Raw genomic sequence first — 107,873 nt, forward strand, 5'->3', positions numbered from 1 at the left:
TGTTGGCTGGGGTTAGTTTCTAGGTGAGAAAGGTTGTTTTTGCCCATGTTTTGTCATTCATTTCATTATGTCATAGGTGTACTTGAGTAGCCATACTCCTCATTAAGGTTTTTTTCACATATATATCTGTCTTCCCAATCTTGTGCAGGGTAAGATAAGATGGCAGAGGGGGAGGAAGTTCAACCACTTGTTGTTGACAATGGAACCGGAATGGTTAAGGTTAGACATGAATGATATCAGGCAACCCCAACCAAGTTGATCAGATTGTTGGCTTGGCTTGGTAACCACATGGTTCCAAGTTCAACTCCCTGTTTCGGGGAGCGGCTTATTGACCTTCTTGGTTTAAGCTGGTCAGTTATGGGTAACCTAGATTGGTTTACCTCCTTGTGGTCTTTTGCCGGTTAGAATCATAAGACGAGGTTTACTTAGTGCACACCTTCGGGTAGTGACTGCGGGTTTTTCTCGTACAGGCTGGTTTTGCTGGTGATGATGCTCCTAGGGCAGTCTTCCCGAGTATAGTTGGTCGTCCAAGACACCAAGGTGTGATGGTTGGTATGGGACAAAAGGATGCTTATGTTGGAGATGAAGCTCAGTCTAAGAGAGGAATTCTTACATTGAAGTACCCCATTGAGCATGGAATAGTGAGCAACTGGGATGATATGGAGAAAATTTGGCATCATACCTTTTACAATGAGCTCCGCGTTGCTCCAGATGAGCATCCTGTTCTTCTCACCGAGGCACCCCTTAACCCCAAGGCAAATCGAGAGAAAATGACTCAGATCATGTTCGAGACCTTCAACGTGCCCGCTATGTATGTTGCCATTCAGGCCGTTCTCTCCTTGTATGCTAGTGGTCGAACAACTGGTAAGCACCTCTTGTAAACTAAGTGACAGATTTTGGGTTGTTGCTTTTGCTTATTTTTTCTTGAAAAGGTATTGTGCTGGACTCGGGTGATGGTGTGAGCCACACGGTCCCCATTTACGAGGGATATGCACTTCCCCATGCTATTTTACGTTTGGATCTTGCTGGGCGTGACCTCACGGATTATCTCATGAAGATTCTCACCGAGAGAGGTTACACATTTACCACGACGGCTGAACGAGAAATTGTGCGCGATGTGAAGGAGAAGCTTGCTTACGTTGCATTGGATTTTGAACAAGAACTGGATACAGCAAAGAACAGCTCGACTGTTGAGAAGAGCTATGAGCTGCCGGATGGACAAGTAATAACTATAGGTGCCGAGAGATTTCGTTGTCCTGAAGTTCTTTTCCAGCCATCGTTTATTGGAATGGAAGCTGCTGGAATTCACGAAACAACCTACAACTCCATCATGAAATGTGACGTGGATATCAGGAAAGATTTGTATGGAAACGTCGTGCTTAGTGGCGGTTCAACTATGTTCCCGGGTATTGCCGATCGCATGAGCAAGGAAATTACAGCACTCGCTCCCAGCAGTATGAAGATCAAGGTCGTTGCACCACCCGAGAGGAAGTACAGTGTCTGGATTGGAGGCTCAATTCTGGCATCACTAAGTACTTTCCAACAGGTAATTTTTCCCTTAACCCCGCCCCCCTGTTGAGCATATAACCATTAATGTGCAATCCAACTATCGACTTAGGTTTTTAGTTGAGATGGAGCACATGCTTCAATTTGGTATCAGAGCCAGACGATCATATAACCACCAACTATCAGCTTAGGCTTTTAGTTGAGATGGAGCACATGCTTCAATTCACCCCCCACAAACACACACACAAAAAGGCATTTGAAAAGAAGAACCTGAAACGGAGGACTTCATAAATATGCTGTTTATGTTCACTGAGGTTATTTCTAATGTTCTTGTGTCCTATGGGTCATTTCTGCAGATGTGGATTTCGAAAGCTGAGTATGATGAGTCCGGTCCCGCAATTGTTCACAGGAAGTGCTTCTAAAGTTCTAAGCTTGGTGAGATCTTGGTGCATCTAACTTATTCATGCCATCAGTTTAGAAATCTTCAATTTCGTCAAATTAACCTCAATTGACATAAAATCTCACAATCATTTTGTTCTTTGTTCTTCACATTGCATTTATAACTAGTTGTTACTTTGCCTTCTCTTAAACTTTCACAATCTCGGAACTAATGTGTAATGAATATCCTGCCGGCAATAGAGGCTAACGCAATTATCTTGCGCCATTTTCAGGATGAGTGTATTTGTGAAGGTTTCTTAGTGTGGCTTGGCTTGGATTGGCTTGGCTTGCAGTTTTGAACTATAGATACAAGGAAGAAAAAAAACACACATTGTGACATTATATGGTCATTTAGAGTATGTTTGCTATCTATGTAGTATATTATATGTACTATGTCAGCATTGGATTGTTGTGTTGTTTGGTTGTGTAATGATCATGAAAACTTGAAACAGAAGTAGTTGATAAACTTGATATCCATAATAGATTATTATTTTTCATGGGTTACAAAAGTACCTGGTAATGGGGAACTGCATTGAGCATAGGATCTTCTGCACTAAAGCTTATGGGGAACTGTCATCAAAGAGAACTCTATAGAATCGTTTCCTTTCTTCTGGGTCAAATATGCCACCAAGATCTCCTCCACCAACTTGATCATCATCCTTCTCTGAAACTTCACCATTTTGGTTTCCTCTTTTCTGTGGTTCTACTGCTACAATGCCCCTCTTCCTCTTTTTCTCTAAATTTAGCAAGTGGTGTCGCCGGTTGTACTCATGCAGGCCCTCTTGCATTAGTTCTCCGAATTTCTCCTTTACAACGACAAGAGGATCCTTGTCGATGAGCTCAGATCCATCGTACGCTTCTCTGAGGAGAACAGTGTATATCTGGTACCTGTTTGAAACATAGAATATGGCAGGATGCTTGAGCAACAGGATGTTTAGTTTCTCAGGCAAACAGAACTCTCTTCTGAAATGGCCTAACTTCACAATTGATGCTTTCTTCCACAAGGTTAATGACAGTAATTCATGCACTAGCCCCACTGTTCTCTTATCCATCTCCATTGATCCTTCCACTAAACCTTTAGGGTCCAAGTAAGGTGAAATGTAAGGTGTGGAGTTAAATTCTTGAAACCTTTCCCGCGATTTCACCCAACTTGCTGGCAACGAGCATGAAAAGCGTGGCTCGTGACCCTCCTTCTCCGCTACTCTTTCAACACAAGAGACAGCTAAGTCAGGGTTCCACGACGTGAGTTCAATCTCCATTGAACTCCGCCTCCCTGTGTGATTAACAACTCGAAAAACTTGATCATACTTGGGCACAATTCTGAGTAAATAATCATCAGGAAACCCAAAGTTCCTCCTCAATTCATTGAGCTTAGTGACATTCAGTCTCTGGTCACGGCTCATCATTAACAACTTAGCTAGTCTCTCAGCAAACACTGGTTCCTGCATATCCTTCACAGATTCTTCCTCATCAACCAAAAACATCATTCTCTTGGTCATCTGGCAATAGTATTCGTTGTTCTCCAGAAACACTTCAAAGCAGCAGGGATACTTCTTGAGCCAATTCATGGCCTTTCCTTGAAGATCCAGAGTCTTGAACTTCTTCTGCAGGAACTTAACTGAAGCAACCTGGTTAGGACATCTCAGAATTATGTTCTTTATCTGGTTATTCACTATCCATCGACGGTTTCGAGATAATGCAGATTCAAGCTCTGGGTCTTTCTTCATTGACCATAGAGAAAATCTTCTCCCAATGTGCAGATTGTACAGTTTAGCATAAATGCTAAAGCTTCCATCTTTGAAGCTCTTCAGATACCATCCAGTCCCCATTTTAATACAACACTCCAATCTAAATTAAGACAACGAATGAATAGCTTTCTACCATAACCCGTTGTCTCCCATGATAAAACAATTTTAGCTTTTCTTTTCGAGGGTACAAAGTATCATGTGAAGCTCATTCTCAAGCTCTTTGAGTCAATTCGGTGAACACATGGTGTGCATCCCTACAATATACACTACTAACGCTATGCAGACGGAAAATGAAACCACGAAAGGTAGAGATGAAGGCTTCTGAGATAGAAGAAAGAAGTAAAGAACCTGTGATCAGGAAACCGAAAGGACCAGATTCCAGAAGGGTGACGTCGCAGTGTCCTGAGCCTCTTTATTCGTTGACAATAAGGTAACCAAAATTATTTCGAGGGTAACAATTTTGGAAACCCCATTCGATATTTGTATCATTATATTCGACTCGGATCATGTCTCGCATAGCTTGACTCTTATCCAAGAAGACCTGACAGATGATCAAACCATTTGCATTTGCTTGAGATCGCATCAAAATAGTAACTAAATTGAATTTGTATATTTATCAGATCCAAAAGCTATAAAGGGTTATATCTTTTCACCGATAAAGTTAGGCGCTCAACTCGGCCTAGTTGAAGTTTAAGGTGTTTAGTAAGCCGACTAAAAATCGCCTTGGACTGGAATCGTCTTGGTCTAGCGTCCACAAAAAATCGCCTAAAACTGAAATCGCTTCGATCTAAAAGCGTTCAATGCCTATACCGATTTTTGCAACACTGCTTAAGACGTATCATATTTTTTAACTAAATTTTCATATTTTTATATATTTATATAAAAAAATTACATTTTAATTAAAAAGTATTACATATCTGACGTGAAATGGTCTTACACAAAGACGTATTTTATAGACAACAACTAATTCAATGGTTATTAATCTCCACACTCTTTTCCCACAGAAAAGGATCAGAATCTTGAAACAACAATTTACACAGTAGAACACTTTTGAATGTTGCTTGGATGAAGAACCAGCAAACCACTTGTTTGCAGTTGATGTTATAAACTTACAATACATTCTTCAGGATACCTTGAGCTGGTTAACATACCATCACACTATGCTGGGGCTATCACCTTCCCAACTACACTTTGCTTCTGGCGGTTCTTCACCTCGCTCGACTCTTCTGAACGATGGAATCGTTGCTTACAGTACAGATACGATTCACAGCAGCTGTATATATGTATACATATATAGGACTATAACTCTATGCATTTATTGAATATACCGACCTTGGTTTTAATTACTGTAATCAATGCAAGAATCTACTGTCATTGTGTCGGGGATTCAAGCAGTATGCGTGTCGGCGGCATCCCAGCTGGGTTGCTGGAGGCCGGGAGCTGAATAATAAAAGGTTTTTTTTTTTTCTCCTTTAAAACTACTCACACAATTTGTAGTTTTATTCTTGGTAACAAATTAAATAGTTTTATTGTTATTATTTAGGAAAAATTTGTTAAATCGACACATAAGTCAACTATTGAATAATGCAATTGGATTCCTAAGTCTTTTTTTTTTTTTTTTAAAAAAAAATTGATTTAAGTCTTCTAAACTAATAAAATTGTTCAATTAAGTCCAATTTGATTTATTTAATAGATTAAATCTATGCGGTGTTTGACACGTGATCTTTTTATTTTATTTTTTAAACAATTTTTTTATTTATTAAATAGTACAAATATGAAAAAAAAAAAAAGGAAAAAAAAAGTCACCAATGTTGAGGTAAAAGTGGTAGGACGGGCTTTGGTTGGGTTTTGCGGGATTCACACGAGGTTTTCCTTGCAGCCATGGCAGTTCCGGGAGCTGTGGTAGATGAGGCTCGTATGGCAAGGCGTTGAGTTGGTTGGAGGAGGTGGATGCTAGAGGGGTTGATGTTGAGATGGACGCGCAGGAGGTTTTCAATGCGTTGTGTGGGGTGCGATATAGTCCTACTTTTACCTTATTATTGATGATATTAAAGTTATTGCAGCTTGGTCTAATGGTACCCGTGTTGGATTTCAATTTGGAAGGTTGTAAGTTTGAGCCTCGAGCTAGTAGCATTCAAAAAAAAAAAACTTATATTTTGATGATTTGCATTTATATTTTGTTAAGCTATTAGCGAACCATGCCACCCATATGATTGTTAAGGAGACTTGTTCTTTGTGTTGGTCGTGTTGCTTGGTTTGATGTTCCTCATTTTATTGTAAGCACTTTGTTTTCTGATAATCAAAGTTAGTCGTGTTGATTTAAAAAAAAAATCATAATTATTTTTGTAATAGTTACACTTATTTATTTGTTGTTTTGGACAATCATGACTATTCGCCAGAATTATATAAAATTAATTAGAGACAATTACGAACTATAGTGTTATATATATATATATATATATATATATATATATATATATATATATATAATTAATATCAACACAAATATTAAATTTCCATATATTAGTCAAATATGTAAAAACTTGTTAAATATGTAACACTCACGTTATTCTACGTTTTCTTGCATGAATGGATTAGGAGTAATAGATTTTTTTAGTAGTACTGACTCTGTTATAATATAGTATCTGTTCATATTTAGGGCTCGAACTAATGACCTAGCATTTGGGAGAGTAACTTTATACTACTAGATCACAAAGTAATTGGCATGAGGGTTAGATTAGTTTTTTTTTTTTTTTTTTTTTTTTTTTTTTTTTTTTTTTTTTTTTTCAAGTAGTTGGATGAATATTGAAAAAAGGGTCAAATAGGCCCCTAAAATTTATCCCAAATGTAAATTAGGCCCATAAACTTTTTAAAAAGTACAATTAAAACCTTCAAACATGTCAAATTAGACCAATGAAGCCAAAAAAGGGATAAATGACCTGTTATTACATGTTATTTCAATTTCAGCGACGAATTCCGGCGGCGGTTGTCAAATTCCGGCCGTCCGGTCCGGTCGTCTTCCACTGAAGAAGACAATTGGACGACCGCCTTCTCCATTGGAGAAGACGATCGGATCTGGCCGTCTTCTCCACTGGAGAAGGCAGCCGTTTGGTCGTCTTCTCCAATGGAGAAGACAGCTGTCCAGTCGTCTTTTCAAGCGGAAGACGACTGGACGGCCAGTGCGGGACTTTGTCGTCGGTGACAGAAATTTGTCACTGGTCGTCGAAATTGAAATGACATGTAATAACAAATCAGTTACCGAGTTTTGGGCTTCATTGACTGAATTTAACATGTTTGAAGGTTTAATTACATTTTTTTAAAATTTAGGGGCTTAATTGACCTTTAGAGTAAAGTTTATGGGCCTATTTGATCATTTTCTCGTGAATATTTGATAAAATTTATTGGGTTAAACATTAATCAAAATTTTTAATTGGGATTTGAAGATTCCACGCGGCAGTTGTTGACCCAGGTGCAGCATTGCAAGCATGTACTCGGCTCCACAGTATCGCTCCTCTTCCATCATCTACGTTCCTGTATGATTCCCCCAAAACAGCAAATAGTCATCGGAGGGCAGCTCACAGACTCACAGATCCAAAATTCAGAAAATCTTTACTATTTTATTTATATTTATTATTAATTTCTCAATTTTGTTGATTTTATTTGGGTAATTATACGTACAATATTGTGTATCTAAATTCACGGAATAATTAAAAATAAAAATTATATATAAAGAGAAATGTCGAGCGACAGTAATGATATAGACGAGGACGAGCTCTTGCAGATCGCATTGAGAGAGCAAGCCCAGCGCGATCTCAACTACCGGAGGCCCGGTGATAAGCAGCCGTCTAAGCCGGTCCGCAACTACGTCCAGCCACCTCCACAGCCGGCGGCGGCGGCAGCGGCAGCGGCGGCCAATCAGCGAGCGGCGGCGGGGGGAAGAGCTCCCAACGCGACGATGCAGCGCAAGCAGAGGAAGCAGGTGGAGGAAGACGATGATTCGGAGGTCGAGATGCTCAGCATTTCCTCCGGAGATGAGGACTCCTCCAAGGACCGCGGTTTCGGCGGGGAAAAGAACCGTGCCGCGAGCGGAGGGAGAGGTGGGAAGAATGATGAGAAGGCGTGGGATGGTGGCGAGCCTGGCTGCTGGAAACATGTTGACGAAACAGAGGTATCCAATTACGACTGTAACATTCTTCTCTCTCTTTACATTTTATTTATCTTCAATCTTCAGCCGTAGCGTTATATGAGTTTTTAGTTTTTTTTTTTTTTTTTTTTTTTTTTTTGCCGGAAGTAAATTGTATTGATTGTCGGCACGGAGAATTTGAGCTACATATTATCGCCTTTCATTACACTATAGTTAGTGAATTCCTGCGGATGCCTCTGCTCGTGTAGACATGCATGTTTTCTCTAAGCTGAAACTCTTGATGTGATTTACAATTGAGGTGGTGCTTATGCAAGTTAATAGGGCGATTGACTGCCTACTCCTTTATACATATGAATTTGATACTACAGTAATTAAACTTCTAATTCTAATGTCAAATTGAGCACTATGTGGATTTTGGGGTTGTCCAACTTATGAAATTTGAACTTTTGGCAGCTAAGGCGTAGGGTTCGTGATATGAGGGAGTCGAAAGCAGTTCCCGTTGCACAACCTAAGGTTATTAAGCATGATCCAACAAAAAAGGGACTTAATACCACACAGTCATTTCCCCGTGGCATGGAATGTATAGATCCTCTTGGATTAGGGTATTGATAAGTTCTCTTTATACCCATTATTGTTATATATGGCTCTGAATATTGTTTTATGTGGACATGTCATGCTAAATGGATATTTTAAAATTATACATACTTACAGGATAATTGACAACAAAACTTTGAAGTTGATCACCGAGCGTTCATCAAGCTCTCCAACTGCTGCTGATAGAGAGCATTTAAATCCTGAATTTCGCGGTATTTATTTTACCACAAGATTACTTTAATTCTGTTGGACTGTTTGTGCATTGTGCCTCTTCATATATTTGAGCTTTCCTTGAATGACACGGTACAGATTTATGATCCAAATTTGTGAAACCCAAATAGTATGGTGGATACCATGAAGTTTATTCACAGATACTAAATTTACTAGTGCTGTTGTACTTATATGCAATTAACTTGCTTATTTTTATTGTCCCTATCTGGTATGAACTATGAATCTCCATGAAGAAAATTTGTTTATGCTTGCTTCTATTTATGCTCTGATGGTGCACCTGTTTGCTCCTAGTGTTTGTTGGTTTATGGATTGTAGAGTTCCTACTTCTACCACATAGCAAACCTGATTTTTGGACACTAGATACTGACTGAGCAAATTGTAGGGCTTGCTGATTCTATGGGTTGTATCTCAAAGAATAGATCCTTTGTGGTGGATACATAAAAACTTCCATAGTTGATAGGAAATTCTTTTAGTAACCAGGTATCACCAATGAGATGCACATGCCATCATAATTTGCTTAAGTTGAATAATAATACACCACACCTGTGGTTTGTGTCTAAGGCACAATTGATTTAGGAAAGTAGCACCAAGAATCTTTGTATAAAAGCTGGTATACTCATTATTTCTTTAATAGTTTGCATTGAGTGCTTTCAGGTATAGACTGACATGACCACAACCAAGTGACTATTTTGGGAGCAGACTTTGCATAATTATATCTTTTTGATAGGTTTTGATAATCATTATGTTTGACAAGTAACTACATGAACCTGGCAGAGCGGTTGAATTTTTTCTCCGAGACGTTTGATTCGAAGTTGTTTTTATCCCGAATACACCAAAATACTAGTGCAGCAGACCTGGAATCTGGTGCTCTTTCTTTGAAATCCGACCTTAAAGGCCGTACTCAACAGAAAAAACAATTGGTCAAAGAAAACTTTGATTGCTTTATTTCTTGCAAAACTACAATTGATGGTGAGTTCACTTCTAGAGCTAATGCAGTTATGGATTACTTTCACAATTTAAAGAAAGATTTTGATGGTAGCGACTAAACATTTTTGTTGGTTGCAGATATTGAATCAAAATTGAGGCGGATTGAGGAAGATCCTGAAGGGTCTGGAACATCTCACTTATTTAACTGTATCCAGGGAGTTAGTTCAATCGCTAATCGTGCTTTTGAATCTCTATTTGAAAGACAGGTAGGTCAGATTGGAATTCTGTATACTTTGTCAAGGTCAATCTGTCTAATAAGATGGAGGCTCTAAAGTAACTCTCTCTTGCCTCATGCAAATCATAGAGAAATTACTCTTTTTGTAGGCTCAAGCTGAGAAGATAAGGTCTGTTCAAGGAATGCTTCAAAGGTTTCGAACATTATTTAATTTACCCAGTACGATCCGTGAGAGCATTAGCACTGGTGAATATGACCTGGCAGTAAGGGAGTACCGGAAAGCCAAGTCAATTGTTCTGCCTTCTCATGTATGGAGAAATGTGTGGTTACTTTTTTAATTTCAAAAATGCATTTTCCACTCCCAGTCTTCGACAATACTGTTAACATTCTGTCTAAGTTATCTCTGTTATGTTGTTGGAACATCTGTGCTTATACAGGAGCTATCTTCTACCAATTCTCTCTCACTAATGCATACATTTCTCTTGTTCTTGTTTCATCATTGTTTCTTCATTAGTGCAAATGAAGAACCCAGGCCAGCCATGGTGCTGACAGAATTGACAGGACATGGGGAAATAGTTCCCACTATCAAAGATTTTCTCTTTCCTCCACCCTAATTTCCTCTCTACCACATAATGTATAAAGCTTAAGACTTCCTTTGCTGTTAGGTTTCTAGTTCAAATAAAGAGAGAATGGAATGATGTATCTATGATGTTTTTATACATGATTTGAGATTTTGGGCATTACTTGTTCTAAGAAACCATCCTGGGTCTTGTTTCTGTCAATATATTTTTTGCTGATGTATTGTCATCTTCCTTTAATCCTTTCTGTAAATAATGCTTGAGAGTATTAATATATCATAAAATTTCAACACAAGATGGTCTTATTCTGGCTAACCTTGCTAATCTGAAGCCCCATTTCTACATACTTTGTGAACCCCTAATTCTTATGTTTGGAGACAAAGTTGAGTAGACTTTCTCAGTTGTTCAGAGGTGGTTTTCTTATTGAGTATAGTCCCTACTCCCTTTTGTCCTTTCGTATTATATTCCTTAAGTGAAAGAGAATGGAGGAAGTAGAGATGAAAATTCTAACCTGCCAACATATCGAGGTGAAAATAGATTTTTATTTGTTGAGAAGCCTTTTTGTAAATATTGCTGCTACATCATTACAAATTGTGATAAATTTTTATTATAAACATCTCTTTTTAAATGATAAACCCTCAATCAAGTAGTTGATTTGTGTAAGATCTCCCATAATGGTTTGGGATTAGCACCAGGATACATGCTAAATTGTAACTTTTGTGGAGTAAATGTTAAGCCTTTTTGTATTAAATGCTCTAAGAATACCACTATTCATTAGTAAACAATGTGAGATACAGTATTTATTAATTTTTAAATGCTTTTGCCTATTGTGAATTTTATTTTACGTGTCTATATACTGTTCATCAGTTCTCGGTTTCTTGAATATTACATAACATACTTTCTTCATTATTTTAAATGACTTAATTGTAAATTCATCTATGCGCATTAACCTTTACTCGTACATTCTTCTGTCTTCTCCTTTAATTATTTGGTGTGTGTTTCATTCTCAGGTTGGCATCCTAAAGCGTGTACTTGAGGAAGTTGAAAAAGTAATGCTGGAATTCAAAGGAATGCTCTACAAGTCCATGCAAGATCCAAACATTGACCTAACAAATGTAAACTGCTTCTACAATTTGTTATAGTAATATCTACCATCACAATTAAAGGATGTCAATTAGATCATAAACTATGTTGGTAACCTGAAATGGTAAAATCAGGACAAATTGGAATTAACATAAAACTTAGGTTCCAATTTTCTTATGGTTTGGCCTCCTTGCCATCACTCCCTCCTTCTTTCTCGCTTATTTGGGCATCTCTTTTCAGTCATTTAATGCAGGACACCAAATTTCCTTTACAAAATATAAACATGTTAAAAAAGATATGCCTAAAATTAGAAACATAATATTGATTGCCTCTATTGGAGAGCTAAGGCTCACGTTATTTACCTGAGTACCTCTTCTGGTTTATATCCTGACAGGAGTAATTCTTTGTTTCTGTGCTGTTGTTTATTGAACTGTTCTATAATAAGATATATTGACTTCCTCCCTACCCATTTCCATCCTTATGGCTTTTAATGCTATCATTAACCAATCTTTTTAAATGGTCCAGTTCACTCTGGTTTTTTTACAATTGGGAAGTTTAAAGAAGTTAGTGAAGTATGTAATAACTTTATTTCCATGTTGAAATTTTAATGTTTCATGTAGCTTGAAAATATCGTGAGGCTTTTATTGGAGTTGGAACCTGAGACAGATCCTGTATGGCGTTATCTGAATATACAGGTGAGGAACTTGTGATCCAATCCTGTATGAAGTGATTTCTACAATATTGGGTTATGTTTGGAGGAGCTATACATGTTTAACTGGAAAAAAAGAACTGTTTTTACATTTGTATATGTGAAATTGCTGCACACTGCTTATATGACTCCTTCAAGCTCAGGAACAGAAGCATTTTTTAATATTTAAGAAGTCACTAGTTTTGACATATCTTTTTCTCATATTGTAGCAGTTTTTTGCTTACTATAAGACATATAAAATACTTTTTCCCCTATGTTTCTCATTCAAGTTTTACATATGGAACAGTTCATTTATTATATATTATTTTTGACAGAACCTCCGAATTCGAGGCTTGCTTGAAAAATGCACTTTGGATCATCAAGCAAGGATGGAAAATTTGCTAAATCAAATGCGTGAGAAAGCTTTATCTGATGCAAAATGGAGGCAAATTCAGCAGGATTTAAATCAATCTGTAAGCATTACTGCTCAGCTAACCATTAGTCAAGTACTCAAGTGGAATTCAATTTTCAGTCATTCTCCTTACACACACACACACACATATATATATATTAATAAATTCATTTAATATAATCAACAGGGGGATGTTGATTACTCTGTTTCTATTGGGAATACACATCTGCTGGGAGAGATGCAAATGTATGGTTTGAAAGCTGAAGATGTTGATGCTCTTAGAGGGAATTATATATACAGGATGACTGCTGTAATCATCCATCACGTCCCAGTCTTCTGGAAAGTTACTGTTTCAGTTTTCAGTGGAAAATTTGCTAAGGTATCAGACTGCTCTATTTATTGTTGTTATTATTATTTGTATAATTTGATAAGATATTTTCTCAATAAGCTGGAATGCACTTGATGTATCTTATCAAGTTGATGGAAGCTAGAGGTCAGACTGTCAGTGACCTTCCATGTATGGAATAATTGCTTATAGTAATAATGCTTCTGTTAATCCCTAGGCATGCACTTTGGATATAGGTTTTGCTTAATTAATTTCTTTTTATTATTTGGATGGTGTACGGTATCAAATCTTAATCAAATGTGGTTATAAACCCTACAATGATTATTTAAGTACTTCTGGTTGACCATAGGTGGTTTATGTTTGACAGTCTATATCTATTGAAAAATGATGTAGCTAGTCATTCTTGTCAGGGTATCAAAACCAAAAAATTCCAATTGTTTTATTTCTTTCCATCCTTATTATAAATAAAGCACTGTAGACTTTTGATTGAAGTGTACTTTGGTTGTAAGCAAGCAAATATCAGTTATGACCAATCTTGCTGAATATCTGTTTTAATATTTGCGGCCTCTTTTTCTTTGAAATGAGCTCCTTTATTATTAATATGTTATTATTATTATATTGTTGTTGTTATGGCACTTTCTTGAAATAGTTTGTGTTTGCAGTCTTCCCAGGTAGCTTCTGACTCAAATGTAAGTACCAATGCACACAAAACTGAAGAGAAGGTAGGAGAGGCAAAATACTCAAGTCATTCTCTCGACGAAGTTGCTGGGATGTTACGGAAGACTTTATTGCTCTATGAATCTAAGGTAAATACTATGTTGCATATTTCAGAGATCTTTTATGCATACACTCCCTTTTTCCTTGATGTTTTTATTCTGACTTGTGAATTGAGGTTTTCTGCTTTACAAATAGAATATCCCTTGATTACTGTACAGGTCCATAGCACATTTCGTGATCTTGAAGAATCTAATGTTCTTCGACCATACATGAGTGATGCCATAAAGGAGGTATCTAAAGCATGCCAGGCTTTTGAAGCGAAAGAGTGCGCACCTCCAAGTGCTGGTATAAAGTTTTCAGTTGCTTAGGTTACATGTTCTTAGTCTTCGAAAACTGAAATTTCATGAATAATGTCTTGTCTTATTTAACAGTTTCAGCATTGCGGCATCTACACAGTGAGATTACAAAAGTTTACATACTGAGGCTTTGTTCATGGATGCGAGCTACTACAGAAGAGATATCGAAAGATGAATCTTGGGTTCCAGTATCTCTTTTAGAAAGGAATAAATCCCCTTATACAATTTCTTCATTACCTCTGGCATTCCGGGCAGTGATGGCTACTGTGATGGATCAGATAAATTTGTAAGTTTCTCTACTGAACCAAAATAATTCATTTCATTATTTGTCAGTTTTTTAGTACTAACTTATGATTAATATTTTCAGTTTGTATTCTATAAATGTCTGTGTGTATATATGTTCTATGATTAGATTAAAGTCAGGTCTGGCAACTCTGGTTATTATCATTCTCCTTAAGAAAGCAAATGCAATTGAACTTCTGTTTAGTTGGGGTTGCTAAGCCTCACCTTATTGGTATGTCCTTAAACTGGGTTTTGAGTCCCTCTTCAGACACTATTGTTCCTAACTTCTTCAGAATGTGGATGAGATTTTGCCACATCTATCAAAAGAAATCAGAAGGCCAGAAATTAAACCCCACTGGCAATGAAATTGGCAGGCTCAAAACACTATATTTTGATAGGTAAAGAGTCTATCAAAAGCATGAAGGAGGTGGAACTTCAAGCCTACTGCCTATAACCACTGCCACCAATCAAAACTGGAACTCACTGTGCTCCTTGTTTCTAGGTTGCACACCACCGTTCTCACCACCACAAAGGGCAAATAAGGATGAAGAATCAAGAGACATCTTTATACATTCAAACCAACATTCAATTTACAGTAAAAATTGACGAGCTTGTATTATTGGGATACATGAGTATTAATAATCAATTGATCATATTGGTACATTTTCTGTGGACTTGGGAGATGATGATGCCAAATCCCAGATCTTTGGTTCCTTTAGCATGATGGATAAGTGGTGTCTACAGGGGAAAATAGTGTGTTCTTGATAGCTGTTTGATGTTGGTGATGGTGGTACTGTGGTGGGGCTGGAGTCTAGCAAGATGGCAATTGGAATTGCTTGAAATTGAGCATGAATGAAAAGATAAACTGAAAAAGGGGTTATCACCAGTTGGCAGAGTTACTGTAATGTGAAAATTGGATAGGATCCTAACCCCTTAAACTTGTACTAAAAAATGAGTTAATGAGTTATTTGCATGTCACTCTCCAAACCTGGAGAAACTTCTTTCAAACTGATTCTTAGCTTTCTGAATTTATTTTTGAGAATTACTAATTGAAATGATCCTAGATGGCCACTAACCTACAGAAGATTGGAATACGAAATCTTTAAAAAATCTACTCGGATCACATCAAAGTAGAGCCATAAAAGTTTATCTCCTGTCTGCAAGTGATCATATTCTAATTGATTTCAATGCCTACTCTGCTTTGGAAAAAAAAATTAAATTATACCCAGGGAAATGATAAAGTCTACTTAATGGGAAAAAGGTTCCACCTTCTCTTCCCACCCTCACCATACTACCCTATCTAAGAAGAAAAATAGAACTAAACTCTGGCTGAAGCTCCCTTCTATTTGAGGTCGTTTACTAGCTTTGGTAATGATGTATTTGAGAGCAGGGATGTCTTTCTTGACTTTTTAAGCTGTATTCATAGTATGTGCATCCATTTACTAACTATTGTTGATCTATAAGAAAAATGAAAAAGGTCATATTAGTATGTAATTTTCCTTTTGAGTCATATGCTTTTCTTTGTTTGCTTTGTTTTATTGTTTCCAGATTGATCCAGTCTTTGAAGAATGAGGCCAAAAGATCAGAAGATATCTTTCTGAAGCTTCAAGAAATCCAGGAATCTGTTAGACTTGCCTTTTTGAATTGTTTGATAGGTTTTACTGGTATGATCAAATAAGATTTGTGCTCAATTTGGATGAACATATCATAAAAAATGCATCTCCAATTTTAACAAAAATTTTGCCAATGTTGATCAGTTCATCTGGAAAACATTGGTAGTGAGCTTACCAAGAGTAGCAGAGACGGCCCACATTTTGAAAATGGCTATTATGAACCACAAGAAAAATCATCTGATCCTCTTCCTGGAAGTGTTAGTGATCCTCATCGGCAGCTGTTAATGGTCTTGAGCAATATAGGATATTGCAAAGATGAACTTGCTCGTGAAATGTACAACATGTACAAACACTTGTGGCTGCAAACTAGGTATATTGTTCTTCATTGTACTTAACTATGTTAAAATCATGCTAGCTAGCTACATTTGACACATCAAGCATTTGAACCATTGGAGAAAACCTGCTTCAAGTAAGCAGGCTGGCTTATCATTTGTCTTTGTCCTATCAGCATCGTGTTGATCCAATTCCACCCTTATTGTAAATATATAGTTCCGTGAATTGTGAATTTTTGAGTCTCATCTTATGCACGATGCAATTCATTATCATTCATTAACACAAGTGACTATTGCACTTGTCTAACCTGAAAGGGCAATGGGTGCAGCCTGACTGAATCAGTTTTACAAGTAAAAATAATATCTCATGTTACAAGTCACAACCAAATAGAATAGAGATCCTATTGTCTGAACTCCAACCTCCTGTCTTGAGCAAGCAAGTAGTTCACTTGCATAACCTTTCCCATTATTTTGTCCCAGGAATTATTCTAGATGCCATGCTGGAAAAGCTTCTTGATTACCTTTCTGATGTTAATTTAACACCATGTTATCTTCTTGATTATGGAACCCTAGGGGTGGCAAAGATGACGGGGACGCTGATGTGCAAGATATGATTGCATCTTTCTCTAGCCTTGAAGAAAAGGTTCTTGAGCAATACACTTGTGCCAAGGTATGACTAATCTTTGGTTCAGTTAGAAACTGTTACTTGGCAAGATACCCATCCATGTATTTGACTGATTTTGTTGATAGAAAAAAGAAATAGCTTCAAGATATCATCCTAAATACAGTCACCCTGCATGGTGAAAGTAAAACTAGAGAGTTCTTTACAAAGTTACGTGGAAAACATAGTGTTATTGGCAGAATTTGGTCCGTTGATGAGGAACCAGATGAAATGAGGGTTGAATATGGATAGGGATACCAGAAATTGGGGATCTCCAGAATGGAGGGTATAGACAGTCTTTAGGGAGTGAACCAGATAAGATCAGTTTACTTACTTTTTCCCCTTAAATTAACTTGTCAACATCACAAGTAGGTCATTACCAAAAAAAATTATACGAATGATCTGCCATACTTCCAACTACATTGGATTACTGGATCTTAATATAATCTACACTATCTCTTCTACCACTTCATTTTACAGAGACATTGGACCGCCCTTAAGTTTAACCTTGCCTTAAGGTTCAGACTCAGTAAGTTGTTGATAAAGGTTATCTTAATCTTTCCAAGTGGCCACTTCTTCCAGCATTCACACCCACGTTGAATCTTTATGTTTTCACATATTTGTGCTGTTTCCAAAACTTTTATTGGAAAAGTTTTACATTATTTTCCTCAGCCATCCTTTGTTTTTTTGGCATTATCTTCAGACGAATTTGATTAGAGCAGTGGGAGTGAACTATTTGTTAGATGCTGGAATTCAGTGGGGTGCAGCACCTGCTGTTAAAGTGAGTACTTATTTGTTTCTTGTGATCTTGGGTTCTCCAAGTGCCAAGAATTTTATAGTTTGAATTTTGATATGAACTCCAAATGTATTATTACAGGGTGTTCGAGATGCTGCTGTGGAGCTGCTCCACACTCTAGTAGCAGTACATGCAGAGGTATATTCTTCATGCCCCTCACGCCAAGTGGCTTTCCTCACTTGTTGTTCTGGCAGACCTCCATGTAATGGTGCAGGTCATGGTTTGGTCAAACATACTACTGTATTAGTTAAAACATCCCACCCCCCCCCCCCCCCCCCAGGGCATTTCCTCAAGGAGTGCAAGAATACCAAAATGAAGTTATGTAGGAAAATAAATAGCTAGGGTTAAAATTGGAGATCTTCAATACTCCAGAATTTAGAAACAGAAGAAGATTTAAACCAAGCCTACACACACACCCCTTTCATCTGAAAGAGTTAGGTCCATTTGAGGTTGAAAGCAGTGATGCTCTCATATATCATGCTCAACTTAGCTAGTGCATCTGCTACTTGGAAACCTTCTCTTTTAATATTTCCACACTTCTTTGAAGATACTGCATTAAAGGCATGATTATTCAGTATGGGATGAATGCCCAAAGTTGCTTTCTTTGGGAGTAGGGAGGCCACTTCCAATAAAGTACTGGAATAGCTTTTTGTTTTGTTGTTGTTTTTTTTTTTTTTTTTTTGGTTTTTGGGTATACAGTTCCAAACTGAAATGATATTTTAAAATTAAAAAAGAAAAAAGAAAAGAAAAGAAATGCCCTGGTGAATGAGACATGATTCCTCTTTTCACTTTTACCTGGGTTTTCACATAAGCTTTCAGCTGTGTTATGCTTCTCAAATCCTGGTGTTGGAGATAGCTAATCAACAATCACAATCTGTAGGCATATCATCACACTATTGTTTGGGAATTGGGATAAATAAATTTCATACAGTTCATTGCAAGATGGAAAACTGATCTTACGATTTTAATTTTTGAAAATAGCATCAGTGCATCACATGTTCTGTTGTGGAGGTTTTGCAAAATTAATATGTTAATTGAGTGGTCTAAGTGTAACATTTGAATATTTAATGACTTATTGTCTAAATGTTTTTTATGCTTGAGATTTATTGTAGACCTGGTTAATTTTGGTCTATATCTATGGGTAAACTAATGTGTTCTTCCCTGCAGGTTTTCGCTGGTTGTAAGCCACTACTAGATAAGACACTTGGCATCCTTGTTGAAGGTCTAATAGATACTTTCATCAGCCTTTTCCGTGAAAACCAAACGATCGCATTGGATGCTAATGGTTTTTGTCAGATTATGCTTGAGGTGATTTTGTGTGAAACTCTATAATTCTAGTTGATATTTGCATTGTGCTTAGAGTTTCATATGCTCTGCTGAAATTATTAATCAGATGTGAGGTTGTTTGTTAACAAAACTACTAAGACTTAATAATTTCCAGTGTTGTAAGCAAATTGAGAGGTTTAGAAGGAAGAAACTGAAATGGAAGGTTTAGTTTGATTTGGATAGTCCATGTGTCACCTGTCACTTAATGCCTGAGATGAGATTCTAATAGTTGTTGTGTGACTGAATCCTGCAGCTTGAATATTTCGAGACCATATTGAATCCTTATTTTACACCCGAGGCAAGGGAATCCCTCAAGTCATTGCAAGGCCTTCTATTGGAGAAAGCAGCTGAGAATGTAATGGAAAATGCTGAGAGTCCAAGTCACAGCCGGCGACCAACACGTGGAAGTGATGATGTGGATGAGAGGCATCAAGGGATGAGCGTGTCACCTGATGACCTCATTGCTCTCGCCCAGCAGTATAGTTCAGAGCTGCTTCAAGCTGAGCTGGAGAGGACCCGAATAAATACCGCATGCTTTGTGGAGTCAATTCCCTTGGACTCCGTTCCAGAATCCGCAAAAGCAGCTTATGCTTCTTTTAGAGATTCAACAAGTAGGAGTTTTAAAGGAGCACAACGCAGTGGATCCCCAAACGTCTCCCGGCAAAGACGTAGATAGATAGATATTAATCACTTACTTGGTACGTCATTCAGGTTTTCCTCTTCTTTTTTTTTCGGGTTGGTTTGTTTGTTTGTTTGTTTCTCCATATGTATGTGCCGTTGTTGTGTTGTAGCTTGTTAGTATATTACATTACATTCTTTTGTGCCAAGTGATACACATTTTGTCCATAATGGAAGCATATTCACAAGCTTCATATTTTGAAATTCCTTCATGTAATCATGGCCTCCTCCTTATTAGCTTGCTGTTCATAAATACACATTTTGTCCATAATGGAAGCATATTCGCAAGCTTCATATTTTGAAATTAATTGTTCACGAGTTCAGTAGACAGTATTTGAGAGAAGAAAAATAAATAGGGGCTTTGTAATTTATGCTTTCTCTAAACAGTTTTTTCTCGACATTATCATATCCAAATATTATTATCTTTTTTAGCATACCGGTGATTCTCACTCACCAATCACCATCATAGCTATAGTTTTGGACAAACGAAATCAATGTTATTGGTCGACTTACTCTAATTGCATCGCCTTATTGCACATGTACAATGTATATTCTCTTTCTTCTTTTCTTTTAATCGCAACTTGTCCTATTGCATATAAAATATATCTATTTAATGTCACATTATTTAAACTAATGGCCATGTCAGTATCAAAATTCAAAAGGGTCATTATCCCTCCAATTAACAAATCAAATCAAATCAAATAAATTGCTGCTGAGTTCTGACCCAGGTAGGAGAGGAGAGTGTCTCTCGTGATTTGCACTACAAGCAGGCAGTACTCATTTTTTAAAATTTCTTCTCTCCCTTCCAATTTAATTTAATGTTTCATCGTACCGGCGTTTGGCTGCATTTGGGACCAAAATTATGGAGCATATTGAGTGCAATTTGATAACGTGGTGTTGTCTTGTCAACAAATAAATTTATTCTTAACATGCATAAAGAGTCATTTTGTATATTAAAATTATGGAAAGGTATGAGAATGTATTCAATGAATCACAATTTTGATGGAAGTCAACATAACGGTGGTTTAAAAAAATTAAGATAATGAATTAGGTGTATCAAAAATGTTTCATTTAATAATAAAAACAGGCGGCGGCAAGATGAAACATAAGTTTCGTACTGATTGAATCGTCAAATAAGGCAATAATAATGTTTCGTACTGATTGAATCGTCAAATAAGGTAATAAAAATTTTTTGTGGTTTATTATAGAAACAAAATTTATCCGGTACATATTCTTAATTATTGTTGGCATTCAACATTTGATATCCCCAATCCGAATTGGATAATATAATGCGTACACACATATATGCAAGATTTAATCATTCAAGTCTTAGTTGAACCTATAATTCACTTACTAATTATTATCAGGGATCGAGTCTCAGCAGTGGCAGTGTGAGAGCAACCTCTCAAAGTGAGAGGGTTCAGCCTTTTGGAAGAATTATTACTGGATTACCTCTTCATTATTTTGAAAAGAAAAAAAAAAAAAAAAAAAAAGAGAGAATAGATCCAAAAATTTTACATAAAATAAAATTCCTTTCGCTTCAAAGTTCAAACTACGGAATACTCATAATCGGATTTCCAGTTGTGAAGTTCAAAGAACACCAAACGGCAAACGCAACGTAAGAAGAAGACTGTGAGAGTGGTGTTTTGTTGCAGACTTGACGTAAGCGTCTTTTAGCCTTTCTGGGGGATATATGCTTTGTTGAGATTTGAGAACACGAAAAAATTCTGAATACCTCCCGGCCCGGCCCCACACATTGAAACTGCAACCACCTAAGCCCTTTTACCCTCTACGGTTAACAGTATACAGCCTGAAAATTTGTCTTTTTACGGGTATAAACTCCAGATTGCCTCTTGTATTCTTCCTTCTTCAACCCCGGAATCTCGGCAGATAATTAGGACGCCTCTTAAATCATGTGTAAGTTCCTTACCTGACCATTTTTTGCTCTTGCCCATGTGTTTCTGAGCAGGATTTTTCTTGATTTCTGGAAAAGTTTGTATCTTTGATGTTAGATTTTTTGCTTTACAGGTTGGTGTTAATGGGTTTCTTTGTATGGTGTCAGGAAATGTTTGTGTTTGGATTTTCTTTCACTAGTGATTTGTATCTAAGTTGATGATTGGTATAGACTATGGATTTGCCTTTCTGTTGATGAGTAAAATGAAATGATTTTTTGGGTGTTTCTGTATTCTGAGCTGTTTTGTCAAAAATGGGCTTTTTGAAGTGAATACCTTTCTGGCTTTCTGGTTCTGAGGTAGAAAGATTTCACTTTTTGTGAGAAAAAAGGGAGTTGCTTTAATTTTGAACCATTGTAGTAGGGATTAGGGAAAGGAGTGGTTGTTTACTTGTTTTAGCCTTTTAGGGTTGATTTGGATGGTGGTTTGTTAGCAAGAAATGGAAGGAAATATATCATCAGGGAACATGATTCCTGGTAGTTCTTATGGGGGTCTTGATTTACAAGGTTCAATGAGGGTTCATCATCATCAACAGCATCCTGTTGGGCTTCACCCTCATCCCAGACAGGGATCAATGGTTCACTCGCAGATTCCCGAGGGCTTCCCCCTCTCAATTGGTAGCCAGAATATCTCTTTGAGTGATTATGGCAAAGGCGAGGGAGGCAAATCTGTGAGTGATGACGAGGAGCCTAGCTTTACCGAGGACAATGATCCGAATAGGGGGAAGAAGACGCCCATGTGGCACCGTGTGAAGTGGACCGATCAAATGGTGAGGTTACTTATCACCGCCGTTTCCTACATTGGCGAGGAGGCCTCTGCAGAGCACGGTGGGAGGAGGAAATGCGCGAATATACACAAAAAGGGGAAATGGAAATCGGTGTCAAAGGTCATGGCCGAAAGGGGCCATTTCGTTTCCCCTCAACAATGTGAGGATAAATTCAACGATCTCAACAAGAGGTACAAGAGACTAAACGAGATCCTCGGGAGAGGCACCTCTTGCGAAGTCGTTGAGAACCCGTCTCTTCTAGATATGATGGAACACATACCCGAGAAAGCAAAGGAGGAAGTCAAAAAGATTCTAAGCTCTAAGCACCTTCACTACGAAGAGATGTGTTCTTACCACAATGGTAACCGTTTACACCTCCCTCCCGACCCCGACTTGCAACGTTCATTGCGCTTGGCTCTTCGAACCCGAGATGACACCGATGACAACGACACCGTGAGAAGGCCTCCCCACGATGACAATGACGACGATGATCTAGATGCTGAGTTAGACGAGCACGATGAGTACGAGGAGAATCATAATTTTCCCTATGGGATTCAAACCGGCCCTGCAAAGAAACCGAAACCAAACGCTTGCTTTGGAAGTCTAGACTGTAACAAATCTTTGAGTTTTCGGCCACAAAATGCAAATGCAGAAGCGAACCTAATGTCACCCGATGAGTTGAAAGACAGCAATTTGCAGAAGCGTTGGATGGATCAACGGTCTCTTCAGCTCGAAGAGCAGAAGCTGCATATCCAAGCACAGATGTTGGAATTGGAGAAAGAGCGGTTTAAGTGGCAAAGGTTTAGCCAGAAGAAGAACTTCGAGTTGGAAATGATGAGGATGGAGAACGAGAGGATGAAACTCGAGAATGAACGAATGGCGTTAGAGTTGAAGCAGAAGGAAATGCTTGCAGACAATAATAGTTAAGGTTTACTTTAAACTGCAAGAACTTCTTGTCTTCTTTATCCGCCCAATTTCCTTTGATTTTCTGGACGGGAAAAATATTTAGGATCGTATGCTTTTTAGGACTGTAGTAGCCGCAAAAACTGTCGTTTTAGCTGCTTTGCTTGTAATATTAATGACTAGAGCTTTTGTATGGTGAAGAGTTGTCTTATATTTTCATGATAGAATCATATTTTGCTGCTAACACAGTTCTCATACTGTTGTTTCATAACCTCTTACTTCTTTGTTGATTGCTTTCATTAAGGAATTATTCAAGAAAATGAACACAGAATTTCAGTTTCTTCTTCCATTTCATACAGACTGACAGGGTGATAAACAAGACTCAGATTCTCAGAATAATCCTATGTTGTGTGATGTCTGATTCCCAGATGATATTTGGCTGGTTAATGTATATTTTGGCAAGATTCCTGCTGCAGAAGCAAACCAGGTTCTAGTCCCAATTTATTCTGTACCCGAAGGTGTGCACTGGGTAAATCCCGCTTCTGTACAGTAACTTACAAATTACACGTGGGAGGTAAATTGTACTAGAAAGACCTTGTGCGATGGACTTAACCAAGAGAGTGTTGACAAAAATCGAACTTTTGACATTCTAGTACGACACCCACCACTTGTCCTAAGTCCCGCTTCTGTACAGTAACTTACAAATTACACATGAGAGGTAAATTGCACTAGAAAGACCTTGTGCGACGAATTCAACCAAGAAAGTGTTGGCAAAAATCGAACTTTGGACATTCTAGTACGACAGCCATCACTTTCGGGGCAAACCAGCAATGTTCTTGTCCTAGGTATTTCAAGTGAGGTCTTCTCTTAGGATTCGAGACAAGTCAAAAAGGTGGTTGTAAAAAACTTCATATTTGAAACAAAAGTTTCAACAATTGTGGGAGAGGGGGATGAGACTTTTAGAATCATGTGATTCATGCCATTGACTCATACTACATTTTCAACATTATTTGTCTGAACACTTGAACAGCCAATTTGGGCTGTTTCTAGATGTGGGCTTTTAAGTGGACCCATGTTTTGGGCCCAATTATTGTATGGGCTTACTCTTATGGGCCTTGTTTTACTTCACCACCACCAAAATTTCAATCGGGTCATGATAGTGGCCCAATTTTCATATTACAAGTTAATTTAGGTTTAAAGGATCACTGGGAGCGTGGTAACATGGGAGTTACACCTAATATGGTAGGTTCTTTGTGGGCCCCAGACATGGTCTTTCCACCTAATGAGTCGTAAAGTCACTGTGATTCACCCTTCCACTATTCTGTCGGGTCGAAGTGTGAGAGCTTTGTGACAGGAGAATTTTACCTTTTGTGGACAAGAAACGATTTCTCTATGTTTGAGATGGGGATCCGTGTCATTTTCTTCTATTTATTAGTATATATATATATATATATATATATATATATATATATATATATTGTTTATTGTTTATTTTTATTTATATATTTTAACATGCAAATTAAATATCTTGTTTTCCTCTTCAAATAGGAGCTAATTTAATGCTAGATAAATTGGAAGTGTTAGTGTAACCACATGGTTTATGTCTATATTCACATGCCATGCCTCCCATGTTCATCACATAAACCCTTTACGTACATTTAACTTTTCAATGCATATGGAGTCATGACCTAAGCTTTAATAGACCAACCAGACACCTCATCACTTCTTGTCCATATCACCCAACATTTGATGGCCCTAACATACACTATACAAAAACACCTTTTTTGATGTTTAATTAGTCAATTCGTGATATTAAAAATTTGTAAGCAATTTAGGTAATTATAGTAAAATATTAAATTAATCAAATAGCAAATATTATTAATTTTGAGTATGTGAGAGTAATTTGAGTATAATTATCTATTAAGAGAGAGCAATAGGTTAACCGTAAAAGTTATCAAATTAAATCTTTTTTTTTTTTATAATTTTCAGACACTTATTTGAGTTATCCGGAAACACTAAGCATACATTAAATACAATCACCATATGTGGGTTTCAAGGTGCATATGTGACATCTCGCTCAGTATAATGTGACTGTGATAGCTTTATGCGTGAACATTAAATGTTATACATATGTTTAACAGGTCCGTGCTTTCAGATTTAGGCCGCTTCACTGGACTTATGAATATTCATTTGGTTTGAATTAATCAGATACACAATATTCTATCAATTTAGGTTTAAAATTAATAATTGCACTTTGTATTATATAGGAGGCAAGTTTGATGTGACAATGGATAAGTTGAATCATTTTCACTAAGTCATCAAAAACATTATAATATTGATAAGTACGTGTACCTAATGATTAAAGAATTTCATTACTGTAATTAAGTAGTCTTTGTCATCTTTTACATAATTGCAAATCTTCCACCATTTGTAAACTTTATATGAAGAAGGAGAAGATAAGCTGGCAAATGACGGAGAAAAATAAGGAATGAAGTGGAAGTTTGAATTTGTCTTCAATAAACCCTAATAACACCGGGGTTATCGAGACTAGGTTGACCTACACCTGTCTTGATTTTGAACTAGTTCACCATGCCCCTCCTAACAAATTTGCTAGTATTATTAAAGCGGACTGACAAAGCAGAGCTCATAAAAATTCGTCAATTTAGCGGGTCTTTATTGCAAGACGTGCATGCTGGTCCAACGAGTTTAACCTATTTTGACAGCTCTACTCTAGAGCTTGTCATGCCGCTTGATTGATTTGAGTTACTGCCTAATTGACGACAGTTGTTTGCTAATCAAAGCACACCATATTAGAGTAACTTGTTACAAGTTATCATGACACTAGTAGTTGACAAATATAAATGAGACTCCTCTTGTATAATTTAGATCATATTATACTTATACTAACTATCTTTTGTAACATAGAAGGATGAAAAATGTCTGACCGTCTAAAATTATTGACCGAGCTCCCAATCTTTTCAAATTCATTTAATCAATACATTTCTATCTCGTATTTCTTACCTTGTAACATAATGTGACTTTAGACTAGAGCCGTCGAAATTAGCTTTGTCCGTCGGGCCGGGCCATCCCGTCCCCTACTTCAGTAGGGGTGGGCCATCCCGTCCCCTACTTCAATAGGGGTGGGTTCGCCAAGGAGCAAGCTTTTTCGGCCCACCCCGCGGGCTGCAGGCCCGCCATTATTATTATTATTATTAGACCCTAGATCGATCTACCAATACCCCACCACCGGGGTTCGATTTATCAAACCCTAGATCTACTCTCCACTTATTGTAGCCTAAAGAGTCAATATTCCACCACCACAATTCGATCTTGTAACTTTTTTCAAGGGGAATCACAGAAGTGCCATCTGAATACAAAGTGTCTAATTTACTTTATCGGCCAATAATAATCTCAACATTTGTGAGACGTGACTTACTTGCGTACAACTACCTAAGAAGCTTGCTAGGTTTTTGTAGTGAGATTAGAGTTGTCTTGTCATGATCTCCAACAATTACGTACCACTCACTCATTCATGTGAATGTGAACATGCAGACAACAAAAACGGTGCCCGTTTCGTGTCTTGATGTACGTTTATATCATGCGTGCAACGTTGGTGTATGTCCTCCAATTAACATTTTTATATTTTTCGATATTAGGAAGCTAGCTTAGAAATGAGAAAAATCATATCAATAAATAAATAATATATACAAATTGCATATACATGATGAAATATTTTTGATAGGTATATACATAATATGTGCAGTGATTCCTGATTGTGTTGATTTCAGGAGTGTATTTCTTGACCTTTAATTTTAGATCGAGAAGCTGGTCCACCTGAAAAGATAAATGACTTATGAAGTGTCTTTTCAAGTGTCTCATTCACTTGAGTCGACTCTTGTCAACGAGAATACCGACATGTGTTCCCTCACTTAATTCTATAAAAATTAACAAATTGACTCACGGAATTTAGCGTAGTAGTTCTGACCTAATGTCACGACTGAAGGCGGCATTGTGCGAGTTCTAATCCTACTGGAAACATGATTGAAAAAAGAAAATCCAGGATGATAGAATGTGTGGATTGGATCCCGGCCTTATACGCATATGAAGACTCTGACCGGTTGTGATTTTACCTCTGCAATAGCTCTAGGGCGGAGTTTTGTGAATTTAAGATTAATCTAGCGAAACTGAGATTACTTAAGTATTAACAAAAATTGACGAACCCATCAAAAGTGGGGGACTTTTTCAATCAATACTCATCAATACTTTCCGACTCATTGAGAATTATCTTGTATACTAAGACCATTATATTTGGATAATACCAACTTTTAACTTTACATACTCGGATTTTTATACACCTAAATTATACATGAAATTGTACTAAAAGATAATTAACATTATTATCAACAGTAAAATTTTCTGAAATAAATGTATATATATACCCTATCTCTATCTGTATAGTATATGCTAAAATTAATGTATTGAAATGTGCCGACGGTATACATACTTACAGTTGTACGTACAAATACATGATAAATAGTTGCTATCTTATGATAGGTTGCTTTAATTCTCACGGTATTTAATTCATGCACGTAATAATATGAGTTGATTGGTAATTGTGTATATGTAATTATTGTTCATTATATTCATTTACTTGGCTCATTGATTGAATTGGACCCAAATATCCATTTCTTCTATTTATATTTATGGTATAGTATACGGCAATAATCTTTTTTAAAATACTACCTACTGAACTATTGAGTTAAACTTATACTGACAGTATACGGCAATAATCATCGTCATTATTGAGTGCAATTTGAAAATTTTTAAAGAAAATTTTAGGATTTATATATTATTTAATATTCATAACTTCTCATTTAGAAGGGTTACTTTATACCACTAGACCACAAGGTCGTCATTGACAGTTTACTCTGGATGATAATTTGTGTAGTTTATATTTTAGTATATTTAAATTGAGATAAGCCGATATAGTGATAATATAATTGAACAAATTGAGTGAAATTAACATAACACTGATCGCAATTAATCAAAAAACAAAAATAAAAGATGAGTGTGATTAGAATGCTATCAAGTATCATCATTTATTAGGGTAGGTTCCAGTTAACCTAACAGAATTGGACAGTATTTACTTCATTCCATAAATGGGTTTCCATGAAAATATGACCTATATCTAACAACTAAGTTAATTGAATATATGGCTCCCACTTTTATTTATTTTTTAAATGTTATATCTTTAATTTACAGAAAAATCCACAACTCTTACCTAAAGGTATGATTTGAATAAATCTCGCATTATAATCTTAATCGGCAATTGAATATAAGGAGATAATAAACCAATCTACGCTATACATAGTTGACCGGCTCAAACCAAGAAAGCCAAGCTCCCACATTGATTGAACTTGAAACCTTATGATTATTAAGTGCTATCGTAATCAAATTATATTTAGAAACATCTACACAATTGAACTAGATACAACTTGATATATATATATATATATATATATATATATATATATATATATATATCCGTAATGATAAGCAAAATATTTTTTTTTTTTTATGAAGGGGGGAAAATACAAGCATCAATTTAATTAATTATACATTTTATTTGGTAAATATTTTAGAATAGTACGCAGGCAACTTGATACTGAAATCCAAAAAGCAAAGCTGACCTACATGGGACGGCTTTTAATTATAGTCAGCTGGACGGACGATAATATATAAAGGAAAATACTACGTGTACTTCCGTTTTGTACTCTTAACTTGTACTACTCTCAAACACAAAATTTTGATGTAGATACTTGTATTGGGATTCACATGAAAAAAAAAAAAAAAAAAAAAAAAAAAAAAAAAAAACTTTTCAGAATCTGTCACAACAGAGAGTAAAATTTAGATAATAAAATTAGAAAGTACATGTGGTAGAACTCATATATATATATATATATATATATATATATATATATATATATATATATATATATATACTCTACGATCCCAAGAGTTCCTCACACTTCAATCCAATAAAACATTTTGGAGGATGTAAATTACACGGTGACTCAATGACTCAATAGACAGGTCAAATGTCAGTGCGCATAAAGGATCTGTCCACTTTAGACATAATCCCACACTATAGCTTTTGAAGTTTAAATTTTAATTTTTTCTTCCAAATACTATTTACTGAACCAGTGAATTAAGTGGTGTCTAAAGTACTCATTAAACTAGTTAGACACTTGGTGACTTAGAAAAATTATAAATATATCCGATCTCCGTCACTTTCTAGAAATTGATACTTTAATTTTATTATCTCCTTTATAGGTTTATGTTTAGTGATCATGATCATTTCTTATTTGAACTTTCAAACTTAATTTTGAAGTATCTCTAAATATAGCATATACTAAAAATTCCTATAAAGAAATGTGAAATGTACATTTGTATCCTTTTCCAATTTTAATTATTTATTATTATCTATAGAAAAATAAAATAAAATACACTCCATATATATCAAAAGATTCCACTGCTAGCTAAAAGTTAAATAGAAAAAAGGGAAAAAAAAATAATGCTGTAATAAAAATAACGGTTAAAAAGTCTACTGTTTTTATTTATTTAGAAATTTTATATTTATTATTTATTTAGAGATAGACAGGCAGATCCCACAGAAATAAATTAATAAAATTCACCACATCTTCCCCATGTTCATATACCCCATAGAATTCACCATCTTTTTTCTGTTTTAATCCCAAAAAATAATTATTTTTCTTTTTTCCAACTGAGCATAATCATCATATCATCGTCTTCTTCATCTCTTGTTTGAGAGATGTTGGATTTCTCAGGTGGGATTGTAAGCAGGTCGGGAGATGGGGCGGCGGAAGCTCCGGAGAGCGGCGGCGGGAGCAGCAGTGAGGCTGGTGGGGTTCATTTTGGCGAGGAAGATGGGGCGGCGAGAGCGGAGGAAGGTGGCGGCGGCGGCGGCGGAGAGAGGAATTCCGGCGGGAATAGGTGGCCGCGGCAGGAAACTATAGCTCTGTTGAAGATTAGGACGGAAATGGATGCTGGGTTCAGAGACTCCAACCATAAAGCTCCACTCTGGGAAGAGGTTTCCAGGTAAGATAAAGATAAAGATCAGATCTTTTCTGGGGGTTTTCAAATTTCATCCAAGAAGCTTTGATTCCATGGTGATGGTAGTTGATAGAAGATTTAATATAATATTCTTGCTTGTATAGTATACTCGATCTGGTAATAAGTCTGGGTTGGTCAATAAATTCCTTAGCTTCTTTCCATTGTTATTGACTTATTACTCCTAAAAAAATCATACTTTATTCCAATCTATCTCTCACTTTTCGAGATCTGGGTAGATCAAACGAACAATTTAGTTGGTTCTTGGGTGACAGATTGTAGCTCGGAAAGGAATGGAGTGTAGTATTATGACTGTTAATCCTCACCATAATTCAGCAGTTTTTTCTGGGATTTTGAGATGTTTCAGTTTCGCTCTTTTGGCAGTTTGCTATCTAAATTTAGCAAGACACTTAGAATGGGGATGATTATTGTCATCATAGGATTGATTTAGATTCTTCCTAGTTTTCCTCAACTATCATCTTCTTTTGGCATGATTTTGCCTAGATTTCTGCACTACTGTCACAAAATAAGAATATTTAATATTATTTAAGAAGCATATAATGATAGATGATAATGGTGGGTAGGTTGTACGGTTTCCGCGGCTGATTTTAAGGTTGTGTGTGTATCAGGAAAATGGCGGAGCTTGGGTATCGCCGGAGTTCCAAGAAATGCAAGGAGAAATTCGAGAACGTTTACAAGTATCATAAGAGGACGAAAGACGGCCGGGCTTACAAATCGGACGGGAAAAGTTACCGGTTTTTCGACCAGCTCGAGGCTTTCGGGAACCATTCTACGCCGCGGCCTCCGCCGCCGTTAACTACTTTCGTGGCGGCGTCTCCGGTTCCGGTGGGAGCTCAAGTTACTGTTTCATCAACTCAGGAGCCTTTTGGAGCTCCGAATCCGATTAATTCTCCGCCGTTTCCGCCGCCGTCACAGCCGCTATTGGGTCCGCAGGCGGAGAAACGAAATAATAATAATAATTGTTCGGTGTGGTGTCCGACATCGTCGTCGTCTACGTCGTCCGACGAGGACATCCAGCGGCGGAGCGGGCGGAAGCGGCGGCGGCGGAAGGATTTCTTGGAGCGGGTGATGAGAGATGTGATCGAGAAACAGGAGGAGATGCAGAAGAAGTTTCTGGAAACGATCGAGAAGCGGGAGATTGAGCGGACGGCGAGAGAAGAAGCGTGGAGGGCTCAAGAAACGGCGAGAATAAATCGCGACCACGACCTTCTAATCCAAGAAAGATCAATGGCGGCCGCCAAAGAAGCCGCCGTCATTAAGCTCCTACAAACCATCGCCGAACAACACAACATCCAAATCCCCACCACCACCCCAACCCCCGAATTTCCACCTCCGCCGCCAACCTCCGTAGCTCCGCCGCAAACCTCCGTAGCGCCGCCGCCACCAGCCACCGATAACAACAACAATTCACCAGTCCAAAATTCCGCGAGCGCTTCCCGGTGGCCGAAACCGGAAATCGAAGCGCTGATCAGAATCCGTACGAACATGGACACCAAGTACCAAGAAAACGGCCCCAAGGGGCCGCTGTGGGAGGAGGTGGCGGCGGAGATGCAGAAACTGGGCCACCGCCGGAATGCAAAGCGGTGCAAGGAGAAATGGGAGAACATAAACAAATACTTCAAGAAAGTGAAAGAAAGCAACAAGAAACGACCGGAAGATTCAAAAACATGCCCGTATTTCCACCAGCTTGAAGCTCTGTACAAAGAAAAATCCAAACCCGAAGCTTCCATGAATCCATTAGAGGCCGAAAACAGCCCAATCATGGCGCGGCCAGAGCAGCAATGGCCGCCGGCGCCGGTGCCGGGCCATAACGACCACAATGACGACAACGAAGAAGACGACGACAGTGACGATGACAACGACGAGGCTGGTGGAGGGTATGAGGTTTTGCCAACACCGGGGTCCGCCGCCGCCGCCACCACTGGTACGGCCGAGTGAGGGCGGCATTGGGAATATCGAGCCGACAGTACAACAGACGATGCAGAAGGTATAAATGTAAATGTGGGTCAGATCGAGAATGCCGGTAGGGAAAGCAGGAGGGGGGAGAGAGATTTTTGGTTTTATTTTCGTATTTTATAGAAAAATTAGTTTTGTTATAATTTTAATTTTATTTTTCGATATTTGTTTATTATTTCATTAAAGAGAAAACTGGAGGAAGGTATTCAAAAAATTAATAATGAAAGGGGACAGTGTACTTTTTTTTCTTTTTCGTTATGATAAATGTGTATTATTTAGGTACTCTATTTTTCCTCATTTATAATTTCTTCAAGAAATGGTGCAAAACAACCACGGGCAAAATTGAGTGGTTGATTTTTTATTTTTTTATTTTTTGTCCCCTCCCTTTTCAACAAATTCTTATGGAAGATCGATAATGTATTAGTGTATGTGTTCTTCAAATGATAACTATCGATATTGCCTTTCCTTCTTGACCAAAAAGATATAAGGAAAATAAAGAGGAAATAGCAAGTGATTGAACATATTAAATGTGCGTTTATTGATAGAGAAATTATCCTTTTTTTTTTTTTTTTTCTGGATAATGACAAAAACTCGGAACCAGGTACTATTTGAGGGTGTACATTGCATAAATTTCAATCCTTTGTAATAACTTATAAATCATACCTAAGAGATAAATTGCATTAGGAAGATCATGAGTAAACGGCAGCTCAACCTTAAAGGGGTTGTCGTGTTGGTGAGAATAAATTATCTTTCTATGTTTGAAGGGATAGAGAATACATTTTTTTTTTTTTAAATAAAGAAGCTCATTCATTTAATCATAAGTTGAAACAATTACAAATATGATCAATGGAACGGTATACCATTCCTTACAGACATAGAAACAACTTCCCTAGCAGTGCTACAAAAGAACTTGATTCGCAGACTGTTTCACAAACTTGAAGCTGAATCGTTGAATGAACTTAACGCTTCTTTAATATCATTGAAGAATTGATCAAACGTTGTTAAGACTGACCTTGGTTGGAAAGTCTTGCACACCACCTGAGTATCTGTTTTCAACCTTCCGTTGACAATATATTCATTGAGCTGAATTGCATATGTTCTTTTTCATTGTCATTTTTGTCACCTAGAATGAAGTTTGCATACGCCATGACCAACTTTTATGTCCCACACTTATGAAGAAAAGAACTCGCCAAAAGAAACGAGAGAAAAACAAACTCGTCACACAAACGAGAGAAACACACAGAAAAACACAGACAAATACAGAACACAAAAGAAAATGGAAGCAACAGTGCACCTTCCCTTTAACTTTATTTTACGGATCCACTAAAAATCAAACCACTTTTTTTTTTCAATTTGAAAATTGAAAAAATGTTATCTCTTTTTTTCTAAAATTGGGATAACCTCTCCGACATTCACTAACTTTTTCTCTGGCTGTCATCTTTTCCTTTATTTCCGGTCAATGTTATTGAATTTCTCTTATTCAAATTTTTGTTTATAGTGTCAAAACTAAATTTGAAAAATTGCAGATATAAAAAAATTAAAGAATAAAAATTTAAAATAAATAACTAAATAAATAAAATAAAAAAAATTCTTAATTTTTTCAATACAATAAAATCTCATATAAGTTATAAGTAGTCGGACATTCTTACTATATATTCGGAATTAAATTATGGTGGCGTACAGCGCGGTATGTGTACGAGAGGAATGGCCCGCGATGAAAGATTCCAATTTGAGTGGGGACGTACAATTGTGGTGCAAATTATGTTGTGGACCATATGTAACATGCTTCAATTCCCCCTTAAAATACCTACTTATATATTATTTATTACTTATACAATTCTTCATCATAAATATTATAATTAATGATTTTCAATTTGTCCCGAAATGGATGACTGGGTGATAGAACATATATGATTCTCGTACTAGTTGTACAAGATTCACAACCTATCAAAACACAAAGAGCTGGGTTCAAACATGAGAACTCTCATTTGAAGGGCCACAGCTATGTCGCTCAACCATAAGTCCTTTGGTATACTTTACTACTTTATCACACAAAAATGGGATAAAGTTATACTAATACAATTCACCATAAGAAAAGGGATGGACGAAAGCCAACTGACGGATGTTTAACTTTTTTTTTTTTTTTTTAGTACTACTAACTCTATTACAATGTTGTACACGACTGATCTTTCATTTAAGAGAGTCATCACAGAGGTGCTATTGAGCTACAAGTTACTTAGCAGCCCCTGACCCTGACCGGCCTCCCCTATTTTAGATTTCTCCAATAGTATGAATAATATTATGAAGATGGGAACCTTTGCCATACCCCCTTCTACCCCACTTATTCAAATTAAAACCAATCACCGACTTTCTTTCAAATTCTACATTTCTATATGCTTTATTCCAGTTTGGAAAGATATGGATCGTGCTAGTAAATCACCACAACTCTATTGTACTAACTTTGTAATGAAGCCCACAAATCCCGATCAAAAGAGCAAAAGAAAAAACAAAACAATAACTTTAACTGCATGTGAAAGTCATGGTATGTATGTACCAATTAATGTACCATTTGGACAAGTGAAGGCCTTTCCAAAACTTGAAGTCATATGAAGCGTAGTGTTTCCTCAAGCCACCATATATATATATATATATATATATATATATATATATATATATATATATATATATATATATATGGGTGATCACATGTTGCCATGTTTTAGATGTGGTCATACGGTCAATTATATTTTATAGGCCATTATATTAGATTAGATTAGATTAGATTAGATTAGATAGATCCAATTATTCATATTAATCAAGATTCTTCCAGTATTTTCGCGTACATTCTCCTACTCAGCGAACTGCAAGGGTAAACTCGTCATAAAGCACCAGAATAGGGAAAATCACATTGTTGTGTGTTTTATTACATTATTGGTGCATGTTGTCAATACTGTTGGTGTATTCTGGAACCTGATCGCTATAAATGACCACTGTAATTACCATAACACGGGAATACATCACTGGTGTGTTTCACTGTGGTGTTTTATTACACTATTGGTGCATGTTGTCAATATTGTTGGTGTATTCTGGAACCCACCCGCTATAAATGACCACTGTAATTACTATAACACCCCCACTTACCAAAACGCGCGAAAATCCTCAGAATTACCACTGTCGTTATATTAAACTGATTCAACGACACAGATACAACCACACCGTCACACCTAATGACATGACCACATATGAGCGATTTTGTATCTGTGTGTGTGTTCGAATATAATCATTATACAATTATAATTTCTTTTATTACTCGAATCAAATTCTATAAGCATGACCTAATATAATTCCAAATTTAGTTATTAATATCAGGATAATAAAATATCATATGCTATACATAAAGAAAATTGATTTAATGTTATAGATATTAGTATTTAGTTTACAAAAAAGTTCGCAATCACTGCTTAAAGCCCTTTTAAGTGAAATTCGCCAAGTGGCCCTAATCAACAAAAAATTATAAAGAGGTAAATCATCATAGGCTGCTAAACCCAAATCCGCTTTACTCATAATGCATCTTCAAATAAGTAATTAACCGACCTGCATGGTTTTTTTCATAAATCAAAGTTATAAATGCTAGTCTTCTGCCTATGAGTATTGGGATAATCATTTTAATTTGTGATCTAATTTAGTTGACAAATTATATTTAATTAAAAATTACATTATTTGTATTAAAATATATAAATAAATCAGTATTGATAACTTGTATATGGTCCATGGAGATGCCCTTTGTTCCCGGGCATCACCCTCGTGACATGTAGGGTTGGAAGACTTGCGTACATGTATTATTCTATTTATATTAATTAATGAGCGTCTGCTTAAAGTTAAAGTATATATAGTACATTAAAAAAATTATAATTTGAAAATTATTTTAAGATAAATAATGAATATAGATTGTACGCAAAGCAAAGTTGGAATTTTTTTTGAATTTTCCCATACCAAAAGATTACAAATGCAATATATTCATCTTGCCAAATTCCTTTTTGTCAAGTCTGATGCACATAATTTTTCTATGTAACCTAATTACGAGCTATTACATAAACGTAAGATTTACTCAATACATATAATCAAATAGTAACACACATTTCTCTCGTAATACAAAACACTTCAATATATCATGACTACTTATTTTCAAAAGTTGTGCTTATTAGTTGAGACTATCTGACGATTCACCTATTCTGCGAGGTTTCAAGGCAGAAACAACTACATAAGTACGTAGAATTATATTACGAACTATATGTTTCATGTCAATTTATAGTGTAGGAATAACCGTGTAGACAGAATTATACCGTGGTCCAATCCACATCCATGTTGCTGCATAAGTAAAATTATATTGTGGATCAACATTGCAATGTGAACTATTGATACAAGTTCATTTATAATATAAACCCATATATGTAGTACAGTAAAATTAAACTTATAATATTATTCCCAGTGATTTACCTTGCAATTAAATCATGCATGGTCCATGGTATAATGATTGGTAGAGTGTGGGCTTCCCCCACAATTTTATAAAAATGTATAGGGTGGGCTTCTTCTACAGTGTTATAAAAATGAATTTATTTATATATTAATGGTCTATTCCACAATGTATATATATCAATAGTTTACCTTGAACTATGCATGGTCCAATAGTTATGCTGTACAACCGAATGTACCATGCGCATGGTGCATACGGTTCAAAACGACGTTGTTTTGATTAAAAACGCGCGTCCCACTTTAAAAGAAAAAAAGCAGGTTCGACTCTCAGCAATAGTATTATTGTGGATATATAGTTATGAAATTGTGGATATATAGTTATGAAATTGTGGTTATATAGTTATGAATTTATGGATATTTAGTTCAATCATATATTCAGTGGCGGAGCCACAATGTGGGGGCTGCTGCCCCCACTCACCCACCCAATATATAGTATATATACCAAACATTAACTAAAAGTTGCTTTGGTTTAGATGGCAAAACCATTGGTGTAATACATAATGGTCCAGAGTTCAAAACCTGAAATGTTGAATTTGTTCTTTCAATTTTTAAATACCAATAGTAGGAATACTAATTTGATATTATTATTATTATTATTTTTTAACATTGAGGTTTTTTTTTCTTTTATTTTTTTAATATTATTAGTGAGATGAGTAAACTTTTGTTTTTGACATTTTTTTAATATTAATAGTGATAATTCTAATTGGATTTTTTATTTGTAACATTGTGATTTCTTCTCTTTTTTCTTTTTTAATATTAATAGTTAGATGAGTGATTTATACTCTGTTTTTCATTCAAACTATTTTATCTAATTAATTATGTTTTATATTTTATTTTAAATATTTTTTTTATCTTGATGTATTTTGATTTTTCATCTCTAGTTAACAATATTTATGATTTGGTTTCCAAGTGTTTCATTTTTTTAAAAATATCGCGCTCGTTAGTTCTAATATTTTGCCCCCACTGAAGAATATTTCTGGATCCGCCACTGCATATATTGTGGATATTTAGTTCATTCATTGTGGATTTTTACTTCATTCATTCATTTATTGTGGATTTTTACTTCATTCATTCATTCATTGTGGATTTTTACTTCATTCATTCACTGTGGATATATAGTTATGAAATTGTGGATATATAGTTATGAAATTGTGGTTATATAGTTATGAATTTATGGATATTTAGTTCATTCATTGTGGATATTTAGTTCAATCATATATTGTGGATATTTAGTTCATTCATTGTGGATTTTTACTTCATTCATTCATTCATTGTGGATTTTTACTTCATTCATTCATTGTGAATTTTTACTTCATTCATTCACTGTGGATATATAGTTGTGAAATTGTGGATATATAGTTATGAAATTGTGGTTATATAGTTATGAATTTCTGGATATATAAAAATGCTACTGGAATCGAACCTGATTTCTTCTTTAAGTGGGACGCGTATTTTTTTAACCAAAACGGCGCCGTTTTACAACCGTATGCACCTTGCAAGGTACATTCGGTTGCACAGCATAATTTGCGTGCATGGTCCATGCCGTAACGATTGGTATAATGTGGGCTTTCATCTTCAATTTCAGTAAAATAATTCAACTTCCTCAACAAGGAAGAATGAAGTAAAAAAATTCAACTTGTACATACTGTCTAATTATGACTACCTCAACAATGTTATCCATTATTTTCATTTATTAGTCACACCTAGATATACTGTATTTATTATAGTACTCTATTATTATTATTATTATTATAAGAAAATTGTACTCCGTATCAAATTAACTCCCAAACATGTTAATTAACTTTTTAGGTAATTTAATTGTTATGTTTTCAAGACAACAGTAAACATATTAATTAATTTTTTTTGTATAATTATTCCCAACAAACATATTTTTTAAAAATATTTTTTCAAAAATTTAAGGTAAAAAGGGTCAAATAATTCCCTAAACTTTACCTAAAAAATCAATTAGGTCTCCAAACTTTTAAAAAGTGTAATTATACGCTTTAACCGTTGTTGGTCACCATCTACCAGAGAAGGAAACCTCCAAAGAAGGCGACCAATGGTCGCCTTCTCTAGTAGATGGCGACCGACGATGGTTCAGTCGTCACCAGATTTTCGCTGAATATGATGCGGGAACTGAAATGATTTGTAATAGCTGGTCATTTACCATTTCTTAGACTTTATTGTCTTGATTTAATATGTTAAAGGTTTTTTTTTTTTTTTTTTTGAATGTATATGTTAAAGGGTTTAGTTGTATTTTTAAAATTTTAGGGACCTAATTAACTTTTAAGTAAAATTTATAGGCTTATTTTATCTTTTTTTTTTTCAAAATTTAATTGATGAGGAAGTATCAAAACATTCTCTAATAATAATGTTTGTTTAAAAAAAAAAAAAAAAAACAACTAATTTTGTAGGTGATGGGCTGAGCTCGGTAATTGGGCCTTGATTAACGAGCCCGGAAGAGCCATTGGATTATTTTTAAAAATAATAATAATGGCGTAATTTTAATAATGTAATTTAATTAGGGGTTTTATTTTTAATTTTTTGCTGAGGTTTTTTTTTTTTTTTTCTGCCGCCACCACAATAACAGCCGCCGCAGCCACCGTCGGAACTAAAATGTTGGAGGCGAAGACCTTGAAGAAAGCGGTGGTTCCGACCACCCTCTTCGAGCACCCTTCTCCGGGAAGCCTCCAGTCCACTCGTCTTGCCCTCCATGTTCGCTCCCAACTTGGTCTTCCTCTCATTTATACACTCAATTTTCAAAAAGTACGCTCAAAATTTCACGTTTTTTGCTCCGCGTTTCAATTTTGTAGGTCAATGGTACCGACGGAGACTCTTGTTGGGTGTATATTGCTTCTGGTTGCCGCATTTACAAACTCCTTGTAAGTTGGCACCTCCATTTGAATACTTACAGCTTACATGTGTCTTTAATTTGAATGCTTTCTTGAGTGTATTTATGTGTTTGTTGTAATGCGTCTGTGAAAGATTCTGAAATGATATAGCAGACAGGTTTGTTTCAAAAATTTCTTTTTTTAGCTAGATTAGTTACCTCAAAGTTTTGAATGAACATGTCATATAATAGAGAAATGAAAATAGAGGTAAATGCAAATGGAAATCAAGCATAATGGAGAGTAAGAAGTAAGGACATTGTTAATTGAAAATTCAAGATAACCATGAATTATAAGAGATTAGATGAACTCTGGTCTGGAGCTGTTTGGTTTTAGTATTGTTTTACTACAATATAATATTTCATTTTCTGTATCCAGATTTCAACAAGGAACTCATCAGTCGGTCTAGGGAAGGAGGAACTCCTAATTCCTGAGCAAACAGAGGTACATATGTTATTACTGAGTACTATCACTATGGTTATTGTTCAAACCCTGGTTGCCAGGTCAGGAGTCTAGTTTTGCTCATCTATTGAGGTACACGTGAATTGTCAAGGTTCTGGACTCTGCAGTTGTCAACCGCTGCCCTCATCGCTCGGAAATACAATCCATAGTGCTTGCTGAAACTGAAAGTAAGGGATTGTTGTGCTTGGACAGAGTGCAATTCTTTCTTGTCTAAATTATAGTTTTTTCCTCCTATGATAGTAGAGTTATTTATAATGTTTTTAATGTAAACCGTTATTTATAATTGCTTAAGATAGTAGAGTTATTTATAATGTTTTTAATGTAAACCGTTATTTATAATTGCTTAAGAATTCAGGATGTTGCATCTACAGGCACTGGTTGCTCAATTTTAGGAAGTGTGGACTCTTATGGACATGTTATAGTTTCTAAATTAAAAACTTGTGGCGAAGGTATGCATTTCTACTTCTCATTCTCTCTTCCAACAAACAATGCAATCTGAAAGTCATAATTTTACCCTGTTTAGTGTTTATAAGAGAAAACTATGTACTTTGAGTACTGGTACTGGGCATGAGTTAATAAATTTGAACTGATGCTATATTTTGGATAAGGAGTCTATCACTCTATGCATAGAATTTCTCTCTAGCTAAAAGCTTAAGATTCCAAACTTTCAGCCATAGTGCCCTAAATGCATGTAAAATGTATTCCAGATGTTGATAGGTTGACCTTTTCAATCTCTCCCCGGGATAGTGGTGTTGGAGAAGGTAGCTGGGCTGGCCTGTGCTTCAATCCAACTCAGTGGTCCATGGTACTATATTTATTTATCTACGGAGTATTTCTTAAAATTTTCACTTTCCTTAGTTTGATAGCATTACACTTTCTTATTTTTAGATGAACTTCACTAATCAATTGCTTTTGCCTCAGGCAGCTGTTGCACACAGTTTTGGCAAGAGCGTTGATGTCTATGACCAAGATATTCATCTTCGCACTTTACGCACGCAAGTACTCTGTCTTTTGCATTACCTCCATGGGACTTCCATTTTGTTGTTGGTACTATGTGCTGGAATTGGTTTTATCAAACTTCATTTGATACTGAAAATTTAACAAAGTAACTTTCTAACTATAGTATAGTAGTCTATTGTTTAACGAACTAGGCAGGGTGATTATGTGCGGGGAATGCTCGTTCTCTATAATATTTTGCATTTCTTTTGTGATATTTTTTGGAATTGACTGCTGAAGTTAGTACTTGGTAGTTGGTAGAGATAAAAATAAATTTAAACATTTTAAGCTTTAGTTCAGCTGAGAATATAAGCATTTTTGGAACTTTATGTTCTTGTTTAAATGTTTCTTATAGATGTTTGCCCCATTTGCAGATTGCGGTATCCAACTTCACTAACATTTATGCAAAATTTGAGTGGTGGTCAGGGTGAAAGTTCCGTCTTAGCCATCACAGAAGGGTGCCAGGTATTTCCATTTCTCATGCTGGATTTCAACATTTCAGGAATCATGCTTATTGTCTTCTCTAATTATTCCTTTGTCTATATCGACTTCATTTCAGCTTAGTATATGGGATTTACGAACGAAAGAAAACGGAGGGTGTGTGCATAGAATTTGTGGGACTGTAGGGGATATCTTTTATGCAGTCTGTAATTCTTCGAGTGGCACTATCGCGGTGGGTGGAGCTGATCGCACTGTTTCTGTTTATGACCCTCGCAGGTTGTTGCTTTCTGAAACACTAGTTAATTTTTCCCCGGGAAGGATCATCATGACGGGGGTGATAGTACTTAAATAAACTTTGCATTTGCTGCCATGTTATTATTCTCCTGCTTTCACCTTTCTCCTAATCTCCTCATAAACAAAACGGGAATAGTGAAATTGTGTGGTGTTCAGATATTACTTTAGCTTTCCATGCCTACTAAAGAGTCTTAGTGAATTCATTCCTACCCTAAACCGGGAAAGACATCTTTGATATTTGTTCTTCTTCCTCGCCCTAAATAGTTGTACACCTTGAATGCAGATGGGCGACACTGTCAAGGTGGTTGAACTGTTCAAAATATGAGGTCAGTTTGAACCTTCTGCGGTTGTATACTTCATTTTTTTCCATCAATAAGAGTTGCAATACACCATAGAGGAGGAGGAGGACAAATATATGCTAATTGTCCTCGAAGTCTTAAGAGAGCGGGCCCTATATCTTTAGAACAACTTGTGCACAAGATAAACATATCACGCCTTTATCATTAACAATCCTTCATTTCCAACTAGCAATAATCGGTTTTAATGTTGCAGATAACAAGACTTGCTTTCTCATCAGTCGATTCAGATTACATCTATGTGCAAGGAGTAGATTATGAGGTATGTATTATTCTATGAACAGCTGACAATTTGTCGGTGATGAAGTTTAACCTCTTATGGTTATGAAATCAATTTATACGGTGTGTGTAAATCCTTTATACATTAAACTACATCTCAACTTTGTCAAAAAACCACCCCCCCCCCCTTCCCAAAAGCGAGAAATAAGTACGTAATCATAAACACCTCTTTATCTCTGAGCAGGACTGTTTTTATTTTGAATTCAATGGAGTTGCTTTCTGAAAAGATGGAGTGAAAACAATCAAGCTTTGTACTTTTACTCGATTTTGTCAATTTATCCTGTCTTGTCAATTTCAGCCCTTGTTTCTTACAAAAGCTTTTACTTATTCTTTAGAGCTTTTTTGTCCCCCATAAACTCATCTTAATCTGAAGCACAAGAACAAAGTTAAGTGTGTCTCTCATGATGAACTACTACTATAATTTTCATGTCATTTTTGCAGTTTAACATTACATTCTATGAACCTATATGCACAGGTTCTCTGTGGACAGTGGAGAGATGGCAAGAAAGCGTTTTCATTTAGAGGAGATTCAAATTGGCTTGGGTTCAACAAGGTATGATCATTGGTTCGGACATGCTACACCCTTGTCGTCCGTTTGCCAGTCCCACACGTTTTTATGGGAACCTTAATGAAGAACTGTTACGGAATAACATGAAAGAATTTATTAACGTGGCCAATCCTTATCCTATTCACATTAAACTTCATTTCCCTTGAAAACCTTCGAGTTCAGAATGGTGAAGTGGAGTGACTCTTATCTGGTTTTTAGTTTTTTACATCACGGCATATGAGGACAAAACGACTATTTTACACATCATACTTCTAACATTTTCGACTCCTTCCATTTCAGTGTTCTGACAGGGACCTTGTGGGGGGATGGTGCGATTCAGGGAGCTTGTTTGTGGCCGATGTTTGCAGGAAGAACAAATCACTCGCGGAAAATTTAGATTCATCTAATGGAAATGCACTCTTGATCTCTTAATCGATTCTTCACTTCACATCCAAAGATATGTCAGATCTTTGCAACATTATCAAGAACAATCATCACTCCGGTTTTTCTGTCAGCACCGCAATGCTAGGGGCAGAATTGGAAACGCAACAAAAACCTTCTTCAGCCCTCAACTGGTGCAGCATATCAGCATGCAAGGTGAGCCACTGAGCCCCCATAGTTTTGTATGCAGTCAGTCCCAGATTCTCATTCAACTGAAGTGAAAAGACTTTCTTGTCCTCCTTGTGGTGCTGCTAGTGTTCCATCAGGCTAAATTATAGGAACTTTAACTAAATGCTGTACTAATACTTACTCTGATAGTCAGATCTCCACTTCAATCAGCAGAAATTTATGGCTTTTTTGAAGCAGCAGTCAAAATGGATAGTCCTTGCAACCTTTGAAATTTTACCCTTTGTGTTGCAAAGTGTCAAACATTAGACTGTTGCATATGCTTTTTCAAACTTTAGTCCAAAATAGTTTGCAACTTTTTGAATAAAATGAGATCAATAACCAACTTATTTAGCCTAAATAACCAACATGTTTTGTGTGTTTATCTGTCAATATAAACTCAATTAAGCTAATGTTATGGATGTTAACATATCAAGATATTTGAATTATATATATAATATAAAGACAGAAGGGAGCAAAAAAATAAAAAAATCTGCAGATTTGAGTGAGTCAACAGGATGAATCTTTCAAAGTCAAAAGTCAAGATAGTGAGGAAAAAAATGTGGGTGTCTGTCTCTTGGAGATAAGGCAAGATTGTGGTGTTGGTAGGTCATGTTTGGATACCAACATGAGGACCCCATTTTCAGAGGTCAAGAGAAGCCTAGTTTGCAGTGCATACTCACCAACTGCCAATCAAACCCTTTAATTTCCTTTGGACAATAATCAAGGGCTGCCCAGTATTTGATACCACCACTCAATTGCCCATCAAAGACCGCCAAACACCTAGCAAACTTGGGACAGTAATTAAGTTAATTATTAATACAATTGTATAATTGGAAGATCGACTATTGTATGATTGTGACATGTTAAAGAGATCTAGTCATGTTTTCTTTGATTTACTGGAAAGTCTGTCGCTACTATTTGAAGGTGATTTGAAGGTGCGTTTTAGGTAAAGCTCGCCTTGTGACTTTAGTTGACAAAGGGGCACAAGGAAGTAAACCAGTCTATATTGCTTATAACTGACCAGCTCATCAACGTCTTATTAGTAAGAGTGAAACTTTAGGGATGTGATGTGATCTAACTGAATCTTAATTAGTCTTACTGTAGTAAAGATGACAGATGTTATACACAAAAATTCACTAGAAAAAAAAAAAAAAAGGAAAAGTTAGTTAGATGGATGAGTATTTGGAATTTATTATTATTATAATAATAATAATAATAATAATAATAATAATAATAATAATGAAATTGTCAATATATAATAATAATTTGAGAATTGTTTGTCCTTTTTCCTTAATCCAAAACTAGGTTGGGCAAAGCAAAGGTTTTCAAGAAAACTAAGGTGTCAATGGTTAACCCCCAAAAGGGGGTTTATGAAAAGGAAAGCAGAGAATGTGAGGAGAACAAATGGCTAACTTATTGGTGGGGAGAATCTTGAATCTTCAACTCCAAGATTTGGTCCACTCATTTTATAATTTTATAGTAATATTAATATAATACAAAATTTTATAATGCTCATGAAAATTTACTATTTATATCACTATAAATAGATATAGACAATAATATTTTTGTAACTAATTATTACTTTATTTATAAACATATTCTAGCTTCTTTTTTTTGTGATAATGAAAATTCGCAATCACTAGTTATGGTTGTGCACTAAGTAAAACATACTCATGTTTAATAGCACGTAAACCACATAAGAGGAGTAAATCATATACTCATGTTTTTCAAATATGTTGTTACGTACACATAAATGACTCAAATTTCTTTTACTACACTTTTTTTTTTTTACCTAAATCAACATTTTTTAGTACACTAATAACTTTTTAAACCACCATTTTAGAGCAAGCATGTAAAAACAAATATTATAATTGAAGTTCTGTCAACTTTAATGGATAGATACACCATTATTCTTTTAATTTATTTGTTAATCGTTGTCCTATATACATTAATCTTTTTTTTTTAAAAAAAAAAATTGTAAAATCAGATTTGTAGTGGAAAAACAGAATTCTATAGGTAATCCATCTCCATCTAGTGGGCCCTACATACTATTATACTAGGTCCAAGGATAGCAAGTTGAGAGATACAAACGTTAACATTGGTCTGTCGGACTGATTCCTCCTTATCCCTAAATATATAAATAAACGTTTAAACACTGTTTATAAATAATAAAGATTTGACTCGTCAAGCGATATTTGTCCCATTTATTGATTAAATATGATTTTTCTATATATGATACCATATTTCTTTAAGTTGTGATGTTACACATTTTGAAGAAGTATACAAAAACGTGCATAGTATCTAAGAGTTTTACTTTTGGTACATGGAAAATAGGATAGTGATGATATATATTTGAAGTAAGATTTATGGGTTGAAAATAAATGTAGCTTATTGTTATTAAATTATATATATTGTGTGACTGGACACGGATATTAAATGGTCGGGCGATGGTGAAGCGCCTTCTGGTCCTTTAATCAACATGTTGGAGGCTTGCAAATAGGTGAAGAGTCGACATTGGGATGTTCAGCTTAACCATATTTATAGGGAACAAAATAGGATTACAGATTAAAAATCTCAAAATTAACATTGCAGTTTGATCTTGGCATTCGAGTGTGAGAGGAGCCAGTCCCATCTATTTATGATGTTTTAGTGGAACACGGTTCGAGCATTGTTTGACTTAAGAGAATATGATTTTAAAATTATTTTTTATTTTTAATAACAACATCTGCTGATTATCTAAGAATAAAAAGATAAGTGTTTTGTACACTCCTAATATATAATTAAGGACTATGATATAAGGATCTTAGGTTTAATTGTTATGAGCATTACATTGAGATTCTACACATACATGAATTGAAATCATTTGTCAATACTCGTTTGGACTGATTCCTTTAGCAATTCCAATAAGTGCAAATGAAAATGAGAAAGGCAGCACTAATTAATCTCATTACTTAATGTTTGAGGTTAATTGCAATAATTAAGGTTAATTAGATGTGTGTTCTTTTCTTATTGTCTTGAGTTAGGGTTAAAGCTAGCCAACATCAACTTTCTTCCACCTAACATTCATATTTCATTGAATTTTTTATTGTTATCGTAAATCTAAGTTTCAATTCAAAACTCGATTTCATTTTAATTTGCGCCTAATTTTATACATAAGGAATTATTATATTCACTAAAGAAATTATGCTTTTAAGAAACTTCTATAATGATAATCAATATCAGTAATTCTATCGTGTATTATTGACATCAACGCTAATCGAACCACCTCTCCCACACACACACATTTTAAAGTGATAATTGCATCTAGTACAACCAACGTGAATGCAAAAATTTATTTGAAGTATTACAAAATTCCGAGTTCGATTATTACCAATACCCTCAGTCGAGCCCGTTACACATGATCTTTACAGGGCGTTTGGTTGGGAGTAAGGAATTAGGGTGGAAAGGAATTGCAATTCGGTGGGAAAAGAATAAGATGGAAATAAGGTAGGAATTCAAATTACATTGTTTGGTAGGGATGAATAGAATTATTTGGTAGGGAATGATAGAAGTGATATAAAGACTAAAATGTCCTTGTGTAATAATAATAGTAGTAATAATTAAGGGTACTTTTGTCATTTCATCTATGTTTCCTTTTCCCACCCCACCGAATTGCAATTCATAGGGGGTGCCCATGAATTGCAATTCAGCAAAAGGAGGGAATTGCAATTCCCTCCAACCAAACAGTGTAATTGAGGCTTCCACTTAATTGCAATTCAACTACAGCCAAATTACGCCCAACCAAACAGCCTATAATAGTAATATTGACCTTGATCAGATGTGTAATTACATAAAATTATGATTTATCCAATGCACATTTTCGGACAGTAAAAATATGACTAGAGGTGGCTCGCAAGTCACACAACTATCATATGTGCACACGCATTTCTATGTTAGTTGAGAAAATAATTTTATTTTTATTTTTATATGCCAACATGATTTCTTAATTTTGTCAATTATGTTAATAAATAAATAAATCGCTCTAATAATATCCCTCAATTTAGCTCGTGACAAACACTACTGTGCTACCTTGGAAACGTCAAAGCATACGTGTGTGTATTTGTACATCCGACAAAAACATTCATTTTATTATGTGGATTTGGTATTTGTATGATGGTTTACACGACACCAAAAAAACAAAAAAAAAAAAAAAAAAGACATTATAAATATTTATAAAACTTTTATTCCATCTTTGGTATGTTGTCTGATTCTTCTTAGCTGGATAATTACTTTCTTTTTATTATTATTTAAAATTTTCAACTATTATATTTTTACCATGTAATAGCTATGAAAGTATCTAGGTTTCCAATATTATAGTATGTGAAAAGAGTTTTATGATTGAATTATATAATGGACATGTGACAACTTGGTACTGACAATGTTGTTTTCATGATTTCTAAAACCCATTTTTTTCCCCCTTTTATAAAGTCTTGAACGTGGTACACCTGAAATGGATAGACCCATTACACTTTCTAGTTGAAGATTTGAACTAATTCTTTAATCAGCCAAATTGGTCTTCTCACATGCTACAAATTAAATGAAAAATTCCAAAGTGAGGTTTAAAGTCATGTTGATTCAAATATTTTGATTGCATGTTATGAAAGGGTGGTTGATTGAGTGAAATATATTTTTTGTATATCTAAATGTTACGAGTTTGATTATTGTTAATATATTTTAATCTGAGTTCATAAGTGAACAAATTAAAGCTATTAAGTACATAATTTTGAATTAATTAAACATTAGCATTTTCTTACTCTTTTCCATTAAGATTAGACTCTCTTGTGTTTTGACTAAATTATTATTTATACCAATTGAACTAACGTGTATTTTAAACGTAAAGTGTATTTACATCATTATATATATACTGAATGTATTGAGTATTTATATTTCATATATTTTAAAAATAATAAAATAAACATTAGTTTTCTCCAATAATAATGGTTATATTTAGCACATAAAGTCTACCCTGATGATGACATCTTACGTGGCCTAATAAAGTGACAAAAGAAAATAAAAACAATAACTTTCTGACCAACTAATCTAATAGTATGACATTATTTGATATAAATCATATTATACATCACCACATCAAATGCAATTATTGGTAAACTAATTTTATAAAATATGGTATTATAAAACTATATAGAGTAGCAAAATATTACTTTGAATGTCATGGATGGATGTACATTTATTATGACGACTACGGTCAATACTTATAATTATCTTAGAGAATAAAATATGGTATTACTAATATGTCATTCAATATGTTCGAAGAATTGAATGTAAGTGTTTGAAGGTTCTATTGTGTTAAAGAAGACTTAACTAACGGGTGTTTCTTAGTTGACGATGATCTTTGCATGGCTAGTTGGTGTCTTGAGGTCCAAAAATGTGTATACTACATTTGTTCATTTTATTATTATTATATTATTATTAATTTGTTTTGAGGTGAAAGGTAACAAAATTCCATTTGGCATCCTCAAAGTCGTTCATAGGTTTAATTGGTGTGTGTCATTTTCTAGAAGAAACAATGAAGATGAGAGAAGTGCTATTGTTGCCCGTAGGTTGTCATATTTCATATTTGCAGTCTGCGGACCGAGTCCCACGCGCCTACGAGGCTACGAACACAAGACTCAGCTCTCGCCTCACTCACATTTTATAATTTACAATAATCATCTTAATATCAGAAAATAAAACCTAAATATTCAATTTAGAGTATCCTTAACCACTGCGATTTTTGAGAAGTTTTTGCAGATATAATTAAGAAATGAGTTTTTTATAAATATGATTATGAAAGAAAATATGAGAGGGGAGATAAAAAAAATTAAAACAAAATTAATTTTTTTAAAGTAACTGTTAGTGCGCCTAACGCGTCCGTTGGGCGCACTTGTGACAGCCACGCGGCTTGGCACGACTGGAGAGTTTCTTCAGTGGGTCCCACATTTATGCAAAAAAAAAAAAAGAAGCCCTCCCTTGCAGAGTAATTTTATTTTTCTCTCTCTTGCCTTCTCTCTCCACCATATCATCATGTAATGTTTCAAAAATCACAAAATATTTACTGATATTGGTGATCTTAGCTTGGGATCGTGCTATCATCTGATACATTTTGTAATACAATTCAGAATTAGTTGTGAATTGAGTAATTAGCTCTATATTTTCGTGTAGCTCCACACACACACACACAATATTATATCAAATATTAAGCAATATATAAATTTAAAATCACAATTAAATCATGGGTGTTTTAAAAAAAGAATCACAATTAAATAGAAAAAATGTAGCATTATCCAAATTCCAATGGAAAATATATTAGTTTAAGATAAGAAATTATTGAATTTGTTTTTCGGTTTTTTCCAACTAACCAATACGCGGTCCAAATCAGCCCCCTTAAAAACCCCCTCCTATTAGGGTTCCAACTCCCAACTCTCGAGGCCATTCCTCATTTTCCTTCTTACACTCTCTCTTTCTTCAATTCTCAAGCGACCATATTTTTCTACCCTCTACCTGTGCGTTCTCTCTTGAACTTCTGGGGCTCTGGGCTTGAGAAATCTCGATAATTGCTAGTCTTGTTGAAGCTTTGAATCTGGGGGGTTGTTGAATTTTCTTGTTATTAGTGTTGAGTTTCTCTCCAATTCTCGTCTGTAGAGCTTGAGTTCAGCTTTACAGACTAGTTTTCTTCTCTCTTTGTGTTAAAGTTTCAATCTTGTGATGTGGGTTTAGCTTCTGTGTTTTGATTTCGGATTTTTTCTGGTGTTTTGAGCTTCCGTTTCATGTAATTTGGTGGAAATGCCTGCGACGGAGTACCAGGGGACATCGACGACATCCTTCTCGAGCTTCGGGCGGTCCATTATGAGCATGCGGCGCGGCCAGGTCCACTCAATGGAGACGGCGCCGGAGGCCTCCAACCAAGAAATCGAGCTCGACGCTTTCCAGAAGCTAGTGGCGGCGCGTTTCGCCGACTTGTTGGCGGCGGATTCCGGCGAGTTGCTGTCCATTCCGTGGGTCCGGAAGCTGCTCGACGTTTTCCTGTGCTGCCAGGACGAGTTCAGGTCCATCGTGTTGAACAACAAGGGGGGATTGAAGAAAGCCCCCATGGATCGCTACATTTGCGAGTATTTCGAGCGGAGCGTGAAGGCTTTGGACGTGTGCAATGCGATTCGCGACGGGATTGAGCAGATCAGGCAGTGGCGGAAGCATCTGGAGATTGTGTTGTGTGCTTTGGACAATCAGAGGTGTCTGGGCGAGGGCCAATTTCGCCGCGCCAAGAAAGCCATGATTGATTTGGCCATTTCTATGCTCGACGAGAAAGAGACTAATTCTAATTCTAATTCTTCTGTTGCCTATAGAAACCGCTCTTTCGGGCGCAATTTGCAGAGGGATAATAAGTCTTTGAGCCACTTCCGATCACTTTCTTGGAGTGTTTCCCGGAACTGGTCTGCTGCTAGGCAGCTTCAGACCATTGGGAGCAATCTAGCTGCTCCAAGAACCAACGAAATCGTGGCCTCGAATGGCCTAGCTTTGGCCGTTTTCACCATGAACTATGTTCTCTACTTTGCAATGTGGGCTCTCGTGGCTGCGATTCCCTGCCAGGATCGTGGCCTGCAGGCACATTTCTATGTGAACAAGCAGCAATTCGCGTGGGCAGGCCCTCTCCTCTCCCTCCACGAGAGGATTCTCGAGGAGTCGAAGAAGAGGGACAGGAGGAATGCTTGTGGATTGTTGAAGGAGATTCATGGCATTGAGAAATGGGCAAGGACCATGAACGAATTGATCGATTCGGTTCATCATTTCCCCTTGCCCGAGGAAAAAGAGGGAGAAGTGAGGGAGAGAGTGCAAGAGCTTGCACTCCTTTTCGATGCACTCAAGGATGGAGTTAACCCCTTGGAGTGCCAAGTTAGGGAAGTGTTCCATAAGATCGTTCGCAGCAGGACCGAGGGGCTTGATTCCATTGGAAGACCGAATCACGAATGACATAATGGCAAATGATTTTGTCCCTCTTGAAACAATGATACGAGGCCGTGTGCCAAAAATAAGGTTTTATAAAGGTGAAAGTCTTGTATCTATTAACAATATATATCATGTAAAGAAACTAGGGAAAAAGTTTGGATCTTTTGGATCCTTGGTGTTACTATTACTCGTGTTCTATCTGTACAATAAAAGATATGTTTTAACTTGCATTTCTCCCTGCAATTGATTTTAAGTTTGTCTCAAGGCAATGCTGTTTCTTGATGTGGTCTTTAGAGTACATAGAGAGAACACAGATATCGACATATAGATGAGCAGAAGTTCTGATTGATGTTATGTAAACAAAGTTTTTTGTTAGTGTGTTCGGTATGGATCACAATTCACATGAATGAATGAATGAACTCCCTTTTGGAACCAGAATTTTGTTTGTCCAAGGTTGTAACTTTGATGAATCTTTCTCTAGTTCATGTTATGATCCTTTGCATCATTGCATGTGAGCTAGACAGAGAAGCTTGTTTGAGGGTTTGGTCAAGTTCTTGTTTTCTTGCTTACCTTTGACACCTTAATCTGTAGCAATCCAGTACAATGGTGATAGAAGAGATGCAGTCCACCAGCCAAGAATTCTGTACTTGTTTGCCAACATGTTTTGCTGTCCAGTTTTCCTGTCTGATTGTAGTGTTTCTTAGAATCTGAATCATGGCTACAACATCATCAATCCCTGCTACCCAGTTTTTCTGGTTCCATGTCTGATTGTATCGAGTATTGTGGAACTGAATCTTGGGCCTTTGACCTGTTGAGCATATAACCATTAATGTGCAATCCAACTATCAGCTTTTAGTTGCCATTAATGTGCAATCCAACTATCAGCTTTTAGTTGAGATGGAACACATGCTTCAATTTGGTATCAGAGCCAGACCAAAGGTTCAACAAAATGCATAGTTTCAACATACACAAACAAAATTAACCATACAATAACAAGCGGTTTGCTAGGCACAAGAAAGTGGTGGACATTGTAGATGCAGTTAGTATATGTTTTGTTTTAGTTGTGAGCTGAGGATGAGTACAGAATGAGGAGTCCCATGGTTTGGCCTGCCAAACTCATCTTTCCATATGGTGATGTTCATTGACAGGGACTGGAATTGGCAGCCGCCAGCCTAATAGTATGGCCATTTAGGTTAAACCGTAGGACCTGATCGAGTACAAGAGCCATGGCTGGCAATGGGAGATCCACCAACCAAACCATTTGTCTTGAAAAGGCAAGAATTGACATTTCAGATACATGTCAGATATGTGAGGAATATGAGAGGCCACATGAACCACAGGCCATCTTTACTTCAATGTGCTGGTTGTTGTGCTTTTATTGTCAAAAGTTTTCTCTGATTTGAACTTAAACTCAGTTTTAATTAGCACTGTACAGCTGCTGTGGACCTCATTCCAGCTATATCTATAATAAAGGATCATTTATTGCCTCTGAAAATATATACATCTACAACTGTGTTTACTTCAATTATCTGTTTTACAAAGTCCCAAGTTGGGCTGAAGGCAACAAACCCATAGTTTTGTTCCTTAATCTATTTGCCCAGCCCAAAACACCCTTTGTTTTGGTTATACTTCCCAAACACTCATTCTATACAAAACTTTTTGAATGCATTTCACATGTTAAAGCAGAAGCATAATATAACACCATGCATCACTTTATTCTGGTGATCTCTAACAGAAGCTTGTTGCCAAAGGCAAATATCTCAGAAATCGGCTGCCATCTTTTAGCATCCCAATCAAAGCATAACCATTATATGTTTTGTGAAGACAAGTATAAGCACTGCATATATGCCTGCATATATATATGCCACCTTTAATGCCTGCCAGTATAGAACTCCTGTTATATATTCTTTACTTTTACAACACAGATCAGATATATATATATATATATATATATATATATATATATATATATATATATATATATACATTCAACCAATTAACTTCATTGCAGCAGTCAAAGAAAATTAAGAATGGATGTTGAATTGGGGTTGAAGCTCACAAGGCCTGCAGATGAGTTCAGCTCTGCTAATTTCCAGTTGTTGAAAGATCACAGAAGCCCTCTTTTCCAGTCTAAAGAAACCATCACCATGTTCATCCTAACAGCCCATCTTAGAGGCCAGTTCGATCTGCTTTTTTCTTTTTCGTTTTTGATATTTTATTTCTGCAGGCTAGATTTCTTAAAGTTGATATCGAGAGATTATATTTTAACCAAAAGTATGGTTTTCCCGTTTTGTTTTTAATTATGATGATTAATTGTATTGTTATGAAACGTATATGGGAAAATGCATGCAGGCTATAAGAGAGGAGATATAAAGATTGAGATCAATGAGGATGGGAGTGTAATGGTGATAGGTGGTGAGAAAGCAGTTGAGGAGACAGTAATGATGGGATGGAGACTGTACAAGAAAGGAACAGAAACCTTAAAGTTGAAGAAATCTTTCAGAATTCCTAATGGAGTGGTTTTGGACAAGATTGAAGCCATGTTTAATGAAGATGAATCTGTGCTCACTGTCTCAATGCCAAAAACAGTGACAGGAATAATGGTTGGAAGTGTGGTTGAGGAAATAATAGAGGAGATTCCCAGACAGGAATCTGCAGAGATTCCTCAAAGTCCCAGAAAACCTGAGAGGAAATTGCAGGGTAGTGAAGAAGAACATGGACAAGATTCATGGGAAGATGACAAGTTGATTATTCTTGATGAGGATTCACCAGAAGATGATCAAGAAACTAGCCTGCAAACAGGCGATGAAGGTGAATCTTCAGGTGCAAAACAGGAAGAAGTTGCAGATGAAGAAGAGCTGCCAAGGAGTGATGAAGGTGATGTTCATCAAGAAGATGAAGATCACAGAAGGAGAGAAGAAGAAGAAGAAGAAGAAGGTGGGGAGAAATGCAGTAGTATATTATGTGCTCCCATTGTTGCAGGCTCGGCCTTGCTCTTATCATTCGTGGTCTTTGCAATTCAATGCATTAGAAGAACTAACAGGCCAACACCACAAAACAATGTAGAATAATGTGTATCAAATTTCTTATATTATTACACATTAAGTTTATAGATCAATATTGGATGATGTGCACTGAAGTCTGAATACATATTTCTATGTAATAGATCACAAATTATTCTGATATTTCGAGATGCCTATTTTGAATTTTTTGTCAGATCGATGAACAACTCAATTCTCATTCAATCAGGAAAGAGATTACAACTGAGAAATCTATAGGAAAGCTACCACTAAAAGCTCCTATACAATAGACTAGACTAGTCAGGTAAATAACAGCCACATAGAACTAAACTATATATTATAACATAATTATATATTATTACTAACAAGATCAACCTCTCAATTCTTAAAGGGATAATTCAAGCAAAGTTAGTAATTGGACAGTTGGCTTGGTAACCACAAATTTAAGGGATAATTCAAGCGGGATAATTCAAGCAAAGTTAGTAATTGGACAGTTGGCTTGGTAACCACAAATTTAAGGGATAATTCAAGCAAAGTTAGTAATTGGACAGTTGGCTTGGTAACCACAAATTTAAACCGCTCTTACTCTATTTTAAATAAATCTAAATTAGTTTTAGGAGGATGAGAATTATGTTAAAGAAATAAAATATATAATAATTGTTTTTTTTTTTTTATGATTTTATAAAAGAAATTACAATTTTTATGGTAATATTTATGATTATAATATTACAGTTACAGAGGTCCTGACCAAAAATAAAAAGTAAGAATATTACAGTTACAGAGGTAAATGGCAACAGGTTTGGAGAAAGCGAAGACCGTAAAAGGTAAAAATGGGGAAGAAAACAGTGGAATTCCGAATATATCTGACCTTAACCGCGTATATTCTCAGATCAAAGCCAAAGATGCCGCGCCCGCCGTCGTGGGGGGCGGCGATCTTGAAGAACCGGCGAGGCAGCGGCCTGGGATTCGCTGCCCTAGCTTACATCGGAGTCGACTACCTCCGCTTCGTCTCGCCGCCTTTGCACGCGTGGGTTCAGCCTCTGCTCTGGACCGCTCTCGCCATTGCCGCCATCATCCGCATCCCCTTCTACAACCACTGGTCCGCCGAGCTCCGCTCCGCACCGCCCTTCATCTTCGCCGTGCTTTTCATGCTCTCCGCCCTCCTCCTCGAAGCCATTTCCGTCCGCTCTGTCACCGCCGTCCTCGGCCTTGATTGGAACAAGTATGTTGCTCACATTGCCCTCTATTGTATTCTTCTGTAAATTTTTTTGAGTAATTTTTAGATTCTGAGGAAATTGGTTATTCAGATTTGGTTACTGGACAATAGTGACTAGAAAAAAGATCAAAGTCTTTATTCTTTAATCCATGTATCTAAGAAGAAACTTGTTTTTTTGGGATGGTGATTCAATCATTCATTGATTGGAACCATTAATGGCTGACTTGGGATCTGCAGGATGATTCTCCTGCTGATTACTCCTACATCTTAGCTTCATAAAACTGATGATTGTTGTTCCCAGCTGACTTGAGTGATGAGAGAAATTGCAGCCATTACCCGAGTGTGTGATCGGGTAAACCTTGTGTTGTGAGCCTAGCCAGAAAAGGACCACAAGATGGAAAACCAGTTTAGGTTGCGTATAACTGACTAGCAAGGCGATAATGAGCTAAACTAGCCTAGGTGATCCTTTGGGTATGGAGCTACCTTAAATCTCCAGGCCAGCTGTCCTACCCAAAAGAGGTGCCTATAATTCAACGAGGGGATTAGTCACTGTGTTTGACGGTGGAAACTCTGGGTACACCAAAAAAATAAGCCTAGGTAACCTAGGTTGCCTGTAACTAATCGACTCAAACCAACCAGGCCAATATGCTTCTCTCACGAGGAGTCAAACTTGTAACCTTGTGGTTACTGGTCGATAGTTTGACCAACTTGGGTGGGGTTGTAGTCTTTTCATTATAGAATGGAGCATAATGTTATATGGAATGGGGGAGTATTTCTTGAGGACATGAGACTTGATAATTATGTAATTGATGTGTGAAGAATATGCGTTTTTGTTTGTATAAACCGTTTCCCTTTGAATGTTGTGTCTCTGTGTACTGATTCTCTGGGCATTACGTTTACTGATACGGTTTACAATCTGACAGTGAAACACCGCCTCTTCCCGATGTTGGGCAGTGGTTGCTGCTGGCCTTGAACGAGAAGCTACCGGGAACATTGGTTGATGTATTAAGAGCTCGTATAATTGGATTGCATCATTTCTTGATGCTGTTTATTATGCTTGCTTTTTCTGTACTCTTTAACTCTGTTGAAGCTCCGGGACTTGGGCTTGGTGCTAGATACATGTTCACTATGGGTGTCGGGCGTCTTCTTCGCACCATTGCGTTCGTGTCAACAATTCTGCCATCTGCACGGCCTTGGTGTGCGGAAGCTCGTTTTCGTGTTCCTTATCACCCTCATCGGTGGGCTCAGAAGTATTATGTTCCATACGCCAAAGACTCTCAAGCTATACGCCAATTAATTAGCTGGGATACTGCATATGGTATTCTATCCTCTTCTTTTTACGTACAACTTTATATGCCAATGGTTGCTTAGATATACGTAAAACCAGGAAGAACGTCAGTTACATTGCAATATTCTGGAATAAAAAACGTTCTTTTTACTTCTAGGATAACTATTACTACATCTTCGTAAATATTTCTGCTATTCTTTTCAGCTGATCCTGGGGAATACGAAGGGGATTTCCGTCCCAATTGGGGTGTGATGAACTTTCTTATTGATTTCTTGCGACCTACAGCCTCCGAGGGTAAATCTTCATGGTACCATCTGCTGAAGAAAGCGGGAGGTGGCTGCAATGACCTTATATATAGCGGCCACATGCTTGTTGCTGTACTAACAGCTATGGCATGGACGGTATGCCCCTAATTCCTCTCATTTCACACGTGTTGTGCTCACTGTTGCAAAAATCGGCGCCTAGGCACCAGGCGGCGCCCGGCCGCGTCGAGGAACGCTAGAATCGGCCTCCCCGCCGTCGGCTGCCTAGCCGGCCTAACCCTTTTTGTGTGTGTGTGTTTTAAGGTTATTCGCCAAAAGGACATCGTTTTGGCGAATAACCTTAAAAATAATAAATAAATAAATAAATAAATAAAGTTAAATCGGGTGCCTAGCGTCTTTTTCAACACTGGCTGTGCTGCGGTCTATTGAGCGAAAATTGCATTTGTTTCATGCAGTGTTGCAAAAATCGCGCCTAGGCGCCGATTAATCCGCGCCTAGGCGCTCGGTCTCCTAGGCGGCTTAGGCGCCCTAGGCGGTCCCCAGGCGCCTAGCGATTTTTTCAACATTGGTTTCATGTAATGTAGGGTCTCATCTGTCGTTTAAAACTAATGCAGGAAGCTTACGGTGGATATAGCTCTGCGCTCATCTGGATTCTTCTGTTCCATAGCGCCCAAAGAGAGATAAGGGAACGCCATCATTACAGCGTGGACGTTGTTGTGGCCATCTACATGGGCATATGCCTGTGGAAGATGGTGGGTCTTTTCTGGCCCGTTAAAGACGAATCGAAAGACAGGAGGCTCGTGAAGCTCGAGAAGATACAGCCCAGGCTAATGCGAGCCGCCAAGGACAGCAACATGGACGAAGTTAGAGCGCTCCTGAGAGAAGTAGAGCTAAGCGGGGGCCACGTTAACCAGAGCCCGAGAAGCAAAGTGCTGTGGCTGTTCTCGGGCGCAACCATTTTCTTCTCGCTGTCTATAGTTCTCATCGTCTTCATACTCACCAGCGACGGTTGATTTTCTGTTTCTGCCTCGCCCTCGGAAACGTTTTGGAACTGCATGTTGTTGTAGTAAATTCTCAACTTGTTAGAGAGAACCATGTAAGAATATGGGATTTTTGTTTTTACCACAGTTTTTTACAGCCTGATGTTGTGTTGTAGGTGAAATCTTATGTTTGGTTGTGCTGTGAGATGGAAGAGATTAACTTGTGTGTCCATCTCTCTCTCTCTGTAACTCAGGATTGATTCATGATATAACACCATATTGGTTTACATTTTACGGAATATGCCTAGAATGGAATAATATTAACTCAAATTAGATAGAATGAAATAGCATTTTTGCAATTTGTTAACCATTTGGATGGGTAAACATCAAGGTTAGTGTTTGGATTGTGGAATCCTTATATAACATTTTAAGGGAATGTATAAGCCTATAAGGGAGTATAAGGTAATAATCTACACAAAACTAATTTATATTGAATATAACCATTCATGATATATCTAATAGCACTGAGATACTATGAATAATATTTGATACAATCTTAACAATATAGTTGATGTATTTAATTTCCGTATATCCGAGTTGAAGTATACTTTCTTTGACGGAGAAGTATATGCGCCCTTTGAATAGTTGAGTTTTCCACGTGGTGAATGCAGGATGGCCGGTCAGGGAGGCGCTAGGCGCTACTAAACAAGATGCCGGAGTATTTAGTCTAAAGGAAAAGGTGAGTGGTGAATGCAGGATGGCCGGTCAGGGAGGCGATGCTAAGTGTTTAGTCTAAAGGAAAAGGTGACTGAGACATGATTGGATAATGCATCTGAATTTAATTAACATGAAAAAGTATATAAAATCAACTCAAAATGGTTTATGGTGAATGCAGGATGGCCGGTCAGGGAGGCGCTGCTAAGTGTTTAGTCTAAAAGAAAAGGTGACTGAGACATGATTGGATAATGCATCTGGATTTAATTAATATGAAAAAGTATATAAAATCAACTTAAAATGGTTTATAATACATATAAAATGAGATGTGTACAGTTACAAATTTAACTCTTAGCTAAAGTAGTTTACGGATCTTAATTTGAATTGATCATCTATAGATTAGATTATGCAGAGAATACGATCTTCTTAATTTAAATTGATTGTCTATAAATTATATTATGCAGAGAACACGATCTTCTTAATTTGAATTGATTCTATAGATTTGAATTGATTCTATAGATTAGATTATGCAGAGAATATGTTCTTAATTTGAATGGTTTATGCAGAGAATACGATCTTGACGGCGAAGGACCAAAAGCGGTGAGTTTTTAGTTTGATTACAGGTGGCAGAAAGGAAAGTTGCGAAAATGGAGATGAGAGCGGTGGAAGACGTCGGCATTGGGCAGGACCTTACTCCTCCGGTACCGCCCATCGCCGTCGCCCTGCACGATTCCCGCCGCTTTATTAACTGCTCCGCCTGCTTCTCTCCTCTCGCTTCTGCCCCTTCCTTCTCTACTAATGCCAACCATGTCCCCTCGCCCTTCCTTCTTTACTGTTCACCTCGCTGCGCCTCTCTCGACTCTCCTCTCCACTTCTCTTCCGCGGAGTTCCATCTCCTCCGCCAATCGCCACCTTCCACGCATCCCGACTCCTCAGACCTCCGCCTCTCCCTCCGTCTCCTCCACCGCTTCGAAACGCTCCGTCTCGTTTCCCGGAACGACGGCGTATTTGATAGGATCGGAGGATTGATGACGAATCGCGCGGAATTGTTGAGGATGGGATCCGACGAAGATGACGAGGTTTTGGAGAGAATCAAAGAAGGCGCGAGAGCTATGGCAGCTGCGAGGAGGACGCGAGACGGTCCGCATTTGGAGTCGTCGTCAGCCGGAGAGTGCGCGGTGGAGGAGGCCGTGCTCTGCTTGGTGCTAACGAACGCCGTGGAGGTGCAGGATAGCGCAGGGTGCAGCGTTGGAGTAGCGGTTTATGGTCCAAGCTTCTCTTGGATCAATCATGGCTGCTCCCCCAATTCCTCTTACAGGTTTTCGACTATGCCGTGCTCTGGAACTGTGCCGCGCTTGCTTATATATCCGGCGTCCAATGGAAATGAACTTATCAACAGCAATCTTAGCAGCAAATTCTTGTCAGCCATAGGTGAACTTTCTTACTAGCATTTCATTTCAAGAATTTTGATGATGTATCTTGATGCTTTTTATTTCATTTTTTTGATTACACTCTAACCTATTCATAATGTGTTCTAATAATCTAAATTGGGATGAGACTCGAACCTGAAACGAAACCATTAATCAGACTACAAGTAATGCATTTTAGTTTTTAATTTGGTTTGTGGTAATTCAGGAAATGAGGAAGGATATGGCCCGAGATTGATTGTTCGCAGTATAAAGGCTATTAAGAAAGGAGAGGAGCTGCTAATAGCATACATAGACTTGTTGCAACCTAAGGTAGTAAGGTATGCTTGCCTCTAGTGTGCCATTTGTTGTTATTAGATTTACGTGTTGCTATTATGGCTCTTGGATTTTCTTTGATGTTCGTTTACTTAGATGGCCGTAATTTTTACAGTAGCAACTAGCAAGAATAACAAAGAATGTTACTTTGAAGGTTGGAACATCTATATATCTGTAATTGAGGACTGCAGACTTGCCCATACACTAGAATTCCAGAAATTTTAAAGAAATTCCTTGAGATTTTCTTTAGTTTTAAATTATGGTGTAACTTTCGTTCCTGAAGTTTTGTTACTTTCACATAAAGCCTCTCATTTGTTTCAAGATACGTTTTCAAATTGAATGGACTTCTCTGTTTATTTCTCGTTTGAATTAATGTGATCTTTCTTTTGAATAATTTTCTAATGATTTATTTAGAATCATTTTTTCTTTAGGTAGCTTCCTGATTCCTCTTATATTCATCTTCGCTCAAAGTTGTAGCTACGGTCACTCAGAATTTCCTTCTGTTTCTAGGGGATGAGACAATCTGAATTGTGGTTGAAGTACCGGTTTACTTGCTGCTGCAATAGATGTAACGCAGATCCTGCAACGTATGTGGATCGTGTATTGCAGGTTAGGATTTTAAGGCTATACTTGTTTACTTTTTAAGTAATGTAATTTGACTCCTGATCTACTTTGTTCTGCAGGAAATTTCTGTTGTTGATCTTGATAATCCATCCTCGACATCCATTAACAACTTTGGTGGGGATTTTGCCGTCAAGAAATTGATTGAATGTTTTGATGATGCTGTAGATGATTTTATGACATTCAACAACCCCACATCTTGTTCTGGTAAGCTTGAGAACCTGCTTATTCATGGCTATGCTAATAAGAAGCTGAAACCAAGTGGAGAAAAGTCACGTGAAAGATTCAAGCTGCACCCCTTCCACCACCTTTCTTTAAATGCCTACACAACACTCGCCTCTGCCTATAAAGTCTTGGCCTCTGAATTATTGGCTCTTAGCCCTGCAAATGATACGGATCGATTCAAGGTTTTTAGTATCAGCAAAGCTAGTGCTGCATACTCCTTGTTGCTTGCTGGTTCAACTCACCATTTGTTCTGCTTTGAGCCTTCTCTTATAATCTGTGTCGCCAACTTTTGGACGAGTGCGGGCGAGTCCTTGCTGAGTCTGGTTAGAAGCTCTCTATGGGACTCGTGTTTGGAGTCGAGCCCAAGCTTCACAGAATTTTCACCATCCTCAAGTCAAAGTTGTAACAAATGTAAGGCTAGTTTTATCTGGAGCAGAGATTTGAATGTAGAACTTTCAGAAACAACTAGGCAATTCTTGAACTGCATCACCAATTTAACACCAAAAGTCTGGCATTTTCTCATCAACAAGGGCAACTACTTGAATTTAGTCAAGGATCCCATCGACTTCAGATGGATTGAAAGTACAGAATTTTCGGTTTTGCCTGATCATGCTGCTAGCTCAGAACTGAAATCTGATTCAGAAACTGAAGCAGATATGGATTCCAGCTGTGTAAGAACAGGTCTATTTCAGATTGGCTTTCATTGCTTACTATACGGATCATTCTTGTCGAGTGTATGCTGCACTCAACATCCTCCGTCAAATGGTAAGACTTATTTAGTTATTTCACATCATGATGTATTGATGTATATTTCACTTTAGTGTCCTTCCCTTGCTTAAATTTCAATAGTTTTGCATTGAAAACACAGAAAAGATAAACAAAATAAAAAGGTGAACAAGTTCATAGACAATTTATTCTGACGTTTTCATTTCAAAAGCATTCTAGAAACAAGTGTTAACCTGCATGCATATCCAAATCTTCTAATACTACTGCAGGTGATCAATCGACTCAGACGGAAGGCTACGCCATCGGGACACCAACCACTGTGGGCACAGGTGCAGGCGCACCACAGTAGTCACGAAGGACGTCAACCTCCTCCGCAGTATAGCCGATGGAAGTGAGCATGGAAGGCCAGCAATGGAAGAGAATGGTGCGTATGGCCCTGCAACATTCTTTCCCTAAATAAGCCTCCCCGTTGAAGAAGAAAAGTATGATCTCATTGGTGCACGATTTCAGCTGCACCAAGGCATCCCAACACTCCCCCATTACACTCGCCTCGTCGTCCAGCCTGCCGGTGACTCCATAGCCAGCCAGCTTCATGTCAGACGCCGTTGTAGCAGCTGTTACAAGAACCCATGGGAGAACTGCTAGTAGAAGTGGAATGAACTTCATGGCAGCCATGAATGATAACTAAACTTAATAACCTTGAAATTGGTGGATTGGAGATGGAATAGATGTAGAATCAGAGATGGCTGTTCTGAACAGTTCTGGGATGCAGAGTTATATATGTATGCTTAGGCGTAAGTTACAGGACTTGAAAGATCATTACATGATAACAATGGAGTAAATGAAGGGAATACTACAAGGTGGTTTAGATTGTGAACAGACAACAGTCACTCCCATGAGATATAACATGGAATTAATTAACACTAATTAGCTACATAATGATGAAGTTAATGAACAGACTACTTCAATCCTATGATACACAAACTCTTCGAGAGTAAAGTTTTGTTTTGTTTTTTTTTTTTTTTTAAAGAAATATTTCGTCTTCCAAACTTCCTAAAATAGGTTGTTTTACATTTGTGATATATAGGCTTGCGGGGCCTGAACAGTAAGCCCATCACTCATTTATATACTGAGCATTGAGGCATTGAGTGGTAATGTGGTATAACATATGCTTTTTGGCAAATTATTTTGTGGACCCGGGTTGACCCGAGTTTTTTTTTTTAAAAATGTACACAATTTATATTGTGAACATTCAGTATATAAATTGTGTATTTTGGAATCGGGTTCACATTGCAATGTGGACTCGAGTCCATGGCATAACTGTTGATACTTTTTCTTGTCATTATTCGAAAAGTGTGTTTTAGATAAAGTTTGTCATTATTCGAAAAGTGTGTTTTAGATAAAGTTCGTTGTGAGGCCTGATTTGTGATCTTAGCCGGTAAAAGATCACAAAGAGATAAATTAATCTAAGTTATTTATAGTTGATTGACTTAAACCGAGAAGGTCAATAGGTATAACATATACTTGGTTGGTGACGTACACGTCACATAAAATGAGATGGAATGAGTATTAGAAGATGCTATAGGGTTTCCTGTATGTTCTTAGAACTGAAGGTCCATGACGAGGGGAGCGATTTAAATAAAGTAGGTGTTCCCCTCCTCTAGATCTGAGATCCAAAACAAAGTCAATCATTTTAGGCATATATATACTTACATTATTCTACACAAGACATTAGACATTAGAGAGAGGGTTAATTACAAATTGCATCTTTTTGTCCACATACACATCTTACACCTTACAACACATTCTGCTTAGAATATAGTCAATCATTGGGAAACACAACTTGTGCCCTAGTTATAACAGCAATTGAACCAACACAAAAAACAAATGGTAATAACAATAATTAAATAAAAATAATAATAATAAATGGAAGGCATGTGAATGGAAGGCCCCAATGTTGCATTAGAGGACAACAATGAATTGTAGAATGTGCATGTTTTAGTGAGCAGTGAGCACAACCACTTCTCTTGGGCCAAGAGGCATCATATCACTTCATTTCTAATTATAATTTCTCTTAATTGCTCTCTTCAATTCTTTCTCTATAATTTCTTTTTAATTTTTGTTACACAATTCTATTTCCGAATTCTTACTATACAATTGTGTTAACAACCTACTTATCAATTGCTCTAAGTTGTTGGACGGGCGTATGAGTTTTGATTCTCTATTCGATCTAAATATAACTCTAGTTGAGATTTGACCTAATGCTTAACTTTTTGGATAGTTAACTCAGAGATACTAGATCAGTTCCAAACAGAATCATGCCAACTTTTTAAAAATTAAATAGAAACTTTTGATAACGCAAGTGATGAACTTTTAAATTTTGTATGAAATTGCTGTCAAATTTAAAAGGGTTGAATGTAATTATTATACAGTACAAACAAAAGTTTACATTTTTCTCTTACAAATGATAAGTTTGTATATATATATATATATATATATAATTTTACATTCCCTCATACACTTCTTCCCCAAGATCGAGCTAACAAATTAACTTACTCTTACATCATCGTATTATAAAATGATGAAAAGGAAAACATCGAGAGATACACACATAACCTAGATTCATTATTTTATTGTATATGCATTGTTTTAACAATATTACTAAAAACATATAACATTCATGCATGCATCATGATGATGATTATGATTATGAGTTTCCTCAAAGTCGCAGAAAGTCAAAAATAGGCATGCATTATTGCATGAAATGGAGTGAGACGCCAGCCTTTACATTCTCCAGCTTCTAATTACCTTATTTTATTCATTATACTATTACAATTACCATTATTATATTTTGTTACTGTCATCATCTCACATGCATATGCACGTGGGGGTTAGTCTTCCTAATCTGTATTACAAGCAGAGATTAAGATTAATGAAAACAAAGAGATCAAGAACTCAACAGTGGCTGTAGTTTAGTGGTAAGAATTCCACGTTGTGGCCGTGGAGACCTGGGCTCGAATCCCAGCAGCCACACTGTACAATTCTTTTTGTTATTCTTTACAAAGTCGAAAAAAACTTTGATTTTTAAAAATTACAATAACATTTTTTTTATATTTATATTAACTTTTTTGGGTGCATCAAACCTTGTGATTGTCTTGTTGTCCTATTTGGCAAAGAATTATAAAGGAGGTAGTTGGTCGGTCCAAAATGAGAATACCGATATGCAATTCTGACTTGCCAATTACTCGACCAATTTGGTTGAAATTACTTCCAGTGTCAATCAAAACTAACCAATATATACATTGCAACATATTTGCAATCCTCTTATCCCTTTCACTACTCACTAATCATTTACTGTTAGCACCTTAGCAATCCGATCAAGTGCAAAAATTCTAACCTAAATTTCCTTACAAAGTGCAAGGTATGAATGCCGTTTAAATCATTATTAGGACTTAGATTTTGTTAAAAAATTAAAAACAAATAAATAAAAGTTTCAATGCAAAGACAATTTATATTACATATGTGTTAGGGTTGAACATTTAAAGAATATATATATATATATATATATATATATATATATATATATATATATATATACAATTCTTTTTGTTATTCTTTACAAAGTCGAAAAAAACTTTGATTTTTAAAAATTACAATAACATTTTTTTTATATTTATATTAACTTTTTTGGGTGCATCAAACCTTGTGATTGTCTTGTTGTCCTATTTGGCAAAGAATTATAAAGGAGGTAGTTGGTCGGTCCAAAATGAGAATACCGATATGCAATTCTGACTTGCCAATTACTCGACCAATTTGGTTGAAATTACTTCCAGTGTCAATCAAAACTAACCAATATATACATTGCAACATATTTGCAATCCTCTTATCCCTTTCACTACTCACTAATCATTTACTGTTAGCACCTTAGCAATCCGATCAAGTGCAAAAATTCTAACCTAAATTTCCTTACAAAGTGCAAGGTATGAATGCCGTTTAAATCATTATTAGGACTTAGATTTTGTTAAAAAATTAAAAACAAATAAATAAAAGTTTCAATGCAAAGACAATTTATATTACATATGTGTTAGGGTTGAACATTTAAAGAATATATATATATATATATATATATATATATATATATATATATATATATATATATAAAATAAATAATGCTTTTCAAAAAATCAATAGAATTAAATAACTCGACCCGTTATTCCCTAAATGACTCCATCATATATGTCGTATCGTACATAACAATAAACGATCCGTAGCATAGCATGACAGTGATAGGCTATGGTATTAATACAAAAATTTATGAAAGATTAATATAAAAATGGAAATGGAAATTAATGAAATTAGAGAAATGGGTTGGCTTTGAGGTTGAGACCCTACCTAACAGGTGACCTAGTCCACTGTCGGTGCCCAATACAAATGCACAACACAATAGTCAATAATGTACTGTCTATATATACATGTATTTATCATTAAAATATAAAATAAAAATGTCTCGAAATGGATAGTCAAGTAAGTAAAGTATGATTTTCGTACGACAAAATCAAAAATTTAATTATTATTAATATTCTTTTGATCAAATTCGTCGCACATAATTTTTCTAATATGATTTATCTCATCATTTACACTCTTAAATAATGATATCAAATTTTATACGTGATTCAGAAAATGTAAATGATAAGAAGATAAAATATTATTTGAATGTTGATTGGAAATTTGGAATATAATGCCACATTTTTAACACATGGAGTGAGATTAGGTGTCGGCAGATTCCACGAATAAATATGTTTTCCCGTAAAAGGTGTAACACCAAAAAATTGCCCATCATTATTTTTCAACAAAAATAATATAAAATAAAATAATTTTAAATTCCAATTGCACAAAAAAGTTGTGGATTTCATTCCCAACTTTTGTTCAAAGCTTGTGTCTTAGCAATCTTTCTAGTCAATTTTGTTATATTGTTTGCATTGTCGCAGTTTAATAAATGTTGATATATAAAATGATAAATATATCAAGAAAAATATATGTAATTGATCCCGAACAAATTAATTATTGGTGCTATTTAGTATCAACTGGTGTGTAACACTCTTCAATTTATCTCTCGAAAAGACCGATTGCAAAGAAATCGATGAATACTTATGGACTCTCAACTCATCTCTTGATATGCATGATTGAGCTCTTAGCAAGATAATATCTATGTTGTCTCATTTTGTTTATTGAAAATGTGATAACCTTCACATCCTGTTCGTTGTTTTCTCAATAATTTAACTCTTATAATAATTATCATTATGGAAAAAAAAAACATTTTTATTTTATGAAATCATGATTTTATAATTTGTGGGATTTGCATATTGATTAGATTGATCACCAGTTGCATAGTTTGATAGTGAATCGCAATGATAGCAAGACTATGGATGATTTTCTTTTGATTATCAATTATATTTTAATGCTATTTACACAATTTTGTTTTGTTTTTTATATATAAATAATTTTCTTAAAAGCCAATGTGATTTGAATTAATTAACCTTTTTTTTTTCATTTCTTTCGTTGTCTGGCTTGATGTGATTATTAGAGAGCCAAATTTGTCATTTTAAAATTATTATAACGTGCAGTGGCTCGAAAGTGGTGACTAAATAGGTGCAGCATGACTTTGGTATAAAAAGATCACGAGTTCAATTCTTGCCAACAAATTTTCAGTTAAATTTGTCGCACTGAATTTTCCTACTATAATTCACCTCTCATGTATGATTTACAAAATATTGCACAAAAACAGAATTTACCTAGTGGGTTCTCGTCACTCCCCCCCCCCCCCCCCCCCCCCCCCCCCAAAAAAAAAAAAAGAAGATATATACCAACTACCATAAGTATGGGATATTAATTATTTTTAAATATTCCTTGTTAGATGGAAGTTTGGAAGATTAAATTTAGCTTCTTGCTTGTTACCCCTATAGATTTAAAACGTGCTATATAAGTATAACGAAGTTTGACATTTATCTCTTTGTGATTCTTTCATGCTAAAATTAGTTTAGTTACCTCATTTTTATGATTGTATTGTTAATTAGGATTACGAATTCAGAAAACATTTTTAAATAGCAGTTACGCACTAAATCAGAAAAGGTATAATTATGCATTCGTTATTAGTTATAGTTTTCTAATATAGCGTAACGTATGATGATGGAATTTTTTAGGGATGTCTTTGTCAAAATGCATAGATAGAAATAGAGAATTTGCAAGTAGCCCCAAATTTAACTTTGTTGTCTTTGCTTCATCTAGAAAACCTTTCATGTCGAACATGGTAAATTAAATCTAATGATTGTCCACGTAGGTTATTTACCAAAAGCAGATAAAACCAAAAATGTCCACGTCTCAAAATAAAATAAAATAATATTTACTGTGATTTTATTTTTATTTTTATTATTTTCCTATGCAAATGTGGACTGGTTCGCAGTTGTTGGGAAGACAGCTCACAAAAGCGACAGCCCAACATCGATCTCTCTCGTCGGTCCGCCCACGTCATCATACAACGTGGAAGTGGCCCCACCCAGTCGGCATGAACTGATCCGACCCGGCTTGAACACAGACCCGATATTGGTTTATTGTTTTCTAGGTTATGTAATGTAATTCTGTTGTGTAGAGTTGCACGGCAAATTAGATTGTAAATCATGAATAAATGTTCAATTTTAATATAGACCATGTTCTATGATATAACGATTATTACTATATGTTACTGGATCGGAATAACAGTACTGTTTTGTTTCATTAACTATTGTTTGTTGCACACAATGGGAGTACGATTATTAGGCATTGAGAATTTGTATATCAACTTGATACTTTAGTTAAAATAATAGTATAATAGTTGGGAGTCTAGTTTTAGGAATGATTTTATTATTGATCAATCCAGAACAGATAATTTGAGGAAGTAAGTTTAATGAAGATAAAGTGATGGGTTGTTTGTGGGATATTAATCGGGGTTGTGATTGGATAGGCAATATCAGAGATGGTGCGAGAAGATGATGTGGTGTCGCCAGCTGGGGGTTGGTGGCGGTGGCGGTGGCAGTGATTTTTATTTTTTTTTAAATTTTTTCAAAACTATTGTTCTCATCGTCCCATCCATGATGATGAAATGGGTGTGTGGGGACGAGGATGTGTCCAAGGTAATTGTTATTAACTTATTTTGAAGAATGCAAATAAATGTCTTCGGTGTGGGAGATTTATATGGCGCACATGTTTACCAAGAGCAGAATAAGGTTATTGATATGACATTAATTATATTATTGCTGCTAGTGTGATCCATCACGAGTCAGGGTCAAGGTGAGCTGAGCCCGCTCTGTTGAGTTTTAATTTCAATATGTTTTTTAATTCAGACGATGTCAATAGGGTTTCATGGCCTAGAAGGGCACATGAGCTAAACACTTCAGAATTTTTTTTATTTTTTTTAAAAGAATTATCCCGGAGTTAATCGAATCACAACTTAACTCGACTAATCTCTAATAGGCCGGAACTTAATTAGTTTTTATTACCCAATGAATTCATTTAATTTATTACCATATGGTTACGTTGTCAATCACATACGTACCATGCAAAACAAATAAAATGTGGTTTTAGTTTCAATGGCATTACTAGATAATGTGGTCCCTTTTACTAAACGAATTGAGCAAGACATATAGAAATGGATTAGTTCGTACTTAGTAGCATGTAAGAAATTAGATAAGAGTAGCTGATTAAGTAAATAATGAGAGATTAGTTGGGTAATAATTTGGTAATTAGACGAAAGGGGCTAAAGTGGTCGTTGGGACATGTTTTCATTGTGTCGTTGAAAGTGTACGTAATGGTATATTCACTTTCCCATGCCGATTTTGAGATTACTTCCGACTAAGATTATCAGAAATTGTCTATCATCATTTTTCACAAAATTCAACCCACCTAACTCCATCCTATACCTCATCTTCATTATGCTGTTGTGTCACGCAATTGCAATATATATATATATATATATATATATATATATATATATATATATATAGAATTAGGTTCTGGTGCGGTTAGGGTGTCAGTAATTACGATGGTACATTTGAAAATGTTTAATAGTGCATTCATAAATAACTGACAATACACTTATGATATATAGTGATGTGCTTAAGTGTGTGCACTATTAGTTCTCTGAATATACTATTAAGTGTTTTTAAATACACAATCGTAATTATAAAAATGTTACTGCGTTTTTTTTTTTTTTTTTTTTTTTTTTTTTTTTTTTTTTTCAGTTTTTCTAAATTTTAAACCCTTAATTAACCTAGCTAGATGGATAAATGAGATTAATATACACTTTTTACATGTACAAATTTGAGATGTTAACAACCCAATAGATTTTGTAATTTAATATCACAAATTAATTAGTTTACTTGATAATAATTGAATAAGTAAATCGTCTCATATATTATTTTAGACATTTTGTGAACAAGCTAGTATACTTCTTTGGTTAAGATTGGGATAAAAAAAAAAATTGCCTCTTGTTGTTTTATCATATTTTAAGATAATAATTATTACGTTAATAAGTGAAGATTAAGGAGTAAATTTAGAATAATTTTTTTTTTTGGTAGCGATGAAAATTCGTAGTTAGTACTTGAGAAGATGTATATGGGTAAATTAAATTTCGCTCTTATGTAATAGACTACAAATCACGCACACATGAGGAGTAAATCATACTAAGAAGATCTTATATAATAGACTCGATCGAAAGGATATTGAGAAAAATAATATTTTTTTGAGGCTATATTTAATTTGAGAGAGAGTTGAGGTAGGGGGTGGGGTGGGGTTGGGGGGGGGGGGGGGGCAATTTGGCTCATTTATTGTAAACAAGCCAATAAGATAGGCTAGTGGTAAATGAGTTGGTGAGTTGGGAAATATTTTTAAACTTGATTGATGTATGACTTAATTTAATTAGTTAAGCTAGTGGTAAATTTGATTTCCCTAAAAATTATACGGAGTAATAAAAAAGGTGTAAGAAAGCATAACTAATTGAATTATATGAAATATTTAACGTAAACGAAAACAATATTCTTGTCAATCTAATTAATTACTAATTGCATGTTCGTTAGTCAATCAATTTTTTTTACCCTTAGCCATACATGATATTTTAACTATATATATGATGCATAATACATACTTAGATTTTTGACTATATGATGCATCGTACCTACTACTTAAGTCAGATTCGAATCCTGCACCCTACAACTGCTAATAAAACAAAGCTTATAAACTTATTTTGAATTGATTGAGTTGTGCCCCGAGGTAATAGTCATTTTCACATCCAATACTACATATCGAATAAATCTTTCTGGTCGGACAAATTATAAAGATCGTCTGATTTGTACATATAACTGCAACAAAAATTATGCAATATCATAAGAAAGAGTATGAATATATATATTATTTAACCTAGTTGATAATGAAAAAATATATATATATGTTGAAACAACATATATATGATGCATATATGTATCATTTATTGGGGGTATACCAACCAACTCATTCATGTTGCAAGTGGCCTGCCTGCCCTGCTCAACACTATTAAGATCCAACAAGATGCAACAGACTTGGCAGATGGGGAAAAATGTGCAGTACGTAGTAGTACATATATAATGATATTTATTTTTTTTATTTTTTATTTTTATGCATCACTCAATTTAGGGTTTTGACATGTACAAAACTTATTCTGAGATCAGATCCCATTTCATGCACATTTAATGAGACATAAAACCAAAACTGGACACCTCACCTCACCCCACCCCCATCCACCCACAAGAACAATCAAACTTCTCTTTTCAATTTTAATAAGACAATAATCCAGTCAAGTTCGTCAGATAATTGACTTGATAACCGCAACGTTTCAGGTGAAAACTGTCTATTAGTCATCTTGATTTGAGGTTAGCTATGGGCAACTAATTCAATACTGGTTTACCTCATTGTAATTCTTTATCTGCTAGAGTAATTAACAAGGTAAATTTCACACAGAACGCCTATTCGAGTAAAGGGTACGGTGAGGTTTTCCTGTAAAAATAAAAATCTGATCTTCTCATTCAATTCACTGTAAAAAAAGGTATATAAATTTGGTGCAGTGAAGAAGAAGATGGAGGAAAGAAGCATTATTATTATTATTCAAGTAAGTGTGTGTAAGGAGAAATTGAAGAAAAGGGGGCCACTTGCAAAAATTTTTAATGAGAGAGTAGCTGTCTCAATCTTCTTCTACAAAGACCATGGCCATGTGGGTGCATTTCTGTACACATGCTTGGTCTTCAAATATCCTGCCCTCTTCTATATACTTTTACTTTATTTTTTTTCTTCTTAAATTTAATGTCTTAGCTTTCTCTCTCCATGGCGGCCATGGTTGTATACACATAGAGAAAAGAGCTAATTAGGAACACGACAGCATCCTAGGAAAATTAGATCAGATCATATATATATGGGAGATTTGAAAGCTAAGATCGAGGTCGAATTCATGTGTATGTAGTAATGTTTTACCGAGATTATAATTGTCTCTAAATGAGATCTGATTAGCTGAAATTCTGATTACAATGTAGTATCTGTTAATAACTACTTTCTTAACTTAGTGAGCACAAAGAGTCAATATTGTCCACTGAAAATCAAACTCATGACCTCTGATTAGGATGAGTCACTTCATATTGCAAGACTACAAAGTTATTGGCAGAGGGTTAGTTACTTAGTTAACAAGTTATTGAGATGATTGATTTAGCATTGAAATTGTTAATTGTTAAGTTTAACTCACCCAAAACAAAGCACTTATAATTATTTGGTGCATTATGATCCAAATATTATTGATCTTACTCTTTTATATATCGTAAAATAAATTTGATTTATATATACAAAGAAATTAAACTCTTTTCACTCATATATGATCTTTGTATCGTTATATATGATTATATTATGTGCTACTAAGATCACTTTTTATTTCTTTTAATAAATGTTTTAATTATAAATTCCTCGAGACGAATTTTTTAAAAATTAAAATAAAAAGACAATAATTCAATGAATGGATGTTACTTTATACGTACAAGAAGCGATAATCTTTGTCGACGTATATTCTTGAACCAATAATTTCCTAGTTTAAGAAAAAAGCAAAAGATATATGGACCGTCCTGTCGGTGCACCACTCTTTGATGTCACAATACCACAAATAAAGGTATTAATTAATCATCTAATTGTTGAATAACAGTATAACAACTATGTAAATGTGTTTTGACATTTAAACAACTGATTTATTTGTGAACGCCCACAAATAATGATTGTTGATTATTTTCTTTCTCATCATTTAAAAATATATGACACTTTTTATTCTAATTTCATTTTCCTACCAGTGTGATAGACTCGTTTTGTTCCAAAATAAAAAATAAAAAATCACAGTTTGTATTTACTGTATCTATATCACGTAAATTAGTCTCTACAACAAATACATATGACTCATTCTGTAGTAATATTTGCAACACGTTATTTACGTAAGAGGTATACATGGTAGTGCAGCTCGACTAACTCGTGCATGCACTTTAATTTTATTAATTTTTAACTTTTTTACTTTTAATCTTGTGATGGATAATTGTGGTTTTAAAGTGTCGGTGAAGGAGATAAGGAAATCAATTAAGGAAAAATGTGAATAATTATGGAAACAGATTGTAAGCCCCATATGTCACTATCAGCTTTTAATGACATGAAAGAATCCCATTTTTGAGGTCGAGGTCCCAACGTTGTTTTATACGGTAGAATGAGGAAATTAATGATTGAAGGTATATATTATACATCATTTAGCTAATTTCATCGTCCTTTAATTTACGAAAATTTTTTATCATCATTATTTTAAAGAATTAATTCCACCATAAGTCCATTGTTTATAGTACAAATTTCAAATTTAGTCCTACACTATTATTTTTGCTATTTAATATTCGAGACTATTATTTTTTGAACACTTTTAATCATTTTTATGACTTTTCTTATTTTTTGTAAGAGCATTTCTGTCTCTTCATATTTTTCTTTTGTTATTTTTCAGTTTTAACCGGTTTAATTTATTTAGGACTTTACTAAAAATAAGTTAAAAAATATAGTTACTAAAAATCAGGGGTACGCAAAGTTTTAAACCAATTAATCCGGTTGAAACCAGAAAAATATGAAAAGACAAAAATGCTCTTACTAAAAATAGAAAAAGTCATGAAAATGACTAAAAGTGTTCAAAAATAATAATCTAGGATGTTAAATGTCAAAAACGATGGTTTGAGACTAAATTTAAAATTGTCACTAAAGACAATAAACCTCGGGTGAATTTAACTCTTATTTAAAATATATGTTTCAAATAAAGATCACATTGTGATTTTAACCAATAAAATATAACAAAGGGATAAATCAGCTTAAATTATTCATATCTAATTCGTACAAATTAAAAAAGTTAATAGACAGTCTCGGAAGAAAATACTCTCTTCATACTATGTACCTTCCCTTTCGTATTTACAACAATCTTTTTCCCTTCATTTCTGCATTATATTTTGTGCTATCTATCTATCTATCTATTTTTTTTTTTGATGGATATGTTGGACCGACCTAGTGCACGAGGAAGAAGAAAATGACTATATATTAATATGGAAACATTTTGTTGATCTCTTCATTGTAAATATGACTGCGTACCATATGTTGTATGTTTTGTTTTGGCATTGAGAATTACGTGGAGATGATTAGTGTTCTCTGATTTGTTGTTATACGGTTGGTGTGCTTAATTTTACTCGGATATCGATGAAAAAAGTCTTGTTTTATTTTTATTCGTTACCTATTTTCTTTTAGTAAGTGTAATTTACGTGTAAAGATTAGTTTAATCCCTTTTGTAGAAATGTATAAACTTAACGGGAACATGAGAATATCTACTATGTTGCTTGCATAACAATACTTTAGTCGATATATGGAGTAAGGATTTCTTTTTACGATTCAATTCGAGTTAAATTGATTACTATATTCTGATTGGAACCTTAATTAGGATTTAAAAATTTTAACCCTAGCTAAAAACTTGTTGGAAAACAATTATAACAATAAATTTTTAAATTAAATTAATAATTATAAATTAGCTTGATTGGTATAACTAACAATTACACTCCAATTTTGCTAATACACTATTTTTTTAAAAAAAATAAAAATAAAATAAGGAAGTCAATATATATTGCAATTCTTAGTTGGCAAGTAGGTTAATATAATTATAATATGAGTGAGAAAGTTGACTATAATATTCTTTGTGATCTTTCTTCCCATAGGAAGTGCTCAAGTCATGACAATATATACTTAACTAACCATATATAAATTATTAAGAATTACAAGTTTAATTTCAAATTAGGCCAAGTAAACTTGTTAATTACCTACTACCATTATATATATTCATTTTTAATATATAATTAATACAATATTTGAGTAGTTAATACTTCAGCTTTATCCAATTGAATTTCTATAATGCCACATTTCAACCATAGAGTAAAAACTGTGTCGAAAGCAAATTTTATGAACTTGGGCATTCACGTTCTGGATATCTTTTTCAGTGAGTATTTGTCCTCTCTTAACAGCAGATTGTGTTGGTGTATCGCATCATTGATTTACGTCTTTTGCTTATTTTCTTTCTTCAAGTATTTAATCAGAATAGGTAAATTTATGACATGCACTAAAAGTACTAATTCTTATAATTAATAAATTTAGTATTTTTGAAACATGTCACGGATTACAATATTAGTATGGGTTACTTAGGTATGGAGGGGGTAAGAAATAAGAGTGATTGTGCTATGCTTTTGAGTTACATTCCACATGAAAGTGAGAAAAGGTTAGACTAAATTGGATTGTTGTGCTTTCTCCACTTTTGCACTATGCCTTGTGTACTTTTGTCTCCCCTCTACACTTTACCAACTTAATGGTGACAAATAGTAACTTCCATTTCCATTTTTACACCACCTTTCAAATCACAATGACAAATTTTATCGGTCCGATATGTCTTAATTAAAAATCTAAATTGATAATTATACTACATATTTATTATTTATATCTGTATTACGTTAAACACACCTGTGTTTTTATGACGTTCTAATAGTTTTTCAAATTAATTAATTATTCGTGAAACAAATATTTTAGTACGAGTCAAATTTTTTATGAGACATAAAATTTGAGTGGTTAAAGTAGTCAAGATAAGAGTTGAGCGGTTAACTGGATTCATCTAGTTTTTAACTTCCAATTGTACACTATATGAGATGAAGTCATGTGGTACAAAATGTAGTAACAGTAAATAAACATAGCAGTAAAAAAGTAATTACTTTATGTAACTTTCACCTTAAATGATGAAATCCTTGATTAATGCTCATTAATCCAATCTTAATAGACAGTGCGACTGTCAAAATCTCATAATTTGTTCAATACACCGTTGATTATACTAGGTTTTTTTTGTTGGGAAATGGATTATACTAAATTTTTGTGTCTATGTTTTAAGTATGATTTTTCTGAAATTGTGTATATAAATATGTATGTATGTATATATGTAACTTTATTATGACCTTTCTCTCTCATTTGACAATGAAGCCAGCACAGTTAAACCGTGAGAGACAGCCATAAATAAATTACAGAAAGCAAAGATAAACTTCACCATCATCATAAGAATATCAACTAAAAGCATTAAGGGGGCGTTTGGTTCAGGTTATATAACATAACCAAGGGAATGTGACATTTCAAAGCTTACATTCCTATGTTTGGTTCACATTATCTCAGGGAATCTAACATTCTCCAGGAATGTCACATTCCCTTCACATAGGATTTTGAAGGGAATGTGATTCCCTTCAATTTCTAAGGTTATGTAAGATAACCTTGGTTATATTAGTTTATCTCTCTCTCTCTCTCTCTCTCACACACACACACACATATAATTATTTTTGTAATTATATATTTTTTATTTTTATTATGTTAGGTTAGCATATAAAATAATTTTGTTTCTCAAGTTCAATATTTTAGTTAATATTTTAAAATCATGTAATTATATATGATACCATTATCTTATTTATTTATTTATTTATTTTAATTTTTAAATTTATTAAAATATATGAAAAATATGTTAAGGATATTATAGTGTGTGAATAAATATAACCCTAAACCAAACATGATTATATTACATACCCAATTTTAACCAAACACAGGAATCTAACATTCCCGGTAATCTAACATTCCCAGCAATCTAACATTCCCTAAGGTAATCTGACATTCCGTGAACCAAACGACCCCTAAATAAAGAGAAGAAAAGAAAAGGAAAAAAAAATACAAAAATGGTGTGAAATCCCGGATTTATCCCTCGCGGCAGTTGGAGAGCCGCCGTGCCAGAGGTGGGGGCCCGTTACTCCTCCGCCACCGTCACCACCGTGGGGTGGGGCCCCCACGTCCAACCCCTCCATTCATCAATCAGAGATCCATCTACGCATCCGATCTCTTCTGTCCCTTGTGCATTACGCGTTGAACTTTCCACTCTCTCTCTATCTCCACACATTTTCTCTCACTAAAGCTCGCTCTTTTATAGTCTTTTACCCTCTCTCTCTCTCTCTATATTTGTCCGCGCCTGTGGTGTTGATTCTCTGATTCCACGCCACCCACAGCTCAAAGGGGAGAAACCCATTATCCCTAAACTGGGTTTCTCTCAAGAAAAGAATCCACCCCCCTTCCCTTCTCCCCCCACCCCCTACTAGCAAACCATTAGTTGTATAATAAATATAATAATTATATAAAGTATATACATTTATAAATATACACCTAATTTATTTGCCAATATTAATACTGTGTCTGTATTTGTGCGTTTGTACATCATTTTCAGCCAGTCTTGTTTTTAAGAGCACCACACTAGCATGAACTGAGAGTTGAAGAAAGAGAATAGGCTTTGCCTGTGTGTGCTTTTCATGATTGTTCTGTGTAATGGGCTCTGCTCAGTCACCACTGTGAGTCTCTGTGTGTGAATTTGAGAGAGAGAGAGAGGAGGAGGAGGAGAGAAGTAGGTTTAATGGACACCAAAGGGAGGCTGATTGCTGGTTCGCATAATAGGAATGAGTTTGTGCTCATCAATGCTGATGAGATTGGAAGGGTGAGTGCCCCTTCAAAATGGCATCTTTCTTTCTTTCTTCCTTTTTTAATTTTTAAAATTTTTTTTAAAGCTCATTTTGGAGCTCAGAGAGGTTTTCATGGAGAGATTTGTGGTTTTTGTGGTCTAAACCTGAGTTTTCATGTGGTTTTTTTGTGTCGGTGCTATAAACTTTGGCCACATTTTTGTTTTTTCAAGTGCCCTCTTTGAGCATTTTGAGTTTTTTCTGGTAAAGATTTGACTTTTACTGAAGAATTTGAAGCTTAGTGCTAGATTCTAAGATAGGAAGCTGATTTTTGTAATCCAAATCCTATATTGCTTAATTGAGTTGTTTTCTTTCAGATTTTCCTTATCTCTTGCGTTTACTTTTACCCTTACTTGGTTAGTACAATATCTAGATTTATGGAACTGACTTGCCAAAAACTGGTTTCTTTTAGCTCACTTAAGACATTCATTGGTTATTGGAGAAAGTAAAGTCTTGCTTGCATTTCTTACCCAATTTGTTAAATGTTGGTTGGGATTTGGATTTGATTGAGGGGGTTAAGGTTAATTACCTAATTCTACATTCCTCTGCTCAAATCTTGGGATTTCTTGATCTGATGTGAATGTTCTTGGGTTTGATAAATAGGTCACTTCTGTAAAGGAGTTAAGTGGGCAGATTTGCCAGATTTGTGGAGATGAGGTCGAGATTACGGTAGATGGAGAGCCATTTGTTGCTTGCAATGAATGTGCATTCCCAGTTTGTAGACCCTGCTATGAATATGAAAGGAGGGAAGGGAATCAAGCTTGTCCTCAATGCAAAACTCGGTACAAACGCATAAAAGGTAATTCCTCTATTAACCTTATCTGTTTCTTGATTTGAGCCAAGCAATATGTGAATTGTGAAGTGAACAAAGGAATAATGGAATAGAAAACTTTGCTCGATTTCAGGGAGTCCCAGAGTCGAAGGAGATGAAGAAGAGGAAGAATTTGATGATTTAGACCATGAATTTGATTACCCTGAACACATGACCGAGGCGGCACTTGCTGCTCGCTTTAATGGCGGGCTTGGTGTCAATGGCTCCGGGACTACCCCATCGGAGGTGGATCCATCTGGTGTTGACTCAAAAGTCCCTCTACTTACCTACGGTGAAGAGGTAGATTCACTCACATTTCGTCTCTTTTGTTACTTTATCCCCTAAATTAGTCAATTTGCAGCTTTTGACTAAGCCATTCTTGTATAGGATGATGGAATTTCAGCGGACAAGCACGCTCTTATCATTCCCCCGTTTATGAGCCGTGGAAAGAAAGTTCACCCCGCACCATTTTCTGATACGGCATCTGTGACATGTAAGTAATTTCGGTTTTGATGAATGTTATTTCTTTGAATGAGACGAGAGTACGAGACCTGATCTGATTATTACTTTTGGTGTAGCATTGCCGCCTCGGCCTATGGATCCAAAGAAAGACCTCGCTGTCTATGGATATGGCACCGTTGCATGGAAAGAAAGAATGGAGGAGTGGAAGAAAAAGCAAAGCGATAAACTACAGGTTGTTAAGCATGAAGGTGATAAAGGCGGCGATGAGCTGGATGATCCGGATTTGCCTAAGTAGGTTCATTAATTCTTATTTTTCTCTCGAGTATTATAAAGCTGATAACTTGACCTTTAATTTAGCAATTTGTAGAGTATATGAGATGACTTGTAGTTGCTGCATTTCATAATAATTTCTCCATCTTTAACTGCTAACTAATATCAATTTATTAGCTTTTGCCTGTCAAATGATAATCAACATCATGGGATTACATGTTTTTAAGGTAACAAAACTTTTGCATCGAGTAAACTTTGAAACACTACTACAGCACAAAAAAGTTTGGGTCTTTTGTCGTGTTTTGTAGATCATTATTTACTAGTGCACTGGTAAATGGTTCGGTTTTGAGCTTGACATAATTAATTATCTTGGGAAGTTTTCTTGGCTAGCTAGGTATCTTTCGTGCCTGATTGAATCTAACGAGTATCTTTCTCCTTCGCCCTGAAGATCCTGCATTTCTTTGAGAGTTGGGGGCTTATCGTTATTTTCTCTCTTGCAGGATGGATGAAGGCAGACAGCCACTTTCAAGAAAGTTATCAATCCCATCGAGCAAACTAAGTCCATACAGATTAATCATTTTACTCCGTCTGGTGATTCTTGGGCTCTTTTTCCATTATAGAATCCGCCACCCTGTCAATGATGCGTTTGGGTTGTGGCTGACGTCTATTATCTGCGAGATATGGTTTGCTGTATCGTGGATATTTGATCAGTTCCCGAAATGGTTCCCGATTGTTCGAGAAACATACCTAGATAGGCTGTCACTAAGGTATACACATTTTTATTATTTTACACTCTTCCCCGCTCCTATACCTATACCCTAATGTTTCTTGTAAAAATTTTCCCGCAGGTATGACAAAGAAGGGAAGCCATCGGAATTAGCCCCTATAGATGTATTTGTGAGTACGGTGGACCCCATGAAAGAACCTCCGCTTATTACTGCAAATACTGTCCTCTCCATCCTAGCCGTTGATTATCCAGTCGACAAGGTGTCGTGCTATGTCTCGGACGATGGTGCTGCCATGCTTACTTTCGAGGCCCTATCCGAGACATCTGAATTTGCGAGGAAATGGGTTCCGTTTTGCAAAAGATTCAACATAGAGCCTCGGGCCCCAGAGTGGTATTTTTCTCAGAAGATGGATTATCTGAGGAACAAAGTGGATCCTGCTTTTGTCAGGGAACGTCGTGCAATTAAGGTTTGATAGTTTCTTTTGCCTTTCGAAACCTATTAAAGGAAGTACTAAATATGTTCTTGTAATCTAGGATTTATTCTGTAGTGAATTCAATCATGTTTTCTGATTGATGTTTTTATTGCTTTAATTTTGGTACAGAGAGAGTATGAAGAGTTTAAAGTTCGTATCAACGGGTTAGTTGCCATGGCACAGAAGGTACCCGAAGACGGGTGGACCATGCAGGATGGTACTCCTTGGCCCGGGAACAACGTCCGGGATCATCCCGGAATGATTCAGGTCTTTATTTTATTTTATTTTTTTTTGTAGAACTGCACGCCCGAGAATTTTCTTAATTTAAGATCATAAAATTGATTTTGTTTTTCGTTTCAAAATTTGTCACCGATAGGTTTTCTTGGGCCATGATGGTGTCCGGGACATCGAGGGCAATGAATTGCCTCGTCTTATTTACGTTTCTCGTGAGAAGAGGCCCGGTTTCGAGCACCACAAAAAGGCCGGTGCCATGAATTCACTGGTAAGTTTTCTCGTTTTCTATGTGAATTTTAGCACTAGACAATCATTCTTTTGGCCGGAAATCGAAATTGATTGTCTCTATAAATACGATATTAGGTGCGGGTTTCAGCTGTCATCTCGAACGCTCCTTTTCTACTCAATGTGGATTGTGATCACTACATCAATAACAGCAAGGCACTCCGAGAAGCTATGTGCTTTATGATGGACCCCCAGTCCGGGAAAAAGATATGCTACGTGCAGTTTCCACAACGATTTGACGGTATTGATCGGCACGATCGATACTCGAATCGTAACGTTGTCTTCTTTGATGTGAGTGGAAACTCGAGCGAATTATGTTCTTATAACACTGCAATATATGTATATCCAGTTCTGAAAAACATTTCCCGGTTTGGTGTTCACAGATAAATATGAAAGGACTTGACGGGATTCAAGGCCCGATATACGTCGGAACTGGTTGTGTCTTCAGGAGGCAAGCTCTTTATGGATATGATGCCCCGAAGAAGAAGAAACGTCCAGGCAAAACGTGCAATTGTTGGTCGAAACTGTTTTGTTGTTGTTGTCGATCTCGAAAGAATAAGAAAGCAAAATCCAAGGACAAAAAGAAGACTAAAACCAAGGATTCTTCACCGCAGATTCATGCTCTGGAAAATATCGAGGAAGGAATCGAAGGTAAACAAACAAAAAAAAAACAACATTTTGTTTACCTTGCTCTCTTTCTTGATAAATGCTAATTTGATTATGTTTTTGCAGGAATCGAAAGCGAAAAAGCATCACTCATGCCCCAAATAAAACTCGAGAAGAAATTCGGCCAATCACCGGTTTTTGTCGCTTCAACGCTTCTAGAGGACGGTGGTATTCCCCCGGGAACAACATCGGCCTCCCTTCTAAAAGAAGCCATTCACGTCATCAGTTGTGGCTACGAGGACAAAACGGAATGGGGCAAAGAGGTGCGTATAAAAACTGCTTGAGTTGAGTTAGACTTCCAGTTCCGAGTGGAACATAGATAATGCTTACATGTCTTAAACCGTACAGGTCGGATGGATTTATGGATCGGTTACTGAGGATATCTTAACCGGCTTTAAAATGCACTGCCATGGCTGGAGATCCGTGTACTGCATGCCCAAACGGCCCGCTTTCAAGGGGTCAGCTCCCATTAATCTTTCAGATCGTTTGCACCAAGTTCTTCGATGGGCCTTGGGATCTGTCGAGATTTTGTTGAGCAGACATTGCCCAATTTGGTATGGATATGGGTGCGGTCTGAAGCCTCTGGAGCGGTTTTCCTATATAAACTCCGTCGTTTATCCATTGACCTCCGTTCCTCTGATTGTATATTGTACATTGCCCGCTGTCTGCCTACTCACCGGAAAGTTCATCGTCCCCGAGGTAAGAAAAAATGATCATATCGATAAAAGACGCTTCCTTTTTGTTTGATCTTTTATGCTCGGGTATCAAGAATCAAGAATCAAGAATTCAAGAATCAAGAATTCAAGAATCAAGAATCAAGAATTCAAGAATCAAGAATCAAGAAAGATGAACTTATTGCAGCTTTCGACTTTGGTAGACGTAATTCTTTAACTATTTCGTTTCTCGTGCAGATCAGTAACTACGCGAGCATTCTTTTCATGTCTCTCTTCATATCCATTGCGGCCACGAGCATCATGGAGATGCAGTGGGGAGGCGTTAGCATAGACGACTGGTGGAGGAACGAGCAGTTCTGGGTGATCGGGGGTGCCTCATCCCACTTTTTCGCGTTATGGCAAGGTCTCCTCAAGGTCTTAGCTGGTGTGAACACGAACTTCACGGTCACGTCCAAAGCAGCGGATGACGGGGAATTCTCCGAGCTTTACATCTTCAAGTGGACGTCTCTCTTGATCCCTCCCATGACCCTTCTCATCATCAACATCATTGGTGTCATAGTTGGCATCTCGGACGCCATCAACAACGGGTACGATTCCTGGGGCCCGCTATTCGGGAGGCTTTTCTTCGCCTTATGGGTCATTGTCCATCTCTACCCTTTCCTCAAAGGTATGATGGGGAAGCAAAACGGGGTTCCGACCATTATAGTAGTGTGGTCCATTCTCCTCGCCTCCATCTTCTCGCTCCTATGGGTCCGAATCAACCCCTTCGTCTCGAGAGACGGGCTCGTGCTAGAAGTATGCGGGTTGGATTGCGAGTAAATGACGCCTTAGACGGCTCGAGTGAGTGTGGAAAGATTGTTTGGAACAGAGCCTAGCCGAGGAGCCGCCATGGAGAAGATCAAAGCATACATAATAGGTGTTTGATTGTTGAAGAAGAAGAGGGAAAGAGGGCTCTGGTGGTGTTGTGTACAGGACACATTCAATCTTTGGTTTTGTTTTTTTTTTTTTTTTGGTTTATGGAAAGCTTTTTATTCATTCTTTAGATACAGTCTGGGATTTGTGGGTTTCTGCAAAAGGGGTATGTGTAGTCCCAAAAGGAACATAAACTTTATAGGCCATCATCATAAATTATTGTCTCTCTCTATCTCTCAATAAACAACCTTCCAGTGTATTTTTCAGTGTAATTCAGAACATTTTGTTTGCCTCTTTTCATATTACCTCTTCAAGACAACATTTTTTTTGGGTATTATTTTGTAATGAACATGTATTAAGGTTTAAGTGAACCATTACTCTTTGTGCTATTGTACAATGTTATAGTCATGGTATTAATAAGGATGACTTGGGACAACCTCAATGAAGGTGGAGGTTCTAAGTTGGATTATGAGTTTTAGCGGTCTATTGACCATCTTAATTTGAGCTGATCAGTTATGTGTGATCTATACTATTTACTTCTTTACTGGATATGCAATCTAAACTTATTTACTCTTTTACTGATAACTGGTTAAGGTCATCTTTAGATAGTGCAATTGAAATATAAGAAAATAGTAATTTTTTTTTTATACGAGAATCATGTTTTCACCTCTTCGACACTTATTTTGGACATTGTTATAACATGTCAATAGTACTAAAAAAATAATAATAATAATAAAGAGATAACATAAATTTTCAATATCCAAACACTGCCATCTGTTCTTCATCTGACAGCTAAAGCTCAAAGCTTTACCACTTTCATGGATACACACGTACTGCGTCTTTCCTCTTCATTTCAATTTAGACCCAAAAACTTCATTTTCTCCAAACCCCAAGCATTCGTTTCTCTCTATAGAACCTCCCGTTTCTCCTTCAAGGTGGAGGGTAGCAGTAAAAGGAGCGGCGGCGGCGGCGGGAAGGGCGCGGCGTTTGACGAGGCGGCGTACGAGGCAGAAAGGCTCAGGCTCGACGCGGTGGCGCGAGACGCCATGGCCGAGGCCTCCGAGAGAGAAACCCAAAACGAGAACGACCCGAAGGCGTGGAAATGGGTGATCCGGAAACGGATATGGGACTTGATGGAGGCTCAGAATATTGCCCAATTTCCCAGGCCCGTTCACCATCGAATACCAAACTTCGTTGGCGCCTCTCTTGCCGCCGATAAGGTTCAAAGACTCCATCTTTTTCTTATCTTCTTCAAGATTTATGAATCTTTTTTTATGAATTTCAGTTGATTTCATTTAGGAGTTTTAAGAATGTTTTGGCAGCTCAGTGAATTAGATGCGTTCAAAGCAGCCAATTGTGTGAAGGTGAATCCTGATACTCCACAAAAACAAGTGAGGTTTCTCACACTTAATGGTCAGTTCTTTTATTTTCAGATTATCCTTTTCCTGATTTTGCTTCCTATATTATAAACTTAAGATTATTTAGATAATTTATGGAGTTAACCCAAAGGGTAGCTCAAGTGGCAAAGGAGCTTCTTTGTGGGAACGATCTTAGGGATAATTCAAGTTCGATTTCCACAAGTGACAATTTCTTTAGACCAGCTTCGATGCCTCCCGGAGCGGTCAGGATTAGTCAAGTGGACCCGGAGACCCACTTTTAGCCCTACAACTTTAGTTATCAGCTTAGAACTCGCTAGTGATGAAGCCATGAAGGTAGTTTATTTACTATGGCTTCCTTTTTCTTCTGTTTTTGCCACATTTCAGTTCTGCTAGATTATTGGTGCTCTAAGTGACTTTTGAACCCTTAGGAAATATTGACAGTTTGAGTTCTGCTTATGCATTGAAGGTTATTGAGAGTTGAGAACCGAGATAGCAAAAATGGCTTCTAGTTGGGGAGTCATCATTTGGGCGATATTTGTGTCTGTAAAATGGTTTCTGGCTGGGAGTCAATGTGTATTGGGGAATAAGGAAGAACGCAATTATGACAATAAGTGGAACATGCATATCTCTGCAACTCTATTCTTTATAATTAAGAGTAGAAGTGTACTTAGAATTTATATGCCTTTTGCATATGCAGGAGGAAAAACGCTATTAACTCCACAGCCTCGTCTTAGGACAGGGTTTTTCTCTGTACTCGAATCTCATATGTTAAGTCCCGGTACTATTAAAGAGGCTTGTACCTCTGCGGGGGTAGCTAAATATGGAAGGCCAATTGGACTTGACGAGAAGATAAGAGTGGATTTAATTGTTATCGGTTCAGTTGCTGTGGACCCAAGGACAGGCGCTCGGCTTGGCAAGGGAGAGGTATGGGCTTTTTTACTTTGTTCGCCTTTGTTTATTGATCGTTTTGCAAGTAATGACTTGTTTATTCTTTCCCGGTTTCTATCTTCTCATGCTGTCATTCCCCGCTTTCTATGGTGGGGACTGGGGAGGGGAAGGGGGTATTGTGGATTACATTCTCAGAACTTCCGTTTACTATTTAAGGGGTTTGCTGAGCTTGAATATGGCATGCTGCGATACATGGGTGCAATTGATGACTCGACTCCTATTGTCACATCTGGTAAATAAATTAAAGATCAACTACTAGTATAGTTAAAGATTCTAACTTTACATTCTTGATTTGAGGCGGTCAGCTATGGGCAACCTAAGCTGGCTTACCTACTTGTGGTCCTCTGCCAGCTAGGATCACAAGGCGGGATTTACCTAGTGCACACTGTCGGGTAGTGACTGTGAGTTTTCCTCGTTACCCAGAAAACGTAAAAAGATACTAACTTGTAGTTATAGCTTGATTGAGGCAATGATTTCTACTATATAACTGGCATTTCTTTGAGCAATCAACTAGTGTGAGCCTTTGTATTCATACCTCACAGCTATTCTAATCTGCAGATCGAGTTAACGCTACTATATATGCTGTTGTTGTTACATTCGGGATGGGAATTCTGGGAATTCTGACAGTCGTGTTTTTGCAAATTGTGTTTTTGCAGTACACGACCAACAATTGGTAGACGATATTCCTGTTGAGAAGCTATTGATCCACGACGTGCCAGTTGACATCATATGCACGCCAACACAAGTCATCTTTACAAACACAACGATCCCAAAGCCTCAGGGTTAGTGTAGTGGACAGAACGCCATGCATATGCACCCTTCGCCTTAAGATATTATTGCTTCGGGATTTACACTTTACACCATCCATTTTAACTCACACTTGCCTCTGCGTTACTTGAAACAGGGATTTATTGGGAGAAGCTGTCCCCCGAGAAGCTCAGCCAGGTGCGAATACTGAGAGAGTTGAAGAATAGAATTGAACGAGAGACGGGGCAAAAGCTCCCATGCGGCCCTTCAGATAAGCTGCCCCCAACAGCTCAACGGAGACAACGCTAATGTGAGCATAGCAAAAAGACGCTAGAGGAAGGGCTTGAACCTTCGACCTTGTGGTTAACAGCCACACGCTCTAACCAACTGAGCTACTCCAGCTATTTTGCTTGTGAATGGTTAACTCACTTTTTCAATTTAAGCATTATTTGGTAAAACAATACTTGCTAGTTTTAGAGAAGATTGGAAAAATGAGTTCAGATAGTCATCTTATATGTATTTTCAATGGGGCAAATTTGATTGATTAATGTAATATGTTTTTATTGCTTAGTTTTTTTTTTTTTTTTTTTTTTTTTTTTGAATACTACTGACTCTATTACAATGTAGTATCTGTTCATAATTACTTTTTCAACCTATTGAGAAAGTATGTATGGACAGATATACGTTGTAACAGAGCTAATAGTACAATCATATTTCACAGTCAAAACTCTCGAGTGAATAGAAATTTGTAAAATTTCAACACAACAACTGCTGCAATATGCAATTGCCACATTAGGGAATGATTATTTGCGAGTAGTAAATATAAAAGAATAAAGATGTTCCTATTGCACTATATCACCTTAAATTATATACTTAATTCACATTAAAAAAAAAAAAAGGAATAAATTTCAAAATATAGTTATTGATGGAATTAATTAACCTGAAATCTTGATTAATTAACCCGAATAAAAGAATAAACGTAACAAGTATTAGGATTAAACGATAATAGGGGTGTAAATATTGGTACGAATATAGTCACGGGGACTGATATTGTATTAATCGTATGAAAAATTCTATTACAAAGGTATAGAACGTGTAATAACGAGACAAGTGTGTAATTAGGACATGAGATGCTTGATTAGGACACTGAGGCGTGCTTTTATACTCCATGTTGTCCCAACAACCTCGGAGGACACGGGAGGAGCTGTTTGGACCGCAACCGTCGCCGCACGACTCGCTCCACGCAAGAACTCCTTCACTTGGCCGAGCACAGGGCTCGGCCAAACAGCCGGCCGAGGAGCAGCCGACCCCGAGGGTGCAGGTCCCTCGTGGTTCGCCCGGTTCGCTCCGAATCCGTCCGTAATTATTCCATCAGTAGTTATGAATAAGAAATTTAGAGGTGTTAAAAGAATCTTCGTGGGAGTTGAGGAGTCGTTTTCTGATCGATGCATCGCATGCACGACAAAATCCTTGACTTCATTGTAGAATTTAACAAAAGTTGAAATCGAACTGTACGAGGATAAATTTATATATAGACGTGCAAAGTTGTCCATATATGATATATATATCTATAGCAGATGAGATAGGCATGCAGAGACAATAATTCTGTATTTTCCCTTTCCTTTTTTTTTATGCTTTTGAATATGTATACAAACAGTACTAAAGCCGTTTTCCATTTTTTTGTTTATTGAAGTGGAAAAAACAGACAAAAGAGTGAAGAAAATAATGTTTTTAATTAGAAGCTAAGCTTTCACATCATGAGATCCATTGAATGAAACTCATTTTTTTTCTCAGTTTGTGGAATATAGTTCTTCTCTCTGATCTGCTGGAAAATGCCAAATTGCTTACTTTAATTTTTTTGTGGAAATTAATGGCTTGCATGCATGAATGCTTTGTGAAAAACACCACTTTGATAATAATTAAGTCTTTTGTCTTTATCAAGAGAAAGACGGAAGAAAACAAAGTGTGAGCCCATCAAATATGCACTAAAGTGCAGTCTGTTAGATCTAAATATGATCTAACCATACAGAGTATAATCTACGAGAAACATAATCTTGTAATTGAGGGAGCAGAAACGGTGTATTGATCTCCAGTCATGATTGATACCTTGTTATGTACTAAAAGAATTAACTCCAATGAGTTAAATACAGTTACTAACCTACAACAAGATTTTAAATTTTAACCTTATAATGAAAAAAACAGGCGATAACGTTGACAGAACATTCATCAAATAAAATATGATAATATACTTATATACCATCCAGTCATGATAATAATTAAAGTAAAAACCATAGTGGTTCTTACACTTGCTATCTCGTTTTTCTTGCTAATGTAGTACTTGATTCCTTGTTTTTCATTACTTTAAGTCTTTAACCTAGCTTTTACTTTATATTGTCGGTGAAATTTCCAAGTTCTAATAATTCCTTAAACAAAACGGAATAATTAACTTAATTACCATTCCTAAACCAGACATGCTACATTAAATCATGCTAAAATAAAGTGTAAACCCCACTAGTTTCAATGGGTTCTTGGTGGAAAATGTTGAATTCCGCCAACCCCAAGCGGGTCTTCTCACTCGCACGCATAAGTATTGCATGACAGGTAAATATTTTTAAATAAGAAATTGAGAGTGAAAACTCGCTCTCATAGGATTTAAATTATGATTTTTGTATTTTTTAATAAAATTTATGATGGTTTCCGGCGTAAACACTATTTCAACCTGAGGGTTGATCAATTTCAAGGGATTCTTAATTGCCACTTGGGAGAAGAGAGACCATAATGTAATGTTGAAAATGACATAGAGATAAGCTAGATTAATGTTCAGCTAATTACTTAATTAAACTTTAATTGTACTTCTTGCAGCTTGCCTAATCAAAGCTAGCTAGTAAAATTTTTAAAAATATATTACACTTTAGAATATGATAAGATGAAATGAGTAATTAATTACAAAAAAAAAAAAAAAACAATTATAATAAACATTAAAGTGACTTTTAAACTCAAATTTAGTGAATCATGCATCTACCTTTCTTGTAAAGGAACGAGATTAGTGTAATTTGTCCCTTAAACATCAAATCAACCAACAGGAATTTGATTTAATTATAAAGATAATAAGAGTCATGAATCACGGCAATTCTTATTTCACTCAATCTATGGAAGCAATATATTTAAATTTAACTAAACATTTAAATTACGGCGGACTATTTTTTATTTTTTGTTATTTTATAGTAATGCTAAATTCCCTTTTGATGCTGCCTTACTCGATTATTTTATTTTATTTTTTATTTGATTATTAATTAGATTTTTAAAAAATTATAGTAGGGTCGAGTATTTAAAGTGTTCTACCATTATGTTAGTAGGGGAATATTAAGAGGAAAGTTTATAAAAAAAATTATTTTTTTAATAAGACAAATGTGTTGAGCACTTGAGTAATGTATCAATTCAAAGAGCTTTACATTCATATATTGAAATATGTATTTTATCTTACTTTATTTAAAAATTAAATTGTCAAAGTGTATTGGGTGCTAGAGAGACAATGAGAGAGCCCATGAAAGTAAGGATGAGATGACGTAAATATTTTTAATTAGAGGATTGACATGATTAGTTTGGATGTGTCGGATCATAGTGTATTTTTATGGGAAAATCAATGGTTAGATCAATATAGATGATCTATACATTGCAACTAGTTTTTTTTTTTTTTTTTTTTTTTTTTTTGGATCTTTTTATAATGATGATCTATCTATGTTATACACTTTTATTAGGAGAAAAGAAAAGATAAATAGGGAATCATGTGGTAATCTTGGATTAATTTGATGTAAAGTATTGATTAATGTTGGAATGATGGTGCGTTAGGTCTAATAGGGTAACTTGCATGCTTATTTAGATGTCCAATCAATCATCAAAGGAAAAAAACTGGGAAGAAACAACAAAATGGAATAATAAGTGAGGTGAATCTTGGCACTTCCGATTTGACTCTAATTATCATTTGTGTAGTATAATTACTATTTTTGTTGCACGGGCATTTCTTCTTTTACCCAAACAATGATTACCTTTAATTTGTTCACTCAAAATTTCAAAAGATCGCATATTTCATATATTAGGTCAAATTAATTACATTAGTTGGGTACATTTGAGAGTGTCGAATTGAAATGTATAGTATCATTTTGTGCATACCGCATTTGATATTTTTAGTAGTATCAAAAAATTTGGTTCAAAACTATTTAATGTAACGTACCTTTATAAGTTGAGATACATATAATCTCGATAAACATCACATTGTGATATTCACCATGATAAGTATCTCAATCTCACTTGACACTTTGTCGCATTACAATTTGGATTGAGCCATGAGGTACATCGTGACTCTTAGGGCTAATTCTTTGAACCTTGTATTACGCTGCTGATGTGTTGTGATGCCGACCATGATGCTCCACGCTAGGTTTCTAATTCTTGGCTTCGCGCCGACATCTATGGTCATGATGTTGGTCGGGATATCCAATCTTTAAAATTTAGTCTTCCATCTAACATCTCACTACTCACCAACCTTATAGTTACATTAGCAATCCACTCACTAACTGTTCAGAAGTTCAAAACTATTAAATTGAAGATAAATATTCTTCACATATGTGTTAAGTAATACACTATTCATCACAAGATTGCGCCATATATACAAGTATATGACTGTTTGTTTCACTCAATATTTATGATTTAATCGATGTATTATCTTAACTTAAATAATAATGTCAATATAATTTGATATGAGTAATACACATAAAATTATGGTCATATATAATATTTGAATTTGTAGTAGTTATCTTAATACAAACGATATATATAATTGACTTTTTCAAATTTAAAAATGTACCTATTAAGCTATTATTATACAAAACTATTTTAAACTCTTAAACTAACAAAAAGGGGAAACAAAAAAAACAATATCGAAGGTCGCAGAATTATTCAAATAAGATGTGCCGGAGCCTTGCATCGTACATACAATTAATACATCGAATCTTTGTGGAAAACATGTTGTAACGTAACCTACTAATCTTCTCTTTTTCTTAATATTAATTGCTTAATTAAGCTTTGACTGTTTTTAAATTTACAGGAAAACTCGTTGTTGTAGCTACTTGAAAGTGTGCTCAAGCTCTGTTAATCGATAAATTAGACTATAGTTAATCGATCCAAATAAAAAAGATCAAAGACAACTCTTACAAAAAGTTAAACTTGAAACATTATGATTACAGGTAGATCAATTCAAACCAATTTAACTGAAGTTGCTCATTCCAGTACAAATTAAAATTATTATAAAAATATTTAGCTTTCACTTTTGATTATAGAAAAACTTGACTCATACTAAATATTTTTTATAATAGCTTTATTTATGTTATAGAGTGTGTCTAATCAAGAGAATCACTCATATATATATATATATATATATATATATATATATATATATATATATATATATATATATATATCTTAGTTATTTGTAAATTGTCAAATTTTATTATAAATTAATTAATTTTTGGTTGTGATTCTTGAAAGTAATAAATATGATACATACATAATGCGTATTTTAATATAATTTTTGAATTAAACTTAAGAATATTAAAATATTAATCAAAATGTAGTCAAACCCTTTATACAAAAGAGTAACAATATTTAAAAAAAAAAAAAAAAGTATTTACTTGATGGCTCCATTGGTTAAAGAGCAATATATTACATACTCACAAATGTCTCATCAAATGGTCAAAAAAATCATAATGGTATTTTAGATGTGTACGTAGTTGTTTCATTTTCTCTATTTTCGAATTCTATTTTCACTTTTAATTTATCTAAATTGATAAGGGTATTAATTCCACCAAATGACAGCAATCAACTCTAATGAATAGTCATTTAGAATCGTCAAAATTGCTTTTGCCTGTTAAGTCAGTTGTCTCTCCCTTTATATAAATAGTGGTGAGTTTTAATTTTGATCGACCATAAAAATGCGGGTTTTAGAAGCCCATCATGCTTGACCCGTGGGCATAGACAGAGCAGACTCGGTGGATCATCTACTAGCCCATCCATATTATATATATTGTTGAATATTTGGATGGAAATGGTTAGCCTCAAAATATATGAATTCATACAATTAATATATATACAATTCATATATATACACACACATGACACAACCCCTTTAAAAAGTTTCAAAAGAATTGGATTAAGGATTTAATTTTTTTATTAAGGAAGAAGAAGAAGTGAGTAGTGAGGCGTGTGGAATGGGGAAGTAGTGGGCCCAGAGCCTATTGTTTGAGCCAACCTAACATGACACATAAAACCCACCTAGGTTTACAAGACAAGCCCACGTGTGCATCAGGAAGCGTTGACCCTGGCCCACCTTGACCAAATCTCGTCCTTATCCCTTTCTCATTCAACACCCAACAACGTATTTATACCACCTTTTTCAACAAACCTACATCTCATAAACTTTATGTATTTCCAAACTATAATACATATAAATAATAACAATAATAATAATAATAATAATAATAATAATAATAATAATAATAATAAAAGCATAACGAAATCGCCAATAAAGATTGATATATTGTTGAGTTTGACGACTAAGTTATGTGTCATCTATTATGGACTTCGACTGAATTGGAAATAGAGTTTGTTATACTATGGACCAGGTTCCACTTTAACAGGTGGACTCTTATCTTTAACGAAGTATAAATAATGTATTTTTAATATTAGAATTATGAATTTCTAGAATATAAATTGTGTACATAACAATTATAGCAAGGAATTTGTGAATATTATACAGGGTCACCAAATCTTAATATTTAATATTGTGTGACTGCAGTATTTGAAAGAAATTGTGAATACAAAACAAAGTATTCAATTATATATATGTTAACATTGTGTGTTCGTAGTATACAAATTGTGAATTTTTAAGAAGTAAATTGTGAACATTTAATATATAAATGATAAATATTTAGACCTGAGTCCACCTTATTACTATGTTGATCAGATAACACCGAAAATATGATAAGACATATAACAAACTACTGTGTTGATCGGATAACATAGAGAATGATAGTCTTTCGTTTGGCTTATAAGTGTATAAAGACCCTCTGGATATAATACAATCGTTGTTGACGATAATTGATTGTGTTAGCGTGACTTGACGATCATTTCGATATACGAATATAATAAGTAAAAAATATTAGTATAAAAGTCAATGTATATATACCTTTCTTCTCTATTAAGCACATAAGAATACGGCACATGGTTCAAGGATAAACAATATAATATAAATAATAAATATATTTTCTTATTTTCGAGAACTAACAAACATATATAAATATAAAACAATTGGTAAACAAATGGGGCTGATAATTTTGTTTCTATTTGCATTTGTCAAAAAGAGAAAAATTAGCAAAAAATAAAAAATAAAAAATTAATAACTAAAAACAATTGTTCTTCAGTAGACATGCCAGGAAGCAGAGCCATACGTACAGCTTGCAACTGGATGTATTTTATTGGCATTTAGTAATTTTTTTTTTTAATTTTAATTTTTTGGAGATCATATGTTTGAAAGACCCGTAATTTGGCCGTACGTACGGTTTGACCCATCACAACAATGACAATTTAGTAGGGTTTGATTCTCATTTTGAATTTTTTAATGAAATATTTAATTTCCTCTGTAAATTGTGTTCAGTTTTTTTTTTTTTAATCAAGAACATTATTGATTATAGATACACACAACCAGTGTTTTCAGAGTCCGTGTGAACAGATCTTAGTCATTCAATATTTGAGATTAATGGCTTAGATTTGATCAATTATGTAATTGTGCACTTTACTTGCACAGTTCGTGTTACACATATATTATAACTCCTTATCAATCCGATCAGAAATATGAGGGTTACTTTTGCAGCCTAGATTCATAAATATCAAAATTTCCCTGTGGCCTGGCCTGATCTTCTGAGTTGTGGCCATATTTGATGCTCCAAAGATTTGGTAACCTTTTTAGGATTGCATCCATAAATTAAACAGTGCTTACTGGATATATAGCACACAGCAGCTATAGATAGCGCCGCCATTAAATCATGCGAGATTCGATTAATAACGATGAGCGTTACGTTGAACATATTATCATCAGACATGACATTCTTCCACTGCCTCGGAAGAGTCAAGGATTTGAAGAATCATTTGTTTGAATTTTAACACAAATCTCAGCCATCACTACTTGCTCCTCAAATCTATGAGATTAGTGTACAAAACGTACAGTCAAGCCCACTCTAGTCATGGAAAGAACACCCATAAAATCGTCGAGAAGGATATGTTAGTTGAAGAGAACCCCATAGAGATTTAGACACATGTTATTGTTGAGCATATAATCATTAATGTGCAATCTAATTATCAGTTTAGATTTTTAATTGAGATGGAGTACATGTTTCAATTTGATACCAGAGCTAGATCAAAGGTCATGTGTTCGAATTTTGCGACTACGGTCTATGTGTTGTTTGGAACCCACCACACATGAGAGGACGTACTGGGTTGCTAATTTTTTAATAATACAAGACGTTACCAAACTTTTAATTTTTATTTTTATATTTTTGCCTGTTTTACCAAAATTACAGTGGGTAAATGGATTCCTATTTTGGATATGCTTAGATATGAAGTTGGCATTATTTGTGGATCAAATTCAATGAACCGCAAGTTGGGTTTAGGTGGATATATGAAAACGGAATAAAAATTAAAAAATTAAAATAAAAAAGAAGAAAAAAGAACAAAATTCAAAGATGAGCTCTGAACAATCTGATCTGTGTCTCACTCCCATTCACAAAAAATAAACCGACATTCTTAAACAAAAGGTCGTGGAGGTTAAGGAAAGTGCATGTAACTTCCCTACAACTTGTACATCTGTAGTGTGAACATACCACCCTAAGTAGTAAAAAAAAAACACCCAAAAAGAACAAAAAGTAAATATACGTGTTGTGCTCTGCATAGGCCATACTGGCTAAGCTAGTTACCTAATTTGTATGTTACATAAATTAAATATTTTTATTTAGGGAAAATGGCACTTTTCCCCCTGAGTTATATACTTATAGCATTTTTCTCCCCTGAATTATTGAAGTGGCTATTTTTCCCCCTGAAATGTTAAATGGACATATTTATCCTTAAAATAAATATTTCATTTTTTTTCTCCAACAAATTATGACCATAAGTTGGTTCAAACCAAACAAACACTATAGCAACCAAACCGAAATATTCAAATTACAATTTAGAATTGAAAATCGATATTTAGAGTTTATTAAAATCGTGAACCGGAACGGACGGTTCATGTTCCGAACTGAAAAAAATAAAATACATTTATTGTTGAATTTAGACTATTTTAAAATAAAAACTAAAATTTTAAAATAAAGACAGTTAAAAATCGCGAACCGGATCCGAAACCGTCGGTTTACGGTTCAAGATTCAAATTTTTTATACATAATTTTAATAAATTGACATCTAAATATTGGGTTCTAGATCTGAATCATAACCGGAAACTTTTAATTCGATTGCTTTAGTGTCCGGTTCAGTTCAAACCGAACCGTGGTCATCCCTACGTATACGCAATAATTTGTTGGAGAAGTAAAATAAATAAAATGTTTACTTTAAGGATAGAAATGTCAATTTAATATTTCAGGGGGAAAAAGCACCACTTTTAGAATAATTGAGGGGGCTAATGTGCTTACCTAAATAATTGAGGGGGAAATAGTGCTATAAGTATATAACTCAGGGGGAAAAAGTGTCTTTTTCCCTTTTATTTAATTTGATACTAATTAATTAAAACATGGAATAAAGTGTCAAATTTGCCTTCTTTTAAGTTTAGCAAATAATATAATTGTGTTATGGACTTGTTGTAGGTATTAGAAAAGGATTATAATTTTGTTAAATAAGGTGAGAATAAAATTTTAATTTAAATTCTATTTTTAATAGACAGTAATAAAATTATTGAAAAATTTTATTATAGTGTTTGGTATATATGATAATTGAAAAGAAATAAGTAGTACAAAGATCAAAATGTTTGTGTACTTGTAATTTTTAGGGAAAGGTGTAAGATTATTAGGGAAGGTAATTTGGTCCTTAGTACATCCCAAAATTTCTTCTCATGTATTATGGAATTACAATTCTGCCCGCATGGGTAGCTCAACTGGTCATAGAGGTGAAACTTTGGAAGAATGACCAGGGATCGAGTCTCACCAGCGGCAATGTGGGAGCAACCTCTCAAAGTGAGTGGGGCTCCTTGTGCGCAGTGAGCACCGGTCTAGCCTCTATGGTTCATTTTCAGCTGAGTCACCATAATTTACACGGCTCCTTGTGCGCAGTGAGCACCGGTCTAGCCTTTATGGTTCATGTTCAGTTGAGTCACCATAATTTACATCCTCCCAAATGCTCTGTCGGGCCGGGGTGTGGGGGCCAAATGCTCTGTCGGGCCGGGGTGTGGGGGGCCCTTCGGGTTGGGGTTCAGCATATTCCTTAAATTTATTTGAGGAATTGCAATTTCTCTCAACTAAACTCTAGAATTTTATACATAGAATTAAGTGGGAAGTGAACTCCAATTCTTCTCAACCAAACATGTCATTAGTGTACAAGTATTTGAGAGGTGTAAGCCGCCACTTAAGATACACCCCGCTATTTATCTCATTCACTAGTGTTCAAGGAATGAACGGCGGGTGGCCTTAAGTTTTGGATTCAAACTGATGGATATATTATGAATGGAGCCGGGCCGACCCGAGAAGACGGAATCTGGGAGATTCAACCAGACCTGAGGCCTCGGGGTTGAGCCCCGCGCACAAGCCCCGGGTCGCCTCAGCATGAGGCCTAGGCAGCCGACCTCGGCCGTGTTGCCCGGTCTCCGGACCAGGCTCGGTCAAAACGGGGGAGCCCCTGATTTAGGCGGGCAGTTAGGAGGTCCATAGCTTGTATAAAAGGGTCCTCCTTTGTCTGATTAAGACACGTTCACTATTTTACACATACTATTATCCTAATCCAGCCTTGTAATAGCTTATTAGCGATATTTAATACAATATACTGTCCTCGCGGCCGTGCAATGACATCGTTTTACTTATTCTATCCTTTCATTATTTACGTTCTTAATCGGTTTGATAATTTGGGTCGATCCTGAGTAATTAAATTCATCACAAACATATGTAAGTGAGTTTTATAACAGATAAAATTTCAATAAAGTACTTTAAGCTGGTAAAATAGTACATACAAATAGATTATTACTCCGTATAACTTTATAGTTAAAGATACAATTGCAATATTTATAAAATTTATGACGCCAATATGACACTTTTTTTTCTTAAAATATATATAGTAGATAAAATTTATATGAATAGAGTTATCTCAAGTATTCTCGTCCAAGAAGTAATCATATATCTGTTGCGAGAAAGAACTAGTTTTTTTAAAATTTAAGCTAAGGGAGTAGTATACGTCGTTCCAATTTTAACAACTGTTCCATTGACGGCAGCTTCCGCTTCAACTCTCAACTTTCCCCACCTTTTATATATCCTTTTCACTCGGATTTTCTGTAAAAAAAGAAATAAAAACAAAAAACCAGAGCTTAGCTAGCTTTGCTTCAACAACTTGCATGTTCATAAAGCTCAGAGGAATTCAACAAGAACTTATATTACTGGTTTGAAAGGTGACAGAGTCTTTGAATATAGATTTCCCGGCGGAAATCTTGAAAGGGCAGCCGTAATTTTCCGAGAAAAGATCTGGGTAAGCCGTGATTTTTCGTGTTCTTGGCTGGGTACATGTGTTTGTCTATAAAGGTGGCGAACCGAAAAGATTCCGGCGGATATGCCAGGTTTCCGGCCACGGGCAGCGGGGAAGAAGAGGCTTCGGCTTCCGCTTCGGCTTCGGCCGTGGAGGAAGGCCCTTCCGAGTCCTTCGACGAAATGATTCGGCGGGAGATACAACAGGAGGCGGATTACCTGTTATCGGCGGCGGCTGCGCCGCCGCCGATGTTCTCCGGGTATGGACAGTCCGGGGAGATGTCGGCGGTGGTGACGGCCCTCACGCAAGTTATGTCCTCCCAGAGGTCACCCGGAGAACAGTGGAGGTTTGGCGGCGCCGCCGCTGCTCCTTCCTTGGGCGGCGTGTATTCCGTCAATTCGCCGTCGTCCACTTACTCGTCGACGAGCTCCAGCTCCGGCGCCGGTCAGAAACGGAGACGTGAACAGGAAGAAAGTGTTACTCAGCTTCCTGAACATGTTCAAAGGGTTTATGGAGGGTTTGGAGACTTTAGAACTCCGGCAGAAACTACCTCTTCCTCTGTTAAATCTGGTATGTATAAATTTCTCTTCTTTCTCCAATTCTTCATCACTTTCTCAATCTTTCAATCTTCAATTCACACAAAATCCCAAAAAATTTATCTTCTATTCTTACAAATCTTTATCTCCAATTTCATCCCAATGAACAATTGTTTTATAGACATTTTAAAATTTTCTGTCTCAGTCAATACGATCTATAAAAAATTTTATAGTTCAATCGACCATGCAGATTGACATCTTAGAATTTTCTTTACTTTAATCAGCATTGCTGATTGACATCTTAGAATTTTGTTGGTTACTATATGTTTTGGTTAATTTTAAGGATAAAAGTTTGTTATTGCATGTGTTATAAGGAAGATGAGAACATGGTTTTGTGACATTTCTTGACTTTTTATGTCTCTTCAATTTGTACATATCTTAGGTTTTGAGGTTTAATGTTTTTGCAGAGGAAGGTGCTGGCATTGTGGGGCCGCCGCCGGCGACCGTCGGCGCCGCTACGTCGGAAGTGGGGACAGCTTCGGTTGATCAAGAAACGGGAGAGAGGAGGAGAAGATACAGAGGAGTGAGGCAGAGGCCGTGGGGGAAATGGGCGGCGGAGATAAGGGACCCACACAAAGCGGCGAGAGTTTGGCTGGGGACGTTTGAGACGGCGGAGGCGGCGGCCAGAGCCTACGATGAAGCCGCCCTGAGGTTCAGGGGAAACAGGGCAAAGCTCAACTTCCCGGAGAACGTGCGGCTAATGCCGCCGCCGCCGCAGCCACGGCCGCAACAGGCGGCGGCGACGAGGATGCATGCGGCGGTTTCCGGCGCCGCGCAATTGCCGGTAATCGCTCCTCCACGGCCGCCGCTAATGCTCCAATCTCAGCCGCACGCGGCGGTTCAAGGCGGCGGCTCTGGTGTCTCCGGCGACTACTGGGAATACTCGCAGCTGCTCCAGAACCCCGGCGAGCTTCTCAGCCAGCAGCCAAGAAGCTTGCTAGAGCAAATGTACTATGCGTCATCAATGGCGGTTTTGCATTCCCATTCAATGCCTTCGTCATCCGCCGCCTCTGCTTCACCCTCCTCCTCTTCTTCATTTCCCCTGCTCTTCTCCGCCGCCCAACCATCAACCCAATCCAGCTTTTTCCGGCCACCGTCCACTCAAAGTCCGCCTACAAGTTCCAATTTCCGGCCACCATTCTGGACTAGCTCTGCCCATTATCCCCCCTCTTCTAGTTGAACTTTAAACTTCTCTAAAGGCCTCTTCTTTTTCCCTTCATACAAAAAAGATATAATTTTTTCCATTTTATTATGAAATATTTTCAATTCTTTGGGAAAAGAATTATAGGAAGAAAAAAAAAAAAACTGATATCTTAGAGGTTGATAAACCATAAAAATTCCTAATTGCTTAGCTTACACCTATTTCATACAATTATTGGGTAAATTTATGCATTGATTCTTAGCTTGTTTTAATTTTTAGTTTTATAAATTACTTAATAGTTAATACTGAAATATGACTATTTCGATTATTGTTATTCGAATCATATTTTATTTAGCATTATATTAATTAATTTGTGACGAAGTCAGATTTGTTATTAGTCTCGTAATATATATAAATCATGCAAAATATAACACTTAAAATGTATTTATGTTCTATTAGTTAGGTTAACTAGATGTACTATTCTTCTTTATATATATATATTTTTTGAAAGGCTATTCTTTTTTATATACTTGTAATAAAATAAAGATCGATCTAACTCGATAACTTAGGTTATCAGTAACTAGACACTTAATGTAATTATAAGATTAATTAGGTTGATTTGAGCCGAAGTTAGACCTAATAGTCTGAATTTGATTATTAGTTTATAATATGAGTTTTTAGTAAAATTAATATTGAAAGATATAATATGATTTCCAAGTACAATTTATATTGAAACAATGCAACTAGGTTAGGCACTATTGTTGTCCTGATCTAAAAAGTGGCATCTCATGATGTTATTTAGGTTTCTTAGACACACAGTTTGGTACTGAGGATTTGATGTTTTTGGCCTTTAGGAAACCCAAACCTCAAAGAAACTTGTGGAAGCAAAGCCATTCAACCTGTCAAGTTGGTATGATATGTGTTCCCTTTTTCTGCAATTTACAAATTTTTGCCTTTGGATTTTTTTAATGGTTGTTTTGAACTTGTGGTCTTATCCCTATGTGAGCAATTAATTAAGGTTGAATTGTTTTTTTCATGGTCTTATGCGTGACAATTAGATTTACGTATGTACTTGTGTGTAATATTTTATAAGGTAAAGTCCCATCAAAGGATTTTTCTGTGTACGTAATCAGGCAATTATGCTTATCCTAATCTAGTGTTAGTGGAAGTCTTTTGGGTAAATGCCCTTTCGCAATCGTTACCATAATCTCTAATTAACCTTTAAGGTTATATAAATGAGATAAATTACGAGATGTATGAGATAGAGTTAAGAATTTGACTTGTAATTTTATGAAGATATAGTTATTTATAGGCTCGCCTTTTGTCACTGTGTCATAATAATGTAGGCCTTGGTAGGCTACGCCTACCTTACCAAATGGTAAGTTTTAGCGGGATCCACACCCACTGGCCAGCTTCGATAGTATTATCTACATGCCTTTTGCCAGGTTGTTTCATTTTAAGCATATATTATTTCTTAGTGATACCAATCCAAGGGGTGTGATTGAGTGGAAATGACTCATTTATCCTTAACTAAAGGTCAAGAGTTCGATCATTAGAATAGTTATCTCCAGACTAACTGTAGCACTCAAAAGATATGCCCATACCAACTGTCCCACAAAAAAAGATACTACAATAATTAGTCATTGTATCCGACGATGGAAATCCTGGATAGACCAGAAAAAATTTGTTAGTGATATATACCAAAAACCTATCACCTCCTATCCAACTATCCAAGTAAACAATTGAATTAGAAGTTGGTTCAAATTAAACATCATATCAAAAGCCCTCTTTCTAAATAAGGCTTCGTAATACTTTAACACCAAAAAGAATTAATGAACTAAAAAAGTAATTTGGTGGGTGATGTGATATGGTTTAGCACAAAGTACAAGGTGATGCATAATTGATAATTACATACGGATTAGTATGTAGATACTAGATAATAATAATCCCATGATGGATGGATGGATGTTTGTTTATGTTGCTATCTTTGTGACGTTAACCTGTTTGCTCTTTGGTAGCGTAGAAGAATGAGATTCTGCGGGCGTTGTTGTCACCTTTGTCTATTTTATTTTATTTGCACAACATTTTTCATTAATAATAAAATTAAAATCTCTTTTGGATAAGACACTGCGGAGTATACGAGGGACAAAACTATGCACTCGTCAATTTTAGTAGTCATAGTTTATACATGAATCATATATGGTATAAATTTCTTTCTTTTAGACCGTCACGAGGACGAGGTGTCACTCTAACCATAGAAAGCACTTTTAAGTATGTATCATAGCATATCAAGAGTGAATTTTGAACTCCCGACCTCTCTTAACGGATAAGAGTGTACAGTCATTTATGTCAACCAAATTGGTTTAATTTGTTCTACTTTTAGTACGTGCAACATGTTTAAAAGCCCTTATATGCATACAATAGGCTAAAGTCGCCTTTGGAGAACAATTAACCTGATTGATCAATCTAAAAAAGTTAATAGCTTTACTTAGTTGGCACTGAATTATATAAAAAGGAGTTGAGAGCTTGAATTGTTTTCACTTGAAGCGAGTTCTACTACATGTACTCCTTGATATAACGAATTCTGATAAGTTATTTTTTTCGTGTGAATCCTAATATAAGTGTCTACATCAAAATTTAGTGTGTAAGAATAGAAGTTGGGAGTACAATATGGGAGTACATGTAACATTTTCCATTCTGAAATAGATGTGGACGTGCACCCAATTTGGATATGTTGATGTGGGACACCAAATTAAAGTGTTGGAAAGGAAAATTCGTGGGTCAGATTTTTACACGAGGACTGCAACAAGTAGCTAGATGAGGGAATGTACAAAAGCCTAATTCAAATTCACACTATTATTTATATTTATATATTTATATATATATGGTGTTGATAGTGAAATGGGATTTTCTTGGACTGTACTATTGTATCATTCCTGGCAAGATGGTAGGATAATACTGATAAAATGGTTGCAATGATAGATGCATAAAACATCATCCCCAATCATGCTAGTGGTACCCTTCTGAATTAGCATCCAAATTATACAATGTGCCAATCCTTGTTAACAAATAGTGGGTTATGTGAAAATAGAGTTAATACTCAATATAATTCTCAACTATAGCGGTTTTGTTCAATTTAGTTTTAAATGACATTTTGTGTTCAATTTAGTTCTTGATTTTGATGGTTTTAAACAATTTAATCCTTTGTTAAAAGTTTTGTTAGTTGACTATTAGAAATATAGTCATAATGGTAATTTCTCATCATTTATCCCATTTGATATGATTCCTTCTTCTTCCCCTTATTAAGATCCACACATAAATGCAAATCTGCGTACCCAAATCAACTTCAACCCTAAATAAATAAATACAGAGTAAATAAATATTTGGGTATGAAAATTTACATTTTTGCGTGAATCTTAATAAAGGGAAGAAGAATGAATCATTCTTCCAAAAGGTTGAACCTCAACCCTAAGGGGAAGAAGAATGAATCATCCCAAATGGGATGAAGGACGAGAAATTACCATTAGGATCCTCTTTCTAACAGTCTACTAACATAGTTTTTAACAAATGACTAAATTGTGTAAAATCATCAAAGTTGATAACTAAATTGAGCACAAAAAGTCATTTAAGACTAAATTGAATAAAACCACTATAGTCGATGACTATATTGGGTATTAACTCAGGAAAAATATTATTAACAACAATAATTTTTTGGTCTATTATTGCTCAAAATCTTCCTAGTATTATTTACTTATCCTATATGGTTTGAAGTCCATTACACAGGAGTTACCGTAACAAAAATAATAAAAATCACTAGTTTAATAATTCATTTTACCTTTTAATATAATATATTTTTAATAGTACGATTTTTTATTTTTTATTTGAATGTTACTAGCTCTATTATATTGTAGTATATGTTCATATACTTTCTCAACCTACTGAAACACAAAGAGCTAATAATGCCTCCATTGAAGCTCGAACTTACAACCTTCCAAATGGAAGTCCAACCCGAATACCATTAGACCACATAGTCCTGGTTAATAGTATGATTTGATCCTTTATAATTGTAGATAAAATATCTACAACGATAACAATAAAAAGTTATGTTTAATTTTCAAGTTTTAATTAACGTACGAAACCTTAGCTTTTAGCTACACAATAACGTTGGGTAGCTGCCCTTAGACGACCATCCTTCTCTATTATTCTTTCCACACGGCTTTTGTCATGTGCCTTTCTTTTTTGGTATGTTGTATTATTATTAAATGCAATTATTCTACACTAATTGTTTATTATTATTGGTAATGTACGTTTAGTAGGTAATTTAATGGAAGTTAGGACCATTTTATTAAATTCGTACCCTATAGACAAGACATTAGGTACATATGAACACTGGTGCATGCACATTAATCCACACTAGATCTTGCATCAACCAAACCAATATATACATACATATACATATATATATATATATATATATATATATATATATATATATATATTTTAAGGTTATTCAAGTGAGTGCGGTAATGTCCTTAGGTACGACGGTGCGGTGTCACCAATAGTTCAACAAATATACACCATCAACGTTAGAAAAATGCACCACAAAAACACACACAAAGTAGGTACGTATCACCAAAAACACACCATTAGGTGTGAGTAAAAACACAATACAGTGTTCGGAAATACACCATTGGGGGGTGTGGTGAGTTATATGGTGTATTTTTTTGGATTTGTAGTGTATTTTTTGGTGTTGTTTTTGCATTTCATTGTGGTGTGTTTCCCTTACACTGTTGGTGTATTCTGAAATTCCGTCGCACCACCTAAGGACATCGCCGCATTTATATATATATACAGTTTGAACTCAAACTCAATTTGGACCAATCAAAAGTTCAAAACGAACTCGAGATTTTTGGCAAGCCTAATTTTTTTATACTTGGTTGAGTTTGAACACTGATTCAAGCCACTATAACTATGTTGAGTTCAAACTCGAGGCTACCTAAGTTTGAGCTTAGTTCAGGTCGTTTGTACTCTTAGGTTTTCATCAATTTTTAATGGTTAATTAAAATTTTATGATTTTTCAAGCATAGAATTTAACATCAAATCAGTGTATTTTGTTTTAATTGAAATTTTGTGATCACTTTATAGATAAAAAGAACATCGTAATAATTTTTAAAAAAAGAGGGTAATATTGGTAAGAGTTGGGTATGTTGTTAATAGTTGGTTGAGATTGAAGTGTTAGCTAATAGGTTTGGAACAAAATTTGGTTATCGTTTCCCTTTTAATTTCTTGTTTTTCATATCTAAATAAAATAGAATATTGTCATATTCTTTTCTAGAGAGATTCATATATATATGCCTTCATCTTCCTCTTTGAGGTCACTAAGCACGCCACACATACATCACGTGACCAAACAAAATTGAAACTACAAACATGGGTCCCACATATACATACATACATACATACAAACCAAGTTCATATCATTATCTAACCACCCTTAGATGATTCTCTTTTTTTTTTTCTTTTTTTTTTTTTCATATATGTATCCCTATACGTAATTTAAGGAATTGATTCAGTTTTGATTGTATCAGTCAAAATTGAAAGTATTATAAAATTTAGATTGTATCGCAATGCTTTCATTACACCTGATATAAACTCCAAAGAATTTTTTTTACTAGTAGTCTGTAAGAGACACTAATGTTTTTAAGTTTGAGTTTTGATTAATAATTTAATATTTTAGAATTTGTATCTATTTATGACACACACAAAAAATGATCTTGAGATTCTTATCATTTAGACAAAATCTTAAAATTATTAATTACGAAGTATTAAGAACATCTGTGTTTTCACACGTTAAGATTAGTTATATTTATATTATGTAGGACCTCTTAAAGGGTGAAAGGTCGCTACATTATCAGGATTCGAATCTGAGACTTTTTGTTAAACTAGAAAAGACAAATCATCTTATTAACGTTCTCATGCGTTTTATTAAAATTATTTGAAGAGAATCGATTTTTTTTTTTTTTTTCGCAAAACACGAATCAATGGGTATAACCCTAAAATTATTGCAAAAATTAGTCCACATAACACTATAGAAATTGACAGACACGTGTTTTAAACCTTATTTTAAAATAATTCTTGATAGAACATTATTGGTTGTTTACCTACCTATTTTTGGGTTTAAGAAATTTGACAAATTGCAGCATCGTGAGTACCATGCATATATATAAATCTTTATTTTTTTTTATTTATATTCTTTCTAGATGCCCAACCTTAATATTTGATTAGTTCTTTAATGATGTTTGCATATGAAAGTATTATTAGTGTCTGAAACTCGGTTTCATCATTAAAAGTTTATCATTATAGGGCTCCATCATTAAAAAAAAAATTATTTTCTCTTATCTATTATTATATACCGGGCCTATTAAATCGAATACAATAATTTTTTTTGAGTACTATTGACTCTATTACAAAATAATATATATTTATACTTTCTTCATCTATTGCAGTACAAAGAGTGAATACCCCACAACCGGACCGGAGATCAAATATAATGATTTAGTTGCTTAAAATTAAATTTTTATATTAATTAATTAATAACTAATATTAGGACCTACAATAATGCATTAGAAGCAGAAGGTTGGAGGGCGAAGGATGTATAAACCATACATATGCAACAAAGTTCTTTACTCTCATTGATTGTAGTAATTCACAATATTTTTAAGTAATGCATATTTTAGATTTTTTTTTTTTGTTGGATAATTTGTTTGGTAAAATATTTCCTATTTCCATTAATCATATCATATTATAAGATGGCAAATGTAGCAAACTAAAAATCACACTCAAAATTACTCAGTCATTCATTCAAACACCATGACATTCAATGAACTTGAAATTATTAGTCCAATTATCAAAGTTTGATTCCACTCAAAAGTGACCCGGACCAAACTTATACTCCACACAAATCACAACTAAGAAAATGACAATGTCTGATTGCCTAACCTAACTCTAGAACAATTCCA

General features: G+C 35.6%; 13 protein-coding genes, 1 long non-coding RNA gene and 2 other non-coding genes across 18 annotated transcripts in view; 13 read left to right on the forward strand and 3 right to left on the reverse strand.

Annotated features, from left to right (window-relative positions):
• Nucleotides 1-2,269, forward strand: part of LOC109149394 (actin-104) — a 2,909-nt gene extending 640 nt beyond the window's left edge. Inside the window, exons 2-6 of the mRNA XM_019297139.1 lie at nucleotides 149-219; nucleotides 471-864; nucleotides 933-1,546; nucleotides 1,863-1,941; nucleotides 2,178-2,269. Coding sequence (XP_019152684.1) covers nucleotides 160-219; nucleotides 471-864; nucleotides 933-1,546; nucleotides 1,863-1,928 — 1,134 coding nt within the window. The 5' untranslated portion in view covers nucleotides 149-159 and the 3' untranslated portion in view covers nucleotides 1,929-1,941; nucleotides 2,178-2,269. The remainder of the gene's footprint in view (nucleotides 1-148; nucleotides 220-470; nucleotides 865-932; nucleotides 1,547-1,862; nucleotides 1,942-2,177) is intronic.
• A 43-nt stretch (nucleotides 2,270-2,312) lies between these two features.
• LOC109149393 (protein ROOT PRIMORDIUM DEFECTIVE 1) lies at nucleotides 2,313-4,258 on the reverse strand. Its single transcript, XM_019297138.1, has one exon. The coding sequence runs from the start codon at nucleotides 3,771-3,773 to the stop codon at nucleotides 2,505-2,507; it is 1,269 nt and encodes a 422-aa protein (XP_019152683.1). The 5' UTR covers nucleotides 3,774-4,258; the 3' UTR covers nucleotides 2,313-2,504.
• A 2,987-nt stretch (nucleotides 4,259-7,245) lies between these two features.
• On the forward strand, nucleotides 7,246-19,946 carry LOC109149391 (exocyst complex component SEC5A-like). Of its 2 annotated transcripts, none has more exons than XM_019297134.1 (20): nucleotides 7,246-7,860; nucleotides 8,290-8,438; nucleotides 8,548-8,642; nucleotides 9,436-9,630; nucleotides 9,727-9,854; nucleotides 9,973-10,131; nucleotides 11,412-11,516; nucleotides 12,105-12,179; nucleotides 12,508-12,645; nucleotides 12,772-12,963; nucleotides 13,593-13,736; nucleotides 13,866-13,992; nucleotides 14,079-14,289; nucleotides 15,834-15,949; nucleotides 16,043-16,268; nucleotides 16,804-16,900; nucleotides 17,595-17,672; nucleotides 17,769-17,825; nucleotides 18,855-18,995; nucleotides 19,267-19,946. In XM_019297134.1, exons 1-20 carry the CDS (start codon nucleotides 7,429-7,431, stop codon nucleotides 19,687-19,689), a joined length of 3,288 nt encoding a protein of 1,095 aa, XP_019152679.1. In that variant the 5' UTR covers nucleotides 7,246-7,428; the 3' UTR covers nucleotides 19,690-19,946. The 2 variants fall into 2 exon arrangements, with proteins under 2 accessions (XP_019152679.1, XP_019152680.1); XM_019297135.1 differs by having other exon boundaries at nucleotides 16,061-16,268.
• A 1,316-nt stretch (nucleotides 19,947-21,262) lies between these two features.
• Nucleotides 21,263-23,505, forward strand: LOC109149549. 2 transcript variants are annotated; one of them, XM_019297363.1, is made up of 3 exons: nucleotides 21,263-21,608; nucleotides 21,720-23,339; nucleotides 23,377-23,505. In XM_019297363.1, the coding sequence occupies exon 2, from the start codon at nucleotides 22,083-22,085 to the stop codon at nucleotides 23,334-23,336; it is 1,254 nt and encodes a 417-aa protein (XP_019152908.1). In that variant the 5' UTR covers nucleotides 21,263-21,608; nucleotides 21,720-22,082; the 3' UTR covers nucleotides 23,337-23,339; nucleotides 23,377-23,505. The 2 variants fall into 2 exon arrangements, with proteins under 2 accessions (XP_019152908.1, XP_019152907.1); XM_019297362.1 differs by having other exon boundaries at nucleotides 21,269-21,353; nucleotides 21,537-21,608; nucleotides 21,720-23,505.
• Nucleotides 23,506-29,947: 6,442 nt separating this feature from the next.
• LOC109149548 (trihelix transcription factor GT-2-like) lies at nucleotides 29,948-32,667 on the forward strand. The gene is made up of 2 exons (XM_019297361.1): nucleotides 29,948-30,431; nucleotides 31,073-32,667. Exons 1-2 carry the CDS (start codon nucleotides 30,145-30,147, stop codon nucleotides 32,400-32,402), a joined length of 1,617 nt encoding a protein of 538 aa, XP_019152906.1. The 5' UTR covers nucleotides 29,948-30,144; the 3' UTR covers nucleotides 32,403-32,667.
• A 6,839-nt stretch (nucleotides 32,668-39,506) lies between these two features.
• LOC109149551 lies at nucleotides 39,507-44,168 on the forward strand. Its single transcript, XM_019297365.1, has 13 exons — nucleotides 39,507-39,668; nucleotides 39,767-39,835; nucleotides 40,220-40,285; nucleotides 40,395-40,470; nucleotides 40,675-40,752; nucleotides 41,011-41,108; nucleotides 41,225-41,298; nucleotides 41,674-41,764; nucleotides 41,859-42,016; nucleotides 42,318-42,360; nucleotides 42,587-42,652; nucleotides 43,145-43,222; nucleotides 43,517-44,168. Exons 1-13 carry the CDS (start codon nucleotides 39,570-39,572, stop codon nucleotides 43,646-43,648), a joined length of 1,128 nt encoding a protein of 375 aa, XP_019152910.1. The 5' UTR covers nucleotides 39,507-39,569; the 3' UTR covers nucleotides 43,649-44,168.
• A 6,101-nt stretch (nucleotides 44,169-50,269) lies between these two features.
• LOC109149550 lies at nucleotides 50,270-52,072 on the forward strand. The gene is made up of 2 exons (XM_019297364.1): nucleotides 50,270-50,566; nucleotides 50,630-52,072. Exon 2 carries the CDS (start codon nucleotides 50,648-50,650, stop codon nucleotides 51,830-51,832), a length of 1,185 nt encoding a protein of 394 aa, XP_019152909.1. The 5' UTR covers nucleotides 50,270-50,566; nucleotides 50,630-50,647; the 3' UTR covers nucleotides 51,833-52,072.
• A 1,720-nt stretch (nucleotides 52,073-53,792) lies between these two features.
• Nucleotides 53,793-54,923, forward strand: LOC109149335. Its single transcript, XM_019297051.1, has 2 exons — nucleotides 53,793-53,983; nucleotides 54,161-54,923. Exons 1-2 carry the CDS (start codon nucleotides 53,839-53,841, stop codon nucleotides 54,877-54,879), a joined length of 864 nt encoding a protein of 287 aa, XP_019152596.1. The 5' UTR covers nucleotides 53,793-53,838; the 3' UTR covers nucleotides 54,880-54,923.
• A 713-nt stretch (nucleotides 54,924-55,636) lies between these two features.
• On the forward strand, nucleotides 55,637-58,869 carry LOC109149808. The gene is made up of 4 exons (XM_019297811.1): nucleotides 55,637-56,050; nucleotides 56,968-57,362; nucleotides 57,537-57,733; nucleotides 58,210-58,869. Exons 1-4 carry the CDS (start codon nucleotides 55,659-55,661, stop codon nucleotides 58,606-58,608), a joined length of 1,383 nt encoding a protein of 460 aa, XP_019153356.1. The 5' UTR covers nucleotides 55,637-55,658; the 3' UTR covers nucleotides 58,609-58,869.
• A 993-nt stretch (nucleotides 58,870-59,862) lies between these two features.
• Nucleotides 59,863-63,739, forward strand: LOC109149831 (protein SET DOMAIN GROUP 41). Its single transcript, XM_019297839.1, has 5 exons — nucleotides 59,863-60,720; nucleotides 60,925-61,028; nucleotides 61,542-61,640; nucleotides 61,715-62,642; nucleotides 62,873-63,739. Exons 1-5 carry the CDS (start codon nucleotides 59,937-59,939, stop codon nucleotides 62,950-62,952), a joined length of 1,995 nt encoding a protein of 664 aa, XP_019153384.1. The 5' UTR covers nucleotides 59,863-59,936; the 3' UTR covers nucleotides 62,953-63,739.
• Nucleotides 63,740-65,564: 1,825 nt separating this feature from the next.
• On the forward strand, nucleotides 65,565-65,636 carry TRNAH-GUG. Its single transcript has one exon. It is a non-coding gene; the product is annotated as a tRNA-His (tRNA).
• Nucleotides 65,577-73,632, reverse strand: LOC109149379. Its single transcript, XR_002048955.1, has 3 exons — nucleotides 73,621-73,632; nucleotides 70,097-70,102; nucleotides 65,577-65,636 (listed from the first exon to the last, which is right to left on the reverse strand). It is a non-coding gene; the product is annotated as an uncharacterized LOC109149379 (long non-coding RNA).
• Nucleotides 73,633-78,236: 4,604 nt separating this feature from the next.
• On the forward strand, nucleotides 78,237-84,193 carry LOC109149625 (cellulose synthase A catalytic subunit 2 [UDP-forming]-like). The gene is made up of 14 exons (XM_019297500.1): nucleotides 78,237-78,750; nucleotides 79,376-79,571; nucleotides 79,678-79,883; nucleotides 79,971-80,076; nucleotides 80,162-80,336; nucleotides 80,816-81,082; nucleotides 81,164-81,509; nucleotides 81,645-81,782; nucleotides 81,892-82,017; nucleotides 82,113-82,325; nucleotides 82,418-82,685; nucleotides 82,767-82,963; nucleotides 83,049-83,399; nucleotides 83,612-84,193. The coding sequence occupies exons 1-14, from the start codon at nucleotides 78,670-78,672 to the stop codon at nucleotides 84,191-84,193; spliced, it is 3,252 nt and encodes a 1,083-aa protein (XP_019153045.1). The 5' UTR covers nucleotides 78,237-78,669.
• Nucleotides 84,194-85,037: 844 nt separating this feature from the next.
• On the forward strand, nucleotides 85,038-87,944 carry LOC109149123 (5-formyltetrahydrofolate cyclo-ligase-like protein COG0212). The gene is made up of 6 exons (XM_019296774.1): nucleotides 85,038-85,506; nucleotides 85,609-85,699; nucleotides 86,363-86,589; nucleotides 86,770-86,845; nucleotides 87,270-87,395; nucleotides 87,518-87,944. The coding sequence occupies exons 1-6, from the start codon at nucleotides 85,105-85,107 to the stop codon at nucleotides 87,667-87,669; spliced, it is 1,074 nt and encodes a 357-aa protein (XP_019152319.1). The 5' UTR covers nucleotides 85,038-85,104; the 3' UTR covers nucleotides 87,670-87,944.
• On the reverse strand, nucleotides 87,689-87,762 carry TRNAN-GUU. Its single transcript has one exon. It is a non-coding gene; the product is annotated as a tRNA-Asn (tRNA).
• A 10,932-nt stretch (nucleotides 87,945-98,876) lies between the features above and the next one.
• LOC109149855 (ethylene-responsive transcription factor ABR1-like) lies at nucleotides 98,877-101,069 on the forward strand. Its single transcript, XM_019297875.1, has 2 exons — nucleotides 98,877-99,687; nucleotides 100,121-101,069. Exons 1-2 carry the CDS (start codon nucleotides 99,156-99,158, stop codon nucleotides 100,891-100,893), a joined length of 1,305 nt encoding a protein of 434 aa, XP_019153420.1. The 5' UTR covers nucleotides 98,877-99,155; the 3' UTR covers nucleotides 100,894-101,069.
• The last annotated feature ends 6,804 nt before the right edge of the window (nucleotides 101,070-107,873 follow it).

This window comes from Ipomoea nil, unplaced genomic scaffold (assembly GCF_001879475.1).
Source record: "Ipomoea nil cultivar Tokyo-kokei standard unplaced genomic scaffold, Asagao_1.1 scaffold2159, whole genome shotgun sequence".
Lineage (NCBI taxonomy): Eukaryota > Viridiplantae > Streptophyta > Magnoliopsida > Solanales > Convolvulaceae > Ipomoea > Ipomoea nil.

Bases quoted from the DNA above. Each gene is read 5' to 3' on its own strand.
- LOC109149393 (XM_019297138.1), bottom strand. From the start codon at position 3,773: ATGGGGACTGGATGGTATCTGAAGAGCTTCAAAGATGGAAGCTTTAGC.
- LOC109149391 (XM_019297134.1), top strand. From the start codon at position 7,429: ATGTCGAGCGACAGTAATGATATAGACGAGGACGAGCTCTTGCAGATC. The intron at 8,643-9,435 runs GTATTTATTTTA...TGAACCTGGCAG, and splicing joins TTTAAATCCTGAATTTCGCG to AGCGGTTGAATTTTTTCTCC. The intron at 9,855-9,972 runs GTAGGTCAGATT...CTCTTTTTGTAG, and splicing joins AATCTCTATTTGAAAGACAG to GCTCAAGCTGAGAAGATAAG.
- LOC109149549 (XM_019297363.1), top strand. From the start codon at position 22,083: ATGGAAGGAAATATATCATCAGGGAACATGATTCCTGGTAGTTCTTAT.
- LOC109149548 (XM_019297361.1), top strand. From the start codon at position 30,145: ATGTTGGATTTCTCAGGTGGGATTGTAAGCAGGTCGGGAGATGGGGCG. The intron at 30,432-31,072 runs GTAAGATAAAGA...TGTGTGTATCAG, and splicing joins CTCTGGGAAGAGGTTTCCAG to GAAAATGGCGGAGCTTGGGT.
- LOC109149551 (XM_019297365.1), top strand. From the start codon at position 39,570: ATGTTGGAGGCGAAGACCTTGAAGAAAGCGGTGGTTCCGACCACCCTC. The intron at 39,836-40,219 runs GTAAGTTGGCAC...TTCTGTATCCAG, and splicing joins GCCGCATTTACAAACTCCTT to ATTTCAACAAGGAACTCATC. The intron at 42,361-42,586 runs GTCAGTTTGAAC...TTAATGTTGCAG, and splicing joins TGAACTGTTCAAAATATGAG to ATAACAAGACTTGCTTTCTC.
- LOC109149550 (XM_019297364.1), top strand. From the start codon at position 50,648: ATGCCTGCGACGGAGTACCAGGGGACATCGACGACATCCTTCTCGAGC.
- LOC109149335 (XM_019297051.1), top strand. From the start codon at position 53,839: ATGGATGTTGAATTGGGGTTGAAGCTCACAAGGCCTGCAGATGAGTTC. The intron at 53,984-54,160 runs GCCAGTTCGATC...AAATGCATGCAG, and splicing joins CCTAACAGCCCATCTTAGAG to GCTATAAGAGAGGAGATATA.
- LOC109149808 (XM_019297811.1), top strand. From the start codon at position 55,659: ATGGGGAAGAAAACAGTGGAATTCCGAATATATCTGACCTTAACCGCG. The intron at 56,051-56,967 runs GTATGTTGCTCA...ACAATCTGACAG, and splicing joins CTCGGCCTTGATTGGAACAA to TGAAACACCGCCTCTTCCCG. The intron at 57,734-58,209 runs GTATGCCCCTAA...AAACTAATGCAG, and splicing joins TAACAGCTATGGCATGGACG to GAAGCTTACGGTGGATATAG.
- LOC109149831 (XM_019297839.1), top strand. From the start codon at position 59,937: ATGGAGATGAGAGCGGTGGAAGACGTCGGCATTGGGCAGGACCTTACT. The intron at 60,721-60,924 runs GTGAACTTTCTT...GTGGTAATTCAG, and splicing joins CAAATTCTTGTCAGCCATAG to GAAATGAGGAAGGATATGGC. The intron at 62,643-62,872 runs GTAAGACTTATT...ATACTACTGCAG, and splicing joins TCAACATCCTCCGTCAAATG to GTGATCAATCGACTCAGACG.
- LOC109149625 (XM_019297500.1), top strand. From the start codon at position 78,670: ATGGACACCAAAGGGAGGCTGATTGCTGGTTCGCATAATAGGAATGAG. The intron at 79,884-79,970 runs GTAGATTCACTC...ATTCTTGTATAG, and splicing joins TACTTACCTACGGTGAAGAG to GATGATGGAATTTCAGCGGA. The intron at 83,400-83,611 runs GTAAGAAAAAAT...TTTCTCGTGCAG, and splicing joins GAAAGTTCATCGTCCCCGAG to ATCAGTAACTACGCGAGCAT.
- LOC109149123 (XM_019296774.1), top strand. From the start codon at position 85,105: ATGGATACACACGTACTGCGTCTTTCCTCTTCATTTCAATTTAGACCC. The intron at 85,507-85,608 runs GTTCAAAGACTC...ATGTTTTGGCAG, and splicing joins CCTCTCTTGCCGCCGATAAG to CTCAGTGAATTAGATGCGTT. The intron at 86,590-86,769 runs GTATGGGCTTTT...TTACTATTTAAG, and splicing joins CTCGGCTTGGCAAGGGAGAG to GGGTTTGCTGAGCTTGAATA.
- LOC109149855 (XM_019297875.1), top strand. From the start codon at position 99,156: ATGTGTTTGTCTATAAAGGTGGCGAACCGAAAAGATTCCGGCGGATAT. The intron at 99,688-100,120 runs GTATGTATAAAT...ATGTTTTTGCAG, and splicing joins CTCTTCCTCTGTTAAATCTG to AGGAAGGTGCTGGCATTGTG.